At 39.5% G+C, this 144,179-nt stretch overlaps 2 protein-coding genes across 8 annotated transcripts; both read left to right on the forward strand.

Annotated features, from left to right (window-relative positions):
- Positions 1-16,552: 16,552 nt before the first annotated feature.
- Positions 16,553-77,796, forward strand: ANO5 (anoctamin 5). Of its 7 annotated transcripts, none has more exons than XM_054826678.1 (23): positions 16,553-16,703; positions 29,076-29,120; positions 31,856-31,926; positions 38,478-38,525; positions 44,031-44,072; positions 45,267-45,380; positions 51,500-51,568; positions 52,771-53,055; positions 53,412-53,525; positions 55,549-55,715; positions 56,608-56,742; positions 57,579-57,684; positions 57,774-57,834; positions 59,405-59,556; positions 63,591-63,665; positions 64,380-64,602; positions 67,087-67,256; positions 68,333-68,430; positions 68,695-68,825; positions 70,542-70,747; positions 71,843-72,024; positions 73,146-73,251; positions 74,108-77,796. In XM_054826678.1, exons 1-23 carry the CDS (start codon positions 16,643-16,645, stop codon positions 74,327-74,329), a joined length of 2,883 nt encoding a protein of 960 aa, XP_054682653.1. In that variant the 5' UTR covers positions 16,553-16,642; the 3' UTR covers positions 74,330-77,796. The 7 variants fall into 7 exon arrangements, with proteins under 7 accessions (XP_054682653.1, XP_054682656.1, XP_054682654.1 ...); XM_054826681.1 differs by having other exon boundaries at positions 55,600-55,715; XM_054826679.1 differs by lacking the exon at positions 44,031-44,072.
- Positions 77,797-97,881: 20,085 nt separating this feature from the next.
- Positions 97,882-131,608, forward strand: SLC17A6 (solute carrier family 17 member 6). The gene is made up of 12 exons (XM_054828458.1): positions 97,882-98,844; positions 101,719-101,971; positions 103,158-103,276; positions 119,305-119,419; positions 121,262-121,349; positions 121,451-121,537; positions 122,464-122,606; positions 124,635-124,784; positions 126,602-126,734; positions 127,435-127,545; positions 128,993-129,120; positions 129,482-131,608. The coding sequence occupies exons 1-12, from the start codon at positions 98,759-98,761 to the stop codon at positions 129,812-129,814; spliced, it is 1,746 nt and encodes a 581-aa protein (XP_054684433.1). The 5' UTR covers positions 97,882-98,758; the 3' UTR covers positions 129,815-131,608.
- Positions 131,609-144,179: the final 12,571 nt, after the last annotated feature.

Genomic DNA, 144,179 nt, shown 5'->3' on the forward strand with positions numbered 1-144,179 from the left:
AAAATAGAAATTTAAGTCACTGGAAGGTTTGAGTTCTGGCAGGACTGCTTCCACTTATTATGAAAAGAACAGAACAAATTTCCCAAAATGTTTAATGTCAGTACTTGCAGTTCTCCTTCCACAAAAGCAGGAGAAAAAAAATTGTCTAATGCCCAAAAATGACATCTGTGAAAAAAATCTGTGCTGAAAAAAAATCTGTGATGAAAAGAACATCTAGTACAATTTATTCACAGAAATGCCCTTAATAGACTAAATCTACACCATAAACACCCTTTTCTACCCAGTTTGTATAATAAAGAAAATTATGTTATTGATACCAGCTTTGTGTGGTATAGTAAATCAGACTCATGCTATGCTTAGCAGATGGACACATTTCTGCTACGTGCTAGGGGCTGTATCACTTAGCCATCCAAGAAAGTCTTATCAGCACATTCATCCCTGTCATGTAACTTTCATTTAAGGGCATCACTAAAATCAGTAGCTGAGATTTAAAAGGTTGAGAAAGCAACCAGATCACCAGAACACTCTTTTGTTACACAGCCCATGTCAGGTAGCCCCTGCCACAGATTTGAAACTGGTGCTGTAGGCAGAGAGCAACAGAGTGAATTCAAATAGCAGCCATCTTCCCAGAACAGCATCTGAAATTTCACTTGAGGAGGCACATAGTAGAGTTAACCAAATTAACATTTTCACCATTATTGACACTACAAGATTTATTACTCCCTGTTCAATTTAAAAAAGATTCCCTGGGGAAATTTTTAAGGGGTGCTTGCTTTATTAGTTGTTATTGAGTTGGACCATTTGACAGCTTGTGGGGAATGTCTGAATAACAAAATCCTTGCTAGAAAGAGATCAAGAGACCCCTGGTGACTGATATGGATGACATTGATTTGATTTTAGCATGATGCATTTAGTTTCCATTGTTAAAAGAATATAACAGCTTAATTTATAGAATGAATAGTAACTATATGAACTGTATACACAAAGGAGTCTGACTAGTGCTGTGATAGAACCTGGAGCCCTACACAGTGCACACAGCTCTCGCTCCCCCAGCAAGCAAAAAAATTCAGCTAGATTGCTATAGAGAGCTGGATTACTGTGGGGCTGAACCCTACAACTTCTACACTTGGTATTCACAGTCACTCCATTAATGTATTACAGTGGCTGCGAGGTGGGGAGAGAAGGAAAGACTGGAGAGGAATATTTCTATCATCTTCAAGCTCATGAATATCTTTCTTCCAGCATAAATATAAAGAAACCATGAAACATTCTTGTATAAGCAGGATGTTGAAACAATAGAAGCACTCTGGCAAATATAAACACAGGGTGAATTAGAGTCACGTAGTCATGCAGTTTAAGAGGTATTCTTGGTATTAAAATACAAAACACAAGGCTAGCTAACAAGTAGAAAACCACAAGGTTAAGCACTGATAAGACTGGACCTATTTTTTCTGAGGGATTATGAGAAAAACAGAGAGAATCTAGGAAAGTGGAGACAGGAATGACCATAAGTTTAATGAATTCACACAGACTATAGAGCATTTGTAGAGCTATGCACAAAACCACCAGCTTCCACTAATACGCTGACATGAAGAACTTTTAGAAAAGCAGGAGTGCCTCATGTTTACACGATTACATCACCAGCATCATTTGCTAATTGCAATAACCCATAAGTCCTCATTTGAGATTTAGTCAGTAGTCGAAAATTGTATTGCTGCTGTCAAAAATGGCTTTTGCTTTCCAAAGAAAGGGTTGGTGAATATTCCTGTTACACCAAGAAACAGTAGGTAGTGGAAGGACATGATGTACTCAGAGATGGCTGAAATCAACTTACCTGAAGCTTAAACTAAAAGCTGAAGATTTTTTTAAAAGGACTTAAAATAAATCCTTTAAAAATGCTTCAAAAAGTCTGAGGTGTTTCAATTTCAGATGCAGTCTCTGCTGGATGGGCAGCAGCTACATATATTCTAGACTGAGAACTGCACCAAGATACCTTTCTACCGTGGTTCAAAAAATTCCCTAGCCTCATGCATTTACTTTCCACTCCCTAGTGCCCCAGCAAATGTATAGCTGTGGCAACCTGGTTGATCATCCCTACAATTCCAACCTGCAACTACTGAGAGCCTGAAAAATTACCATGTGAAGGAAGCAAAGGGGTTTTATTTAGTCTGTGAGCACCTGGGGGCACGTCAGATCTGAATTGTCTAATCCTAGAGTTCATCCGTAATACGAATCGATCATTAACCCCACATCTGTGCTACATACTGGGCTCTGGCAAAAAAGTATTCCAGGCAAATATTCAGATGATACAAACCAAAGGAAGCCTGGAATCTGTTTCTCCAAGCACACCAAGGTTACTCAGCAGGAATAGCATTTGTCCCACTGTTTTTCTACCCATCTATACTTTGCAGTGTACAGCTTCTGTAATTATACTTAACCCTCTCTGTGTTACATATGCTAATGTAATTTTCTGTACTGTGTTTGAGTCATTCATAATTCACTCCTGCCTTTCTAACAGAAAGCTTTATGCCTGTGGGGCTGGAACACACAGTTGGTTTTCCAATATGCTAGATGAATGCCCAAACCGGTGGATTACAGTCAGTTTCCTTAACCTTGACTCTGTCATCGGCAAGTCTATAGAACAGAACAATTTTAATAGCAAGAGATTCCATGGGGTAGGAGATACTCACAAGCAATAGCTCTGACTCACCATTTCTGGTGATCTGGCGTTTCTCCATTGCCAGGCTAATAGCCTTGTCATTGACCTACACAATTACCTTGTGCTAATTTTCTCTTGTTTTGGCCAGAACGAGAGAAATCCTTTTTATAGAACAAAAAGAGTCTCAAGAATAGTAAACTTCTTACTTAAAGCATCAACTTCAAATGATTAACATTAGCTCTTGAAAATCAACGCTGGCCTCTCAGTTTGAATATGTCTGTTGTTCCAGGTCTGAGACACTTCTTCAAATTAAACCGAATAAAAATACCATGTTCAAGAACCTAGCCACAGATGACTAAACCTAGCAAATTGGATGATCATATTATGGAGAGCTTCAGCCGCGGGTATCATACAGCAAGAAGAATCCTGCAACCAAGGAGCAGCACGTAAGATGAGCCTCACTGAAAAAATGATTGATTGCAAGCAAAGAAGAAAGAAATTACATAGGATAGCTTTTTCTGGGGACAGTATTCTTCTTTGTGTTCTTTAAACCCAAGACAAAGCCTCTGGGAATGTAAGATGCTAATTTAAAAGAAATGAAAATGATTTCTAACATGTCATATCAAACCCTTATATAAAAGCATTTCCATTCATTGTGTAATGCCTATAATGCCTAAAGATCTTCTCAATTATATTTGTTTTCCGGTTGATTCTCCTCATCTAAGAAAGAGATACATTGCTATCTAAAAATTAATGCTTCTGAGAAGCTTTTTCTCTTTTTCAATGACACTATAACAGTAACAAAAAATCTTGAGCCATTAACTTTAGTGCAAATTGTGTCTGAAAATGGACAAACTAAACACTTCAGGATAAGGTCCATAGAATTACACCATCATTAGATTCAAACAGATAAATATTTATTCACCGTGAATGATAACGTAACACTTCCAAAGAGACCACACTGGGAACAAAGGACGACAGTATCAGCAACTGCCCACAGTAGTCTGATGCTGAAATGTTTTATATATTCAAATGCTAAATGTCAAATACTTGCAGACAAAGAGACAGGGGTACATTCAAAGGTGACATAAAATACTTGCTGCTCCCCAAGGGTAACTGCTGGACACCAGGAGACTACTGTGACAGCACCTATCCCCTGAAGCAGCAATCTCTGTTTCAGACAGCAAGAAATCTAGTAGTGCTAGGAAGGAAAAGGGAGAGTATGTGGCTGTGCCGGAAAAGCAGAAGGCCAGCCATGGAAGCAGCAAGAATCCTGTACTGTTGTCATACCCTCATTTCCCTCCTAAGGGAAAAGCACTGAAACTCCAAGAAAAGGAAGAGATATTCTGAGCTGGCTGGGAAGAGAATGGTAAAGGAACCTGAGGGTAGGAGGGAAGGCTGATAAGGGGAGGAATGGGAGAAAGGGGGATATCGGAATGAAGTAGAAAGGGAAGGGATATGGAGGTGGGTAAGAAGAGCTAGGTAGCATCAGCGGGACGAGAAGAGAGAACAGAGGTGGAGAATGCAAAGTCTCTGGGAAGTTTAGTTATGTGCCAGAGGAATTCTTGGTAAAAAAAAGTTTGGGAATCACTGACATAAAATACTGTACATGATACAGCAGTAAACCTATATGAATTATTATTATTCAGATTACACATAATTTTCACTCTGTGTATAAGTGTGAGACCATAACAAGAGAAGAACAAGATAAGAGCTACAAAGTGTGAAAGGAAGTAGAGAGGGAAGAACTTGTCTTTCTCGGGTTATGTTTTTTACATACAGAGAGGAAAACATTTTCATTCTGAAATATTAAGAAAAATAATTTTTAAAAAAGTCTCCATTAAAAAAAGAGTAACTTCTGGATTAATATCTTGTTCTGGGGTTTGTCTTACCTGTTACTTTTTCTTCTCCCAACTACACTTTCAACAGTTCAATCTATATTTGAGGTGTATATGCCTAATGAGTATACCTGTCACATATAAGAATCACCACCCTGCCAACTCTGGTATCTAAGTCTCAGTCAGGCTCTGTACTGGCAGATATCTATATATGCTTCTTGCCATCAGAAAAAGGCCTTACTTCTAGTCATGTCCACAACACAGCAGGCCAGCTGGAAGGTGATCTGGAAGTGAAGCTACTAAAGGACAAGGCTGACTAAACCACATGAAAGCAGTGCCTTTTGAATTCACAAGAGTGAAAAATTGGGAAAGAATTAGCAGGAGAATAGGTTGGGCCTTCATACTTGTGAGCCGTTAAATTGTGTGTGAGGTAGTTCAGGTAGTTCAGGTTTTAGGATAATCTAGATAGGTACGAGGTGGGAGAGATCAAGGTACAGAGTCAGGGAGGAGAGAAAAACTAAGCTATGGTCAGGTTACTCTGGCAGGAGTTAAATACAACGCTACTGTGCACCGTAACACTGAGGCAATCGTGAATCCCCTACCTCCTTGGGACTCCTGCTGGTTACTTTGCATTTTGAAATAGCAAAATGGGGCTCAAGCCAAGCCATTTGTTTGGATTTGGCTCAGATATGTCTATGCCCCGCTGATCTAACTGATTTCACTGGCAAATTGATAATAGCTTGAAACCTATCACTGGAAATTATTTGTTGCTCAAAGCCAAGCTCACTTGGCCAAGTTCGCAACAGGTGCAATAAAACTAAGGAAAGTCTCTGGCATATGTTTCATACAACTCACCCAGGCCCCTATTCCCTGACATATCCCTAAGCAACTTCTGAGATGTATAGTGTAAAAACATGGAGCAATGTTCCTGTTGTTAATAATTTTACCATTGAAACTTGAGTTGATAGATTAACTCTGGACTGTTTTGATCAACAATAATGATGAGTAGCGACAAGAGGAACTGTTCTGAAAGAGCAGTTGATGACAATGGTTATCCTGTTGCTGTCTGGGCCTGGTTTTATCTGAATTAAAATCAGCAGTGAAAGGGTCAGCGTTAGGAATCCACACAGGGAAAGTTTCAAATCTAGCTTCTCATATAATACACGGTTGGTGATTGCACTCAATGCACCACATAATCACAGTGGGGAACATAGCTGTGTTTCAGTTTCTTATGAGAGAAAAGCAACAGAAAGAATTACATCATTCCATGTCTCAGCTCTAAAAACAACGAATGACACCAAGAAGAAAAAATTAGTCAAAACTTATGGGAGACATGTGAAACGGGTTTCTCAAAACGTAAAAGAAGGGCTCATGAAGCAGCGTGGGATGCTGACTATATTTCAGGAAAGGATTGTATAAAAGTTGCCATTCTTTGGAGGAGGAAGCTCTCTTGTACGGATATAGAATACTAATAATCAATTCTCCACTGTCTGATAACACCGCTAAAAAGGTTAGTGTTAAGAAAGGTTGATTAAAGCAATTGCTGCAACTGCTGTTGACCCTGACAACATATGCAATTGTGCTGAATTAGAGAATATGAGCCCCAATCTAGCAGCAAAAAATGATCTTGAAAATGAATTCAGAACAAAGATTATGAGATGTCTGGTTAAAAGGCATTAGAAAAACAATGATGCACTCTTAGACCATTGGCATTTCTTAAGGGCTGCGGTATGGAGATACTAAACCATAAGCAGACAGTCAGAAATATTATTTAAAGATAGCGTGGATGCTTATAAGTGCAAGGTAAAGAGAAGTGCTCTGCCTGTTTCAGCTTTCATTTGAGCATGACAGGAAATGTGTGGGGAGGACATAAATTTTACAAACAGAAATGGAGGGATGAAGCTTAATAACTTCATTACTTTGTGAAAGTAAAAAGGAAATGAAGAAAAAAAGCTGCTGCAGGCCAAGGCACAGAGAGCGGATACAGATGGTGCCTCATTGGCTAATGATTGATAAGAGCAGCGATTACTGACAGTTTTAAAAAAATGTCATTCTATTTTAATTCTCAATATGTCAGACCCAGGAAAATTAAATCCCATCAGAAGCCACAGACCTATTACTAAAAGGCCAATTTTTATGAAACTTTTCCTCAATAATTTCAACAGAGAGATTAACTAAATCTACTCCATTAACTTAAGTCAGACAAATTTTAGGAGAACATCAGGCAAAAATGGACTAAGAACTGTTGTATTTATAGATACTGCACAAGGTTTTGCTTCTATTTCAAAAGATCACTTGGAAATCAAAGAGTAAATGACCTTCATATTTGTGGTAGTAATATCATTCAAGACTTCTTTCAAAACTTTGTGCTTTGAACTTAAAAATGAAGTAGCATCACTTGTCTTAATGTAGGGATGGATCAGGAAAAGGCAGCATTACTCCTCCTGTGTAAAGTCACATTCACTCCTCTAATGCACCGGTTAGAACTGATGGGGCAGGGCGTGAGGCAATTCAGAGTCAGACCATTACACTTGCATATCCTGATGGTGCGGCTTCTTCAGTAATTCATGGAAGGGCACGAAAAAAATTACTATGATCACTGAGTCCTTGTGCAATTGGCTGGTTTTAAAGGCCAAGCCAAAAAGTGTCATGTGTTTTATACTAGCTCAGTTCTTGAGTCATGCACAATTTAAAATTGTGAAGCATGGATTATGCCTCTCAGAAGCTGAGTATGATTGTGCTAGAAAACTGTGAGAAAATTGAGGACCAAGTTTGATCCAAGAAAAGGAAATGTTATTCTAGACTTACAGGTCTGGCTTGAAAAAAAACCAACAACGGGAGTTCTTAACAGGCAGATCTACTAATATATATTTGCTGCACCAGAGTTTATGTACCTGTGCTGGTTTTGGCTGGGAGAGAGTTAATTTTCTTCATAGTAGCTAGTATGGGGCTATGGTTTGGATTTGTGCTGAAAACAGTGTTGGAAACACAGGAATGTTTCTGTTATTGCTGAGCAGGGCTTGCACAGAGCCAAGGACTTTTCTGCTCCTCAGACCACCCCACCAGCAAGGAGGCTGGGCATGCACAAGAAGCTGGGAGGGGACACAGCCGGGACAGCTGACCCCAACTGACCAAAGGGATATCCCATACCATATGATGTCATGCCCCATATATAACTGAGGAAGCTAGCCGGGAGGTGGGATCGCTGCTCAGAAACAGACTAGGCATCAGGTTTTTTTTTCTTCTGCAGGTGGTGAGCAATTGCATTTGTGCATCACTTGATTTTTTAAACATATATAATTGTTGTTGTTGTTATCTTCCTTTGTTATCCTATTAAACTGCCTTTATCTCAACCCATGAGTTTGGGTTTTTTTTCCCGTTCTCCTCCCCATCCCACTGCGGGGGGCAGCGAGCAAGCAGCTGCATGGTGCTTAGTTACCGGCTGGGGTTAAACCACGACAGGACCAGATCACACAAATATCACTTTCTCTCCTTTACAATACAGAAGGCTATCAAGGAATGTTTGTGTGATCATCTCTTATGTTTGATGATAAGGATAAGCCTAGTAATTTCAAGCATTTGACAGGTACACTAATACCATCTTAGCAGACTGACTGACTTGAAGATTTAACTTAAAGGGAATCATCCAAAACTATATATTGTACGCTCATTAACAGGAGAAGGAATGAATCCAACAATCAGGGAAAATCTTAACAATTAATACAGTAAGACTTGAGGATTTCAGAAATGATCTAGTTAGTAATTACTGGATAAGTAACTACCATCATATCTGCTTGCCTCTTTTCACGTTTGAACTGAAGTGTGAAACAGAAGAACTGTTAAAATGAGGGAAACAAGACATGACAAATGAGACTCTTCCTCATATATTATGCATTTGAATGGATATCCAAGAGGGCATAGTTTGAAGGCACAACTAGTCTGTCTTCTGATAAACAATACAATTTACAATTCCTAAGAAGAACTATATTATAGACAATAGCAATGATCTCAAGAAAAGAGATTTGACTTATATTAGAGATGGCATAGCTCCTCTTACAAATTCAGCGGCTTGACAGGAAAGGAGAATTAACATTCTGAGAGGTGGCCACTGAAAAAGTGTTCACATGGCAGATTTGCTCTACAGAAATTACAGAATTATGTGCTCGCCTATTTGTGTTACACTTTGGCTTTCCTACCTGAAGCCAGAGGTAAACAGCAAAAAAAAAAAGAAATTATATTGTTGGCACTGGTAGGCCTCTTAGAAAACAGATGAAACAAAGTAGCACCTTGCATTTTGAAAGGTTTTACCTGTTCCTCTGAAATTTTAATTATATTTCCCAGGCAATGAACACTTTAATTTGCTATTACATTTTTCTTATTTATTGCTTTTATTCTTTCTCACTGTGTTCCCCACAGGCTCTGCTTTTTCCCATTTAGAATGTGTACATAAATTATTAGATTATATTGATTTCATCCTACTAGTCATACTTCTTATCTTCCTTTTAAAATACTGATTTTTAGATACATCTTTCCAGCTTAAAATTGTCACTTTACTTTTTGCCTGATCCTTCTGATTCTGTTTGATGTGGCTGAGGGTACCCGTGCGTTTCACGGGTCCTGCTGCTCCTGGATGCTTATCATGTTCAGAGACCTCACACAACTAATTTGTATGCCCAGCCTGAGCTGTGGCTGGGATGGACAGGCCAGCTGGGGCAGCCCTGACAACTTTGCACAAGGGTTCCCCTGGGTGGGGAGATAAGCGCTGCATTATTCAGACAGGATGTGGGATAGGGATCAACTAGGGCGAGAGACTGGGGAAAGGCTGGAAACCATACGGTCACTGTATCTCACATAGTTGTATAGAAAAGCTGTGAAAATGAGAAGGAAACAGAAGGGCTGCAACAACCAAGAGCTACCAGCTCACTTACCGCTTTTATCAGAATTAAAAACAAGACTGTATCAAGCAGTACTGGATCAAGGCTAATGTCATCCACTACTTAATTTACCTCTTGTGAGAAAGGGTCCCTCCCAGCATGTATTAGTGTTACTACATCCATCGGAGTACTGGCCAGCACAGACATCCACATCTCCAGACAATAGCACCTTGAAGCACGCAGCTGGGTTGTGAGATGGTATCAGCCAGTGCACAGCCCCAAGAATCTGGGAAAACCTGTGTGTGCTTTGGTTGGTATTGCAGAAACACCTTAGTCACCTTCCTTTCTGCCTATGGCCATCACACAGCCTTCCCTAAAGCAAACAGCCCTACGCACACACCTTCATCTTGCTTGCTCCTATAAATGCTATTTTTTGGCTTTTTCTCCTTCTCTCCAATCTTTTCTCTCTCCATAGAAAACTGCATATTGTTTTCTTTCCTGGCCCACCTATCTTCATTCATTTCTGCTTAGAAGCACTACCTGCAGCCCTATGCGTAGACCACTCTAAGACTAGAGGACTTTGCAGCTTCTTCTCTCTGCTTTTGCTTGGAAGGAGGAGAACGGAACTGCTGGTAAAGGGCAAAATAGGAAGCTGCATGAGCTTGTGAAGGATGGAAACCTTCAGCCAAGGCATCGGTGCTAGCCTGCAGCGATGAGCTGAAAAGAGATGATGGAGCTTGATCATTTGATATCAGAGAAGCCAATACCAAAAGATGCTTCCTCTGTTTATGTTATTTATAGGGGTGCTGTTTGTGTGTACTGCAGTGAATGGAAGCTTTAAAAACTAAGTGTAGGTCTACCAAATATGCAGAATTTAACAATAATTTATAACAGCAAATATGAAACATCTTCTTAAAGCTCACATTATAACTACTGTTATTCTTCATGAAGAATGTTATAAACGGCAGAGAAGAACACGGTCATTCAATACTGCCCATAGGATTAGACGATCACTTGTACTATTGTTTCTATCAGTCACCAGCCTGCCAGCTACATAAGTTGCGCTTGAATATCTTACATAAAATAACTTGTGCTTGAACACCTTGCCTTCTTAATATGCATGCGAAGGGGTTACATTTTTCTGGCATTTTTGACAAAGCTGATAATCTCTTGATATCATTTTTATAAACTATGTAATAAGATATGTAATCAAGGACAGTTAAAATGTGCATATATGATTGATGCACATGTCATTAAAAGCTGTGTACAAAAATTTATTTCTGATGACAGAATATTTTTTGTGTGTATCTCATATGTAACTGCAGGTTTTTGTTCTCTTGTACTTTTATGGTATCTTTATCATTCAGTTCTGCTTTACTGTCTAAGCTGATTAATGCACACTGCACTGAAATGATTTCATTAATATTTTTGCTAGAGCTACTGAGCTCCCCACATCATTTCAGTGCCCTGGTTTTCACACATTAACCTCACTTACTCACTCCAAAATCCTCTGTGTTTTAAAAAATAATATAATTCGACTTTATTTTATCACTCTGGGATAATCAACACATACAGGTAAAAAACAAGTGCAGCATGAGAGGTCAGCGTATCTGGTTTCACAGGAAAAAACACTATTACCACCAGAGGGCACTAAACCCTGAGAAACTAAATCGTCCATACAAGGACAAGAGGGAAAATGGATCATTTCACCAGAACCACACAGGAATTTACTAAGATGATGCAACTCCTTATCTTAACATCGTCGCTCAAGTGCCAGAACTGATGAAGCGGCCTTATCCCATCCCTACCACATTCAATAAGCTTTTATGTGAGCGTACCTATCAGTGCACAACCCATCAGAATTAAATAGTGATCTTCACTCATGCTGTTTAGGAGCAGTTTAGCAAAATCAATGGAACTATATCCGTGGAGACATGATGAGAGTGAAGAATCATGCCTCAGACATTGTTAGTGAATAGATTTCGTACATATTCAAGTATCCTTAAGAATGTCTCTACCAGCAGCAAAGAGAGGAATTTTCTCTACTCCCCAAAACACACCAAAGTAACCTGTTCTTACCGTCTTTTTTTTGTGGTTGCTTTGGATTGTGTTTTTTTTTTTTTAAGAAGGCTTTGATGGCAGCTGTAAACCGGACAATCTAGTTGTGGGAGTGTAACTGCAAGATTACAGAACTAAGATGTCTGTCTGTGCTTGAAATGGGATCCAGGCTTCTGTTAAAATTACCTTGATCCCTAGCAGCTCTCTCTAAACCGCTGTTGCTCACACAGGGCCCGTGCCCCGGTCTCAGGCTTTCCTCCTCCAGCAGCCAGCACCGCTGGGACATGGCCGGGCTTAGCCGGGACCGCACCCATGCAGTTTCCTTGCCCTGGGGAGAGTGCAAACCGGGTAGTTGACTTTAGTTCTACTGTTGCAAACATGTAGTAACTCTTGCCAATAAAAAAGCAGATTATAGTCTGTAAAGTCATCTGTTTATTTAGACATCATAGGTGTTATTCTTACCCGCGTTGCTTTCTGCAAACAGCTGACTAACTGAAAAGTGATGGAGTAGGAAAAAAATGCAGAGAGTAAGATAAACTTTTGCGTACTATGTAAAACTTTTTACTGCCTTTGAGAAGCGTTTGCATTCTGCTGCTTTGCACTGCAACTCTTTACGGCACTCTCCTTTCATTTCCTGACAGCTTTAGGGCTGTGCAAGCAGCACGTGCAAAGAACCAAACGATATACAAATGATATACAAATGATATACAAACTCAAATACTCATCCCATCAGCAAGCACTGCTGCATTTCTTAGTGCCTGACCCTGGACTGGTATTCAAGCAGATGGGTTCAGCCTTAGGAACTGTGTGTATCGGGAGGGAAAGAGTTGGATGTCAAATAGCCTCCGAGTAAAATGCTGGAGTTTAGGGAGCCCATATTGAATCTCCAGACAGACTGACTCTCTGGTCGGTGACTATTACAGTCCTTTCTTTACAGTGGCAACCTTCACAGGACACCACGCAGTACCTCCCCATCATCCCCGTCTCCTGCCTAGTGGCTCAGTCCCTGCAGGCTGGTGGGGCACCCTTACATCAGAAGAGCCTGAACCCCCTCCAGACACAGGAATTGGCCTGTGATCTCCCACGCTCCAGGCATGTGTTGAAACTTTTAACTGATGTTATTGCCTAGGATACAGAAACTGCGCTTCCTTTCTGGTGCATTTAAAAAGAAAAAAGCCTGTGGAAGTTCCAAGGTTACGTGGTAACTGAATGGCAGTCTGGGGTATCATAATGCTGGATTTGGGCACCTAACTTACATCTGAGTCCCACTTTACCTTTCTAAACCTGTTTGGTATCTGGCCCTACTGGCCTCTAAAAGATTAATTTCTTTCCAAATATCACTATTACTTATATTCTAAAGGGCTAACTCATATACAGGGAAAGTAATCGGTTAGCTCTGCAACTAGAAAGCCTCAGTCGATTGACAAAGGCACACTCATGAAGATGTGGGAGGCAGCAACATTTGTTTCTGGGATGCAGCCCGCGTGCACTGAAATCTCACAGCAAAGCGACCGTCCGTGCAGTTGTTCAGCCATCAGGGGAGAAAAAGCAGGTTGAAGAGGCTGGGAAGGAGATATACTGCTTCCCTTTTGTTCCTGTATCAGTTTCAAATTCATGTTTTGATATTGTATCTATTTCTAACTTGTGGTCACAGGCTGTTTTGAAAACTTACTAAAACTCTGCACTATATATATATGTATATATGAAAAAGTTGTTTGTGTTTTTTCAAACAAAAGGAGTGTATGCAATACACATATCTTCAATAGCAGAAAGTTGCTGCACCTTCTGAGATGGTGACATGGCTATCTGACAAGCACGGCATAGGGAATCCTGAAAGCATACATTACCTGAACAACATATAGGTCGGTCTCCAAGTGGTAAATGCAAAAGCTGTATATACTAGATTCCTTCCCAGAGGATAGATAATAGAGAATGAAATTTTTCGAAGCATCTAACTGATAGACACAAAAGCTCAGTTTTCCACACAATTTAAGACTCAGGGTCATATTTTCAAAGATGCTTTGATGCCAACTGGTTTAGACAATCCTCCAACAGGACTTTTGAAAGTTGGGATCTCGGGTTCGAAGTTGTGGGTGGTTTTAAACAGGCCCCAGGGTACCTACCTGAGACAATGATGGGCGCAGAGATAGCTTGGAAATCTGGCCCTCCAATCCCACCAATTTTCTGTGTTTAAATAATAATAATTGTTTTAAAATATGAAATCAATTCCATGCTTTTGAAAAAGCCCATCAATGGAAAGCAGGACTTTGTAAGGGCTACAAACTCTCTGCTCTGTATGCACACACAGTTAAGGATTATGCTTTGGTGCTGAACATCCCAAGTGTCATCACTGCTAGTAATTTCTGGTGATGCTTGTTACCTACACCCACAGCCTCCTAGGTATTTTAATTATTTTTTGTTTTATTAGAAACAGCGTTTAAACTCCAGACCACCAAAAGCAGAAATACTATAGCGTACCTGCTTACTGTATTGACATTGCAGGAATAAAATGGTCTTGTCGTTGTGTGGTTCCACATTTCCTCCTTTGTTTTGGTAGTACCTGTTGTTTGCCGTTAACTGCATAGAACTGAAAACCCATGGAAAAAAAGAAAAAAAAAGATCAATCAGTTTAACAGGTTGGCCCGACTCATTATATTGCCTTACAATTGATCAGCAGTGAAAATGCAAGGCGGGAGGGGAAAAAGGTCTGTGCCTTTTGAGGGAAGCATGGTCCTGGATCACTTAGGCATCCTGTGAAACCACTGGGTCAGACAATGGCTGCTTAAACTCTGAATATACAAGAAACCTCGAGGCTGGGTATTGCACGGACCTCCTGTCCGCCTGCCACAGGCACAAGGCCTTCCATAGATAGCTCCTTCTGGGACAGCAGACTGCTGTCCCGTCCCTAACACAGGCCACTGTGTAATTTACACAGATTCAGTGCCTCAACGAACCAGGAGCCTGTCCAATTACAGAGATCTGCAAAATCATCTTTGGCATCCTAGATGTGGTACTTACAGAGCTTTAGGTATGGTTGGCGTCGCTGCCGCACATGCTGGGTGGAGCTGGGAAGAGCGGGCATGTAATTAGAAGGCAAAATCCAGCAATGGACGATGCAATTCTTGCTGTTCCTGGCTCCTGTTGAACACCGGCTCTAACTGCATCTTTTGTGGGCATAAAAGCATTTATCAGAGATATATAATGCTGTGAGGAAATTAAAGGCTTAGAAAATACAGCTGTTATACTGAACCTTGTGACCTGGTGCGCTGTATGTAGTTACAAGCTGTTTAAAGGTGTCCTTTGGTGTACTGTGCCCCGATCTTTGTTCCCGCCACTCTGCAACGTGAGATTAAAAACCAAACTAAACATTTCAGACTTTGGAAAGCAACCAGACACGTTTTTAGGTCTTGCTCCTGAATAAAAATATACTTCTCAAAGCAGTAATGCCGCACAGTACAAATAAAGGCCTAGTACTCTATGCAGACCTGAACACAAGCCCAGCACCTCAGCCGACTCACTTGATTAACTTTATGATTAAGAAATCCTTTCATGAAATCACTGTTGCATTACAGTTGCCTAAGTAACAAAACTCCCTGTCAGCGTGGTGCATAAAATGATTACTTTGCTTACTTAAGCAGTAAAAGCTGAATATACACAAAGTTAATCTGAAAGAAGGCCTCAAGGTCTGCCTTGAGATGATATCAGCGAAAAAAACCTATGTGAAATACATGTACTGAACAGTCTGTTGGAAACTACCTCAGGTTACTGAGGGAAGCGCTGAGGAGACGGGGCTGTTTGAGACACGGAAATGGCGCCAGCTCCAGAGGAAGGGACAGGGGCTGTGACTGGAGCCTCCCATCCTGCCCGGCACCCTCAGGCTCTGGTCCTGGGAGATGCCTTCTGCTTCAGAGATCCTGAGGGAGCCTAGACTGGATTCAGACAAGACACCAGCTTAAATTTGCCCTGTAGGCGGGAGAACTGGGTGCTGTTCTTAACTTCCCTTCGGGGTCAAAAGTCAGAGCAAATTTATCCTCAATAAAGAGGAATCAGTGACTGTACTGGTTTTGGCTGGAATAGAGTTAAATTTCTTCAGGGTAGCTTGTATGGACTCTGATTTGGGATTTGTGCTGAAAACAGTGTGGGTAACGCAGGGATATTTTTGTTATTGCTGAGCAGGGCTTGCACAGAGCCAAGGCCTTTTCTGCTCCTCACACCACCCCGCCAGTGAGGAGGCTGGGGGTGCCAAAGAAGCCGGGAGGGGACACAGCTGGGACAGCTGACCCCAACTGACCAAAGGGATATCCCATACCATATGATGTCATGCTCAGAAATAAAACTGCTGGGGGTGGAGGCTGGCAATGGCTGCCATTGCTCAGGGACTGGCTGAGCGTCGGTCAGTTGGTGGTGAGCAACTGTTTTCTTTTGCATCACTTGTTTTTCTTGGGGTTTTTCTTCTTTTTCCTTTTTTTTTTTTTAATATTAAACAGTGTTTATATTAACACACTATTTTTCTCAATTTTGTTCTTCAGATTCTCCCCCTCCCATCCCACTGCAGGGGGAGTGAGCTGGGGGCTGTGTGGCACTTGGTTGCCAGCCAGTGATAAACCACCACACCGACCCACACCGGGAATATTACTTTACCTCACTTTCTTTGCTCTCTTCTCTCACGAAAAGATCAACTATTATAGAAGATGCAGACTGGCAAAAAAAAAAAAAAAAAAAAAAAGACAAACACTTTGTTATAGCTAAACGAAAAAATCAAACTGTACAAAGGGCTTGCTTTTCCCAAAAACGTCACTAAGTGCAAACGCTCGAAATTTCAGCCATAAATGATCATTTTGGATGCTTTCCCAGCTCGCATTCGCTAAGTTCTCTCTACGCAGCGGAAAAGCAAAAGGTTTAATGGAGGTCTTAGAGAGGCAAAGACCTTTTACCCCCTCGGGGGAACGAGCCGAGCCCGGCGGGGGCCGTTTGGGCGCGGTTCCCGCCCGGGGGCGGCCGACGGGCGGGAACCGCGCCCCAGCTGGTATGGCCCCCGGTTTCCCCTCCTTCGTCCGGTCCCCCCCCCACCCTTCGTCTCCGTGCTCCGCCTCTGCGGGCAGTGCGCATGTATGAGACGAGAAGCCAGTCCGTGACTCACCCCCTCTTCTCTCATCCGCTCCCGTGTGGCATCCTCCCCTCCGTGGGCGAGGAGAAAAGAAAAGGCGGCCACCATGAATCGTTTGGGGAAGAAAGAGAATGAGACTCTTATCGAGATGGCTCTGTCTGCGGATGGTAGGAGAGGACGGGGAGAGGGGGGGATTGCGGCTTTGTTTCGCGCCCCCCCATACCCCCCCCCCGCCAGCGGGGAGGGTGCTGCGGGCGCGGTCGGGGCTTCCTGCCCGGTGGTGACTCGGAGCCCGTGGAAGCGTGGCGGGTGGGAGGCAGCGGACTGTTCCGGCAGCGGACGCGAACCTGACGGTGGTGGGGTGTTGAGGGGTCCGCTTCCGCCCCGGGGGTCTGCAGGCAGGCGTCTGGGAGGTGGGGGTGATCCCGGATGACTTCTGACGCCTCCTGAGTCTGTCTTCGGTCCTCCGGCTTCCACTGAAAACAGCAAACAACAAACACGTTCGCATGAGCTTGAGCATAGTTTGATTAGGTCTTTATAAACCCTAAATAAACCTTTGAAAAAACCGGCTCCTACATCAGCACACAGGTCAGAACCCATACTAGAGACACCCCTTGATTTTTATTTTTAAACGCACTTCAAAAGCAAAGGTTGCCTTTGCCTAACAGCAAACTTTCTGCCTTTCACAAAGCCCCAGCTGGGCTCAGGCTGAGATGAGCTGCTGTCTACCAGTAGCTGAGACCGGTACAAGAAGGGTCAGAGCAGAGCGGGTCACCTCGCTTCGGAAGGTGGGAGCAGCCCCTCTCTTGCCTCATTCCATACGGGATGCGCTGGTACCCGGTCAGCTTTGAAGAAGGCACCAGTTGTGGGTGGTGGGTTTGTGTTGGGGCCTTGCTTTTTTTGCGATAGCCAGGTTACAGTTTCCAATTTGTGTCAGAATGTAATGTAATTACTTGTAATAAATGTGGTAATATTATGGTTTTGTAAAATAACATGATGCAAATGCGAAGTGTGTATTTATCAGTACCTCACCTGGCGACAGGAATCAACAGTTGGATGTAAGCTAGTACATTGATATTTTCAGAAAGATTCTAATATTTTTTTTAAAAAAAAGAATAGCACTAACCTAGAAAAATTTCTCCATGGGACTTGTGCTTTGCCATCATTCCTAGAAGCAGGAAAGAACCACTAAGAGCATCTGGGTTGGCTGCTTGGGTTGTATGTTTTCCCCCCACAGCTTGACTACGCTGTCTCTTTTAGAAAAACATATAATGCCATTTTAAACACTTGGAGCACTAGTGAAAAATCATGCCTTTCAAAATATTTGATAGTCTTGTTTCAGAGAGATATGACAGTGGGTAACGATTATGAAAGTTATCCTAAAGAAGCTGTTTACAATGACAGCAAGGAGCGGTGTCCGACTGCGGCGAGGCGGGCGTCTGCAGCAAGTGTCAGACAAACATTTGCCCTCTCCATGGAAGCCTGGAGGAGCTGGCAGGCTGGCTCAGGAACCGAAGCAGATGGGTGGTACAGCCTTTTGGCCAGAATGCATTTCCAAAGTCTTGTGGGGAGCCCTGAGTCATTGCCTGTCCCGCTGCCTCTGAGCAGTGAAAAGTGCTTAGGAGGGAGCCGCTCTGACCAGTGGTTGTTCTTCAGAAGTAGCTTGAGACTAACAAATATTTACAAAATATGCAGTAACCGTTTCGGGAATGTTGCTAGAAGTCAGGTTTGTAAACTTAGCAGCATTCAGTTTTCCCATGAGCATCTTGGGGCTTTCTCATAATTATAAACATCAAATACAAGGAGGTGTGAGGGGTTTCAGTGAACAAAGATGATTTGGTAGGATTTACCATACGGTAGCACATAATGGTCCGTACAAAATCTTGCACTGGTTCAATTCATTTTTCTTTTAATCAACCAGTTTTCTAAAACAGAAACAAATTTGAGTATGGGGTAAAGTGAGTAGACTTTTTAAAGTTTATGTTAATTTGTTGTCCAAAAATCTCTCAAAGTTTAAAAAAAAAAAAAAACCTTTCTTAAATTATGGTTTAGAAAAGTTAACAGTGGTATGCATATGTTTCCACTGGGACTTCTCGTAGATCTCAACATCTGCTTTGTGCTTTTAAGGAAGAGGTAGCCTCTTAAGGAGGCTCCAAGCCTTAGATGTCTGACGTGCACAAGCAGGGTCTGCGTGAGTCAGTAGGAACCAGGCAGAATCAAAAACATCTGCTACTTATTTTCCTTAAAGATGTGTTCGTATTTAGATAGTACGTGTGTATTTAATTCTGGTTTACTACTGCATTTCATTAAACTTGAATGCTGAGGAACAGGTTGTGGGTGTGAAAAACTACTTACCAGCAGCAGAAAGTTTAGCTTGCAGAGTCTGTGTTTAGAGACTGTGTGCCAAAACTTCTACCTTGAAGGAAGCTTTCTGGCTTCCTGTTGAATTACACCCGTGTGAGGTAATAACTTCCATTTTCTTGTGCGTGATTTTGCTTTCTGTTGGAAGATGTGTGGCGTTTACCTCAAATATTAAAAAATCAAGGAAAGTGAACTTGCCAAATCGGAATGTAAATATCGGAGCAAGAAGACCACAGTACATTGTTAGGAATATTAATTTAAGTCTGCGCTGTCTTTCAGCATTATTTTTCCAGCATGGAACGTTAATGTTAAAGTAGCTGTGCTGTGGGATACATCCCCAAGACTCTGGATCTTCTGGAAACTTGTGACTGGCTCCATGCCGTGATTTGAAATATACTGCCTTTATACGCATGGTTCCTTTTTCAAAACTTCCAGGAGTCTGATTTGAACTCGAAACACTCTAAAACTGATCCAGCTTCAAAAGCTTACTTAGGTTGGTTGTCATCTTGCTCGTGTTCCCCGTGAGAAAGGCAGCAGAAGAGTTGCGAATGGTGCTTGTGCCAGTGTGTTGGCTTCTTGTAATGCCTCAGCATTCAGGCCAAACACTGCTGTCGTTTAATAGAATGAAACTTCACTGATTTAATCAGAACTATTATGATTCATACTAGTAACAAAATACAGACCTCTGATCAACACTACATCTGTCTCTAATGACTGCAACAATGTATGTAGTAATTTCTGATCTATTTGTGGAAACTCTGAATGGGATATCATGTTTCCACAGGGCTAAAGTGGAGGGTTTCTTCATGTGAAAGCTTTTTTTAAAGGTTATTCCCAGGTAATGAAATAAAAGCTCCAAGAAATTTAGAGATAGTTCAGAATATAAAAGGCAAGGGAGAAAATACTCCCTTAGACCAACCACTGTGTAGTTTCCGAGTGGAATTTCTGTACTGGCTGTGATGCATCACTGCGGGGGCACAGTGTAAATACAGGTTGGTTATTGGAAGGTAAACTTCCTATTAATGGAAAACTCCAGTTTGTAGTAGGAAAGCCTGCTTTTGGGAGCTGATCCCAACAGCTTGCACAATATCACATTATATATATATATTTTTGTATACATGCTGTGGTGCTTTTAATGAGAAAACAAATGTCAGGTTCATTCCATTACAGCTGTTAAATATGGATTTTATGCGGAGATTGTCTCAGTTTAAAAAAAAAAAAAAATTGCCCTTGGACTGGTGACCGAGACTTATATCACTTCTCTTTTAGATGAGGACTGCGTATATGAGATTAAAGTCACTCCCTCTGCAGCCTGGTGCAAAGCAGAGCAGCTCCCAAGGAGGGTTTAAGTCTCTCGCATGCCTTCTTAACTCAGTAGTAATTTTGTGGGATGTTTAGGCCACAGAGATCTGGCCAGTAGAGCTGAATTCCCTCAGGTGAAGAACCTGACTGTCCCACCCACCACAGGTGAATGCTCTTGAGCCTCTGTTTAAGAAGGGATCTGCAGCTTCACCTTTTTGCTCAGAAAATGAAAGAAAATGTTTTGCAGCTTTTTCTCGCTCCCGGTGGTTCCTGGAGGAAGGGCTTGGTTCCAGCTGTGGGCAGAGGTTCCGGGCTGCGAATGCCAAATAAGTGCTAAGGAAGCAACTGAAACCCTACTGCAGCGTAAGGCAGAGGGATACTCTCTCAGCATTTTCCTCTCGGGCAGTTTGCAGCTGAGGTACTGTCTGGTGTGGCCTCCCATTCAGAGGTGTTTATAGGACTAATGGAAAAGCAGGTTTCCAGTGCATAGGGGTTTGATTTTCTTTTTTTTCTTTTTTTTTTTTAAATAAAAATGTGGGTATGGATCTGAGTAAAAGTCTAAATTTTGAAAGCGTATCTATAGCTGGAAAGTTTCCAGTCTTTGCTGCTGGTCAATGAAATTGTGCCATAAATATGGTGTCCGCACCCTGGAAGGTTTTTGTAAGTAATTCTTCTCAGCTTACAAACAAAATTCAAAGTTACTTTGCTTTTTTAAGCTTTTATTTAACAGGTGCATTAGCAGCACATGTTGAGAACTGAAAGCTGTGTTGAAATGTAAGCTTTTGCACTCTAGAAAAGTCCCTACAGAAATGAGATAACTGTATCATAAAATGGAAGGGCACTTTAACATCTATGTACAAATGATTAACAATTACTATGATGCAAGGTTAAGCTAGGATAAAATATAAGGGCACTACTGAAAATGTGCTTTTAAAATTATGCTGAGAATCATTGACAGATATTTCGTTAAAAACAAACACCCCCCCCAACCAGAAAACTAAACATCTTTGTCTTCATATGTAGTATCTATAAACTAATGAGTTGTATATATGCGTGGAGAAGTACAGTCACCTAATATAAGCATGTAATTAAGAAGGTATAGGTAATGTAAAAATGTGGTGAGAATTGCTGTGTCAGGTGTTAAGTGGCAAGGTAATAGTGCAGTGGACTTTTCCACTAGTTTTTTTTATTGCTATCTGGGGGTTGAACTGAAGAGCTGTGTAATTGCCAGCTTGTGTTTCATTATCTAGCAGTAATTTAATTATATTTGATAGTAGCTTTTCACATGTGCATGCGTATAAATGCACCAAGGGGACACAAGATCCTTCTGTGGTACTGCTAGGGATAGTTCTTGCAATTATAACGTAGTTACAGAAGGATTTTGAGGTGTCAGCTATCTGCAGAAAGCTGAAGAATATGTCAGGAATTATTTATAGATTAAACATTGTGTGGAGGAGGAGTTGATTGTAGGTTGGGACTTGGTTACTTGGATTATGCTATAGAGATAGATGTGTGTTTTTCTTTGACGGGCCTCCTGCAAGAACCTACAGCTGTTAAACCGATGGTGTTCGTTGCTTTAGCCTGACGCGTGCCAAGAAAAGGCACGCTAGCAGGCTAGTTGGCTGCTGCTGATAAAAAGGTGCAGAACAAGGCAGGACACCTGCACCAGTGCTGGAAACTTCATGTCTTGTGCAAATGTGCTGACATGCGTTGTAAGCACCAATTACCTCTCTGTGTGTAACATAATACAATCTGTAACTCACCTATCTGGGTAGGCTAACGTGAAAATCTATGTGTAAGTGTAGTTCTCCAGAACAGCTGGGAGAATACTTTAGTTCCATACCTCCAATACTCGCATTGCAGTAATCCAATAAACGCTTCTGAATCTGTTTCTGTGTATTCAGAATATATCCACGTGTAAATTTGGATCACTTTTCACACCACGTGAAGGCAGAACTAGCATGTATTCTCACATATCGTAGGCCTGCGTACGATAAAGAGAGTCTCTCTCTTTAGCCCTTGTTTTCGTTATTGGTTGCTGCTAATAGTTTCTACTTTAGTTGTACCTGGTGCCAAAGAAATGAGGAAAGAAATTGTTTGCATGGTTGTAATCTGGAATTTTCAATAGATCCTATAGATTAAAGGGTTATGTGATTTACTACTTTTTTTCATTTGCACTTGTAGCATAGTAGTCTGTTACAGATCTGACCGTTAAGAATAAATGAAGAATAGACCCACATTTGATGTTACTTTTGTTAAGAGACTTCATTCCAGGCTACTGTTTCAAATCAGACTTTTTTTCCAGTGCATATGGATTGCTCCTTTACACATAACAGTAATATATAAGCACCTTGTTATTTTTCATCTTGTTGGCTTGGCTGGGTTTTTTGGTACAGAGCCGTTCTCCACTGGTCCTCAGCGAGGACCACTAGCAGTAGTGAAGTTCCAAATGCTCTTTTTTAGGATGTAAGAATATCTTTGGGTGAAGTGCAGTCTTATAATTGGAAATCCCAAGCGATCCCTTTGTCTTCCTTAGCAGGCCCCCAAGGGTAAATGTGAAATTTGAGGCCTTTGGCAAGATAGCAGAACCCCAGCAAGCCACGTGGGAAGGGCTTGGGATGCAGATGGCTGGCCTTTAATTTTCTGCACTAGCCCTAAATTAGAAAGGGCCTTGTGGTTTGTTATTCAAAGAGATTTTCTTAACTATCAGGTAGGAAATCAGAGAGCCTATGTTTGCACAATTTATAGTGTGCTAGAAATATACTGTGCTAACGAGTAATGACTAGCAGATGTGGTTTTGAGGCCATTGGCAAGTTGGATGCCTTTTCATACTTCAGTCCTGTTAATCGACTGGTGCTTACATAAAAAACTCCTAAGTGATGGGAGCCATTGTCTGTTGCCTTGCTCATTTTCTTGATCGTTGGGAACTGCTGCTCTCTGGGGTCAGTATGTTACTTACAGAGTTACGGAATCCTAGAAAGGTTTGGGTTGAAAGGGACCTCAGAGATCATCTAGTTCCAACCCCCCTGCCATGGGTAGGGACACCCTCCACTAGCCCAGGTTGCCCAAAGCCCCATCCAACCTGGCCTTGAACACTTCCAGGGGTGGGACATCCCCAACTTCTGTGGGCAACCTGTGCCAGTGCCTCGCCACCCTCACAGTAAAGAATTTCTTCCTAATATCTAATCTAAACCTACCCTCCTTCAGCTTAAAGCCATTACCTCTTGGCCTGTCACTCCATGCTTGTCCGTGTCCCTCTCCAGCTTTCTTGTAGGTCCCTGTAGGTACTGGAAGGCTGCTATAAGGTCTCCCTGGAGCCTTTTCTTCTCCAGGCTGAACAACCCCAACTCTCCCAGCCTGTCTTCATAGGAGAGGTGCTCCAGTTATTCCATTGTCTTTAAAGTAATTTGGACAGAAAACATCAAGTCTTGCAAAGTCATATTTCAGAAAAAAAGATTTTGTGGGATTTGTTTGTAAAAGGTCTTTCTATACTGGTATATATTTTCATATTGTTTAATATGAGAAAATGGAGTACTTGGTGAATACACTAGCAAAACTCCCAATGACACATTTGATAGGAAGCATAACCAAAGTAGTATTGAACTAGGTAGAGCATGAGGACCAGAAGGAATAAGAAATTGCAGATGAAACTGGCCATCTGTAATTAAATGTCTGGGTAGCATGAAACTGAGGAATACTGCCAGAGGACAGTAGATTCGAGGTGTATTTTTTTATATATATTGCTTTTTACTTTCTTAATAAAAGCACAAGTTATATGAGTTCCTACTTTATGCTAACCCTTTGCCCACCGTTTTTTCACTATTTCTCCAATGTTAGTTCCCTGTTCATGTATCACTTTTCTCTGACCAGTATCTATAGATCTCTCATACGAGGATGGGAATGTCATGCATGTCCATAGAATGAATAGTACATTGAGCCCTCTGCTGTGTTTGACAACTTATGTATTGCAAAGGCCAAAAGAAATCGGAGATTGTGTTGCTTCAGGGTTACATCGGTGATTTCAGTGGAAATTGGAGAAATGCACTAATGAATGACACTGTAAGATTTTAAGTGTATCTCTGGGAACACTAGGGAAGCAAGTCTTTACCTAACACTTTTTGAAGCGCTTGTAATTCCCTCGGGCTGTGATGAAAAGCAGTACCACCGCTCCCCTTCATCTTTTCTCAAAGGAGATGTGGGAGCACCTGGCACTTTCGTATATGTGCAAGGCCATTGCCCGAGCGATTCGTCTGCCTCTGCAGTCAGATAGCGCTGATGAAATCTGGCCCTGCATGTATAAATAGTCTAAGGGCAAACAAGCACAGCCATAGCGCCTCATGAGTTGCCAGCATTTCTGCAGTTGGGTATTTTGCCACCCTGCTCTTCTGAGGTTTATTTGCCATCCTATTCCCCCTTACTTACATGCATCTAAATGCTACGCAATTTAAAAATACATGACTTTATCTAGCTGCCACTGGTCTGGGCTTTCATTTTTTAATTGCATTTGAACCTATTAATCAGTTTATGTGCGTCATTCTGCAAAATGATGATACCGGAAAGGTATAAATACTAACTTCAGTGCTCGCAGCAGGCTTTAAGTCTTGTCTATGCTGGTACATATAATACAGTAATGCTTATTGCCTTAACCGCGTTAAAACGCCATTCAAGTGGTGTGTTACAAAACCATGCTTGTGGTTTTTTGCTAAAAACAGATTTACACAAGGTTTGTCTTTTTCTTCTTTTTTTTTTTTTTTTAAGCCAGTGCTTTTTAATCGGAAGGGAGGTTTTACGGTTCTTTAAAAGGAAGACAGCTGTGGATAAACCTCAGTTCTGATTTAAAGTACCCTTTTACTATACTGGAGATTAGAACTGAAGACTTCATGTCTTTTCCGAATGCTAAATGAGATTTTCTTATTGTTGGGAACAGATTTCTCTTCTGTATAGTTGTGCCCATATAAAATATGGTTATTCTTTTTTTTACTTTCTGTGTGTTGATAAATACCTGTTCTCTGGAATCACTTGTTTAATAATATAACGCGTGCTGAAAATGAGTACGTCTGTGAAGCAGACTATACTCGAATGCAATTTCTTTTTTTTTTTTAAGGGGATCATAAAGTTATCTTAAAATGTTGCCAATAAATATTCATGGATTTACTGAGAATTTAATGTTTACATTGTTAAGCAGTAGTTTTAAATTTTTAGGAGCAGCTCTGGGTGTGCATAAACCACCATTTCAAGTGTAATTTTGAGATGGAATCTTTGGTTCAGCAGTGCAGTTATTACTCTTCAGATGATGCCAGAGTAATTTTACTTACTTTACTTGCTCAGGAGCCAACATATTAGGTGGGTCCTCAGTTTCCCTGGCAACTCAGTCATCCAGCTCTGGGAGGATATGGTCAATGTACACATAAATTTAGTTAATAAGTTATTTTAAAGCCATGTTTTTCTTAGATATTGAAGCACTTACAATAGTCATTATGAAACTTGTTTGGAATGAGTGACCTTACTCTGGAGAGGTCTTTGTTCAGTATGCTTTTTTGTTAGTCACTCAGTGCTGAATCAGACTCCTTATCAGCGATGGAGATCTGTCAGGGCAGATCCCATGACAGCAGGAATCCCATGGTGATCTTTTGGGAGCAAAGGACACAGTACCGTTAATAGCGCATTGATTTAGTGATAAATAATCATATTTTAAATTGAATTCTCTTTTCTGTCAAGCAGGCTAGGTTACTGAATAATGGCAGGGCTTTACTAAGATGGCAACGTCAAGACATCTAAGAATAAAATTTTCTTTTGTGGCTTGTTCAGAATGAATATTAGGAAGTTTCTTCATCATTTGAAGTAGCTACGTCATAACAACTGCAATGTATGTTTGGTTTTTTGGTGGTTGTTTTTGGTTTTGGTTCTTGGTTTTGTGGGTTTTTTTTTTTTCATTCTACCTGGACCATCAAAAATTTGCCCTAAGGGTATGTATGTATGTCTGTAACCGATATGCCAAAGATATCAAACATATGCAGGACAGCATGACAGATCTGAAAGTTGTTTTTTTCCTACTTCGTTTTGTTGACTGAAAGGGATACTGTTGCTGTGTCTAAGAAAATCATGGAAATAAATGGAGACAGTATTTTGGAATCAATGCTGAAAGTAGTAGCAGTACCAGTAGTAATACTGTCTTACTGCTGCTGAACAGTTAACAGTGTGTCAGCACCTGCCTGAGAATCCTGGCTCTGACTTTACCTTTGAAATGGCTCTGTCAGAGGTCTTAGGTGTGCAAGTGCAGATGACTTCCTAGTTTTAGTAGCAAAATTAAAATTTTGATCCTTAAAACTGACTATTCAGCTGCCACTTGGCTTTAGAAGCACCTAATATGTTAATGTTTTTACTGGTAGAAAGACATCAACCAAGAGCTCTGCTTGATGCAGATTAATGAGGGTGATAGAAGTTGAAAGAAAGGAAACCTTAAATACCTTCTCTTGCTCTGTTTTCTGATGCAGAGTTGCTCTGAGCTGTGCCAGACTGCGGCATCTACACACCAGTGGCTCTGTGCCCAGCTGTGCCTCAGTGCAGCATCGTCAGCCAAGCTTTTTTTTTTTCCTCCCACCTGCCAGCAGACCCCCAGCTTACCTGAGGATGCTGAATTGACATAGATTATCATCTTCCAGGGAAATTACTGGTTAGGTACTGTTAAAGATGCTAGAGCATCCCGGGCTGTGCCTGTGCTAGTAATTAAAAAAGCCAAGAATTTTTCATTGGCCTAGAGGACAAGTAGCGAAGTCCAGCCACGTCTGTATGGCTAAACTCCCTTCTTTCCCAAGCAGGGCAGACTTCTCCAAAGACCAGAACTTGGCCTGTGGTGTCCTCCAGGGTGTTTCTGCTCTGTCGGAGAGAGTGCTAGAAGCCAAAACTCTTCCACTAATAGTAGTGTGCTAAGTGCAGTGACAATTAAGTGAGCAGTCCTGTGGTTGGGCCCATGTCCTGGACCTTTTATTTGCCTGGTGGAGGCACAGATGTTGTGAGCAGGACGTGGCCTGTGAGGAGTTGCAGTTCTCCCAGAGGAGGTGCAGTGCATTTTTGGTGCAGAGTGATACATCACGAGTCCTGTGGCATTGTTGAGCCGTGCCGCTTACCTCACCCCATCTATCAGAAAATAGGGGGCTGCGGGAGGCCTTGATTTACAACAGCTTCATGACTTTTTTTTTCAACAGCACTGAATACACTTGCTTGTGTTTTATGAGATGTTTTAAATGAAATCAAACAGCACTTGTCAAAATAAACAGAATTTATTTTGAGCTGCTTGTTGTCTTGCAGGTGACTTTAGTTTTAAATCTTATAAAACCTGTATTACCATTGTAGTCATCAGAGAAGTTTCTGCTGTCATACTGTTGTATAAAGGGTGGGTAGGTCATGCGTGTGGTCTCCCGTCCATTGATCTGATTTTAAATATGTGGCGGCCAGTCCTGCTTGAATAGCTTGTGTGTCAATTCTGTAAATTGCAGCTAAGCAGCGTCTTTGAAAAACCATGAGAACACTGGCGTCTAGGCCACTGAGCGCTTTTGTCTTTCATCGTGGAATGCGTAGAAAGGCTTTAAAGGACAATTTCTCGATTCCTGAACTATTAATCATATTAAACCACTTCTTTTAACCAGTGGGTCCAGAATGAAATTCCTCTTACTTTTTCCTAAAATGTCAGTTTTGCCGTGTAGAAAAAGAAAGTGATTTGGGCACTGTGAACAAACTTAAACTACTGTAGAACGACTAATCATTTCATTACACAAGAAGCCAAGTTTTCCTGCTTGTTACAGAAATCATAACATTGCACTAATAGCAGTACCTTTTTTTTTTTGGTGTGGTACTTATGTTTTAAGAGGCGAAATTGGTCTTGCTTATGTTCTCCAGTCTTCAGTTCTGAATGTTGATTTCTGTGTGCTGTTTTGGATTACTGTTGGTCTGATCATCTGGGTCTGTAATTGAAATAGCAACGGTCTGTAATTCTTAGGGGTGGCGTACCGAAAGTTTATAACTAGGTTGCCCTGCGGTAGGGTGTAGTTTGGGACAGAGTTATGTTAATACTACAAAATTATAGGCCATGTGAAGCTCACTTATTTCCAATAATGTGCAAACTCCCAGGACACACGTGTTTAAGGAGTTAGAAATAGCTGTGTGCAGCACTATAAGGCTGTTGGAGACGACGGTTACATTGTGAATGAGGTATGTTCATGTGCCTGGCCATGAAAGTCCAATGATTTGAATCAATATTAAAATTATATGTTTGCAACACTTTTAATGGGTTCTGATAGTCATAGTGTGGTTCTGGGATTAATTTTGAACAAAAAGTTTGCAAGGAGTGACTGCAATTTGTACAAATGAATTTTGTATTGAAGGGCCACTTGTGTTTAGGAGGTGTCCTCATTCGTTCTTCTTGGTGTGGGGGTGTTTTTCGAGCTCTTTACATACAGCAATGTGTGTAGTGTTGAAGAACAAGGCCGTTGCCTTAACTATGATGGTTTATCAGAATATTATTGGTTTATTCCATCTTTAGATATGAAGTTGTAATTTCCTGAAGAATTTTAAAGGCATTTTCTTGTCTAGCGGAAACTATTATTTCAACTATTATTGTCCCCCTTGCTGCTGATAGAGGACAGTGGCATCCTTGTTTGTGTTGCTGAATAAGGTGCCTGGACAAAAAGGTGAATGTTGGTGTTTGAGGAGGAACCTGCTCGTGCTTTCTGTCTAGGCCAGAGTCTCTTGTTTCCAGGGCTTGTTTTTTTGTTTGGATATAGTGGCCAAATTGTAGATGACAGAGAATTATTAAATGGGTTCATGTTAAAAGTGGATTTGACATCTGGTTCTTACTGAAGTGTTTTTTCCTTTTAAAGATAACATTGCGATTCTCACCAAGTTCAAGCCATCGCAGTCAGAAGGTATTGTACTAACCGGCGTTACGCCTTCCTCCCTTTTGTGTGTGTCCTCCGTCCTTTTTTTTTTTTTTTCCTGCCGAGAGCCTCTTGGAAATCAGACTTGAGTTTATGAGTCATTGATGTCACCTATGAGCCAAGCTTTTTGCAATGTGATTTATGAGTCAATTTATAGCTATCTGTGGGCAGCTCTCTTGGGTAAGAAGTAACTGGGCATCTCCATTCCTGGTGCTTGTTGCAGTTCTGTGTTGCGGCTCCTTTATACCTTCCTACATGACTTGGAGATGCATTTCTTATACTGCTTAGGAACCTGTTTATGTGCTTTTTTCAAGGTGTGAATGTCTTAAGTATGTTGTACTTCTCGAGTAATATATGGTTTGCATTGTCTTTTTGCCCTTCTTGTGTGCTGCGGTAGGGTTATTTGGTTTTATTCCCCTGGATCAGAGATACCAAGAGGATTTCCTTTCCCAAGTTGCATAAGTAATCAGCTATGCTACTGGGAGAGCATTTAAAATGTAGAACTCTGCTTGTTCCTGAGGTTAAACCTTCACAGCTACAGAGAGGATAATCCAGAAAAAACACCGAGGCCGTTGTAGGCTGTGGAATCGGTTCAAGTCCTCTCAGCAGCATAGGCAAATTGAATGTTCCTGCTCCAGGGACAAGGTGCCAGGCTGCCTCTGCCACGGAGGGTTGTGTGACCACGTTTGGGCTTTCTGCTCCTGGGCTCGCTACCTTTGGCCAAAGCTGCGGCAGCTGCCTGCTTCCCAGGGCTGCAGGCAGAGCAGGCAGCAGAGCATGCTCGTGATGATCCCTGTCTTCATCAGGCAATGGTCTGCTGTCCTGGGCAGCTGCCACGCTTCATGTTATTAGAGCCAGCTCTGTATGAAGGTAGACCCCCTGCTTAGGAATATTCTTGCAGAAGCAGTTTCTCAAGTAAGTTAATCTGAATATTTTGATAGCTGTTTTTTGAGTCAAGGCTTCTCTGTTCTTATTGTAACATTCTCCCATTATTTGTCATTTGTTTCTCGTACATGTTGAACGCTTGTGCTGTGTTGGGAGGTGAAGTGAATTCAGTTCTGTGCTGAAGCTGTTCCTGTAAAACTTTTCTGTGTTTGGTAGTCTGTCTTACAGCGTAGTCCCTGTAGCATTTATGATATTTTTGGGTAGGCAGAATGAGCCCAAATTATTTACTTCCGCGTTAACTTTTTTAGAGATGGCTTAATACTGGCCTCCCAACTTGTATCAGCACATGCAAACATCTTTCTACAGGTGCATGAATAAAACTTAAGTGTTCGAATTATATCAGCTAACACAGATTTTGCAGGCATAGTTTGCTTTAGCAAAATAGCATGTGACAACTTTGAATGTCTTAGCATTCAGAAACTTCATTATATGTTATATACTCCTATATACTATTGCCCAGTTTCTCATCACATCATATGTACAGTTATAAATTACAGAGACTGTTTTCTGTAGGTGAACTTAGACAAAAGAAAAAAAATAAGAGGAAACAAAATGTTCTCAAGTTATGTCTAAGTAGCTTATTATAGACTTTAGAAAAAACAGTTTATATCCTGCCTGGGTGCAATTTTGACATCAAATATTTGCAAGTTAAAAAAGAGTAGGTTGGTTTTATTGGTAGGAGTAATCTAGTTATAGTTGTCTGACCGTGGTCCAGTCTAAGCTGAGGTAGTCAGTCTGTCCAGTCTAAGCTATACCCATCAGTACTTCCTTGCTGTTTGATGAATAAAGGAGTATGACGAATTTTTTTTTTTTTTTTTTTTTTAAGAAAGAGGCAACTTTATCAGATGCCTGCTCTAGATTGTGGCGAGCTGTTTCAAAATTGCTTATCCTTTTCCATTAGTGGTGGAGTTATTTAGATGCCTGATTTAGGAGACTGGTCTGTCTGTCTAGCCAGCGGAGACATGGTTCTTTCCAAAAACTTCTTGGAGCAGGAACCTAGCTTATGGGCTCTGAATTTCTGTCCAGAGTAGGTTCAGAGCAGCAAGCCCAGTAAAGGTATCACGATGGTTTAGGAGTGTGAAGATATTCAATGTAATTTCCCCCCTCCCCATAACGTAAACATTTAAGTAACACTTTCCTTGGTGGACTGGTTATATTTGCAGGAAAGTCCTGTCAGAGTTCAGTACTGTTGTTAAAATGAAGCTGGGCTTTTTTTGTTTGTTTGTTTGTTTGTTTGTTTTAAAAAACAAAACAAAACGCTTAGTCATTTAAGTTGGCATTAGTATTCTTGATCCTGTCATCACATCTCCATTATGTGGGCATCTGTTATCTTGAGGTTATGCACCATTAATCCCTTAGCGACAAAAAAATAATTCCATTTCTAGCAAACAACCCCAGAGATAATTGAACTTTGATAACTGAGGCAGCGAAGCTCCAGGTGTGAGACTCTCACTGACAGTCACCTGTCAGACACTGGAGACAAGAAAGAATTTTATCTCATCAAATATGTGATGCTGACAGATTTTTTTGTCACATTTAAAAACATGTTTCTGTGACTGCAAGGTTACAACCAGGTAGTACAGACTGAGTATATTGTGTCTCGCAGCGTTTTTTCCCTTCAAAGAACCATTCTTTAAGATTTTATGTAGTTGAGTATTATTTTCCAGCTTTTGCTTGTTCATAGTTCCATGCCTTCAAGGTTCACTTCATTTCCAGATACAATCATATTTTAAAATAAGGAACGTATTTATGTGAATCTTTCTTTCAATGTTCCTTAGGGGAAGAATGCAACGGACCTTTATGTGAAACTATTTCAACTACAGGATCAGAAGTCCCAAGCAGCTCTGAGGTAAGGTACAGTACTGATGGTGTTAACATGCTACTGGTAGGAAGAAAGAGGAACGGTTGCTGTGAAAGAAGGAATTAGTTTTAAAAGTAATATTTTTTTTGATTGTCTTACACCTCCATTTTTTTATCCATGTAAATATTTTCTTCCTCTAGTGTTCTGAAGGAGCAAAACCATGAAAGTAACACTGATACACACTGAGTCTCATGAGAGATTTAGAAGTGTTAGTGCTACAACACAGTAGAAAACAGTATGGGCTTAACGGTGTTTCCAGTATCAGTCTTGAAATGAGAATCACACGGTCGTTTAATGTTTTGGCAATTGGAAAAACATAATGCTTCTGCATAAACCCAACACTTTGTTTTATGCTGCGTATCATATCGCTGGCTTGACAGGGAGATCGAGGCACTCCTCTGCTCCTCTGCTCTAGGAACTTTTTGACAGTGCAGCAAGATTTATGAGAAAGCAAATGAAGATTTGAATTATAAGAATACCTCTTCCTTGCAACATGTGCAATCCAAATAGCATCATCAGCCATTCATCTTTCCACAGTACCTCATTGCTTAATGTGTACGGTACACAATAGCTTAAATAGATAGTGGTGTATGATTACTACTCAGTTAAGAAACAGATTAAAAAAGAATATTGAAAATACGCATTCTTTAAATTGGTATTTTATTGTAATTGCTCTTGTCTGATTTCTTTATTATGGTTATTATATGCTTAGAGGAAGATAGGAAGAGTTGTAGACAGGAAAAGAAATAGTTGCTCTGTCAATGTAGAGTCTCATACTGGCCATGAGCACTCAGAAATGATGGCTATTGAATTGAGTGTTGAAAAACCATAGCTGTTCTGCTGAACTTCTTAAAGCATGTCCTCACCTACCTCTAAGAGGCAAATTTGGAGATGGTCATGTGCAGACAGAACCCAGAAGTGCTTCCTAGATTACACAGTTCTTTATCTTGATAGCACATGCAACCATATCGTCTAAATGTTTTCATAAATCTACCAGTTGCATCTTAAAAATGGAGGGTGTGTTCACCCTGCTACTTTCTTAAGCTGTTGTAGGAGTTGTGGTAATCTTTTTCTGCAGGAAAATTTTCAGTGTACAGCCCTGTCAAATACTTCACTGAACTCTGGGCAGATATGATCTCAAATTATAGCATACAAATCGTCATATCATGATGAGCATCACGGTCTGAAGCTGATTCTGAGTTCTTTTTTGAGTGTCTGAGTAGGTGGAGATGACCTATTTCACCAAAGCCTGAAAGAATTCATTTTGTGACTTAGGACGTAGGAAAAGGCAGGAAATGTGGGAGGAAGGGTGCAACATATATGTCTTATAAATGTAGAGACATGGGATTTGAATCTTGCTTGAAAGTTGAAAGATTCATGATGGGGTAGAAGAGGAGACTTTGATCTTCAGCACTTTCTTTTCTGGGAGGTAGTCTCCTTATGAAAAATTTCTCTGGTTACTGTCTCAAAAATCTCTCCTTGGTAACTTCATGCTGCCTTTTCTCTTGTTTTCTACTTATGCATGTTCCTTACATAATTATTTTTCTTCATAATTTGTTCTTAAATATCACAAAGTATTGTGATAGTAGCGACATTAGTCTGTAGTTGACTTGATGACTCTGGGTTTTTATTTTGTTATTTTCCTTTCTCTCTCTAAGAAGAGACAGCTTATTTGGCTTTGGATACTTAATTTCTGCAAATCAACTGGTTATCTGATGCTTGCTTACATTTAAGTTAGTATTTTTCTGTGCTTTGTGTTATCCTACCCCATGTCCCCTAATACAGCTTCATTTATCTGATTTTTGCTTTCTGTGCGTTAGCAAGACATAAAGTTGCAAAGTTGCTCTTAATCTTCTTGCCCAGTTTCATGCTCTTATCAGCCATGACAGATTTAGTTCTTGATGATCAATGTCCTAGATATTCAGGTTAAGTCTATCCTCAAAGTTTTTCCACGAATTCATTCCAACAGTAAGATAGCTGTGATTATTTTTTTTTTTCCATATCATGCTAATCCTTTATCTTCCTGTGTTGTCACAACTCCAATTTTCTTCTCTATAAACTGGAAGAATTTTTTTCCCCACAGTTCTTTGCTAGGCTGCCTTTTGTCATCCTTGATGCATTCCCACAGGAATTGAGCAGGGTCCTCTATCCTGGCATGGAAGACAAGCCATGGTTTTCCCTCTTTTCATCAAGACCCTTTTGAGCTCAGGTCAACAGGCTTTGTTCTTGTTTTGACACAGCACATTTTTTTATTCAATAATTTTACTCTTGGGGTAGGTTGGTAATTTTCTTGTTATTTAACCCTGTACTTAACTTTGTTTCTGCAGTTGGAAAATATGAACACTTGGAAGTCTTAAAACAATTTAAGTCAGGTAATTTTATAACAGAATGCATTCATAAAAAGATAATTGGGAAAGAGTTAAATGAATTTACATTCAGGTCACAACTTCATTATGCTTGGGCTGTCTTTTCTTTTGGAAGAGAAGAAACGTAACATGCAACAACAATATGCTTCTGCTCAGCAGTAGGGAGAAAAAGCTGCAGCCTTATTGTTGATTTAGCAACAGAGAAGGGGGAAAAAAAATCTTAGATCCTACTATGGAGAACAGACAACATTACCTATCCATAATTCAGTGGCATTTTTTTTCTTTTGTAATCTGTAAAGGGTTATGTGATTTGTGCATAAGGAATAATGCAAGTAAAACAGAAATGAAGGTGGAAAAGAAAGTCTGTAGTGAAGCCTGCCAGCATATATACAAAAGTCAGAGGAAGTCCAGGGCTCAAAAAGCAATCGAGTATCCAATCAATGGTGCTTTTGGTCCTTCCTCATGATTTTGCATTTGTGCTCTAACCCACTGCTTCTTCCCTATTTTACCCTGTTTTTTTCTTTTTTTTTTTTTTTTTACCTGCTTCTTGTTGAGTCTCCTTATTTTTCTTCTTCCCTTAATCTCGCGCAAGGACGAAAGAAACAGGATCGCTTGGAGTTCAACAGCTTTTCATGTTACAAGCCTTATAGCATGTATCGTTTCTAGACACTTTCTCATGCAGGGAGGTAAGGAGATATTTTCAGCAAACAGCAGACTGGAAAGGAAAAAAAAAAGGATACGTTAGGGGTATTTTCAAATGAGTCTGTTTCAGATTACGTCATTGTTAAATCACTAACTCATAGACAGCCACTTCTGTTAGGGATCAGCAACTGTCCTAATTGACTCTCTGTGTAGAATCTACCTGAGTCAGCCTCTATGGAGTTCCCGTTCCAAGAAATACATCAATGCCTCTGAAAGTCCTTTCAAGCAAATTGGAAAAGTGAATGAAATCACTGTTTTTCCTCTGTGCTTTATGTTTATGCAGAAAAAGCACTAGAAAAATATGTATAATGACATAATTCTGTTCTGATAGCATGGTGCATCTCTGTTTAGTGCTTATAATTAGTTGTTCAAGTTACAAAGTAAATGAGGGTGAGGCCCACTGACAAAATACAATTCCTATTCTTAAGAGGGAAGAAGATCGGTTAATTCAAGATTGGAAGAAAGGTTAAAAAATGGAATTTGTATTAAATTTCCTGATAGTAAAATTTTAGGCCATTCAAGTGGGATAAATGTAAATTTAGTACAGGTTTTGTGGAAGATTGCATCATTAACTAGTTTGTAGTTTATCAACATCTGTAAGAGGTGTATACGGAGGGCTATTTGCTATTCCAATTAAATAGTACAAAGTAACAATGTTTGCTTTGTGTGTGTGTGGACCCTGAGTTTCTCACCCTCATAAAAGGCAGATGCCTGCACTGCTCTCTGAGTGAAGCTGTAGGATTGTGCCCTATTCTTGCTGTGAGAAGGTAGGAATTAATTTTGCACTTATCCATGAGATGTTCACCTTTCCTGTTAATTTCACACCAATGAAATACTAAAAATTTCTGTTAATCAGGATTTTCCATATTGTAACTTGATCGTGAGAAAACCTGGGAACAAGCTGTCTTTACTTAAGCCAGGTTAGCAGGAATAAATTGGCAGAGCTCCATCAAATGTATTGAAGCAACGGGTTTTACCAAAATTAGGGATGTGACACAGATTACTTTTTTTTGAGAGCAGCAGGTGCTGCAGGTGTTGCAAATGAATTGATTTTTTTTCTGAAGAAACTTGCTCATTTTTCAATTCAGTGGGTTTTCATCTAGAGAGAAACATAAAATACTATTACAGCTATGAGAGTGGATTCCAAAGGACCAGCCCAACGCTGCTGCCATCACTGCCAACCTTCTTTAGCCTTGCTTTCCATCTCGGCAAAGTTGGACTACTTGAGTGTTTCTGAAGGCACTGGTTGGTTCTTGTTTTGGGGGTCATCCGTTGTCAAGATTGAAGCCCCATTGTGCTGTACATGGACTTTGGCATATAATGAAAAAGTGGCGTGTCTCTACAAGAGTACTTGCACTTTAAACGTGCAGGACAAGGTTTGTTGGCTATCACCAATTTTACAATACTTAACCTCCATGAATGGAGCTAATTAATTTCAGGCAGTTGTACTGAGAGCCGGGTAAGTTCCCTAGATTAACAGGACAGCGTTTCACGAAACGCATGGGAATGTACCAAGGACTCTGCCAGCTGTGTGTCTTCATCCCCAACTTCAGCGTTCCACTACACGTATTACAATTTTATCTTGGAGTGGAGCAGGGTGGGCAGCATCTGCGGACCAGCAGGTGGCTAAAATATGAATTTACATCTCATCATGGAGGAGGTGGGAAGCTGTGGGTGGGAGGAGTACAGGATGGGAGAGGTGGAAGAGAAGCAGATGGAAGGGCACCAACTTGGATGGGGGCTGGTGTGCAATGGAGAGGCCAGGAGCCGTAGGGCAGCGATGAAAAGCAAGGCTGTGCTTTCATTGATGTCAGATTTCCACAGTACTTTACATGGCAGATACTGTCAGTGTATAATTGGAGAAAATCTTTTGCTTAAGTGTCTCAGCCCTTCTCTACAAATAGTGCAGGTTTTTCCAGCAGCATCAACGACGTGAGGATTAGATTTCTAAACCCAGGTGAGACGACTATCTTAGGGTAAGAGCACAGTGCAGCTATTTGTATTTGCACTGTTTCTCATGTGGGTTCCTTGCCAAAAACCAGATTGATCTTTCTGTGTTTATTGGACTGAATTCTGAAAAGGACATTTTTATCTTACTTAGATGAGCAAACACTCAGAGATGACATCATTTAGAAAGAACGTAAAGATGTGTGTATGTATTACTTGCAATGTAAACAGGAGCAAAAATAGCGTGTTTGTTTCACGGAATTATAGGAATGGACCTGTGTGGTTTCTCTCAAGTAAAATTGTAATAAAAGTGAAAAATATTCATTTCTAATTTCAAAAATCATAGGCAGTAATTTATGAAAATTGGTTTTTGGGAAATACACTTTTTGAAATATTACAACTCTAAACCAATAAATGATGATACAATAATGAAATGAAGTCAGCATTCTACTTCTGTTGAAAGTTAATCTAATTCCACAGAGAACTGTCATATTTTTATAATGTGCTCACACTATTTGGTTTCACTGTTTAAACCTGTCTGTGATTTGTTTTCAGAAGCAAAACAACAGAACAGCGTGAGAAATTACTGACTAAGAGAATTAGATATTGCAAAACAGCTTAGGTATTGCAAACTAGTATTGATTCAGTAGCGAAGCCTGATGTCCAGATCCTTTGCTCATGCAGTCATACAGCTGTGGGCCAGGAACCCAGATAGCTTACGGACGGGTCTTCGGAGGAGAGCTGTGCTCTGCAGAGTCCTCTGCTCTTGGTCTTCCTCCCACCCCTGCGTGGAGTCTGGCCAGAGCACGTTGCGGCACGCTCCAGACCCGCGTACAGGAAAATAATGAGCGCCCAGATCTTGTACAAGTAAAATCAGGGTAGGGCCTCACCAGGCGTGGATCACAACTGGAAGCTGGGAAGCCCTCACTGGTCTCATTAGGCATAACAATTAAATTACTGATACCAATTTGCCTTGTCTACACTGAGATTAATGATTTGTCTCCACGTTTATTTTCATTCGGTGCTCGTGGTGTAATTTCAGTCTGTATTGAAAAAATAGCTAAGTAAGGGGCGCCACGTTTGTTCTGAATGCAAGCGCAGCCGTCTGCGCTATGTACGTTTTCTGTCTTCAGTGTTAAAATAGCAAAAAGTACTGGTAAAAGGTGTTCTTTATCAGCTCGTAAACAGTAATCTGTGCCAAGTTGTTTAGACTTTATTTTTTATAATGGGAATGCTGAGGAATATTGTATAGCTTTTATTAAAAGTTGTTATTCTTTATATTGAAAAATCAGTATGGGCCACGTAAAAGCCAGTGGCGTAGGCTGGAGACCCAGCTCATCTGAGGAAGTAGAGATTTGTTTAAACTCTGACTCTTTAGCCTGAAAATCCAACTATCGCTCAGAACAGCTTTTCAGCAACTTAAACCAGAAGCTACACTGTTTCTTCTGAAATAGCCTTTTATTTTAAAGCATCCTTTGCATCATTGCTAACAACATTATGTTTTTCCCGTGATGCCACTGGCAGGGCCTAAACAGCACTGAGACTACTTTACTCATCCCTGAACATCAAGTGGTAAGCAGTAAGCAATGTTCATGCTTCCTTGCATGAATTTGTGTGGCGTCCTTCTATTACCGTATGCCAAAACGTCCCTCACCAGAAAATTTTCCAGTTTCAAAGAAGCCATCCTTCCAAAAAGAATTTTCTAGCATATAAAAATGAATGTGGTGTTTTAGTTTATTCCTAGTGATGGCTTAAATGATAAATTCAAGCAAATCGAAAGGATGATAGACAAATTTGAAAAGTATTGGTGGAGTAAACTGGAAAGTTTGCTTTTTTTAATGATTGTTTTGGTTTGATGGGATATAGGATATATTCTGACTATGGTGTTATTAACATATGGGGGATTCCTTTTTATCATAATAACCTGGAGGGCTCTCTGAGTCAGCATGATACTTTAAAACATTTTAAAGAGCAAGAAAGAAACACTGACACCATTTGAAATGTGTTGCCTTTTTTTTCTTATTGTAGTAATAAGGAAAGAGTCAAAATATCCTCTTATTGAAATTCACAGACAAGATAATCATATTAATTGTCAAATATATCAGAAAACTTAAACAACCGTTATTCTTTTATGGAGAAAAAAAAAATACAAAAACTCATTTAAGATAAGCGAAGAAGTACATGCTGAGGTATATTAAAACTGTCTGCTTGCTTACATTGGGCTCTGGTGTCTTACATTAACACATACGCTCTGTTAGCATATTTTTTTTATTTTTCTTTGTTCTATTCTTGTTTAATGTGCTCTTTTATCCAAGAGAGGCTTTTTCTGTGCATTTAAATTTTAGTGCAAATATCTCGGTGTCTTAAACTGCTTTGAAATGCATGTTTTCAAGCTTTCAGATTGGAATGTGGTTCAAAATTGAAACAGGTGTGATGAAGGTGCAAAAAGTAGCTTGCGAGTTTTAGCTACGAGAAAAGACGTGGGCGTTTTGTGTTTCTCTGAATGGGAAAGGTTGTAGTTTTGTATGCAACTTTGTAGCCTGCATGAAGCATCACTGGAAATGGAGCTGTGTGGTGGTAAGAGTGTTGTTAACACACTTCTCTGAAGTGGGTAAGCACTTCAGTTGCGTGGAGTCCTCCAACGAAGAATATTGAAGAGAACTTCACGCAAAGGGCTACGCTGGTATAATGGGAACTGAGTTTACTGTGCATAAATCAGGAATTTGCCTTTTTGATTTTTCAGTAGAGTGCCTATATATTTGCTTATGGTGTGTAAATGCATTTCCAGGAGCTTTTTGAAATAAATGTTATCAAACGGTTATGTTTAGCATAGTGGCACTTAAATCAGCATGTTATCATGTTATTCCTGTAGCTGTAAACATCTTTAATTCAATGAAAAGGGGGGGTATATGAATATTCTGTGTAAACTGGGTATCTAAGTGAGGGTGATAATTTTGTTTTTAGGCCATTGAATGTTTCCTACCCTGTCAATTACGGAAGCTTTTCTTGTATTTTGGTTCAGCTTTCAAACCCTTTTGTCCATTTCTGTATTCTGAAAATTTTTCTGCAGTGGATTGTTAATTTGTAAGTTAACTAATTGCTTTGTAATGCGGTTATTTTGGTTTTTTACACTGTCTGTGATAAAAGCTAATTTGCCTGAGTGATCATCAAAGGTATGCAGTAAATAAACTAAATATTTAGTCTGTAGACTATATCTCGTAAGCAAGCAAAATGTTGCAAATCAGTTTTATTTTGTAATTTCAGGCAGTTTTCGTGTGATGTAGGACTGCGATAGTATAACTCCTAGATGTGCTGATGGGGATCACGTTATTCACGTAACTTCTCAGCGTACCCGTTACTCATAGCTGGAGATCCTTCACTGTGCTGTCAGTCTAATGAAGCTAATGCATTGGGTTCCTCCATTTCAGATTAGCGTTGGTTATCGCTTTGTTATTGACATTTCTGCTCTAAACCACCTTTCCACGGAGATACAAGAAGCAAAGGGTGGAAGATGCTGAGGTCTGAACCTGCAGTCCCAGCTCTGCGAGGTTGGATACCTGTGAAACCTTGAACTCTGGGGAACTGAATTTGGGAAGGGCGTTTCTGAGTGTAGGCCCTTAAGAAACCTGCAGTTTTCTGACCGAATATTAATTCGAAAAGTATTGCTTGAAGCCAAGTTCCTTGGTCTTTGAAGTACGGATGTGGAGAGGGCTAGGATGTGTAGTAGCAAGGTGTATTTGGAGGAAGCTCTGTTGCCTACAAGGAGAGCTGTGCTAAGTGGCCTGTAAGGACATAAATTTCCTATTAGGTGAATGACCAGAAATAGAAAACCCTCTGAGTCCTGTGAAAATACACAGGATTAAATCATGCAGGCATAATCTGCAAAATGTGCTTGCTTTCTGTGATATCGTTAGACCCCCAAGGGGTAGCAGGCTGTACTGACCAAGGTCAGTTGTCTGGGCGCTTTGGTGGCCGAGCGGGGCCACGGAAACGTTTGCCACAGTCTCTTCAGCTTCAATGCAACGTCGTTTCTCTGAAGCGCTTTCTGTTACGAGGTTTAAGTGGTTCATGCCACATCCAGCAGCTCGCTTCCCCTTTCCTGTTCGCGGTGACTGGCTTGTTTGCTTTGGCCCTGGAGAAGCAAATCTGAGCTACCTGTGGGAGCAGGGTGGCCAAGGATCGTCAAGTATTTAGCAGCATGGGAGAGTTTTGATGGATTTGAACGTAGTGTGCGACTGCCAGCCGGTGTTTGCACGCTTTACCCAAACCCGTTTGGGCAGAACTGAACGTGGGCTGTTACAGCCTTGCTTCGTCTTGAGCTGTGCTTTTATTTCCATGCTGACATCTTGGCCTTTGCTGTGACCTGTCCCGTTTGAGTCAGGATTTCCTACTGCAGGGCTTTAGTTTGTGTCTAACGTGGGGATTGCAAGTCTGGGTACTTGGAGGGCTGTTAGGTTGAACATGGTCCAATACCCTGACCCCTGCTGGATGTCTAGACAGAAGTTAACACTTATGGGATAACTGGGAATATTAATATAATTCCATATGAATTCATTAAGTTTGCACTTATGTAGCTACATGAAACATTTAGCTCTTTATGATAGACTGCTCGAGCGTTCAATTAGCAGATCTGACCGCAGGCCATGAAGTCACTTATTTCTTACAGAGATAATTAAACTATTAAAATTGGAAAGTTATTACAGAAAAGGAAGGTAGTATTTGTTTTTGAACAAGTAGTTTTTGTAAACTTGCTTTGTAACTGATGGATTTATCCAACTTTTGGTAGCACTGATGAACACTAAACACTTGCAGTAACAGCATTTCATAGAATCGTGCAGTGACTTGGATTGGAAGGGACCTCCGAAGGTCTCCTTGGCCAAGCTCCTACTCAAGGCAAGGCCGACTTCATACTTGAGCCAAGTTGCTCAGTCAGGACCTTGCTTGGTCAAGCTGTGTAATCTCTGAGGATGGAGATGACGCAGTCTGTCTGGGCAACCTGTTGTACCTGCTCCTGCTCAACCACACCCTCACATCCAGTAGGAATTTCCCTTGCTCCAACTTGTTTTCTTGAGTTTTCACCATGCACCTCGAGGCTCCATCTCTTCTGTAGTTCCTCATTGGGTATTATTCAATTATGCAAAAGCTTCTGCTTGCTATCTGTGCTGCGTTGGGAAATTTTAATTGGATTACTTGTGTTCCAGAAGGTACACGTCACAGAATATCTGCTCTGATGAGGTGTAACTTCATTTAATAAATGCGGGTTGTCTAAGATCAATTATTTGAATACAGTTCTGGAAAGAGCTGTTAAGAAATAAGATGTACTAATCTGTAATGTTTTGTGATTCACTGATGCAACCAATGCAAATTAATGACATTTTATATATTTAAACCTGTAAGTGCAGATGTATGCACAGAATTGCATGAATCTGCAAGACTGATCTTGTTCTTCTTGTGAAATACAAATGCAGCAAAATGGAAAAGAAAAATTTAGGGGATGATTAAGTAGGCCTGTCACTATCCATGATGAATAATCCTATGTACAGAAGGAGAGGGAAGTGGTAAGTATTCCTCTTCTCAAAGCAGATCCAACAATGACTGCTATATCTTCTAAAATTGATAGTCAGACCTTTAATGACTGAGTGGGATTCTGATACATCTTAGAAAATGAGCAAACTTTGATGGCACTAAAGTATTACTTCAATTGTATAATATAATTATAACTGTGCTACCCAAAGAATTTGGGACGCTCCTTTGGCAGGAGCTTTACTGAAGTAAATATTTATTGGTTTGTCAGGGTTTTTTTCCTTTGTGTGTCTGGATTTTGTTAGTTCACAAGGATATCATCTGTGCTCGCACAATTTCTGTCTTTTTAAATTGGTGGTTGGAGTGGTCTAGTTTTGGGCCAATTCCCAACGTTGTAAGTTGTTAGAATGCACTTTGGGGTTCACTTACTGTAATGCTGAATAATTACAGTACTGTTGAGGCTATGTAGTTGTGGTGTGGTTCTATGTGCTAATCAAATTAACATCTAAACAGTTGCAATTTGCTTCTAGTCACAATTATACTTACAAAACCCAACCCTGTAAGCACAAAATAGAATAGGAAAATGCTGTTTCTTTTCTTCTATTGGATTACATGATTTTTGTGTGCCTCTTAGTCTTGCATGATTATCTACTGCATTCGTAAGCAAAAGCATTTTCTGAGGTAGCTGTCCTGATTTCAATTCTTACAAAGTAGTCTGCTTTAATTGATATGCTGTGAATGTTTCTCAAGAAGAGCAAAAAGCCAACAGGATTGCTGAAGAGGGAAGGCCAAGAGAGGATTGCAGCATTTTCAGGGAATAATTTCTTTCAGCTTTTTTGTGATACTTTGATTTGCAACATAGTGTTTTGTAGCTCCCCAAAGGCAAGGATAGCTTCGGAAATACAAGAATTCTCCAGAAGGCACGGATCGTCCCAGTAGGCTACTCTCTGGTTTCAGCAGTTACCACTGTATCTAGTGAAGATGCATACAGTTGTGCAACACTATGGAACAAAGGGGGTGTTTAATTTTTTTTTTTTATAATTATTATTAAATTTGAGCCTATTTGAAGATAACTGTATGTCCTGGAGTATGTGGATATTATTGCTTGTAATTTTGTCAGCTCTGGAATCACGTGGTTGCCATTTGTCTTTTTATGTCCCAGTGAGCATAAGAGAAAAGTGGGCTCTATTTGTTAGCCAGCGCTCGTTTTGTGACCTTGGCATTGCATTCAAAGAAACTGTATTGTTCTTTTTTTAAAATCTGTTTAAGTAGCCAAATGATGGCAGTTAGCAATTTAGGAGTTACTATTTGAAATTACCTGAGTTTATTATCAAAATGATGCCAGCACCGCTTTGCCTTTAAAAAACCCATTATAGTCATCCTGTTTGGGGGTGCTTGTGTTTTTTCTAATAGTCGGAAGCTTTTCCTGGGTTTCTTAAGGACACAAACTTCTCACTAACTTTAGTTGGGGGCAGGGTATGTGCTCGAAGCAGTTGGTTTGGATCTCGGAGAGGAGCAGGGGGCTTGCTAACTACTTGTTGGTTATTCCAGCAGAGCGGAAGGAGATATAAGCTGTTCCTGAAGCGACGTCTCAGGGTAAAACAGTGATGAATGATATTGCAAGTGGCTTGGATGGCTGCAGTAATAACATGCTTCACTGTGTGATGCCTTTTGTTAACTGGGAGCAAGGTGCACAGTTACAAATATTCTGTGCTTTCTCAGAGAACTCTTTCACATGCATCCTTGCATGGTTTAAGAACGAGAAGACAGAGTCATAACCCTCTGAATTATTCTTTTTTGTTCCTACTCTAATAAAATGAAACCCCAATTCGGTTCTACATGAATACGCTTTGGCTGATGGGTGTAGTTAAAAAACCCAATGCCAACCTTCCTTAGCATGGAGTTAAATTTAGACCAGAATATTAGCTTCTATGGAAAGCACTTTGCTGTGTGAATTTCTAGTCTCGTAAACAATTTGGTAGAGCTGAATCCTGATACAATAATAAATAATATTACCGAATAGTGTGTTAACTTCCCTAGGAGAGTGAGGTAATAGTCTTTATTTGCTTAACATTAATTGCTGTGGCCTAATCAGTGAAAAAGATGAATGTTGTTATTACGATGTTCTGGCATGCTGATAAATTAAAATATCGTCTTGAATAAATCAATTGGAATACTAATTGCCCTGTTGCATTGATACTTTCTTGGGAAGAAAAATAAATCTAATAAAATGTAAGTACTCAATTTTGAAATGTAACCCCCATATTGTTTGTGTGCTGTTGTTGTACATGGTTGTTACTGGGACATATTTCTCTGTGATGGTTGGTTTAGTGAATCTTGTCATGTAGAAGAAAATGCATGGAATTTACTTTTTGCTACCTGCTTCAAGCTGAAGAACTGTGCCCTAGCCGGCTTTTGTGTAGAGTGGCATTCTGATCTAACGGCAGAAAAAAATCGTGCTGTAAAATAACACTTGTCTTGATCATTTATGACACACTGTAAAGACTGTGCAGGAGTAAATGATAGCATTGTTCACAAGTACTGCTACACTAACATATCTATAGTCTTCATATACCGGTTATTTACATGTACTGTTTGTGGATGTAAGCAGTTAATTTGGAAATAATTTTAACTGGATATAACCCTTGTTAAAACTTGCCCAAGTTTATCTTCAGTGATGAAGAAACTGAAGAATTGAGGCAATTTGGGCAAACTTTGTTGTCGTCTGTTACATTTTAGAGCAAGAGCAATACTTGGTTTTTTTTAATCATATGCCTGTATCTTCCACAGATTGATAAAAGACATCAAAGCAAAGATTCTATTTTCTTCAGGGACGGTGTCAGGAGAATTGATTTTGTTCTCTCCTATGTGGATGATCTTAATAAGGAATGGGAAAAAAAGGTGGTAAGTTTGGTTTTTTGAGGTCCTCTTAATTCTTATCTATCATAACCTGAATATCAATTACTAAGCCTTTCAAATCACTACAGTCAGCTGGAATAGGACTTAGCTAAAAATTTTATAGCTTTGTGAAAAGCCATTCCATATACTGAAATTTCTGTGTAATTTATTGCTGCGCATCAGGACCCAATCTTATTAGATTTTTGGGGCTTTATTTATGGAATTGATCACTCTCTGTTACTTAGGCTGGTCAGTATATTATACAATCAATGCAAAGTAATGCAAATGATTTTGCTTTCTTCATTTAACAGTCTTATAGTTAGCTGTGGCTTTGGTGAAATGTTTGTAAATACTGTTCAGTGAAGGAGGTTTCTTCTCCATAAGCAAAGCATTATCCAAATAACATCTAACAATAACTTTTTTTCCCCCTATCCTTTGACTTCAGTTAGACCAGCAATAGATTCTTAGATCCCAGAATCCATGCAATTTTCCTTTTAAGATTTTTTTTATACTCTGAGTAAAACAAACACAGTGTCTCCTCTTTGAGCTCTTCCTAGTGCTTGACTTGCTTTCTACATATGTGAATTCATTCTTCCAGAAGAATATTTAAAATGACTTTAATAAGAGATCTCCTATGTAGCAGAGGATGAAGTACAGGCTGTCTCTGAAAGGCCAGTTAATGATCATCCCCGAACTTCCCAGCGAGACCCAGTTGCCTGAAGGGCAGCAGAGGTCAGACGGAGTCAGTAAATCACGTGTATTTGTTCCTTGCTCACAATGACACTTGAGGTCTAACTTGACTGATACGTAAATTCAAACTAAAAATCCAGTACTATGAGATGCAGCCAAGACAAGCAATAAACTTTTTATAAACATAATATTTAAAAAAACCCAAACCCACCCTGCGGGGATTTTAATTATTTTGTTTTCTTTCTATTTGCTGCCTAATTTCTGAGCCAGCAGAGGTTACATTTATAAACTATCTCTCTAATATATGTCTCCAAAGTTTGCTCTTTAAAAAAAACCAGACCAAAAAAGACTTGTTTAACATGTGATCACATTATTCTGAAAGAGAAGGCTTTCTGAAGAAAACTAATTATACCGAGGCTTATGACAAAATCTTGACCAAAACTAAAGGTCTGTGAAGTAAAGAATGCTTCTCATCTATATCTTGTCATATTAAAGTGTTTCATAATTAAAAATTATAATTTCCTTTGAACAAAAACTACAAAATTGGGATGTTAAAAAAATCCCTTAGTGCTTACATTCTTTTATGAAGGAAATACTGTTTTCATTAAGGACTCCAGCTGCCTATATGCAAATATGATCCATTGTAGAACACAAGTCCCTGCATCGTATTCTTGTTACCTTAAAAAAAGCAAGAATCTCTGTCGTCAGCTAGCCACACTGAGGAGGTTTACTTGGGAAACCAGAGTTACATTATAGCTATGGTACCATAGGTTTATGTGAAGGCATACTTTTTCAAACCCACGCTCATTCTTTGTCAGGCTGTAATCCAAACTAGATTCCTCCTGTTACCGTAAAGCAAAATGCATTTAAAAAAGAAGGAAGAGGAGACCAGTCAGTGTAGAGTGGAGAAAAAAATATCCATGCAAAATATGTGAAAGCAACTCTTAAAATAAACTTTTCCATTAGTCATACTTAAATAACACAAGGGAAGAAATGGAGACTATTTAGGTAATGTTTCAAACGAGAAGGGAATGAGCCAGATGCTCAGTCTGGTCACTCATTCATATTGTGTGCAGCAATTTCCTTCTCACCGCTTTATGGTCATTAGAGGGTAGCAGGAATCTTGGCCAGACCAGAGGCCGTGTACGAGGGTGTCATTATCGACTGAAGGATTCACATGGGGAAGAACCCAACAGTTAGTAGCTAATATTGTAGCTCTTCTTTGAGGTAAAAATGAGCTTAGGAAGAAACTCCTCTGCCTTGCAAAAGGCTAGAACATCCACATCAAGTTTTGTGAGATGTAATCTGTATGTGTGTGTTACTCACAAAAGAGTTTATGGCCCCAGTGATGAAGGCGTTTGGTCTGTGACCCTGTAGGTTAGCTCCGCGATCACAGAACAAACAGGCGTGAAGGTATCGATGTTTACAGCACGTCAGTTTTTGCGCAGTTCTTGTGGAATCTGCTAAGAAAATGAAATTTGCCCTATATTTATGTGCAGCATAGGCCTTCATACAATGAATATGCCCATAAATTAATGCAGACTACTTAGCATAGAAGTGCTGTGCTGTTGTCTTTGTGGTAACAAGATTTAAATATTGATGCACTGCAGCCTTTGGAATTCATCTGACACGCTGGACTTGCTGTTACGCAGTTATCGTGGCAAAGAAATGTGAATTTCTTTTACCGTAGTACAATGATACAGCAATATGGAACAGCTAAGAATAGAAATGTTCATAGGAAGAGAATAACAGTTGTTACAAAGGGTTTTGTTTCCTTGTCTCAAGGAAACAGCTTTATTCTGCCTTTCTAAGAAAGGGATTAATAACTTCTTTGTGTGTTTCAGCATAGCCCTGATACAGATATAAGAGACAGTCTGTTAATCTTCTCCCTTAGTCTCATGCAGAGCAAATGCATTAACTTCTTTGATGTTCCCCAGAAACTTTCTGGCTTAAACTCTGTTTTGAACTTGCCTTCTATAAGATACATGAATAAATTCTAACCACAAAGTCTCTCTAAACAAAAATTAGGATTACATTTTTGTGAGACAATACTTTATATTTTTCCTCAAAGCCTCTAGCAGATAAGTGGCAATATTTTACCCACATGTGAAATGCATGTCAACATGGAAAAATAAATATAACTTTTAAAAAAATCTAACAAATTATTAATGTATGACCAGGACCTGATTTTTATTGTCCGTAAGTGTATTTCTTCACAAGAGACTCCAGAGCTTTAGGACTCTGGGATCTCTGTGCCAAGTTGCTTGTTCCTATGTTTACTGGAAGCAGAGGCCCCCTGTCCCCAGTAGGACATGGGGATATAGAAAGAAATTTTATCTGGTCCTTTCCCACTTTTCATCATCTCAGACAGAAAATTCTACTTTCTTCCAGGCACCAGATAGCCCAAAGTTAGGGAGCCGGCGCAGCAAGAATCCAGACGCTTGTTGCTCCTGCTGCGCCCTGTTAGACTGCCGACTGCAAGAAGCCGTGTCCCTGGCTCTGCAGGAGCAGCTGCAAACAGGGCTCGATCCAAGCTGGGCACCTCTCCGCGCTGCTTTACAGCAGCCTGGCCGGCACTTGTGGAAGGAAGGTGTTTGGCACCTCCTGCACTTCGGAGGGCACACAGAGCACCCTCACAAGCCACGCGGGCAGGCCCCGCGGTGCTGCGATAGGGCCGGTTATCTCATCCATCTCGTCTGCCCTGGGCTCTCGTGGCAGCAGGCAGATGGGAGGACAAGGAGCCTTTGCTAAAGAAGCTCTACCTCACCTGAAACGTTCTCGCCAGGGAACTGTGTGGGCAGGCTGAGCCTGGACTGAGCCCATGTGTGTTAGTCCTGTGAGGTGAATTGTGTTTTCTCAGGGTACAGCCAAGAGCGGAGTTCTTGCGTGCTTTACAGTAGCATGTGATTGTTGCCAAGGTTCATATTTATTTCCCAATATCCTACACGTGACTGCAATTAGAATAAGCCCAACCATCCTTGTATGTAAAAGACTTTGGTAAGCATGGTGTTCCCTGCCTAAAGAAAGGGGAAAAGTGAGGAGAAGGAGTTTGGTTAAGGAATAATATGTTGTAAACTTAAAATTATTTTATTCTCCTGTGTATTGATTGTTGTTACTAGCAGTAACAGCATTGTTATCAAGAAACAGGTTTATAACAGTTGTCTGTCTTCCTTAGGTAACTAATCATGCCGTACTGCATCTGCATTGGGCATATTAGTACCGCTGGACTTTGAATCTTGCTTTATTAATCTTATCGGGCAGGTTCATTGCAGCCAAGCGTACGTTAGATGGTAAAGTTACTCCGTGCAAGTACACGGGACAGCCGCAGCGGTGTTTGGAGAGGCGAATGCTCTACTGGCCTCTCTCCTACGCAGGGCACAGTGGTCTCAGAAAATGTGGTTTCAGTCCTTGACATGCTTTGGAGAGGCTTAAAGTGTGAGGAAGTGCCTTAGCCCACTGTTGCCGGTCTTCACCGATGTGATTACTTATGCAACTTATGCAACTCCAGAGTGGCATCTGTAGCGGAGTGACAAATACATGCACCAGATCAAGCTTTTTAGGTTTGGGACAGTAAGTTTAAAATTCTTACAAGTACATATTAAAACAAAGCAGCGCTAGTCCGAGGATACATATTGTCCATTTTAAGCCTTTGACGGCGACATGAAGAAATGGAGTATTTGGCATTTTTTTTTTTCAGCAGATTGATTGCCCTTTAAAGAAGGTTGTTTCAAGTGACTGGAAAGTACAGTACATTTATGTGGGTTTCAGAGAAGGTGGCTTATGGGAAGAGAGCAAGGTGGTAAAAAGAGCAGAATCTCTAATAGAGCACTGCAATTTATCCCGCTAAGTGTATATAAGGAAAGATCAGTTAGATGGGGCCAGACCCTTTGGCTCAGTTACTAAGCTGCGCAGCTGGAGGAGGAGCTGGCTGGTGTCTCTGGTGGCAGTGAACCCTCTGAGCTGATTCGCTTGGCTCCCCTCCAGCGTTTGCTGGGGAAAGAACGCACGCCAGCCTGCTTCGTTGGGAGAAAATGTAATCCAGAATAGCACGTAGCTTTGGATGCCAGGCTTGAATGTCAGCTTTTATATAGCGCTTTCGAATGTAATCATAAATCACCTTTTAGTTGTATTGTTCTCTATTAGATCAGTAGGTCGGCAAACAAGAGTTCTCTGGTGTGTTTATACAGGAAGGTTTATGGGATAGAATAATTAAAAAATAGTGCATAGAATTGCAGTCCGTCCCACCCCGCATGTGCTAGAACTCAGGAATTACCATATTTGCAAGTTTATCTTAGGCCAGTGTCGAATTTAATATCTAATAATATTTGGAAAAATCAGATGTGAGAGGTAAATATGCAAGGCCACTAACACAGGAAAATATATCAATACACGTAGATTTGAGGGGCATTAAAGCTATTCTTCAGTCTGTATTCATTTATCAGAGTAGTTTATGCAAACTGAAATGCAAATAGGGCACCTTGTTTGTCACAGACACACAGGAAAAGGAAAGTGGCTGAACACTATGGTATTTTGGGTTTAAGTGTGTTTGAAAAATGTCATTTAAGAGTTTCTAAAGAGGCTAGGGCTCTATATTTAGCTTAACTTGTGGTTATTCTGGCAGTTCTTCAGCAAATTTTATATCATTAAGAGGAAATTAATTCAGTCTCCCAATAGGAGCCAAAATTCTACAGAGAAGGAGGGGAAGAAAATGTTGTTACCTAAAGACACCACCTAGGAATTACCTGGCAAAATGCAGAGTTCAAGAAGGGTCGCAAACTCAGAGATCACGCAGCTATCGTGCACTGCCACTGGCAGATCTATTTATCGCTGCGTGAAGTCCACGCTGACTTTATGCAAGCTAAGCATATGTAAGCTCACACGTGTTGATTTATCAGTCTTATCTAGTTTTACAGTTACCTTGTTTGTGATGCATAGTGTTTGAATTGTCTGTAATGAATATCTGTATCGGGCACGATTGTTAAACTGGTAAATAGATGTTACTATAAGCGATGTCTTCCAGATGCTTCCAGAATTTTTCTTTTCCTCTGGTTTTAGCATTCTCTTAGAAATAGAGCTAAACTTGAACGATCACCCTTCCGAAGAGTCAGAAATGCTCAAGACGCATGACTTGATTTACTTCTCTGGTTAACAAGAACGGGCAGTTTCTGTGCCTATTCCTAACTAACAAATAGGATTCCTGTTGCTAGTCAATGCAATTCCCGATGTGTTGCCATCACTAGGCTGGCCACCCCTCAGAAGTGGCCTGGTTTGCATCAGCTGTTTTTTTGTCTGTTGGTCTGCTTGCTTTTACAAAGGTCACACAGCCTTAAGAAGTTGTCGTTAAGGGGCAGCTAGGAGGAGTGAAAGTCATCAGTAAGTGATTAGTTAGTTGCAAATTCATTGGTTAATAAAGTGTGGGGTTTTTTTCTCTTCAGGAAAGAAGAAAAGAATTTGAGAGCAATCTGCAAAAGGCTGGTTTGGAACTAGAAACTGAAGATAAGAAGGTAAAAAAAAAAAAAAGAGAGAAAAAAATTAAGACCAAAGAAATGGACCTGCAAATTACTAATTAATGTATAGCACTTTGTTTCTTTGAGACAAATTATGTATTTTTCTAGCAGATTCCAGTGGAGCATGGCTAATTTAAGTGAAACCAGCTTAATGTGTTTATTCGAGTTATTTTTCCAGATATGTTCGTAAGAATTGTGCAAGTAGTTTTAATTCAGGAGGAAGTGATGGCTTTTGATTTCATACCAAAAAGAAAGCAGTTCCAGAATATCTGTGACTTTTTTGAAACCCATGTAAATGGGAAATATGCCCACAGCTAGATTTTAATCCCACCTAACAACTAGTAACATGTTTGGAAGTTAGTGAATAGGTTAGCGTGTGCCCACTGGATATGGTAATTACGACGAGGAAGGACCCTGGTGTAACAACTTGAGGATGTTTGATTAGCATTACTGGTTTGTTGAATAACTGGAGAACCTGGGATGTTGACGTCTTCAGTCAGCACGCTCTTCTCTTCTGCCAGAGATTGGGTGGGGCAAAATAACTCTTGCTGAAGTTTAGACTCTGTAACATCCCTACATGGCGATTCATTATCAGTATGTTAAAAAATACCTTCTGATTGCCATTTTCTCCTGTGTATGTCGAAGAACGCTAGAAGAACATATACCGTAGGGTGAGGGCTGTGATAAGATTATTCCTTATCACAGCTGTGAGGCCGTAACAGATCTGAGTTCTGGTTGTAACTCCTTTTTGCAAGGAGTCTTGTTTGCTCTACTCTGCTGTATGAAAACTGCCCTCTCCAGGAAGGAGAACCGCTTTACAGTCCAGCACGGTGGTCTGCAGGACGCGTGGGCTGACGAGAGGCCAGCCCTGTGCCGCAAACCCGTGCGTTTCCAGTGGACTCGGAGCGTAATGAAAGTTTTCAGGCCTCATTGTACAAGGTTAATGTAGTTTGAAAAGCCTTTGTGAGCTTGTAGTACTGCAAAGGTTATCTTTATGAACAGTTAACTGCTCAGATAAGCTTTTCTGTTAAAAAAAAAAAAAACCACAAAAAATACAAAAATTCCCCCTATTCCCCCTCTCTTTTTATAAGCTTTCAAAAATATGTAAACGGCAATAAATTTTGTATAACAACTATTCTCATAAATCTTGCAATAAAGCACAGTTTAGTCTGATGTCAGATTTAACTTTCCTGGGGCAGGAATCTGAAGATGGCAAGATTTATTTTGTGAAGATCCATGCCCCGTGGGAGGTTCTGATCACGTATGCAGAAGTGCTGAATATTAAAGTTCCCATCAAGGAAAATGACATTCCCTCAGCGGTGGAGAACCCCCTGGACTGTATGCTTGCACCACTCAGGCTTCCCGAGAAGGTCATGCACCCTGAACCAGATTATTTCACAGCACCGTTCAGCAAGGAGAAGCAGGAGCTGTACCTCATTAATGACGAGAGCACTTTCTTCTCACCATCCATGAGAAACAGAATAGTACGTATGTTAATTTGTCTCCTTTTATTTACGTGTAGATTTACACAGACCTGTAGGGATATTCATGCAAGGAAGGAGTATATAAACTGTGATATCGCTGGGTAAATACAAGGAAACCTAGATGCCTGTGCATCTTTCTTAGAAATCTGGAATGGTATTTGTTGGAATGGATCTTGGGGATGTCTACAAGGCAAGTGTGCCCTCAACAGCCTCATGCAGGGTAGGGCCTTCTGGAGAAATACTTTCCGCTTTTGCGTATTACTGCTGCAGATTATGCACAATGCACAACCATTATAGTTTTTTGTTAAATGTCCTTAAAGCAGGAAATGTCTGAAGTCCTTGTGTTTGAATCCTAGGTTAATTATATTCTTACGCGTTGCCCGTACGGAACAGAAGAAGGAAAGAAAAAATTTGGGATTAAGAGACTGCTAAATAATGGCACCTACTCAGCTGCATATCCTCTTCACGATGTAAGTATTTTAGCTTTCTGCTCCTTTGAGTATTTCCCAGTGTTTTTACTTTTTTACCTACTACGACATTTGCTGTTTCCAGCAGAAATGAAAATGTACTCAAACCCTTCTGCATTTGTCCCAGTAATCGATTCTGGTTTATAACACACAAGACATATCTGCCAGCCCTCCTGTTTGGCTTTCATGTGCTGAAATGTTTCTTCCTGTGGATGAGTTTCTAGGATATATTTATGTGTCAGTCACATAATTTGTAAGAGACTTATTCCATAGTATATTCCTATACTGTCTATGATACAGATTATGCGATAGTACATTAGCAAGATGATAACGAGGAATGAAAATGTACTGTAGATGCATACATCCAGCAATGCGCGTATAGGCTGTGTACATGCATATCCTATAGTTACACAGTAGTACCTACTACCTGTAGTTGTATAAATACTCAGGATCGTACCATGTTGGGACTGAAGTCAGAGGAGTTGCATGAGCCCTACAGTTGGCTGTGGGGTGGTCACCTGTCCATCTCCTAGTGAGCTTTGGTGAGCGACTCCAAATACTGGAAGTGTGGTCAGGATGGTAAATACTGGCATTTAGTTTTGCTGTAGGGTCAATTTTTAATGCAACATACATGGATTTAGCCCTGAAATCCCTTGGAGAAAAGAATGAGTCACTGTATTTCACAGATTGTGGGGTTTTTTAATTTCTTTTTTTTTTTCCTTCTGAATGTCATGTTTTTAATTCATTGCTTAAATCTTAAATTTTCCCCTTGTTTTTAATAGTTATTTAAGATTTGTCACAATGCTTTATGGAACTTAACTTGCTTGTTTACATCTGTGAGTTGTACCACAAGGTATTTTTAAATACCTTATGTAAAACATTTGAAAACATAAATCTATATCTTTTTTTCCTCCCTTAGAAAATGAGAAGAAATGGATGAATGGGCGTTCTTTAGGTTTTCAGGGAGAAGGTTTAGCTGATCAGAGTCTAGGCTGGGAAGTACTTTATACTGTTGGGGCTACCAAAACCACAGATAAAAGCACTTGTACAAGAATCTCTTCTATACAAGTACAACCAACCTTAAATGCTAAGAAATAGTATGAAAAAAATCCAAAAATCATGAGACACTCACAAATCATTGTCTAAAAATAACTATTTAACCTTTTAAAATATTTTAAAAGTGCGAACTTTAGGTTGTTTAAACTTCTCAATTTCTATTTGGAAACCAATTTTCATGTTTTTCTTTGGGATTGAGACATCTTCAGGAAAAAAAGGAAAACCAAGATCACAGACTGAATATTTGACATAGCCAAGTATTTCTAAAGGTAGAGTTCTAACAACACAAAATAAAATAAAGAGAGCTGTCAGAAACTGCGGCTATTTTGTGCTGTTTAATTTCTAGGAAACTGATGAAGTTCCAAAATTTTCTTAGTATTTGACAGGTAGATACATGACAGTGACAAACACCACTGAAAGTTAATTAGTGTCAGACTTTAGGTTTGCGTGTTCTTGCCTTACAACTCAAGAAGCCACAGCACGGAGTTTATTACAGCGCTATGGCTGGAGGCAGGAAACAACTTTTATTTATGTGTCCTAGTTTACATCTCTCAGGGAAATGCTTTTGGCTGTGCAATTTACAATGAGATGGAAGTACAGAGAACGGGATTTAAATTTGCATTATTTTTAATGAAGTTGAGTAAAATAGTGGTTTTCTACTTTAGGGAAGCTTGAACTTCCGCAATTCAATACGTTACGCAGTGTAAAAGATCAAACCATTCCCTGCAGTAATCTGCCAGTGTAGATTACACGGTGTAAAGTAACAGGATGTGGTTACAGTACAGGTTGACTCAATGGCTAAGATTGATAAATGTTTTTCGAAAGTGTGTATTATCTTAAAACATATATGAAGAGGGTTGTACTTAAAGCGGTGAAGTAGAGTGTTAAGTTTGAATTTCAAATTAGTTTTGTTGGCATAATTTTAAGAGGGATGCATCATCAACATTAATATTCATTTCTTTTAATGTAGTATTTGAGTCTGTCGATGAGGTGTTTTGCCTTTACTCTGATTTGCTCGCAGTGCCAGTACTGGAAAAAGGCAAACGATCCAAACTGTGACAATGAGAGATACACGCTGTACATGGAGTGGGCCCGTTTCTTGCGGTTCTACAAAGAACAGCCTTTGGACCTCATCAGGTAAAATGCTGCCTGTGTTTTATTATATTTATGTGGTTTTCACTGTAATGCAAGCGTATATGCATTTGTAGCTTGATCCTGCTGGGAAATTTTTACTACTTTGAAGATTTGATGAGAATCGGATACTTAATGGGGCACTAGGTCCTTGGAGGACACGACGCAGGTTTTTACTAGCAACTGGAAAAATGCTTTATCTCAAGTCAAGCCTCTTTCAGCCTAGCCCAGGGGTCAGGTATATTACAGATAATTTAGCTGAACATATACAAAGAATACCTTGCATTTTACAATCAGTATCTGCTGCAATTTTTAAAGATGGATTTGAAATTTTGAAATTTCAACACAAACTTGAAGAAACACTGATAAAATCAGTTTTGAAGTGTGGCTCTTAATTCAGCGCTAAACCCAAATTTAAACGAACCTTACCCAAGGTCTTTTTGATTCAGCTAATGTGCTATAACAAAAATGTTACTTTATTCACAGGTTACAGTTGCCCCATTTGTAACACAGCCAGTTCTATTTCTGTCAATTACCCGTTTGTTCTAACCATATGATCAGAACTCTTTGCCCAGTTTCATTTGTATAAGTCCTTGGAAAACCAAAGAAGTATATCTTCATTTACGTTAGCCTGTGGGAAGGAGACTGATTTTTTTTTTTTTTTTTTTTTTTTTTTTAAAGCTGGAGCTCCTGCCAGCAGGTGAAAAAGGGTCAAAAGAGCTTGCAAAACTTCTCACAGCTGGCTTCAGATCTTGTTTTTCCAGTGTACATCAATGCATTTACATTTCTGTTCAATGAGAATTTTGCCAAGTGTTTCATTTTGACTCTGACCAGTTTGCTCTATTGCAGTTTTAAACTTTGCTTTGTATTCCCATTAATTGCGTTTTTTTGTATTCAGGAAGTACTACGGTGAGAAGATTGGAATTTATTTTGCCTGGTTAGGATTTTACACCGAGATGTTATTCCTTGCAGCAGTTGTTGGCTTGATCTGTTTTCTTTATGGCTTGTTTACAATGGATGAAAATATGAGCAGGTGAGTGTAATGCTGAACATCTCCTGGGCTTATAAAGGGAAAAGCTAAGCAATGTGAAAATTTTGTTCTTTCAAAAAACCAGGTAACAAGCTTTTAAAGCTTGTCAGAGGGGACAGATTTGCTCTTCAGCTATCTTTATTGACTGAAATGATGGTGGACAGCTAATGCAGAACTTGTGACTATTAATTAGTAAGACTCAATTTGTAGGCAAAAAGCAATATTTTATTGCCATTTATATTGGAGTACCTGCAATACATAAAGTCCTAAGACTACCACTGACATCTCTCAAAATTGTTTGTTTCAAGTGTTTATTGTTGCCTTCAGCTTTTCTATTTTAATTTATCTTGCTAAGTAGTCCGTTAACCTTTTTGTGTAGGTCATCATTTGTGCTACCTACTAAAAGCATGGGTACAGGACAGATCAGCAGTGTTCTCCCATCAAAGAGGGATCCAGTATCTTGGAAGCCAGAGTTTGTTTCTTTTTAAATAAGCATTGTATTTGTTTCTTCAAGGGTCCCAAGATTTATTGTATTCAGGGATTTGGGGGAGAGGGCATGTGTATTACAGCTCCTGATTTATTACTGATAGAATTAGAAAGCTCATACCAAGTGACTTGCTAGTTCTCCTCCTTGTAGCAGCTGCTGCATTTCTTGGCTTGCCCTGACCAACTATAGGTTAATACCAATGACCGTAACAACACTTGGCATCTTCCGTGTGAAGCTACTGATGTTGAGCTTTGAACAAATGAAGCTCTTAATTTATTTAGAAAGAATAAATATCATACAGCAGCTCTTAAGATGCTATGAAAACAGATACTGTACCATATTTTCTCCTCAGCAAAGAAATCTGTGACCCTGCAATTGGAGGAGAGATCATCATGTGCCCTCTCTGTGACCGAGAGTGTGAGTACTGGAGACTAAACACCACCTGTGAGTCCTCAGAGGTCTGTATCTGGTTCTCCAGCCACTTGTCACTTTTTTTCATACTGAAAACTGTTTTGGTACCGACCTGTCCCTGTGTGTTCTGTTGCAGTATTCCCATTTGTTTGACAACGTGGCAACTCTCTTTTTTGCCATTTTCATGGGCATATGGGGTGAGTACATTTGATAAGTCAAGCAATAAGGAGCTCTTGGCCAAACTGCTGAGGGAAGAAGGCAGAGAATTCACAGTTTGCCTCAGAGGCAAAAGTGTATAAAAATAATTTAAAGCTATGGAAGGATTGGGCTTAACCAAAACGAAACAAGATCCAGCAGGTATCTAGGATGTCATAACCATCATGCCCTCTACCTGCAAACATTTGTTTCTTTCCTTAGTAACCTAAGATGGAGTGGTCCAACCTTAAGCAGTCCTTGTGAGAGTATTCTCTAATTAGGGCTGCAAATTATCAGTGTCCCCGTGGGGGAGTAGAGAGCTCTTGTGTCCTTTCACTGGAGGGTGGTCCAGCACTACTGCTTCGTTAGCAGCAATTCTGGGATGAGAATCAATTGGCTTCTACTCCAGTGAAGGCCATACATTATAGTTTGTCTTGAGGATGCAGAAACAGGTGCATTTCCTGACTCTCCAAGGATGGTGTCACACCAAGTGATGTTTGTTCAGATTTTAAGATTGTGTTGTCTTGAATACACATTCTTAAACTTTGTGCAGGTTTATAGATGCAGGGTAGTGTAGTTATTGTTTCTTATTTCCTGAAATATCTTGTCTCCTGTTTCATACTGTTTGTATGAAATATCATAATTAAATCTTCAATTCGAATACATATATTTCATTAATGCGCAAAGATTTCTGTGTGCTAATACAAAATCTGTTTGTGTATTCACTATTGAAGGATCGGGCCACTTTTTCATGGAGAATTCTCAAAAAAAGGTTAAATAAGATGATGATGTATGACTCTTTCCTGGTTTTAATCACTAGCCTTTGAGTGACATGCGTTAATCATTCAGGAAGTACCAGAAAAAGATTTTTAGAACTGCAGAAGATAAGGTTTCCTGTGTTTGTGTAAACTGTAAGGGCTTCCCACTGCAAATAAGAACCATTGGATTACCAAAGGTTTAAATTTTAAAGTAGTTTATAGAGGGCTTTTTAAATGTTATATAATAATATAACTTTTATAGCTGTTTATATATGAAATCAGTTCCTTCTAGTGTCTTAATTTCTCAAGCAAGCCTTACTCTTGATCATATGCAAAGCATCAGACATTCAGTGTCTTTAAAATGACCATGATATTAAATACTTATCAAAAAGGAACAGAAATCTTTGAATGTGTACTACTTGAAAACAGTTCTGCTTATTTGTCATAGTTGTTCATGTGTTACAGGTTTATACACAAGCAATCAGTTGAATTATCACGTTCCTTTGCTAATTTCGTGTTGCCATTTGCATATGAAAAGTAGTTAAACTGTAATTAAACATGGTTGTCATAACCATGGAAATACCTATATCCTGTCTCAGCATCTTCCTGGATCTACTTTTGGAATTCAATTAGCTAACAAATTACTTAATCTGTGTTATGGTCTTAGCCGTGAACTTTCATATAAATAGATGGGTCACATTATGAGGGTGAAAAGTAGACTGCAGAATAGGAGCCAGCACAGAAACAAGTTTCACTTTGTTCATAGACTTGTTCACTTCTCCCTTAACTATATTTTAACACTTCCAAATTGCAGTTACACTTTTCTTGGAGTTTTGGAAGAGGCGGCAAGCTAGACTGAAATATGAGTGGGATTTGGTTGATTTTGAAGAGGAACAGCAACAACTCCAGCTGAGGCCTGAGTACGAGGCAAAATGTACCCAAAAGAAGAAGAATCCTGTAACTCAGGTAATGAGCGTGCTGGGTTGCCGTGCATGCGAATTCAGTTGTGTGCTGGAAGTTTGACAGCGTGTGAGTTCTGTCTCAGGAAGAAGTCTGTATCTCATGGCTAGGTAAAGATTTGTGTGACATAGATAAGCAAAGCCACATTTCCATTGGAGCAGGGCAGGCCCTTAGCCATTACATCTCCACAGAGCAATATTTGCGGTAGCAGTGAGCTTGGCCTAAGTATGTAGAGCATGACGCCAGCCATGCCCTTACTGAACACAATAGATTGTACTGAACATCGAAGCAGAATTTGGTAACACGTTGTTTTCTCGCTGAAGGCATCCAGTTGATGAGTCACGAGGTTTGCACTCGGACTAGTATCAGAGATAAACACCGAAAGCAGCGTAGCTGTGCTAGCATCAGTAAGTTCTGGAGTTCATAGCCCTGCCTTTCAAGGGTCTGTTCAGCCTGGCGCAGGGCCACTGCGGTGCGGCTGTCCTGCTTTCCAGTCTGAAGGTAACAGTACCGAGGGCGCTCAGCACTTCAGCCTCCTCTTGCTCGTGACAGGCATGCCCCATCTCTTGGACCATGGCTCTCTTCCTGCAGATGTGTTTTGTTAGCTAGGCTTTTGAGACAGAATAAATGAGAATGTGTGTGGGGGTTGTCTCTGGAGCCTATGCATAGCTTTCCTTAATTATCCTCTATTGATTTTAATTTGTACAGGAAACTGATATATTAAATCAGGAATACAAATGCAAAGTTTATAGCTTTCACTTCGCTAACATCATCTTTACAGTGTCCTTCACATTTCAAGATAGCAGTCCCCAAGACCTTCACGCCTTTAAAAGCACTCTTTCTCATCCCTGCACAACACAGGAAGGAGCAGTCGTCTTGATCTAAAGATACAAAAGTGGAACTAGCTGTGGCTTTCTTTCTGATATGCGACCACTTTAGGGAACACTACAGAGATGAAGGTTGCTGAAGCCCTTTGTCTGAAATCCAATTGAGATACAATTAGCCACACTATTTAACTCTGTTAAATGCTCTATGTAAATAGCTACTAGATGTTAATTGTTTTCATTTAAATTTAATTTAGGTAGGAGTTATTTGACAAATTTAGAGATCAGATGGTTGCATTCCAATACAACGTCAACCACCTCAATTTGATGTGTTTTTAAATCATCCTTCCTCTTCCTAGAATTGTATATAGATCACTTATTTTCACTAGTCATAAGCAGACTTAGATAATACAGTCTTCAGAAAAGAAATAGAAGCTTAGCCAGAACATCAGAAGCACCATTGTTATAAAGTAGCCCTGTCTTTCAGCGTTTCTCTCGTTAATTATTAGGAGATATGTACACTAATCTTATTTCTCATGAGAGACAGTTTCTCTGTCTCTCCTTCCCCTTCTGCACATGGCAGCATTGATGCTGTTGTTCCTTATACCTGCAACTTGTACGCTGTAGTCACGCAGAGATCTTTGCTAACCATGCACTGTAATTTTGAGTGTAGCTCTGCCAAGGTATTGACTTCTGCATGCTCAGGAAAACAGTTTCGGATAAATCAATTTTTGATTAGCTAATTCAGCTAATTGAAAACAGATGCCCACCTGTTGCGTGTTATTTGCTAGTTTGCATCCCTGTGTGTGCTCAGCCTCAAAACCTCTGCTTTCTTACGTGTACAGCGACCAAAACCAGCTGAACCACTGTGGTTCTGTTGCAGTTGAAGTGAGGAGCAGGGGGAAGTCACACAGGCGGTTCACGGCCCTTGTGTACTCTGAAGTGAGGGGCTGCGGCAGCAGAGGGTGATAACGTGAGGACAGGGAAGTAACGGGCTGACTCGTAGGCAGTGATTTCGTACAGCGCGGACCAAAACCCCCGGTCTGGCGAGGTGAATCAGCTGCAGCAGACTACAGCCAAGGATGGCATGGGTGAGGTGCGTTGGTATACCTGTCCTGAGGGAGAAGATTATTCTCTCTCTAAATTCGTGCAGATCTCTTAAGCAGGATGGTTTCTTTGGACTTTATTTTGGAAACAGAAATTGGACCATGATATATATTTCTTGCCTCAGAGTGAGATACTGCGCTGTTCTATGCTTTCTAAGTATGCATGAACAATTACCATAAGAATTCAGTGACTCTGCAATCCTTTATTTTGACACATCAATTTATACCTTGATGGATTTTAAGAAGCTTTTGAGCTGCAGGGTTTAGCAGTGATCCTTAGCAATACCCAGTTATGGCAAACTATGCAGGTTAGCCATGCTGTAGTATAATTTCCTTTCATGAGATAATGTGCAATACTGAACATGTGAAAGGACAGTGATTTCAAATAAGTTAATTCTGCAGACCGATAATATGGATGCAGGTCACTGAGTTTCTTGAGTCCCAAGGCTGGCTTGGCTTTGCTCAGAAAATTGTTTCCGCATTATTCCTGGCCATGATTCAAAGTTCTAGGTGCACTGAAACGGAAATTGCCAATCTCGAGGCTTTAATTAACACCTCCTTTGGTTGCGATGCTAAACTATTTAGCTAGATCATAGCTAAAATCTGGTTTTGCTGATTGCAGTAGAATCTTAATTTACATAAATAATGAAGCATTCCATTCAAACTTAGGCTCTGTCATTGCACGTTATTGCCTACATTTTGTTCTACAGTAGAAGACTTGTTGAATAGCCTAGAATGAGCGAAACGTTTGTTCTCAGTAGAGAATATACATACTATTTATTAACACATAATAAGTATAAAATGTTATGAGCCTATGTAAAGCCACCTGATATCTGTGCTTGTATCTTATCTTCAGCTGGTTTTTATAGTTCTGTTAATAGAGCTTTTAACTGTTGTCATCATCATCATCAAACAACTCGTTGTGACTACAGTATTGATAATGGTGTTTAGTAAGTATACTTAGGCCGATACAGGCAGTATATCTCTCCTGAGAGGACAGCACATTACACTTCAAACAGAGTCATGTTGGTATGAGCGTGCCGATTGACTGAAGAATATTGCCGTCAAGAAGCAACGCTTGTAAAACACCTGTTACGGCTCAGTCGTGTCAGGGAGAAACGTGCGGCTCAGTTGCTGCTGTCGTATTTGATGTAATTACACTGCGTTACGCCAACGTGTTCGGCACGTTCTGGGCTTTTGCGCAACAAAAAATAAACCCCCTTCAACAACATTCTACAGGTTCAATATCTTCTGTTGTCAAAACAAGCATTTCCTGGTTCAATATACTTAATATTGCACTCTTCTGTAGTAATTGGTGCCCCTTTGCCCAAGAGGAGTGTAGGCATACTATGACGCCTTGTCCCAGAGATTTATCAAATTCAGATTATTTTTTTACTAAGTCTTCTTCCACTGACATCAGTTCTTAAATGATCCTTTCTTAATACATGTAATCTGATATTTTAGGAATTAGAATTGGTTGCGAAAAAGAGAACTTTACACGAACATGGAAAATTGTTTGTATGCTATGTGGGGATACTTGCTTGGGTAAGACCTAGCTGCCTGATGCTGCAGCAGAGATTGGCAACTAATAAATGTAGCCATTTCTTCAATTAAAAAAAAAATAAGAAGAATAATTGAAGGAGTGGAGGAAAACACTCTCTGGCTGTGTGGGAAAACATGGTACATCCAAGTCAATGACCATTTTAAGAGACCTTGACATGAAGAATTTCTTAAAATTCAGTCCAGTTTTGGACTCGGGGCTGTATGACAGCTGACCTAGCATTACTGTAATAGTTCTGTCCTGTTCATCTAATGAAGGAGGTGATCTTTTTCCTTCAGCTACTGATTGATTTTTGCAAAGGTTTAACCATTGTTTCCAAGTGCTGTCTTTACTTTTAGCATTGTTATGGCCGCTTCTGGCCTGATCTTCCCCCCTGCCCCGCAGCACATTCAAAATCGTGTCCTATCTGCCCTTTTAGGGAGGGGGGTTCTGAATGGTTTTCCTCGGATGTGGGCACTTTCACACAGCTGATGAGAGCTCTGTATGCTGCTTGACGTTAGAATAAGATTACGGATTTGTGACTGTGCTGTGCTTGCTTGACTGTTTCAGGAGATGGAGCCTTATTTGCCTATAACTAGCCAGGCTGTGCGGTTCTGCATCTCAGGAACTACAGTGTTGTTCTGGGTGAGCATCTTTTTGAATCATAATTTTAACATATAGCAGAGTTGCTGATCGTCACTAATCATGACATTAACACAAACTGGTTTTCATTGTGATATTAACACATGCTTTTATTATTGTCCTGCAGATTTCCTGCTGTCATGCAAAATGCACTTCAATTCAGATTTAAATTAAAAAAAAAAAAAAAAAACCCACCACAAAAAAACTTGGAAATCTGTCACTAATTAGTAATTTGATTGGACACTTGAGTATAGGGATAATTTTTTCGCTGGCTCATGTGCTGTTACAGACCATACTGAAAAAATTTATAGTAAAGGCAAAAAAAAAAAAAAGATACTGTTCACTACAATGAAATATCTACATATTTCTCTGTAGAAATTCATCTGCAGGTGGAATTTCAGGGTGGACAATATAATCTAACTTCTCCCATCTCCATTTCTATGAGTCTGTGTCCTTCTGCATTGTTTATTTTTTGAATATTGGCATTAGGTTGTCTGCTTTTCTTGTGTGAACAAAACAATTTTGTTAGATGTAATGTGTATCATATAACAAAGCATTTTACCTGTGTACTTTGCATTTCAGTGCTGCTGAACTCATGGCCAAAAGAATAAAATTTTAAAAGTATAATGCATGATGTTTTACATCTTATTTCAAAAGTTGCATGCATGTAGCTATAGTGAGCTAAAAGTATATTTCACATCTCTGTCCTTTCCTTAGGTGTCTCTGATCATAGCTAGCATGATAGCTGTGATCGTGTATCGTCTTGCGGTGTACGCTGCCTTTGCCAGCCTGATGGAGAACACTCAAACTTTACAGCCCATCAGTGGATTACTGACCCCTCAGCTGGCAACTTCAGTCACAGCCTCGTGCCTCAATTTTGTCATCATCATGATACTGAATTTCTTATATGAGAGAATAGCCATTTGGATTACTGATATGGGTGAGCAGTGTACTTGAAGACAAATCTTTCAGGGAATCGCTAAAGGTGGAACCCATGTAGGACGTTAGTCTGTAGTTTGCAGCAATGGCTCACTTGTACCCATGGCCGTGCTGAACATTTTCCCTGCATTTGAATAATTATCATAAGCTGGTTTCTCTTAGTACAACGTTTGCTCATATTAAAACTAGTCTGCAGAGACCATCACAGTTCTGAACATAATTAAAAATTATCATGTGTTATATTAGAGTCACCAAAGCAAGATCAAGCGGTCTTCATTTAGCAGTATTTCAATTAGAAATCATGAAGATATATTTTGAAAAATAGATCACAGCTTTCACAGCCATTTTGACAAGAAAAAAGACTAAATAATTGTGTGTCTCTCTTTGGGGGGGAAAAGGTAGGAGGCTGGGGGATAGGATAAAACAGTATATTTTCCAGAGGGTGGGTTGGTTGGTTTGTTTGTTCTTGGCTATATTTTCCTTAGCTATGGATTTACAGATTTGGAATTAATACAGGTTGAAGGCAATGATTGAGCAAGTTGTGAAGTTGGGCCCAAGATGCGTCGTTGTGGCTGTGGCCATTGGTAGCATTACCTGCAGTAGGTGCGCTCCAGAGCTGGAGGAGCTGGCAGGCAGGCCCCAAAAGATCTGTAGGTTTTGTAGCAGGTTTCGTGTTTGACTGTTGCTTGCTTGCTGGAAATACCCTTCCCTAGAGCCCTTTTTAGGTATTTTTCATTGTTTGCCTTTAATTATTTAGACGTACAAGTCCCTGCAGGTGCTTTATAGAAAGAAATTATTGCAGAATATTCAGCTAGGGGAGGGAGAGCTGAAAGTATGAGGTATTTGTACTTTGTACAGCTGTCAGAGAGAGCATAGTTGGGTGATCTTTTTTTATGAGGTCTTGTAAGTGGAATCGAGAATCGAGAGGTGTTTGTTGTAGAAGCTTAATGGGATTTTGCATTGGATTTATTTTGAATTATCACGGACCATCTATTGTCTCAGAGATCTGTATTGTAGCTCTCACTTGGCCAAATTAGACCGAAGAATGACAGAACAAGTAATAAGTAAAATTGCCACTAGCAAAAAACAAAACAATCAACCCCAAAACAAAACAGAAAAAAACCCCAGAAAATCATCATTTTTTAATCTTTCTTGAAGGACATGAATTATAAGCATGAAGGCTCTGCAATGTTATTTTTCTGCTTGCAAGTGTGGAGGATTAATTTCTTAAGTGTCAGCTCTACCTGCGGTTATCAGTTACAGGACAATAAATGTTCACTTCTGTGGGACTGCTGCCCTCCTCTGGCAGCGGCGCTTAGGCCAGGCTTAGAGACAGGGTCGGGTCCAGGGTATGAAATGTTGGCTGCAGCCATCAGGAGTGTCTGTGCTAATGCTTGTCACTCTTGACAACCTTAAAAAGCTTAGGCAAGATTTTGTGTTCAGACGTGCAGGTATAACCTACCTCTGGTGCTTGAACATTGCCTGACATAAACATTTGAAGAGCTCACTGCCAATAAAAATACTTTAATGAGTTGCAACTTAAGCAGACTACCTCGCTGGAGTACTGCCTCCTCTGTAGTACATACAGGCTCCCAGTAAATACCTTCTGGCATGCAAACTTATGCGAAGCTTGGAAAAGTTAGTTTACTCAGATATATAAAGTAACTTTGCTGTAGGGCCGCTAAGTTCAACACACCTGCCAGGTCCCGACCAATTCAGAGGGACTTGGATGCTTGTTGTGTGTTTTCTTTCCCTTTCTCCCAGCTTGAATTGGTTATACATTATCATTTAACAGGACAGTTTATGAATAATGTGCATAGGGCTTCCTGCTACCTATAAAAATGTGAACGTAATGCAGAACGTGATTATGAAGGCAACAAAATGTTAAGCAAAGGCTTGGTGCTGTTCAGTACCACTGAGATGCCTGTATCCTTCCCTGCTCTCCCCCTCCACACCATGAGCCTCATCTTTCAGACGCACAGGACCCATCCAGTTTCTGCTGGTTTCAATATAAGTTACACACATACAGCATACTGAAAAAAACAATCCTGTAACATGCTTCTCTACCACAAAGAAAAAAAATTCTTTATCACGTGCATGGCCAACAGTGAAATTTTCATGGTCCAGAAGACCCTGCTAATTAATGGTTGAGATTGATCTTGGATCTCTGAAAAATAGTGTAAGATTTTGGGATGGACAAGTGCTAGTGAACACTACAAAGAAGGGGAAGTAGAAGCTTATAAATGTGTGAAGAATTAATTTCGCTCACGTGTCTACTCAGAGCATTGCATTGTAAATTAAGGGCAGGGTGTCTGAGAGCAGGAATTCCATCTGCTGTACTGTTCGTAGGTGGGGGTTTTTTTTCTTTTTTTTTTTTTTTTTTCCTATGGGATGTAAGGGACACTGTGGGTGATGAGTATTTATGAATCTGTATCCCTTTTAAAGGGAATAAAGGAAAATAAAATACTGTTTTCTGGTTTCACAGAGATTCCCAGAACTCATATGGAGTATGAGAACAGGCTCACTATGAAAATGTTTCTGTTCCAGTTTGTCAACTACTATTCATCCTGCTTCTACGTGGCCTTCTTCAAAGGGAAGTTTGTTGGTTACCCAGGTGCCTACACATACATGTTTAATCGCTGGCGAAATGAAGAGGTAGGACTTTCTTGGTTAAGGTGGATTGAATAATCTGGTTAAACTCTCTATCCCTTCCAGCCTGCACAGTCATAAATTGCCAGCTGCATGTTTGGTCTGGAATGAGGTGGACCTCGGCTGGCCATCCCAAGGCTGATGGAGGGACTTCCAAGGACTCTTCCTGCTTTGCTAGTCAGGGAAACACGAGCAGTGAAAATCTGTGGCTCTCAGTTACAAGGGTGAAAAATGCAAAAGCTTTGCTTGGCCCCAGTCCTCCTGAAATATCAGTGGATCTCGCTGTGGGTGTTAAAAGTGATCCTCTAGGTTGAAGAAAGCTAGTACAAATGTCAGTGGTCTCTGGCTGTCTTCATTAGCTTTTAGAGGCACTAGGTTTTCAGATAAACCATTTGGTAAGAGGCACATCTGTAAGTTTTTGCTTTTTTCCTCATATCATTGCTAATTATGCTGTTTGTACGGAGGTGAAACGCAGCATTTAATGTAAAGCATTGCCTGGGAGTCAAAGAGTAGAGGAAAAACTTCATGCAAAAGACAATGAAGTAATACAATGCTAAATTCTTAAGAAGGCCTCATTAAAGAGTTGAAACTTTAAAACTAGTGTTCTCAGCAAACAGCAGAGACCAGATACTGGCAGGTATTTAAATACATCTGGTGTAGGGCTATGAATAGAAAATGCGGGTGCTTGGTAGGTCTGGGTTGGTCTGGTGTCGTCAGCTAACCGAGCACCATAGGTTCGCCTTGCTGGGGCGGCGGGGTGGCTGCTGCACGTGGGTCCTGCTGCCCCATCTTCATGTATCGGCACCGTGGTCAGCCTGAAGCGTCTCTGAATTACTCTGTCTTTAAATGTCGTTGTGTTTTGGTGTGTGTTTTATCAAGCACGTTGAGCATTGAAAGCCCATCTGTAACAGCCTTCCTGAGAAGGGTATCTTAGCTGGCAGCCCAAGTGAAAGTATTGTCCCAACAAGTTTTAAGAACCTTCTTCTCTTTTTTTTTTTTTCCACTCATACAGTAATAGAATATAGTTTATATAGGTAATGTCCATTATTAAGGTCCACTAACCCCCAATTTATCTCTCCCAGTGTGATCCTGCGGGTTGTTTGATAGAATTGACGACACAGCTCACTATAGTCATGGCTGGCAAACAGATCTGGGGAAATATCCAAGAGGCCATTGTACCGTAAGTTCTCTCTTACACTGAGATGCCTGTGTTATAGACAGAGGAAGTTCTTGGAAGGAATGATAACAAGTATTGCCATATGAAGAAGCTAAGAAAAATTCTGTAAATTAAGCACAAATTCTGACAAGTAGGCTCATTTTATCGAGGCTTTTGGCCTCTCTTTGTGAAAGCCGTGCTTGTAAAAGCATATTGAACAAGGAGCTTGCTTAGAGAAAGGCATACTTGTTCTGCTTCTCTCATTGTTAACTGTTTTTGTATATACAGCTGGATTTGTAACTGGTGGGGACGCCGGAAAGCCAGAAATAATCCAGAAAATTTATACAGTCGCTGGGAGCAAGACCATGATCTGCAGACATTTGGAGCCTTAGGCCTGTTCTATGAATATCTAGAAATGGGTAAGTTTAAAAATACACATTTGGAATTGAGGACAAGACACCTTGTACTGACACTTCCAAAAAAATAGCTTCTCAATTAATTGTTATGGGTTGATGCCACCACTTTCATCTGGTAAACAGTAGATGATTAACTGCTGGAAACGATTAAATAGGTCAGCCCAATTAAAAAAAAAAAAAAAAAAGCTGCCTTTGCCTCTTAGACTGCAGGGAATTTCACAGGAACATTACAAAGACTGTTTGTCTCCCTCATTTGAATGGTGAACATTATTCTTGGTGCAGCCAGCTGTCTCGGTGTCTGTTCTGTGCTTGTTCCCAAGCATATTCTCAGCTGATGTCAGTGGAAATTGTAAGTATGGGATGAGTGCCAAATATCCTGTAAGGATGTGTACTGCAGATATGAGAGCGACGAACTGGATCAGGGAGAATCCGTTTAGTTTTAGGTTTGCACTGATTAGTGCTTTGGTGGAGTCCAGTAGACCAGCAGAGGGAGCATGGGTAGCAGAATAGGATTTTTCAAAGGTAATGTAAGCAGGTCAGCATATGAAATGGCTTTACAAAACCTAAGAAACTAAAACTAGCAATTGAAGCCAAATGAAATCTAAATATACTAAAAAAATATTAGTATTTGTCTATTGGAAGGACAATATTTGTTGAAAAGTGGTCCCTTGTATTGTTTTATTTGTACAGAAATAATTATTGCCTAGAGCTTTGCAACTGCGTTATTGTCATTTCATACACTTCATGGTATTGCGTACAGGGCTGTGATCTTGTGAAATTCATACGCTAAGACCCATCAGTGTTGCCACCCATGCCTGTGAATAGATGTGCATGCTCCTCCTGAATCAGACCTGCACCAGTACACTCCAGCGTTGTCCTGGGGCTGCTAAACTAGTAGGAATTTTGTTGCTTGTCTAAGATGAAGAACTGATCGCTCCAGTCGTGGAAGAGCTGATGACTGGTGTATGGGAATTTATTTTTATCCGCTGCCTAAACCAGACAAGATGTTCTATTTCCTGTCTTTAAAACATAGTGGCACTATTGGCTGTGCACCGAGGACTGTCACATTCTGTACCAAGAGACATTTCATTTTGGTACTGACTAAAGGGGTCACGTATGCATTTTATTTGCAATTCTTTAACTAATGGTAAGACTCCCTAGTGGACCTATTACATACAGAATTAGTATTACTATTTTGGCTAAACCAGCAACAATAGGTTGGAGGTAAGATAGTGATAAAAGTGAAAGTATTTCCTCTTTTTCATTTAGGAGCGTAGCTGGTAAGTAAAAGGAGAACAGGCTTGCTCTGTACAAACCGCAGGAGAGGAAAACTAGTCTGGTTTTGGTTTCGTTCCTATCTCGTGATTCAGAAATGTGATGTATGAGTACATTGGCATTCCCCTACAGTTAGATTCCATTCGTGAGAGCTGCAGCACCACGAAAGAATTATTAGTATCCAGCACTGCTGGCAGCATCACTTGACAGGACTCGAATGCCCTGTTCCCCTTGGTGCTGCTGAATGGCACCCCTAAGAGACTAGAGAGGTCTTGGGGCTGACGCAGGTTGTGGCTTGGCTCTGGCCAGGGCTGGAGATGATTTCTTGTGGAGCCTGACAGAAGTTTGCCATTTGTCCGCGAGTGGCAACTTGTGTGTTTCATTGTCACCCTGAGGGTGCTTTTGTAGGGGCAAATTTTGGCACTTTCGTTTTCTCCCTTGCAGTCATTCAGTTTGGATTCATTACTCTCTTTGTGGCGTCCTTTCCTCTGGCTCCTCTTCTTGCTCTGATGAATAATATCCTGGAGATTCGAGTAGATTCCTGGAAATTAACCACTCAGTACAGGAGACCTGTGGCTGCAAAAGCCCATAGCATAGGAGTTTGGCAAGAAATCCTGAACGGGATGGCCATCTTATCTGTTGTCACTAATGTAAGTACATTAACTGTGCTACATCAAATTTGATTCTTCCGTGTATTCAGAAGTTGCAGATTTAAAAATCGCTTGATGCTTTTTCTCTTTCATCGACAGTATTCACTTTATCACATTCTACCCTACGGAGATATGGTCAAGCCATTTGGGCGGTTCAGCTTGTCCAGATGTTGATCACATGCAGCACCAAATCCACATGTCACTGGACTAAAAACTTCCGTTCACTTGTCAGTTTTTTCCAGTGTTTTGAATGGAATAAGCCAGGCTGAAGTTCAGTCTGAGGCATGCTGATTGCCTGGAGGGGATCGTAGGGGCCGGGAGAGGTGCATTCATTCTGTCGGCCAGATGACATTTCTGTCTTGTCGTTATGAGGCCTGTTCTGTGGGAATTCTGCTCGTTGAACTGCTTCTGGATGCTCCTGTGGGGGCAGTGGCTCAGAATACTTTATATGAACTGGAAACTAAACGCTATGCTAGTATTTAATCTTAAGTATAATGTAAAGCAGACTGCTGAACAAAAAAGTTGTCTCTTTTTAATACAGAATAGTAAACAGTATCAGACCTACAAATGTCTTGGGCAACAAAACCACTTGCAGCTATTGCCTAATTAGCAAGGTACCTGGGCATTTTAAGTGTCTCAGATGTCAAGGCAAAACATGCTGGTAGCCATTGTTTCCTTTTTAAATACAACTGGAGAAAATGGCTCCTCTTCTATAAAGTAATGTAGTGATCACACACTGGATTTGAGTTCATCCTTTCTCCCAAGAATTCAGACCCACACCTCCCCTTTCACTGAGGAGTGACTGTTATCACTGACGGACAGAAGATGGTTTGGTGCGGGGGGGATATTTGGGATTTGGTGCCTCTTGTAAGAACTATCCACGTATTTTGTTCACTGAGTGTTTAAAATTAGCTGGTCCTTGCAGCAGAGGCTGCAGTCAGCATCTTTGCTGACGTAAAGATCCCTAGTCATGCTCATCCTTGCTTAAAAGATTCCGAGCATGCCACAGAGTCACAGTTACAACACCCCTTTATGAATCTTCTCACAAGTTTTGTGTGCCGCTTCCTTAATTTCTTTTTCCAATTTCTTTTTCAGGCTTTTATTGTTGCATTCACATCAGATATGATTCCTCGTTTAGTTTACTACTATGCTTATTTTGAAAATGAAGACTCGCCTATGTCTGGATACATAAACAATAGTTTGTCGGTGTTTCAAATCTCAGATTTTCCTGACAGAAACAAGCCTAAACTGAATCCAGAAAACTTTGTCATATGCAGGTTGGTGTAATAATAAATATTTTAGCACTTTGTTTAGAATACAGCATAAAAAGTCAATGCAGCTCTAAGTAGTCCACTAGAAATTAAATTATATTGTTCTCATCATTCTCAAAGTGTGAGGTGATAGTTAAGCTATTAACAGGGCAGTGTTTGAGATGGTAAGAGATCATGCCAATAACGAAAAAAACCACCTTTTTTTTTAAGAGAGTCTCATTGCTATTGGTTTTTTTGGTTGGTTTTGGGTTTTTACTTAATTAAACTATTGATTTTGGAGTGATGAAGGAGATTTACGTCCCTAAGATTACAAATTTCAGCCTATATTTTCCAAGGGTTTTAGGCTGCAGTGCTTAAGTGGACGAGGAAGTATCGTTAAGGCGATGTTTAGATTGCAAAGCTGAAAATGAGATACGGTATTTAAAGTTAATTGTTATTGTGCTAGATACCACCAAGGATCTGGGCCGTCCTGCTTTCATTAAAAAAATAGTCCTTTCTTGCTAGAAGAAGCATTGGAGGCTCTAGAAGAATAGAGAAAGAACTTTGGAGAAGTCCATGGTAAAAGAAAAGTACTTGATTTGATGCAAAATAAACCCCAGAACAAACCGACCAAACAAAAAACTCCCAACGTTTTAAGAGGCAGCTACATTTGTATCATGTTTTAGCTGTAAAGCCCCAGGAGTCTCTTTCCTACTTGTACACATGAGAGTGGAACACATACTCAAGACTGTCCTTCCATTAAACCTTGCATCTGTCCAGTACAAAATCCGTCAACATCTGTCACATTTATTCAACACTTGTCCCTTACCGTGTGATACATTCCATCACTCTGTCCTGTATTATTTGATCATTGCCTGAAAATAGAAGTAACCCATGTACAAAATTTCACTTCTCACACCTCCTCATCTCTGCTCTGTTGCCCTGAATGTGAGGGTGTTTAAGCAAACGTAAGACAGGAACAAATTGAGAGGCAACCTTTTTTTCTGCAAAAGGAAACAGACCATTTAAAACAAGATGTAAAAGGTTCCTTAAGTGACAGCTGTATTTGCCTGTAAGTGTCACCGAGCTTGTAGTCTGTCTCAGACTGAATATGACATTTCACCTTCGCATGTCTTTCTGTCCAACAGGTACAGAGACTATCGATATCCTCCAGATCATGAGAGGAAATATTTACACACTATGCAATTCTGGCACATTCTTGCTGCAAAGCTGGCCTTTATAATTATTATGGAGGTATGTTCCTTACAAAATTTCCTTCCAAAATTGGTACCTTATAGATTCTGTAGGTAGTTACTAATGTTACAGAAAATAGAATTGCTGAGAGTATAAAATAGTTTCTTCCCGAAGTAATACCAAATACTCATGTCCTAAATGATTACCATAACTAGGTCTTTTAACTTCAGGGAGTTAACCTCAGAGTACGAACAGTGAAAATAGCTGAGGAGACTGCTAAATTTGATCAAAATAATACAGCAGAATAAAAAAGGTCTTTGTGCAGATGGAAGAGACGTGACCCACCAGGACGAGCAATTTCACTCCTACTGGTTTCATTAGAGCTGTATGGGAGATGACTGTATTCAAAAATCCAGAAAGCCTTTTGCAATGATGTATATTGGCTAAATATAGCTACATCAATAACTTGAATAACTGGCACTTCACTATTGAGCCACCGTCTTGCAAGTTCTGAAGGGAAAAGGAAGTTGTTAAAGTGCCCTTCTCATCACTTTTCCTATTGTATCTTATCAGTTCTCAATAGCTGAGCATTATCAGCATGGCCACGTGAATTTTCTAAGAAACCACACAGAGGTATTAGGAAGTGATGCTAGGGATTCAGAATGGGACACTTTGCTCCTGAGTTTGCAAATTCACAAATGGCTTGGAATTAGAGTTTCTGCAGAAAATAAAGTGTTTTAATCTTTGTGCACATCTCAGATACGCATTAGTTTATGTATTGTTTCAGGGTAGCCAAATGAAATGTATTCTGTTCGTGAGCAAAAAGGGAAGTGATCTATTTGGCGTTAGCTAAAACAATAGTTGTTTGCTGCGGTAATGAGTTGTTACATTTCCCCTGGCTTCCTTTATTTTGCAGCATGTTGTATTCATCGTCAAATTCTTTGTAGCATGGATGATTCCTGATGTCCCTGCAGATGTGAAAGCCAAAATAAAACGTGAAAAGTATCTAACACAGAAAATCCTGCATGAGTATGAACTTGAAAAACTGAAGGAGAGACTGTGTCAAGGTGACAAACAAGCCACAGAAAAGGAGTTCATCGCCACGGAAGGGAGAATGGAATTATCCAGAGCAATGTAGTTGAAAAAACAGCTGTTTGGGATTTAACTCATTTTAGCCTTTTTATCTGTGATTTGCTCAGTATGCATTGTGTTGAAAGCTATAGGACAGTTTCAACCCTTTGCTTTCAGTCCAAAGATTTTAGACTTTTCTTTAAAAGTCTTACTGAGCATTCTAGGTTTAGTAAATCTACTCAACTGTATGACTTCAGCACTGTTTTCTATTTACCCATCACTTTGAATAATAAGCGTAATCTTGTAACCCTAGAATTTGGATTCCCGATATAGGGACTGTTACCCTCAAAGGGCTCACAGGATATAAGGTCATTACCACCAAGCCCTCCCCCTGCTGCTAAATGCAAAGTTCCAGGCTGTATCCCAGCTGAATGAAAACGATATCATAGAGGACTCCTGCTGCGGAAAATACTGAGAATTACTATTTTTATGACATGATCATTTAAATAGGAGAACACTCCTGATAAAAGGGTTAGGGTTTGGGGCTTTTTGTATCCACTATGTCTTATGAAACATTTGTTTGCAGCTTTGAACTTCTATACATTTTTTAGAAGGAATTGATTTTTAAAGATATATTGGCTTAATTCCACTTGAAATTATTTATAGGCACAGAATTCAGTTAATACATACTAATGAAGGAAAAAAAACTCCATAACTTATTTTCGTAAAGATATCATCTGCCAAAGAGTTTGCTCTTTAAATGCCAATATTGTGGAATCATCTAATGACAGTGGTTTTTTGAAGACATACACATTTTGGAGAAATACAGTTAATTTATTTCTCAATCTCACAAACTGCCATTGGAAGATCATGCTTGATGCTGGTTTTGGCCAAAGCTGCTCCTTTGTTTGGATTCTCCGTGAATGCCAACAGAGGGCTCAAGCTGTGTGTCTGTATTCAAGTCATACTATGGAGTATGGCTGCAGAGTACAGTGGATTGGGAGCTGGGCCACCGTGCTAGCTGATCTAGCTGGATGGCTTGTACATGGATTTGTGTTCAAGAGGTTTTAAGCATGCCAAATAATCTATGTTTATGTTGTTACTGTCCTTACACATAGGAGTGTGTGGGGGGGGTGGTTTAGTTTGGTTTTGTTTTTTCTGTTTTGTCATGGGGCTTTTCTACAAAATTACCGAGTTTATAAATATATAATAACTACTTGTGCAACGTAGCTACCAGCTGTTTATGAATGTGCCCTCATTTTATAATTTGAAGCAGTTAGGCTTTTTTGTGATTTTGCTGTATATTTAAAACATATCAACACTTCCATGCTTAGTGCCTTGTTTATTTGCATTTCGCAAAAGATGTGAAAATGATCGCTATGGGGAAATGCGTTTTTCCAAAGTGTGCTTGCAGGCATCGTGATACTGTGAACCTGCACACGTAGCTGTACAGTGTTAGTCGAACCACGCCTGCCTTGGCACGCCTGTGTGTGTTAGTGCTGCTGCTGTTCACGGAGCAGTTCATACCTAGACTGCTTAGATAAAGTAGCACCAGACTGTTTGAGTTTGCTCTTGCTGAAGTACACTAGCTAGAGACATGAGAAATTTTACGATATTTGCACTTTGAAAGTTATACTTCCTTGCGAGTATACACAAAAAAATTTACATTTGTATTCCATATCAGCCAAATGATGTACTGTTTACTAGATCTACAACGTAAGGTTTGTGTATTTTGTTTTAGCAGACCTAGCCTACGTCTTGGAATACTTGGCTAGTAACCTTAATGTTTTAACAGAGTTTTAAATCAATGTCTTGGGTGGAACCGTCATTGTTAGCAAAAGTTTTAACATTGAAGTGCCTACCTCGAACAAACATCACATGGTTTGGCTGCCAGTCAGAGCTGAAGCAGATGTACATTTCTCGTTACTGTAAGTTATTCAGCTTGGTTCTGTAAGTTTGCTTGATAAATCAAGCCTATTGGCAATTCATGTTCGTGGCGAACTGGCCATGTTCTTGAATATTCAGCTATATTTGAAGAGCTTACATCTGAATAAATTAGCTCTGCTGCTTAATGTATAAGCCAAAGAAAGAGTATCAGTCACCACGATTATATATGCGACACCAGAATTTACACAATGCAAGCACTTTGCTGCTGCTTACACGTATACTGTTAACTAAACTGCTTAATTTGGATTTCATGGTTTTGTTACGGTTAGCAATGCAAACAATTGCTTCAAATGGTAAGGTGATGAGATGCAAAACGATATTTCTATGCAAAATGTGCAATCTGATTGAAGCTGAAAACAGATTTGAAAACTCAGCATTAGATGCACTATTCCTGCTCATGGAACATTAGTTTCCTCAGGTCCTGTAATAAAGTGTCCTAATATACTACACTTGAAAAAATGTCAGCAAAATAGATGTATTGCGAATGAATAATGCTATTTAAAAGCGAGATGGAGGAAAACAAGGAAATACCATAGTTTGGGATACAGCACTGATATGCAGAAGCCCTGCATGCAGACCCTGAATTTGAATTGATGTTTTGACCCCTACTTCTTGCTTGTTTCAAACATATTTTTTGAGATCACTTCCTATTTAATGCTATACAAACAGATGTTTTGCGTATGTTGTATCATACAATAAAAAGTGGGAAAAAAATCTGGGATCAGCTTATTTAAAAAGAAATATATATATAAAAATATATCATTACACTTCATAGCATTACTTCTTCGTATATAGAAACTGTTGAAAAGAGAATGTGTTGTCATGTTAAGAGCTAATGTCACATAACAAAGTAAGTCTAACGCCTCTTTCGATAACAGTTTGCCTTTACTTGTCATTAAGCTGTGTTTTGACAAACAAAAGATTATTAATAAGATTAGGATTATAATGGTCCACATACATACACGTTTCCTGAAGTGTTCTTGAAAAGTGATGAAAATAAGAAAGTTTGGAGATGTGCTTATTCTTACTGTTGGAATATTTGATTTTGATGTGTTTAATATAAGTATCTAAAAGTGTCCTTTAACCAAAGTGAAGATAGTTCTGTGTTGGAACTACTGTAATTTAAGCAACAATAGATTGCTTCATTAGTTACAAAAAGAAAATTGGCCTTTCAAGTGTAATACAATCAGGGATTTTTAATTTTTTTTCCAATTAAAATTTAGTATTTTTACCTCGGAAAGATTTAGTGTGGTATGTTCTAAGCAAATGACTGCAAAATAAGAGTGCTACTATAGGACACTATACTGTATTTTGTAGAAGATTTTGTTACTATGCTTTTACTTTTTGATGTAATACTATCAGTTTGAGACAACAGAACGGAGTGAAATAGATGGACTTTCCTACTGTTCTATGTATACCGCTTGTTTTGACTTGTACTGTCATGTAATCTGAGTGGCATTTTTGTCTAAGTATGTTGCTGATATATATGATACACTAATGTTGGAATAAATTTTTTAAACATTGCATTCAGCTAACTTATATATGTACATTGAAGAAGATCTAAATCTGGCAAATAAAGCAGTGTTTATTTTTAAGGTGCTGTCAACTTGCTTTTGAAAATTCCAAGAATTCAGAGAGGAGCTGCAGTATTAGAAGTTAAATGCTCAGAGAGCCTCATGGAGAAAAGCATTCATACAGATTTCTGAAGGATATTTGGATACTGTATATAGATTTCCTGCAATCGTAACTTCACAAGTTTCTCAGATTATTGGAGAAAGCCTCCATCTGACTGCCATCTTCCACTTGACGATCACATTGTGTAATTGTCTTTTCTGTCTTCAGGCATTTTCTGAAGAATGAATTACCAAGGAAAACCTGCACTAAGTTCTGCATATATGGTAGGCAGTGCACCTGGGCAGAGATGGCATGAGCGTGTGATCGCCCATGAGGGAGTTCAGTTTTGTAAATTCCTTACATTGGAAGACCACAGTTCAGTGAAAAAGACTTGGCACTTCACCCTTCCTTTAGGTGCGGTACAGACAGTATGTGAACACACATTCCTTTTCAGCCAGGCTGCTTTTTCCCCATCCTTTGGGTACAGTTTTTATTCTTGTGATGCCAGGACCTGAGGTGACTTCTCAAGTTCTCAGGCAGTCACACACGCAGTTCACACATGCGGCATCAGTAGTTCACGTACGTGCACTTGAATAGCTTTGAGCCCATACTCCGGAAAATATGACAGAGCTAAAGCTTTTCCCAGGGACTGGTAAAGTCTTGCTGTTCATGGATACATCTACATATTTTAATCTTTCTTAAAACTCTCTTCTGGCACCGGTGTAGGGCTTTGGATTAAATCACAGAGAATCTGGATTCAAGTTAATGACTTGCTCTCAATAGACAGCAACAGCACATTTTACATCACTCCTGTTATACCACATTATCAGAAATTCTTTGGGAACGGCATCACCCGCCAGACGTGGTAGGTCATTTCCTTTGTAGCTTTGAAATGATAAATTAAGACAGATGCAATAGCAGTAATGAAATGATAGAAATACATGAGATAAAGAGGACAATCTTGTCTACAATTAAAAGAAGAAAAAAAGACCAAAACAAGCAAGGTGTGATTATATATTATGCTACTACTGCTGTGCTGGTTACTAAAGTGGGATAGGTTACTTAATTAGGTATTGAAAGGGACAATAAAGTGTTAAGAAAGATGGACAAGAAAGTGGTAGCCAAAGGGAAGTGAGAAGGGAGGGAAAACAAGGACAGCAAAGACGTGCTGTTACTGTGCAGAGTATAGGGCCTACTACGGTGTTACGAAAGTGCTGAAAGCTTTCAGGCAAATTCCAGCTCTGCTCTTGGAAGTTAAAGCTTGCAGGTAATGAAGTTTAACTGGAGGTACGATGTCGTCCCAAACCAATTACAGTTTATAAGAAAGAGTAGCATGGTAATTTGTCAGACATTTGCAAATCCTGGGCCGTGCCTACTTGTCCCCATGATCAGAAATTGTACATACCCTTTGAAAGTCTTAATTCCTTCATTTATCCTGTGCCATAAATGAAAAGCTGCACCAAACGTTTGGTGGTTGTACTTTTTGCAATGTAAAAATAGCTAAGGCATCTAATTTGCTCAGTGTCTTTGTCGACCCAGGTCTTTCTAAAAATAAGTTTATGCAAAAGACGGTACGGAGCACTGAAATAGAAGAAATGTTTTGAAGATGTGCATCTCAATCAAACTGATGCAAAATACATTGTCTTACAGGACTAGAAAAATGTAACCTATTCGCCAGCAGATCAGTGGAAAACAATGGCAAGATTTGGAAGAAACCCCAAAATCTGAAGTCTGCACATTTTGTACCTATCTCAGATGTGGGGGCTCTGCAACAACTAAGATCTTGTCTAACATTCCTCAAAATGTTCAAAACTAAAAGAAAACTCGTGTTTCCAAAAATAACATCTTAAATATGGCACTGAAAATACATTGAGGTCAGCACTACTGTACCAGTGGCAGCTCCAGCAATCTGAGAACCCAGCTTATAACTGTAAGGAGGTTTAGAACGACGCATGGCTGAGAGACGCAGGGGATGGGGTCGGGGTTCCTGACGTCTAGTGTGGCAAAGAGACTGTATCAAGAGAGGGCGAAGGCAGCCCTCAGAAAGAACTAATTTAGACATGAAAATCCTTCCTTCCTTGAACAGATGGAAAGAGGTAAAGGGAAGAAAATTGTCATCGTTACCGTGTGAATGATGACAATAATTTCCAGAATATTTGAATTATTTTCTAACCTCATTAAAACACAGTTACTATTTCTTTTCTGTCTGCCTGTGTGCTCAGGGTCATCACAACAGCTCTGCAGCATTGTCTTGGCATCCTTAAAAAGGGATAGTTAAATTAAATCTTGTTCTGGTTTTAAATAATCAGTTGTCTCTACCCAACACTTACATCATTCAGATGCAGCTCGGGAAGTTTTTTTTATGTAAGCATGTGTACCAAGAAATCTGCTGGGAGATGAGTAGGATGTGAAATTCAGCAGCCATATCAATTTTTGGAAGGCACATATGCACATTCTCCTGCAATAATTAGTGACTATGCTTTCTCAGTCAGAAATGAGTCAGTCTGAAACATTTATGAAGGGTATGATTCTTTTTAGTTCTTTTTTCAGCTCCTCAACAAACTAGTGCTGCTAGCTAGTCAGAAACACGTTTGTATTTAAATTACTGACTGACCTAGCTTTGTCCTTGGGTGTTCCGATCATCCAATGCTATTCACCATTTCCGTTTTGGTACTGAAAGATGTAGGGGACATCGTAACTACTTCTGTAGTCAGAGACATTAAATAAATGAGCCTTTTAAAAATTGTTCTCTTGTCCCTTCCATACCACAGTGAGTTTTAAATGCTTGATGCTGCTAGTATATCTGGACCATACCATCCTCAGCAGTGAAAAGCCATGTTGGAAAAGTTTTGTATCAGATGGCCCCTCGTTCCATGCATCTCCCATATTGATGGCTTTTGCTAATTGTCTCAACTAGTGCTTGGTGCAATGTAATAGGAAGCCAATGTTCAAGAAGCGTGCGCCACATGCTCGCTGGCTCTTTTAATATGTTTTCGAAAAGGAATAAAAATACTCCAGACAGAAGGTTTTAGCAGGGAAAAACTGATAGGAAGGCTGGATTCTCTGCCATGTAACGACTTCATCACAACAGACAGTTTTGCTATCAGACTCTCTTGAATAAAGGTTTCTGTTGACATTAGCCCATCAGTAGAGTGTCAGCAAACAGTAATGCTGTATTTAAGCCAGTTTTCTGGTTGTGGCATCTATATTATTCTTCAGATAAAATCCTGGCTCCATCTATACTGATGGAAATTGTACTACTGTTTTCAGATGTGGCCAAGATTTCACTATTTCTCTAACAAAGATCCAGGTTAAAAACAAAACAAAACAAAACAAAACACCACCGAAACCAAAACACACCAAAAAAACCCCAACAGTTGAAACTGTTTAACATTTTTGTCAGCGACATGAACACTGGGATCGAGTGCACCCTCAGCAGGTTTGCTGATGACTCCAAGCTGTGTGGTGCGGTCACCACGCTGGAGGGAAGGGATGCCATCCAGAGGGACCTTGACAGGCTTGAGAGGTGGGCCCGTGCAAACCTCACGAATTCCAGCAAGGCCAAGTGCAAGGTCCTGCATGTGGGTCAGGGCAATCCCAAGCACAACTGCAGGCTGGGCGGAGAATGGATCAAGAGCAGCCCTGAGGGGAAGGATTTGGGGCTGTTGGTGGATGAGAAGCTCAACATGAGCTGGCAATGTGCGCTTGCAGCCCAGAAAGCCAACCGTGTCCTGGGCTGCATCAAAAGAGGTGTGACCAGCAGGTCAAGGGAGGGGTTTCCTCCCCTCTATTCCACCCTCATGAGACCCCACCTGGAGTACTACATCCAGCTCTGGGGCCCCCAACACAACAAAGACATGGACCTGTTGGAGCAAGTCCAGAGGAGGCCACAAAGATGAACAGATGGCTGGAGCGCCTCTTTTATGAAGACAGGCTGGGAGAGTTGGGGTTGTTCAGCCTGGAGAAGAGAAGGCTTCAGGGAGACCTTATAGCAACCTTCCGGTACCTGAAGGAGCCTACAGAAAAGCTGGAGAGGGACTGTTTACAAGGGCACGGAGTGATAGAACAAGGGGTAATGGACAAGAGACACTGGAACAGGTTGCCCAGAGAGGTTGTGGATGCCCCTGGATCCCTGGAAGTGTTCAAGGCCAGGCTGGATGGGGCTTTGGGCAACCTGGGCTAGTGGAGGGTGTCCCTGCCCATGGCAGGGGAGTTGGAACTGGATGATCACAGGCCATTCTATGATTCTATGATTCCATGAAATACATGGGCCAAGAGATTTCCATACAGCTCACTATATAATGGCATTCTATTAATTTTAAGGTGTCTAGACTTCATGCTGCTCTCAGCAAGCTGCTAGTGCATTGCAATCAGGAAGGAATCCCTGCTTTCTCCTTTCACATAGGATTGCCTCTGTGTCATGACAGCTTTTTTTGGCTCCCTCAGAAGCAGTGAAGGAGACAATGTGGCAGCAGTACCAAGCACTGAATCCTAGGTGCCAGGTCACACTTCCACTCATCTGCTAGCAGAGGCTCCCTTGCATGGGTTTCAGTTTCTCAGCTAGAAGTGAGATTCACATGCCTCCAGAGCATCCTCCCAAGACGCTGCAGAGTGTGAGGGGTCACATGGCAGGGAGGTATAGAATTGTGCTGAGGAGAAGGATATTCACGTTGGTGCCACATTGCATGAACATTTTGAGAACTATTCCTTACATCTCAGCCAAGAACTCAAGACACGCTGTGTTAGTGGTGTTTCCTGCCACTGCAGCTCCACTGAAGCTGGTGTGTTTAGGTTCAGGACAGAGAAACAATGGGAGATGATCCTGTGGGGTGCACCAGGGGTGTTTTCTTGGGAAAAGACAAACATTCCAGTCCCCTACCTTTTTTTTTTTTTTTTTTTTTAAATGGGACAGTCTGCTATATCACCATAACAGGATTTTTCACAAAGATTTCTAAGTAGAAAAGTCTCATGTTTTGAGTGCAGGAACAAGATCCTGTGTGTTTTATGGTAAGCATTAAGTGGCTTGATGCTTTTTCATTATATTTTTTTGTTGTGCACTCATGTGAAAATAACAAATTACTATGTGACTACAACCAGCCTGTCACAATGACTCGTGTTTTAATTAGAAGATGCCACAATATGCTGAGCCACCACGTACCAATGAACAACATTCAACTTTTTTACCAAATGAAAGTATTCTCTCTGGGGGTGGTAAAAAGATGATGATCTAGTTAATGGGGTCACTGCTGTGATTAGAGCTGAAGGAGGTGACATGGGTAGAGGAAATCAATGCAGAAAGAAACGTGCTTTGTACTTTTACTGTAAGTTCAAAGTGCTAGGGTTACCTCCTGAACATGTGGAGGGAACTGAATTTGGCAAGGAACTATGAAGTCCTTGATATAATGACTTTATCTTCAAAAGGGGGAGGGTGAATAAATGGAAGCGTAAAGGCTCATGAACTGGAAAAGATCGAAAAACTGAGGCACCAGACAGGCTTGAAGCCAGACCATGTAGAGAAACTGCTATGGAGACTTGTTAATACTCACATATGTAGAAGAAGCCTTTAAATGTAAATGCTAGTCTGTCAGCAAGTCTCCCCTGCCTAGGAGAGAGGAGCCAATTTTATTAGCAGTTAATGCAGGAACTGAAATGAGGCATCCAAGAGGTTGATTCTGCAGGGAAGGGAAAAGCAGGCTTTCCTCTGCTTTTGCACCTGGAAGAAATTAAATGCAAAGAAAGCATTTGGAGCATTTGCTTCACTTTCAGTGCTAGGATAAACTCTGCTTCAAATGCCTATCCAGTGTAACCAGACACCTCCCTGGGCACGGAGCAGCCTCCTCATCTCCTGCGCACACACAACTCATCAGTGATTTATTCATGCGTCTGTCATTGCAGGGACCTGACTCATTCCTGGGCACAAAGACAGTCACAGGAGCAAGCGCTTTTCCAAAAAGCTCAGGGTGTCTGATGAGCATGGGGCAAATGCTGAGCAAGGTCACTTCAGTTTGTTTTGTGGAGAGAACAATTACAATTTCCTACAAGGCTACCTTGGCGAGTTTCTTCATTCTGCAATAAATGCCAATTATTTGGCATATATTTGGCACACAATGCACAAAATTTTCAGTCATTCTGAAACTTTATAATTAAACCTCTATCCTGCAAAAGGGTTGATACTATTTAGCATAAGAAAAGCAAGTGATATGGGATTGTAGTCTTTGAAGAACATGCTCCTTGTCACATTTTAAAGCATTCTGGAACAGCAGCTGGGCCTGGAGGTGTTCTGATAGGGCCAATCCAAAGCGGTAGGTAGGAATTTCTCTGTCGATTTTAATGCCTTTGATCAGACCATAGTGATTTGTCAGTAAGAAGTCAAACACGTAAAAAATATGAAGACAGTCCCACCATAAATCTTGTCTCAGAACTGGCAATAATGATACATGCAATCACAAGATGTTCATGTTTCCTGTAATGCAGAGAGGAGACGTCTGTCACGTAAAGTGGAAACATCATGCTTTATGTCTCTGCATTTGGACAGAAAAGAGAGACAGATTTTTGTGGAAATGCAGATACCATCTTGGACACTGTTCACAGGACTCTCCTTCCAGGGTCTCTTTCTTCATCCCATCTGTGGGGCTGACTGAACATCTCTGTTTTCTGGATTTTCATCTTCCAGGGGAAATGCTGGACTCAGAGAACACGATTTTCCCCTGCAGCCTTGTTTCAGCTGAAACCATGTGGCTCCTAACCCTTCCCTTTCTGATTGTCTGCCACGTAAGCCAGCTCCACTGTATCTTTTTTTTTTCTTTTTGGGAAGATAACCAGGACATTTTACCGTGTGTGCTACTACAGTACCATCTATTTTGTCACATGTTGGAGCACGGATCACTATTTGGCCCTGATGCATCCACTGAAACCCTTGAGAGTGTCAAACAGTGGTGGGTTCTGATTTGCCTCCCTGTATGGACAATGACTACCCCGACCAGTGTGCCAGTCCCCTCTGTTGTCAGTGCTCAGTTGTGGCCAAACACCACCACTATTTATTGTATCTATGTGGTTTCCGGCTTCACCTCTCCAACACTCCCCCTTTCCTTGAGCTACACAGTTTCTGGCTGTTTACTGCCTGTCCTTGGTACTTGCTACTGTTAACTGCAGCAGCATCAGGACACTGACAAATGGAGCCCTCCTTTCATTTTCTTAACAAATAAACTCACCAAACTTAGGTATTCCGATCTGATCATTTTTGCTTTCCTTTGTTTCCCTTAACACTCGTGAAGAAAAACTTGCAGCTCTTCAAGACCATGGTGGCCCGTTGCCAGAAAACCCATTGGGTGGGAGAATACTTTCTGAAGATGGCAGCATGCAGCCTAAATACTTGCATCAATCCTTTCTTCTGCTTCTGAGCTGGTGGGGATTTTTGAGAACACGTTGCTATCAGAGTAGCCTCCTCTTTTTGTAACAGCGCAGTTCGGAAAAGTCAGCAGCAAAGAGCACCTGTATAACCAGTATAATTCCAGCCTCCCACAATATTAGCTGAAGAGATGAATACATTTCTGCCATTGAAACCAATAGCAAAGCCCTATCGACTTCCCAAGATGGGATTACACCATATATGTAGGACATACGCTGACACTCGTGCTTATATTCTAAAGACTACTAATTTGGACAACAAATCATAGAATCATAGAGTCACAGAATCACAGAATCACAGAATCATAGAATCATAGAATGGTCTGGGTTGGAAGGGACCTTGAAGATCATCCCATGGGGTTCCCTCAGGACCCACAGGATGTATCTCATCAGGTCCCATGGACCTGTGCACCTTCAGGTTCCTTAGATGGTCTCAAACCTGATCTTCTCCTACAGCGGGTGGTTCTTCATTCTCCCAGTCCCTGCCTTTGCCTTTGGCTTCAGGCACTGCAATTGTCCATCTCCAACTCTCAATATTCTGCGATTTTGAATGGAGCAAAATAGGCAATGAGTAGAACTGACAAAAAAACTAAAATCCTGAAAAAATTATGCTTTTGAAATTTTCTTTTGAAGACTCACAACTGATCTCTTCATCAAAATTTGTTCATTTATTTTTTTATTGCTTTCATACATCCTATGTAGTATTAAAAATGCCAGTGAAATGAGTTAGCACATTTTGACCCACCATTTTTGGCACATTTTGACCCACCGTTTTCGGCAAATCAAATTCTTCCCTTAGTTTTATTTCCTGGTTGTTAATCCAATTTTTCTAAAATAGGGTTTTTCATGAAAAACAAACCTCTATGTGAACAGTTTTTAAACTGAAAAAACTTTAACTCATACTAAATTTTCTAAGTGGTTGTTAAGTATGCTTTTGGGAATATTTTAAAATATTAAGAACAGAAGTTTTCATTATTTTTTGTTATCATCAAAGGCAAAAAGTTTTCCACTTCTTGTGATTCTCAATCTTCCATCTTGTTCTGCAAGACTGAGTTACCAATTCCCACATTCAAATTGCATTTCAGCTACTTGTATTTGCGGGCTGCCATGTGGCCATAGTATCAGACAGATTATATATGATTAGTAGTTTATTCATATTAACTGGAGAACTATTTTCAGGCCAATTCAGTCCTAAAGAATAAATAAAAAATGCTGAGAACTATCAAGTATTTGAATGTAATCAAGAAGAAAAAATTTCTTGCACCTGCTCAGTTTACTCAGTCTTCCTTCCTGAAGCACAGAGAACTAAGAACTTCTGAGCCTGGTTTCTTTTCAAGTAGCTACTAGTAGAAAAACTGATGAAATTAGACTTTGGTCAAGTATCTGTTAAGGGTGTCAGAATTGGGCATAAATGTTTAGCAGCATGATCAACTGTTTAGAATTATTTTAATTTTGAAAGTGATCTTTTTCTATTTATGTCCCTCTGACCTTTTGTGAAATAACAAGTATTAAATTAAGAAAAAGCTTGGAGAAGAAGGTGGTTCAGCTGTCCTGTACATTTGCCATCCCACTTCTGCTGATACAGAGACATTCATTCATGCACTGGGAACCACTGGGTCTGTAAACTGATCATTACCTTACTACAGGGCAATGAGTTAGATGAGGCATGGGATAATGAGGCATAGAGTATTTTGGAAAAAAATGAATATATTTGTGAAACAGAAACTCCCTTCACCTCCCACAAAAGGCCTAGTTATGCTCTACTTTTAGACTGATAACCTGCCTGTAGCAATTCCAGAACGTGAATTGTTGTGAGATATCCTGCAAAAATGCTAGCACTCGTGAGAAAGTCCAATTGTATTTAAGGTCATATTCCCTGAGATTGAGTTTGCGTAGGGAAACTTGGGCTGTCTTTTACACTATCTGACCTCCCCCGGGCTCCGCATGGACTTAAGAGAGAATCCTGCTCTCTCTTTCCCTCACTGGTCATATTTTCCCAACTCCTTCAGGCTGTACAATTGGTCACCCATCCTTTTAGTGAAGAAGGATTAATGAGGATCATTTTGAAGTCTATTAGAAGTGCTGGAGAGCATAGGGCAGCTTTTGAAAGACAAGCAATTGATTTATGAAGCCTTTTGGAGAACACTAGTCAAGGCACAAGAAAAGAGCAAAGGAAAGATGCCCATGTAGACCAGGAAAGTGTGCACTGCGCAAAGCCCTTAGGTGTAATGTTAACCAGATGCAAAAGTACCTCTCAATGATTTATGATGTGCACTGATGATGGAGCACACACCATTCAGAGAGTGTTTAATATTCTTGTCATAAATGGAAAGAAATGGGCAGCCTGCCAAGTAAATTTGTCTGTGAAAGCAGAAGACCAACTCAATTCACCAAGAATGACTCAGTAATATGAGACTAATTGAACTCATGGATTCCATGGAGATTTTTAGTAAAGATAAGGTACCTCCAGGGAAAGGTGTTTCCATGAGCCGTGGGGGCCTTATACTAAAGGAGACTTTGAAAGTGAGTAAAACGTGACTGACAGAATGGATTTTTAGGAACTACTTACTTTCCAGCCATTCAGTTAGGGGATACGTAGTTATCGCAGAGCTTTGGTTATTATATGATTATTCCTACAGAAATTAAAAAACAAAAACACATGAACCCTGTTGTTTCAAAGGCCACAGGGACTAGCCTTTGTAATGCTTCTCAGGTGTTCAGCCCTTCAGAAAGCAGAAGACATCCAGAAAAAAGGAATACATAACATGTTAGCTGTGAATGAATTGGCAGTCTCAGGCCAATTACTGGACACATGCATCACTCCAAAATGAAACAAAATAAAACAAAACTTAAGCTGAAGGAGGGTCGATTTAGATGAGATATTAGGAAGAAAGTCTTCACGATGAGGGTGGCGAGGCACTGGCACAGGTTGCCCACAGAAGTTGTGGACGCCCCATCCTTGGAAATGTTCCAGGCCAGGTTGGATGGGGCTTTGGGCAACCTGGGCTAGTGGAGGGTGTCCCTGCCCATGGCAGGGGGGTTGGAACTAGATGATCTTTGGGGTGTCTTCCAACCCAAGCCATTCTATGATTCTTTGAAAACAAAAATAGGTACAACTGGTACCTTCCTTACTGAGTTTAAAGTCAGTCTATCGTGATAAGGGGAAAAAATGATCTGCAGAGAAAACATATGGCATGATTCAGATCACTGTAAGAAAATTTAGATCCTTTGTTCTGGAAATAGCCCCAGTGTTATTGGAGTTATATACAAAGTAAAACCTACAGTCTGAAACTGTAGGAAAATATTAAGTGAGAGAGAACAAGAAAACAAACAGCTAAATTTAACAAGTTATGTGTTGCAGAAATTAATTACCAAGCTGCAGCCCCCAGGGTGTGATCTCAGGACATCTGGTGAACAGCAATAGAACTGTGCTTGTAGCCTACCTTTTCTTACGTATTTATATACATCTCTGTTTTGATCTTTGCTTGGCTATAGCGTAATGCATATTATTCATTAATAAAGCAGGCTTAATGTCTAAGAAATACCTAATCCTCAACAGGGCTTTAGAACAACCGAATGGTAAGACAATTTTTGAGGAACTGGCATCACTTCTTGAAAGGAGAGCACAGGGGATGTGAAACTGTGTATGGAAGGGTTCTCAGCTAAAGATAGACCACTGGTAAAATGCAATGTGTACATTAAAGTTAGTTCCATACAGAAGGCCAAATCCTGAATTCCTTTCTTGATATTCAGCAGACATGCCTCCTGCTGAGTTAGGTAGGAATACAGCCCAAGCAGAGACGTTGACATTTGTCTTTTTCCCCCTTTAAACCGTTATTTTCTAACAGATTGAGAAGTTTCTGTAGCACTAAAACAGAGAATAAGTAGCATCACCTTATAAGAGCTTTCTATCTACACTTTAGTATTTGCTTTGGCAAATAGAGTGGGATTCATAGATCATACACCACAGCATGCAGAGAGAGCACTAATGGTAATTCTCATCACTTATCCAGCTCTGAGAAAAAAAGCCAGCTAAGAATTGCCCATAAAACAGTGCCCTTTGGGTAGAAAAAGGAAGAAGCCCGAAAATCTTGGTCATAAGAGGAGCCAAAAAGTGCCTCAGGTACAGAAGGAGTTGTAATAATCAGACATAAAAAGCAGTAAAAGTCTGTGGTGAAGGCCCAGTAGATGTCAGCTGTTTAGCTGAGGGGGCTGTTGGGCTGAAAACCAAGAGACAGAAAAACTTGTCCTGGCTTTCTTGATGAGAATGCCAACTTGAGAGACAGACAAGCAAATCCAAAGCCTGGTAAGGGCTGAGGTTGAGCATAAGTCTTCTGAAGAGTTTGAACTTCCAAGTCTTGTAATAGACCACTAAATATGTAATTAAAATTTTCTTCCCCTGTAGAAGAAGCCCTGAAACAGCTCAGGACATCAGAACTGGTCACACAGAGACTGAGTCACACAAGAATCGATGGGCTCGGTTTGACTCAGATGGAATTGAACAAGCCAGAGGCATTCCTTGAAGTGTCTGAATTTCTGGCTGACTACATCCAGAGGAACTTGGGAAGCAAGAGAAAAGACAGGCTTGGAAGTGAATCAGGACCATGCTCTTAAATGTGTGGATGTGCCTGTCCTTAATCTGTTATATCTATATATAAAATTAAGGTGCTAAATGAGGGTCCAGAAGCATTCCACCCATTTCAGTTTGTGCCTGTAAAGCCTAATCATGCCAGAGCAGTGTCATTGTAGTGTAGCTGTCAGAGCTAGTATCACTCCATGGCACTACACGATGCCTTTGGAGCCACAGCTTCCTTTAGTGGAACTGAGTAGTTAATCCACCAGTTCTGTGATAATTTATTCGTAACAAACAATAAGAAAAAAGATATATAAAATAGTTACTCTTAAACACCAGATTATAAAATGAAATGCACACGAAACCTAAGTTTGAGACTGAGATTGAGAAACTGTGACATTTAGAAAAGGGATCTGAACTTAGAACTTGATATTTTTATTTACATTTAGAGATCACAGATATTTTGAAATGGATGGGTAGAGTGTTTTGGCCTAAAGCTAGCTATGTGATACCCCAATCTTCCTCCCTGCCCTGTGGAACATAACGTAATCACTCATTAGCAGTGCCCTAAAATAAAGTAGAGGTTTTCCTGTCATCTTGAATTATGTGCTGCTCTAATGCTTCCAGGGGATGAGGAACATCTTATGTATTCAACAAACCAACAGTAATAGTGGTTCTGTGCTCAGATTCCCTCAAAACCTTTTACAGTCTTTGGTTTTCCTTTATATCTTGTGGTAAGAAAAAGAACATTTGGATTTTTATGCCTTCAAACCCATGGATATATTGTCCATAAAAGATATCTAGCAAAGGTGAGACCTTTGTGGTTTATACAAAGCACAGGAATTGTTTCTCAAAAGATAGAGTAATATCAACGATAACTTCCGCTATTAATGGAACATGAGATCAACAAAAACAACATCTAATGCTGACTGTTTCAGCCGAGTTTTCTAATGAGATGGGACTTACACACTTTTTTTTTATGTCCATTCCGCTTCATAACCACTTTTGAATTTAGTTTGATCAAATTTGCTAGAAACATAACAGTCCTAGAGTTAAGAGTTCCCTACAATTTTCAGAAAAATAGTTTACCAAAAATGGTTTTGTGAAGAAAAATAAAAGAGACAAGGTGAGGGAGGGGGGAAAGGCATGCTGATGACGTGACAGGAACTGATCATACTGACGGGAAAGCGTTAGGGACCATGCAGAGGAGGACTGGAGTTCTCATAGATCCTGACCAAGGCCTGGTGTGAGGAGGAGGTAGTAGAAAGCTAGGGTTACTGAGGACAGGAAGCCTCAGGGATCCAGATGCATTCATTCTCATGCTCATGCAACAAGCAGTATTTGATTTTATGTTATAAATAAAATGTAGGGAGTCTTTGTATTACAATGCTAGTCATTTAGGGATATGCTAGCGTTGCTAGCTTGGGTTAGTGGTATCTGATGCAGATGCAAACATATGACATAAGAAACCCCCAGATTCCTTATCTTCCTATTTTGGATCCAGATTGGAGACAATTCTATGAGACTTATTCCAAGGAAATTTAAGCGATGAAAGGTGATCACATTCAGTCTTGAATTCATGTGATGGTTGTCAGCTTGTCAAGAAATAAAACTAAAGAAGGAAATATGGGATGAATGGAAGGCTACCTCAGTGAAAAACAGGTTCTTTCTTGGGAAGGCATGAGAATCACTGATACCTTTCTACACTCTCCACGAACCCCAAACATCAACTAAAGACATATGCTTTCTCCTTATTTATTTTTCACTATGGTTGTACACCCAGTCTCAGTATCCTTCTACGTAGCAAAGCTATGATATAGCAGTTGAAAACACACAAGTGTCCTTACATCACTGGAACCTGTTTTGGTGGTCTAGTGGTGAAGGCTAAATGTCTTGGCTGTCTGTATCACTAGAAAATTATCCTTTGTGTATCCAGATTACTAATTACTAATATTTTGTATGTGATTCTGCTTAGAGAAACTGCTTTACATATAATAGAATCTCCATACATTCTTCCTACACAGCATTGTATGTATTTTATGTATTTAGTCTACTGACAAATAAATATTTCTCATCAAGAAGGATTATTCTCCCTTTTTCATATCCAAAAAAAACCTGAGGTGTGGAAAAAATGAGTGACAAATTCAGGCTGTAATATCAATGCCAGACCCCACGCTGTAGTCCAAGAGTCTGCCCACAAACTCAGATGTCAGTTCCCTGTTGTACTAAGCACAACAATTTTCCAAATACCTATTATGAGTTATGTTGTGTTGTTTTTCCCTGCCAGGAATAGTTTCCTGATCAAATGATGTATCTGAAGTTACCTTTGGTATCTCTTTAGCAGTTCTCCTAGCAAATAAATGTCTATAGTAGATTTAAGCTCTGTTCAAATCAGTGTGATATGTGATCTGAATCAACAGCAATTCCTCTCCAAACTTCTCTTAATACATTTTAAAATAATGTTAAGAGACAAGTCAACAGAAAAGAAAGGACAGCTGCAGCCCTTAGAAAAGCTGGTTCTGATTTTCTAATTCTAGCAATAAAAAGGCACCATAATACAGTCTTCAGTTTGTACATTTCCCTTAAGGTTTTTCATGCAGTGAAAAGAGACCTGACTGTCACTAAGAACAAACTGACTCTTGCTTAAAAGCCTTGCCTAAGCTGTTAAACAGCCCAATGGTGGACATCATGGAGCAATAAAAGAATGATAGATTAATGATATGAAAGATCATTAACTATCATATTAATAAAAGATAGGATGATATGCTGCCATCCTTGGCTAAATTTCATTGTGGGTAATTGCATCCCACTCACCAAGTGTTGCATAGCTTGCTTGTGTACTAAGAGAATTGCTGCTCTGGCTCACCCCCAGAGGTAGGTGCATTTCTGTCTCTGTAACATGACAGATGGCTTGAAGTCCTTCGGGATCCTTTACATTTAACTCATGGAGCAGTACAGGAATTCAAAGGAACAGATGTTCCTGTAATATCTGGGAAGAAGATAAGAACCCCCATTTACTTTTAAGATGAATATATTTGACACTGTCAAATTTCTCCACAGATATATATATATATAAAATAATACTATGAATATCATTGCTTTCATGATTTAAAAGGCATTTACCATCAAGTGGATTTTATTAGATTTTTTTTAATCTAGTTGCTAATATTAAAAACAATCTAGATTTTAGACAGAAAAGAGACAACAGAGGAAATAAACAAACCTTTATGTAATGTAACGGGAAAATTTCCGGCCATGCAGTAGCCATATATGCTAACTGCAAATCACCTCGTGTTGCGGGTTTTTTTCACCGTGCAATCCGCTATACCCGCAGAACCTGAGAATTGACTGCACGTCTAGTGCCTTAATGGCCTTTACCACTAGAGGGCTGAAGCAACAGCTTCAACACGATAATGAACCTGCCCTGCCACACATGAGACAAACACACCTTGGATTGTCTGAAAATTAGACATTGCCGTTAGACTTAACACCATGAATTTATATGCTTAAAACCAAGATATTCCTTATTACAAAAAAGTGCAGTTTTCAGATACCTTTATGCTTTTTTCTTTTTCTATTTTTTTTTTCAAATGACCTTTGTTACCTTCTCTGAAAGCAATTAACAACTTTCCAAATACTGAGTTTTTCAGCAGATCATTAGAGTATTTAATCATCTATGTTAGTGCAGAGATTTCTAGGCAAAGTATCTCCAGTTTGGCTTAACACAAGAAATCACCCTGAAAAATTAGTGTGCAAATTCTGTCCTCTGTTATGTATCATTTCTTGTGCTTATTAGGCTATTGGCAAAGCAACGTAATAATGTTCTAGCAACTGAATGGGGGCATCTGAAAGAGAGTAGCCCAATTTACAAGCTCTAAGCTGTCATATATCACACTTAGGTGAAGTAGTGGGCAAGCTATACAACTTTGCTTGACAAAATCCAGAGTCATAGTTTATTTTGCCTCTGCGGCCAGCTTCCTGCTAGATTCTTCTATTTGTCCTTGTGATCTTGGCCCAAAGTTCCAGATTTCTATTTCCAGGAAGCACAGGCTGGTTGAGAGTGATCTTCCATGTGAATGTGTGTGTTCTGCCCAGATGTATGCATTCTTTAGCATGTTTCGGCTCAAGCCCATTCTCTTTGAGACACAAACCGAGAAAGAAAAACAGTCTTCGTGCTGTTGCAGTGATGCAGAGCCAAGATCTGATCCAACAGTCCAACTTCTGCCATGTTTGTTTTATAGCACAGAAATTACCAAACGGGCCCACCATTCAGGAAATTAAAATATCATTCAAGATGTAAGCGATACAGATCAGGACGAAACAGAAGGAAATTCTGTGAACTTCTAGCATTACGGTGCATTACAGCTACTCCTTTCAACACCATTGTGTAACACACTTCTCAACAGGACATAATAATTACATTGTGCACACAACCTAGGTCTGGAGTTACGTGCACGAAAAAGAATAAGGCCGTTTCATAAAATAGATATTTAGCCACTGCTGGATATATCTCCAAGGCAAAATGATCTCTAAAGTATTGTCAGTCCAACTTCATGTAGTTTTAGCTGGGATGCGGGAATATTTACAGGTTGGAGTGCAAGATTCAGCATAGATACATATTTAATGTGTCAACACATGGACACTATATCTAAATTCTCGAATTGCCCAACTGTATGATTTTTCAAGAGACTTGCCCAGTTGTTGCTGTGAATCACCTATTATGACACTGGGGGATAAACCAAAAGCCCACCTAAGGTGTCCTCAAGAGTGACCCTCACAAACTTTCAGGGAGAATAAGGAAGATCCTGGTTTAAAACAATATCTTTGTCCCCCTTTTCTCCCTCTTCAGTGAAGGGCTTGGCACAAGATTTTATTTCAATAGTAATTGAAATAGTGATTTTTTTCAAGAAATAGTTTACTGAAAAAGAGTTTATAGAGCTGTTTCTTCTTCCAGACAACCTTCTTCCTGGTGATCTGAGAAGCAAGATCATTATTTTGGCAGTGCTTTGGGATTTTGCACTTCCACAGTCCCAAAGAAGGTAATACATTGTTTTGTTCTTAAAGTGACATCAAATTCCATTGAATTCAATGGACAGATACCATAAAGAGGAGTGAGAATTAGATCATAATTTTTGAGGCATGTTTATGCTATCCTCAGTCCCAAATGATGCTGTATTACACACGTGCATTTAATGGCATAACTAAGATATTTAGCACATATTTTTTTCTGAAGATGATACTGTATCCTTAAGAACAGTATTTTGTCACCTTTTAGTAGATGTGGAAAACAAAATCTCTTAGATTGAATCTGTATGATCATATGAATTTAAAGTAACATGTATGTGATTATTTTTCAAAATGGATCCTAACATACATATTCATTTATAAGCTCTCCATGCATGACACTTGGGAAAGACCAAATCTATATCTCAGTGTATCAGCAGTAAAGATAAGGTCAAAAAAGGAATTTAAATAAATTGCATTTTTAAATCACTGGTATGTATCACTGATGAAAAATTCAGCTTAGGGTGCAGTTTGCTTCAGCAAGACTAAAACTTGGTGAAAACAATTGAATATTGCTGTGTTGACTCTGTAGTCCTCTAAAAGGATTATAAAGTATTTAGACACTATTCTGAGGGTTAGTGTGGAAAATTTTGAGATTAGATCTATATTAATAGGAAAACTGAGCTAAGAACCACACCTGTAGTTCTTCATCTCTTTCAATTAACTTGTCAAAATAGCTCAATCAGAAACTTGTAAAAGGGAACTATTTATAGAAACAAAAGGGCAGGTACGGACTCAATCCTTTAGCCTTCATACAAGGAAAAGAAAAAGAAAATCTTATCAGGCAAAGAGAATTGTATTTAATTACAAGATTTCAGGATTAAACAACAAGCTTTCTGCTCTACATGAAAAACTGCAGGCATCTGCAGCATCCTGCATCATACCATATCATCCCACAGATATTCTTAGAGCTTTCTCAGAACTGCATTTTTTACTGGGTGACTTTTGACTGAATCTCTTTCCTTCTGGTCAATACATGAACATTTAGCAGTGATATCTGGACTAGAATTTTCTGCATAGCGTCCTATTTCACCTGCCACTGCCACCAGTGGAAAGAACTCACTGGAGTTTGAATTAGGCCTTTTGTGAGATGAGTCTGGCTGTGACAAGTATTCATTATAGAAATAATTATTGATAACAATTTTGATAACATATTTTAATGCCATGTGTTGTTTCTTCTAGAAATGGCTTATTCTACCAAGGTTAAATAACTAATATATAAGGTTAAAAAAGCTGAAAAGTCTGTACATATTTTATAACACTAATGACATTAGCTTTCTACTGCTCTTATTAGCACCTCATGTGAAACCAATACAGCTGAGATTGATAAGGATGTGACTCAGTAATATCCAGATATAATGTGTGATAGACATAAAATTTCATTTTTTGGATGACTACAGCAGCAGCCTAGTCACCGTAATATTTGACTATACTAGGGTTGTTTGCTATTTTGCATATTTTATCCAATTAAGGACTAATTCTGCTCTAGTAAGAGTCTGTACCCAGGAATATCTCATCTGGCCTTGAAATTCATTTTCATGTGATATGATAAATTATTTATCTTTCTCAAATCAGTCATAATTTACTTATTAAATACTATTATTTTACTAATAATTATTGCTGCTACTTAGTAGCTGTAGCATCAAAAACATGCCAGTGCTAAGCTTCCTATAAAAAGGGCCAGGGCTCCTTGTACGTAGTGTGCAAATAAACAAAGCACCCTTACCTGCAGACTTTACAGTCTCAAATTCCAGCTCAGAAAAGTGCTCAGTACTTTTCTGAAAGGCTCGTGATACGGAATCCAATCCCATTTCATCCCTGATAAACAAGTTCCTGTTCTTACTGCCCCTCAGAAAAATCTATTAATACAGCTTTCCTTCGAGCATCTGCAATGGCACACTGGAGCCATGAAACACTGGGAAGACTTGCTTATATAACTGTACAGCTTTGCATGTACTGGGAAAAATCCTTTCGGCAGTGTAGTGGTAACAAAGATGCTGTACTGAAACCTATGCTGAAACCCACATTCAGTACTTACCATGATTTAGAAATCAGCACTGTGTTATGATGCTAATTAGCAACATTTCAATTACATATAGGTTTAATTTATTTTCTTCTCTAGTACTTAGCTCTTTTACAACTTTCAAAGGAAACATTGAAATTCTACATGGATCAGTCATTATGGGAATTTCTATGTTAAAATAATTGGCCTTTCTTTTATAAATGTGCCTTGCTGCTGGAAAACTTCATTAACCCTCCACCAGAGGGCAACATCAGAAAAAAATACTTCTATAAATCCGAAGAGCAGTTGCTTTTAGGATACTGCAGCTACAATACACGCTTTCATCAGGGAATCTTACTTTTAAAATACACGGGTTACATTTTGTCACTAACTAAGCAAGTGAAGGACCATAATCATTTTAGAAGGATTTCTTTAGAACACAAGTTATACATTATTTTTTTTCATTAACAAATCTGCAGAAACTTTAAGATTAACATGAAGCCTAAGAGAAATATAATGGTTATGACTTAGAAAGAAATACTACGTTTTGCATCTTCAATCTACTTCAAAGTTATTAAAGTCGTAAAATTACTGCTAGATTATGGAAAGAAAACCAGTTCTGTTCAGAATGTGTCCAGCTCAATCTAGTGCTGTAAATACCACAAATCAAGTGTAAATGTTACGTTGGCCTACTGAAAAGTATGGAAGCAGAGGACACAAAAGATATGAAAATATTAAATGCTTAAGAGAAAACAGGCACTAATGGATGCCTAATATGATATAAAATAAGCTGTGCAAGTAAACATGGATATAGCGATAAATATACCTTTAGAATAGATGTTATCTATTTATAGCAAGAGCAGGATTATTTGCAGTAAATGCCCTGTTTCCCCAGAAGTGCGACTGACTGCACGAAGGCCGTGTCCTTTCTCCACACGAACAGTACAAATGGATCAGCGACACTCGGCCTGACGTGCGGCAAACCCCGCGGCGCAGCCCCGAAGACGTGGGGGCGACGATGAGCCCCCACGAGGCCCCGCTTGCGCGGCGCCGTTCCCCGCGGACGCGGGTGGGAGGCGAAGGCGCGTCTCCCCGTGGGCTGCGGGGCGCGGAGTGGGCGCGGTGCTGTCCGCGGTGCTGAAGGGGCGCGGCGCTCTCCGCGGTGCTGAAGGGGCGAGGCTCTGTCCGCGGTGTTGAAGGGGGCGAGGCGCCCTGAGGGTGCCGCTCGCTTCCGCCGCCGCCTCGGGGCGCGACCTGCGCGGCCGCGTTGGGAGCAGCGCTGCGCGGGTGGGCGGGCGGGGGCAGCGCGGACACGCCAGGGCTCCTCGCCGTCCGAGGGATTTAGCCAGCGGCTCCGGGGCGCGGGGTGCTTCGCAGCTGTCTGCCTACGGCGGCGAATCGCACCCCTCCCCCTCCAGCTCTTCAGCCGGGGACACCGCCAGCGCCAAACCGAGATTGCTTTGAAACGCTCCCGCAAAGGGATCTCCGTCCCCTCCCAGCCGGGCATGGCACTGCCTCCACCCGCCACCACTGAAGCCTGCAAGGCCGAGAAGACTTTCTGACCGTGCCTGGCAACTCCGCGCTGCCGGGAAACCCGGGGGCTGCCTGCAGCGCTCTCAGACTCCCCGCTCGCTGCCGCACACAGGCGCGCTCCCTCGCCCTCGCCCTCGCCCCCCCCCCCCCCCCCCCGGCTCCGCACGCCGTCTCTCCCTCTCTCACACACACACGCGCGCACGCTTTCTCTCACTCTCCCTTTACCCGGACGTGCACTGATGATAGCCGTTTAATGAGGGGGGGGAAGTTAAGAGATTAAACCAATATGAACCATCGTTGCTCGTAGCGGTGCCCTATCCAGAGCAGAGCAGAATCCAGCGAGCACCCCTGCAGGAATGGAGTCGGTAAAACAAAGGATTTTGACCCCTGGCAAGGAGGGATTGAAGAATTTTGCTGGAAAATCTCTTGGTCAACTCTACAGGTAAGACTGAGATCTCTTATAGGGCTCTACTACCTAGAAATATTTGGAAGCTTTTCTTAACCGCCAGCTGCTGAAGGAGGTCGAATGCTTTGGGGAGGCTAGTGATGGAGGGGCTGGAAGATGTTGAGATAGTGCTGATATAATCTGGATACTGGAAACTAGTGCTGAAGCTTCTCAATATGGCACCCTCGTAACTTCTCTATCTGATTCGTAGATGGTGTCAGTAAATATGTAGCGAAAGATCACCCTGTCTTTCTCCCACAAAAAACAGGATCCCATCTTGAAATGATAATCAGGGGAGAGCAGCTCCCTGTATTTTTGTTCTGTGTTAATTTTGCAATGCAGTCACAGGATCTTTCCCTCTGCCTTTACCAATCATTAAAAAATAATAATAATAATCTTTCCTGGTTTCGATTAGTCTTGTCCCTTGTGTAATTCGTCGTCAGAGGAAGATAAACATGGAGATGTATAAATAATTGATATCCGAACGATTTTTTTTTTCTCCTGAAGCTGAAACATATAGAGGGATGTGTTTAATTATTTATCCGTCTGCCTTGAGAAGCATCTACTTGTCTTATAAGTAATACACAACTGCAATTGCTAAACTCAAAAGCATCACTCAACAGTATGTTTCTGTGTGTACATAACATTTCTATCGTCTTCAAGCCCTGTACACACAGATAAACAAGGCAAAATTCTCGCATACCTAAAAAGTGTATGCACTAAAGTTGACAGACACATCGTGCTCCATCCAGTCTGGCGACTTTAGCGACCTCCAGGACGTTTGAGAATAGTCTGTGAAATTCCAATGTATTTTCGATATTTTATCCTCTGCCAGAAATTACCCCGAAGGGGTTTTTTTCCGAATTACAGATGAAAGGTAACTGCGGATTTATCTGCCCAGGGCAGGTCACGTAAAAGTCTTTTTTTCCATACCTATGCGGCAGTGTTGGGCACAGGCACAAGGCTGTTCCACAGCATGAGTCACAACTTCTGCTGCCATTTTCAGGAAAGGGGCCGTATCAGTGAAGTGATAAAGACAAAATTAAGATTTCCGTTTTAGTAGGAAGGGTACAATTTCGAAAAGCCATAAGCAAAACCAAAGCCATCAACAACGCGGTGAATACCGTACAGGTTTTGGTCATATTTAAGTTATTTTCAATGGTCAGAAAAAGAAATAGAAATATTGATACTCCAGAATAACTGCTTAAAATATAATTAAGGAAATAAACCTCTTTTTCGCCCTAAAAGATTCTACAACATATGAATAAAACGATCATGTCTACTGCTTTTTATATAGTCACACAATAAATAATGGAGAAACGGTGTTTGCATTTTCCAGTGAAACTCCGTTTGAACTCCCCCCTTGGTTAACAAATGCGCGATTTACTCATCTTTTTTAACGCACGGGACTGAGCTATTTTGTTTCCGATTCTTAGAATTAAAATAGTTTTCCTGTCCCTTGCACACTGATTTCTAGTGTCTTCCCGAAGACGAGAAGCCCATTCAGAAGACACTTCTACATAATCCTTTATCCGCATGAACGAATTTTGAACACAAACCCACGGGGTTTTATTTTATTCAAAACTTTAAGACATTTCTTAATGCTGCGGTCTTTAAGCGTGGAAATAATTCTCCCAGCAAAGAAAAATCGGGAGGATTTCACCTGAGTAACCATTAGAGAAAATCCCTGTATTTTCTCCAAAACACGGAGAACCTTTTGAGCCCGATTCTGCTAATTGTTACTGCCTCATTAGCCGGATGAGTTAACTTCAAAGAGATGCTCCTCTGAGGAGAATTTCTGACGTGAGAAAACACTCCTAGAGCAGGGGTGAGGGCAGCGGTAGGAGAGTCCAGGGTGTCGGGAAATGGTCATCGTCCAGACGATGGAAGCGGTTAGTTTTTCTGTCTTTTAAATATCTCAGTGACTACAAAAGAAGATTAAGAGATTCAGCATGGGACACTTATTCGATAAACCTGATCTTTCTTACTACCGAATGATATTTTTAAAGCTTTTCCAGCAAAGAAGAAATAAAACGAAATGTTCTGAATCACTTTTCGTGGATAGCGGGGGATTTTTTTCCCCGGTATTTTTCTGTTGATTCGAAATAACAAATAACAATTCCCCTTCAGATTCCTGCACATTGTTTCCTAGCAGATAGGATTCTCATGTAAAACAAGGGACTGGGGGCAATGAGATCGAGCTTAAAGCCGATCTGGAGAGGCTAAACCTGAGAAGCGATCTCACGCTCGCACCGCGTAGCTGAGCTGATGCGATCTTTTGGAAAGACTTCTCCGGAGCTGCCAGTTCTCGAAAGACAGTCATGTTTTCTTCCACTGCATGTGACAGCCATTTTGCAAATCTAAAGTAGCAATATCGCCTCCCCCCCCCCCACTTTCTGTTACCATCTCTTTTGTTCCCAGACCTGAGGCGAGATGCACATCAAGATGACCCCCCTTGGTGTTTCTAATACAGCAAGGAGGCAATAAAACCTTCTCCAAAAGACTGTTTCGGTTTCCATACTATGCCTCTTGGGCTACCCAACATGGCGCCTCTGCAGTGGTTACAGATGATGTCTTCTTAATGCGTCCTACATATTTAAGCAGAAGTCTTTAATGATAGATGAGCAATTCTCAGCTAGAGCTCCTCCCTGGGCTTCTGCGGCGGGGTGGCGGGGGGAGTTGGGGATGACTAATAGTGACTCCCACAGGTCACTGCTAAAGAACAGCTGAAGGTGAATGCAAAACAAGGAATAAATCCTCAAATCAATCCAAACTGAGCCAAAGGGGCGGGGGGAGTGGTGAACTTAAGCCTTCCGCTACCCGAAGTAGCTGTGCGTTCAGGGCTTGACTTTCCCTCCTTGTGTCGGACAGAGTCCTAGAGAAGAGGCAGAAGCCCGGGGACACCATCGAGCTGACGGAAGATGGAAAGCCCATGGAAATGCCCGAGAAGAAAGCTCCTCTGTGCGACTGTACCTGCTTCGGGCTGCCCCGGAGGTACATCATTGCCATCATGAGTGGACTGGGATTCTGCATTTCCTTCGGAATCCGATGTAACTTGGGAGTGGCCATCGTGGATATGGTCAATAACAGCACCATACACCGAGGAGGAAAAATTATTAAAGAGGTGGGAACTCTTCCCTCGTAAATCCCATGTCCTCCCAGTGCAAGTCCCAGGTCAAGCACCTTAGCGCAGGCGAGACGGGCTCTGCTGGTTTCGCGGCATTTCCCCCCCGCTTCAGCCCGCGATGCTCCACGGTCCCGGTGCCGGGGCGGGCGGCCCCACTCGCACTGCCCGGCCCCGCCGCCGCCCTTTGTAAGGCGGAAATCCCAGTCCTGAAGGAGGATCAATTTCTACCCATTATTCCCAGTTTTCTTTTCGGTTCCCAGCCCCATTTTAAAGTACTAATTTGCGGGCGCATTTTTTGGTTGGGTTTTGGGTTTGTTTTTTCCTTTTGCACACAACCTGGAGAAACGCAGATATCTCGTAAAATAAATGTAGGGGATGGAGGATGTAGGGCGGCGGATAAACGACTGGCAGCGGATGCGCCGCGCTGTAAAGGAGACAGGGAGGTTGTGCAGGAATGTTTGAAAAAAACAGGGTGAAAGAATTTGCGTTGATAAAAGGCGTTAAATGATGAGACCCGTTTAAAAGCGGGTTATAGTCTAGCAAGAAAGAGGTGAATGCTAAATACAAATGAGGGTTAAATATAAAAATCTGGAGAGAAACAAACCGCTATAGCTTACTCCTTGCACAGGCAAGAGGTAGGTGCTTACAGCCACAGCCGTGCGGGCAGGAGGGCAGGCGACGCCTCCGCCTCCCCGACCGTACAGGGCTGTATTTGTAAGCCTGGATACGCGGCCCCGAGGCGGTGCGGCAGCGGCCGGGTGGTCCCGCGGGTCCCAGCGGCTCTGCGCTGCCCCGGCCCGGCGCCGTGGACCCTTCCCCGGCCGAGCGGCTGAGGGCACACGGGGCTCTGGTCACTCATGAGCCACTCTGCCTCTCTCGTGTCCCACGGAGGCACGGACGGTGCTGGGTTGATTGCAATTACTGAATTTGTTTTGCTGCTTATTTATCTGGCGGGCAGCTGGAGAATTTGCTGCGGTGGGCTAACGCGGAGCGAGCATCTTTGGCGCCCGGCGCCCGGCGTCCTTGTCCCTGTGCCCCGGCCGCCAAGTGCCACCGCAGGCGTTAGAACCTCCTCCCCCGACTGCCCGATATGAAGTTACTGCGGATGAATACTTTAATCTGGCACGATTACAGCCTTCCTCTTCTCTTTCTCTCCTTCTCTCCCTGTCCCTTGCATTGGAAGAAAGCGAAGTTTAATTGGGATCCTGAAACAGTTGGCATGATCCACGGCTCTTTTTTCTGGGGATACATAATCACCCAGATCCCCGGCGGGTATATCTCGTCCCGGCTGGCAGCTAACAGGTAACGACGGCCTGAATAGCCCCAAGGTCCTGTACGAGTCCGAGCGGGAGGCGGCCGGGGAGCGGGGAGCCGCGGCGGCGTGGGGGGGAGCATCTCCCGGCCGTAGCCAGTGTTCCCCCGCGGGAGCCGGGGCACGGCAGGGCGGCCGGGGCTCCCCCGCACTCCTGCACCAACCCGCCCCTGGTTCCAAGGCGGTCGCGTTAAATAAGGAAGCAAGGCTTGCATGAAATCTGGGAACGCGGTTGTGATGATGCATTCATCACCTGTCTTCAAACTACCCTCTGGTTTTGCGGGGGATATCTCGCGTTGGTTTCTTTTTCCTTTAACAAGTCATTTAAGGAGGTTGTGTCAATGATATTCAAACAACCCGTATTCAGAGGCAAATGCAAAGATTCATTATTTCATCAAAGCTTGAGGGAGATTTTTTTTTTCCATGATTGAACGAAAGAATTTTATGATTTTTGCTTTCACGAAAAGGAAAACCATCAGCAGGAATTTTCCATTAACGCACAAATGAATTTAGAATGGTCGAAAAACATGTTTCAATGAGACTTCCACAATGAAAAGAAAGTGCAGATGGTGCGGGGACTTAAGGACTCGTTTCTATGGTGCCTGGCAATTTTTCAAGCACCCAGGGTGAGATTCTACCTGTTAATTAGATCCACTGAGTATTCAAGACACATGAGGCTTTCACATCCGTGCTTAATGCCATAGGCTCAGCCTTCGCAGAAGTAGCGAAGGTCCTAGTGCCACTCTTCAAAACGATAACAAACTAAGCACAAATGGATACTGAAATAAATCAGCAATATATACCTTTAACTCTTCTCAGGAGTGTGCAACATCAAAGGTAGGCCTGGATAGGCAGAGATGCTTTGCCTGGTGAGCAAGCTTACTTGTGTTTGTTTGAGAAAGAGGGGAGGAGAGAGGGGAGCTACGGCAAAAATGCTCTCTCCAAGGTAAATACCTGTTAGACAGAGAGCTACATTAAAAATAATGAGTATTTACTAATGCAGACATGCTCTGTAACTGAGATAACCCTAACATCACTCCTCTTAAAGCAAATAAAACAAAATACGACATTTATTAAATTGGGGTATCCATTGCCTGTCTGTTTACACGTGCCATCTTTCTGATAATGGTTCAGAAACGTAAAAGGCTATTTTAAACAACAATTATCAGGCAGTTAAAAGGTTCTTTTCCTTTTCTTCCTCCTTAGAGCATTTTTGCATCTTTACACAGTCTGCAATGCCTCAGGATTAATTGCAGGTTTGCTTGAGTAAAGACTGCAGAATTTGACTCAGAGAATCAAAAATCTGTCTTCATTCACCTGAGCAACATCAGTAAAGTCATTTAAATCAATCCAGATTTAAAGTGATGCAACTACAAAGATTTACAAGACAATGGCAGAGACATTCCCAGGAAAACTCAGCAGTAGAAACACATAAAACCTGGCATATGTGAATCAAATTTTCCTCTTCTTCACAAACATTTACATTTACAACAGTAAATGAAGACTAGTTCCAGTTATTAACCTGGGTGAATTTTATCACAGCAATTTTCACAGATTAGTGGTTAGTTATTACTATTGTGGAAGCCTCTGAGACAACTCCAACACAAGGCAGACAACTATGTAAATCACAGATTTAATTAAGGATCTAGCTATGACATACATGTCAGTAATTGTAAATAGTAAAATATGAAGAGTGGCTGTGATTTATATTTAGTTTGCAGATAAAAATGGCAGAGAACAGAGTGCTGAGTGGTTAGATGTAGTGGTTGGATTAACAGGGTATTGAGGAGGTGAAAATACAAGTTAGTTGCTGAATGCTACAAAGAGATTTTGACATCTACATGTTCAACTTGAAATGTAGGGTAAAGTGGCATCCAAACTAGGGTGCAAGCCTTGATGTCCATACCTTTTCCAAAAAACTGCATGAAAAAAAATCAAATGAGTACACAGGCCTAGAGGCCTACAGCACCAATGGCGTATGAGCTACTATAAAAGTCTCTGCTGATTTACATGTCTTGTGCTACAGCCACAACTGGTCCCTTCACACTGTGGTGGATGGCAGCCAAGTAACTTTTTTTTTTTTTTTTTTACAAACCTCACTGAATATCTTTGTGGTATCAATGGTTTCCTTTGCATTCAGAGCAAGTCTGAATTTATACAGAAAAACAAAGTTCAGATGTGCTCTACATAAAAAATAATGTACTCTAGAATAACATCATCAGATTCAAGATGATCTGTGAGAAACTCAGTCTTGAGCTCAAGAAAATGGGAAATTTTCAAGAGATTCATTCCCTAGAAGGGAAGGAGATAATGATTATGTGGAAAAGACAGTGTGAATGAAAATGTGACTCCCAACTGCTAAGAGTGTCAAGGAAGGAAACTGAGAGGAAGGTTAAGGTGTGCTTTGCGAATTTAATTTGTTATTGACAGGGAGCTGCTGAGTGTCCAGCACTGACTTTGCTTGACATTAAAATTCAGTCTAGCAACCAATTATAGAGATTGGGTTGACATAATCTGAAAGTTTCTCTAAGGGATAACACATGGAAGAAATGACCCTCCTGTGGCATCAAGAACACCTTTCTATACACAATGCATTTATTTCAAGCAGGGCTGAAACCCTTTATTTTAATTCTGACCCTGTTTTAAAATGCTTACTGCCAATCAAGAATTAGCAGCCCTGAGCTCTGAACTCTCTAATATAATTTCTTCAACTGAGTCTGTCAATGGGTAGCATTTTACTGAGATCCTTTGCTAATTGTAGAACTCAAGGCTGCTGCTGTATGGCTATTCTGTTCTGTCTTGACCCACTGCTCTTATCATACACAGCTCCCCATTACTTCTGACAGCGCAGATTTAGTGATTTACAGATTTACAGGTAGTAAATGGAGTATCTCAGGAATTTGCACTTGGTAGCACGGATTTCCATTTATCTCATATTGCATCACTGAGAATTTTCTGTTATAGAATATTTTCAGCCCACCACTAAGAAAAATGCTTTATTTAAAAAAGGTGTATTTGCACTGCTGTAGTACCAACAAGGTCAAACGAAATTGTATTCAAAAATTCCAGAGAAGAGTCAGAAACAACACATCTCCTGAGCACTTACTCCTCAGGTGGTCAATAGAAGTTGGGCTAGTATGTTACAAAGGTCAGTGCTCCTGAACACTACCAACTTCTATTGACTTCCGCAGGAATAGAGAACCTTCACTATGTTGCAAGACAACATAATTTTTCAAAAGACTCAGATCTGGCCTCAGGTGCCCCCTCATTTGCAATCAATGAAGCTTTAAACTTTCATCCATTGAGTAGTCTGTAAAAACAGAAGAGGATTCCCTTTTGCCACAAGAGGCTAGAGACCTCTCATCCCAGAGGAGGATCGGCCTCTGGAAGATGCTGGTATGAAAGTACTATGCAACCGCCCACAGCAGACTGGGGGAACAAAGGAAGTGCAATGCGGAGTCCCATGGGAAGGGTTTATTACAGCTCTACCTTTTCTCAGGGTTAAGTTCTCAATGAACAATGAACAATTAACCTTGCCATCGATTAAGCATGACGCGATGATAGCAGAGAGTATTGAGCAGGCTCTAGTAGTTTAGAGAAGGCATCTCGGCCCATGGACATCCAGGTTTGCAGCTAATCTAGGTTACTTCTCCTGTTTGAACACACGTACAGCCTTACACTAAAAAAAATGCCCTTCTCCCCAGGCTGCAGTACACTGGGAGTAGAATTTGTGGTCCCTGCAGAGACATTTATGTAACTGTCTTTATCAAGAGAACATCGGCTATGATTCAGATTGAGACTGTAAGGGCAAGAAGACAAAAGCAGGTTCCAGAGACAAATCCAAAATAATGGAAATTTTCATTGGTTACAAGCCTTTCTGATCAGTAATAGCAAAGCTTTCTCCCCAAATAGTGAATAAAGAGTGAGACTTTTTTTTTTTTAATTGTTGGTGATTCAATGCTGTTTTTCACTAAATGACAGTGGATTCTGACTAGTGTGTGAGCAAGGTTTTCAGGAGAAAGGTGCTGAGTTGCTTTTGCATTGTTTAAAACTATTTTTCCTTGAAAAACACAAGAAAACATGAAAATTAAAGTGTGAAGCCCTAATACCATGTATCCACACTATTTAATCAGCTGAACTATTACTCATAACGGCAGTTAATGCCATTTAAAAGCACATAAATCTCATTTCAATGCTTTTAAACTACAGATTTTAACATCAGTGTTACAGAGGCTCCCACCAGAGGGGTTGTCATTATATGATTACAATGGGATGTGAACAGAAAGTATGAAATGCTGACAGTCCTCCAACCCCACTTAGTCTTATTTTCTACTTAGTCCATGAAAAGAACTTTTGCTAAGGCTAATCAGAATTCACCTAATCTTTACAAATTTTAAAAACCAATCATCATTCTCAATGACTGAAATCTTATTAAAAGAAAGAAAAAGAAATCCGTGGTTTGGTGGCTCTTCAACTGTGTCATTCAAAATTTGATTTAAATTGAATGCATTTAAACATCAATGGCCAAGATGTTTAAATGTTCTGAAACAATGCAATGAATGCAATATTCTGGTATGAAATTCAGAAATGCCATTTTATAATTACATTCTTTTGTAGTATCTTAACAATTATATTATAAACAGATTTTGCTGCTCTGATGCTTTGCAAATAGCAAACTGGAAACTGGTTTTTCTTGACTATGAGCTCTTCCAGGAAGATTTATACTGTTTAACTGAGCAAGTGAGTTAACAGGTACTTTAAACCTCAGGTGTATTGTGTCACTCCCAGAATACACGTGTATGTGCCAGCGTACTGTATAGGCACCCCAGGTCACTTGGGGTATTTTCCTGGGTCGTCACGTGGTGTGATGAAACCTTCTTTTGGTGTTTAGCACAACCAAGCGAGTGCCTGTAACCGGACTAGTGATAGCTGTCACCCTGGGAGACTGACGATTAACTGGCTAGTGTTTACAAACCTTTCAAAGATTTAGATACCATTACGATACTGCTGAATAGTCCTTAAACAAGATCAACTGTGATCTTCACATTTCATCAGCCATTTCAGGAGCATGTATAAATGCTGATAAACTTGTGGGTGCAAAAAGGACCAGATAATCAGATGATATATTAAACACCATTTGATAAACTGAATTCTGGTCAATATATATGACACTCAAGTGCAAAGTAACATCAGGGAGTGGGGAACCACCCTGGAAAGCAGTCATACTGAGTGGGATCTTAAGCCCTGCTGAATTAGAAACCCATCATAAACTTCCCACATGATGCTCTAATAAGGAAGTCGATGTAATCCTGAGATATTTATTTTTCTGGTTTTAGTGCAGTGAGTGTATTTAGGTCAATGACACTGACCTTGGATTGTTGAGGGTAACTTGGGTACCTGCATATCGAGTGTTGAAAAAGTAGAGATTTTTTAGAGATCTATAATTACTTAAAAGATGATAGTATATAATGTCACATTGTGAAAGAAATAGCAAGAACTATATATTCAGTGTATTAGCACATAAAAAAAAATTACTAGGATGTAATTTGATTACAAAGTATGCATGTAACTCCACCGAAAAAAAATGCTGAGTATAAATGTGTGGTTTAGTCCCACAGAAAGATACAACAAGAATCAGTAAATGAAAGCCAGATAAATTAAAAAAGCATAAATACTAACAATAGTGACTAGTCACCACTAGTCCAACCAGAGAAATTATATGCTAGATTCTTTTTTGTGTGTTCAATTCCTATATCGGACATCATATGTTAGCTATTATAAACAAATGTTTTCAGTACAGGGATAATTAAGCAAAATATAAGGGATAATCAAGTGAAACATAAGTGTTAATGCCATAGTGAATATCAGGCTAGATGGCCTTAAAACTTGCTTTGTCTTTAACCTAGAAATATAATAATTTTATTTAAATTAATATTTCCTATTCCACATTCATGCTACTGCAAAGCTGCAGCTGCCTGTGAATAAACTACCTGCTGTGCTGTCACACGTATATGGAAAGGTGTGAAACTCTACTGGTTTTTACCACCTCATCTCAGGATAATTTCAATATTGTTGTATTTTAACTTCTGATACTGTCTTTAAAAATTCTTTAAAAAACATGCTGGAAATGTATAATAAACCCCTTGCCCTATCAAAAACATTACCAAAATTCTGTGGCAGTATTTCCTCACTGATTTCCTAAGTGAACGGTTTAAGCACTTACTGTAAATTGGGAAGGATTCTCTGAAATTAATGGGTCATTCTTAGATTACACAGGATAGAGGATTAATTCCCAAGTTTGCAGTTATATATTTAAAATAGAAAAGCAGGTTTTGACTGTATGTGCCACGCACTATTTCAAAAATAGATCTGCAATAATCACAGACTTTTCTGGTAAAACAAAGCTAGGTGACCATTTTAGCTCATTTGTGCATACTCAAACATTAGAACTCTCTTATGCAAAGAAATACAAACAGCAGAATAGAATAAGAATTTTAAAAAAAATTAAAGTCACCTTATAATTCTATGATAATGACATATATTTCTCATTACCTGTTAAACAGCAAATCCTGGCACTATTCATATTAAGAATTATCACTACATAACAACTAAATTTCTCTACAATGCAATTATCTCTCATCTATGTTGAACACTTCATCATTGTTGCATTCGAACCTGAACGAAAATATATAAATCAACCTTTTACTTCAAATTCATCTTTGTTTTTAAAGTGCCATTCATCTTGTTATTAAGGGCTAAATCCTCGTCCCAGCAAGTAATCCAATAGGATTATTTGCATGAATAAACCGAATATTTCAGACAACTGCATGTCAGTGCATCTCATCTCAGGGTCTCAAAGATTTTCATTGAAACTGTGTCAGTGAAATCAGAATATTTCTTCCTAACTTGGCCTTAATGACAACAAGCATAAAAAATGTCAGGCAAAGCATTGGTTTAGAAATGCAAGTCCAAAGATGTCCTAGAACTTTACGTCTTTACATTTTCCTGGTTTAGAGAGAGAAATTATTCACTCTCCTTTAGCTGGTAGACATATTGTGTGTTTTTCTGATTTGCAAACAATGTATAATTCACAGCATGACCAGGGGATTTGTGGATGGTTTGACAAGAACCAGCGTCTCAACTTCTGAAGACATAAACTGACCTTGCACTGTAAGAGCAAACCCCCAAAGCTGTACTTGCCATCCCCACCTTTCACGTTTAGTTTGAAACCCTGCAGATTAAACTGGGCTCAGATCCCAGGCACTGGTGTTGGGTTCGTCTGCTCCCAGGCAAAGAAGCCAATCTTGCACAAAAACCCCAAGATGATTTTGTGACCCTACTGTGTTGTGGGATCTTTTCAGCACCAGTCACTGCAAGATGGGGACTGGGGAAACATCAACGGGCGGCTGGTACCGCTGCTCACTCTGCCATATGGCTCAGGGTCCTTCCACTTTTCTGTCACGAATGATGAAGCTGTTTTCACAATTTAATGATGCAACAAGGGATTTGGATGGAGGTTTTGGTTGATAAAAGGGGGCCTCAGATGTGTGACAAAAATTAATAATGTATCCAAGCCCTTATTATACTAGATTAGATGGCGGGAGGTCGGCTTTTACATATTAATGCTTCATGAAGGGCTTATAATAGGATTTAGTATGAAGGGCACACAGACACATCCCCCTCCTCCCTTCTACACATATGAATGAAAATAACCTGTTTTATCACATTTTAAAAAAGCCAAATAAAGCTGCTATACTACAGCTTCTGGCCACAGACTATTAGTAAAGAGGATCTGTTTTAAGCGATTCTCTCACAAAGCACGTGCAACCTAAGACTGGCACTTGGGAACAAGTGTTCCTCTCTAATGTCAAAGGTAGCTTATTCTATCTGTTGTGCTGGGCAGCTGAGTTCATCAACCACTCTAATATTCATGGCATAATCCCAGCTTTGTTAGCCCTATGCCATTTTATGCAAATTAAAGGCCTGATTCAGAAAAACCCACTATATTCTGTCTATCATTTATGCAGCTGTATACTGTCAGGATGGACATTTCACAGGAATATGTCTACAGTGGAGGGGTCAACAGAGTCATCAGGAAATTAGCCTATACTAGAGAAAAGTCAGAATGATGATACATGTCCCAGAACAGCTAAACGGTATCTCCCCACACTGGATTCATTTTCACTTAGTCCATTTCAAATACATAAACAGAAATATAAATTGTCCCAAGAAGGTTAATCAGCATGATTACGAACTGAAAAGATAACTAAAGTAAGAGAAATATTATCAGGATTATTTAGGTTACAAAGCTGATGAACAGGTGACATAATGTAACTATTCCAAATGAGTGGTTACTCACAGTTGACAGTCAAGGAGGCAAACATTGATACACAGGGCAACAGCTGAAAAAAAAAATGCAAACAGTTGTCACTATATATTACCAAGGAAAAATAATTTTTCAGAAGTCAGTAAGATCACGGTTTACATTTACATAAATTGAAAGCAAGTAAACCATTATTAATGGTGTTAAATTTATAGCTTCCAAGCAAATCTCCAACAAGTACATTATAGGCTAAAATCTTATTTTCTGTGTTCCTGAGAAGGACCTGCGTTACTCTCAGTTGACTAGTACAAGTCCACAAATGTGGACTTTTGGAACTACCTGGATATAGAATGGCAGTGACCCTCAGGATACTAAATGCAGAGAACAACATTTACTCTTCACGAGTTTTTTCAGGACTAAATAGAAAAAATTCAGAATTGACCCTGCTTGATCAGATGTAACTAACAAGAGTAGGATTATGTCTGAAATTTGGATTTATTTTTGCATTCCATCCTCCATTGATCCAAATCCTTTGAAACCGGTATCTGTAGAAAAATTGCCACATAGTTTACATAAAATTACACCAGACAGTTTCAGACCAAGCTTATAAGGAAACATATTATTTATTGGGATTATATCATCCAGATATGTCAATACTGTCAAATAACTTTGCTCCCAGTTCTTTCCCAGGTCCTGAGACTCCATGAATCCCTATTGCATGTATGATACCTCATAACCAGGGTCCCTTTCAGATGGGAAAAAAATAATCCTCTGAAACAAAACCCACGTATGCTTCTGACATAGTTAATTCCAGTTAATTCCAACAGGTATCCTTAATTACGTGCTTTGATAGTTCACCCCAATACAATATGTACACTGGATTTCATACAGCAAAATGCTGTTTAGGTTAGTTGCATAAAAACACTAATGTCACCATCACTTTCCTCTGAAGGAATCTACATTTACCCTGAGCAGTCCAGATACAATCAGCTGTAACACGTGGCCTGCGTGTCAGAAAACACTCCACAGAGCAGTACAGATGAAGCTTTTGAGTCCAACAGACAGCAGTTATCCTCCCAATCAGCTCCACAAAATATTTCAAAGTTAAAACCACAGATGATTTCTTTGATGACTGTATTATGTATCTCTAAATCAACAGAGACAGTTGAATCACAGTCTAAATGCTGGAACTCGGTAAGGTAATTTGAATGAGATGGTCTTGGTTTGAAACATGATCTAGCAGATTACATATTTAAAGAGCAAGCCATCCCAAAGCTAATGAGCTAGGAGGAGTGAGTCAGAGTTTTATCTAGACATATAGGGATATAATAAGTTTTCAGATGAAACCACAGGTTTGAGAGATTCCCCAGCTGAATGCAGACAGGAGTGAGAGAGGGTTGGTAGGGTGACCAAATGAATGAAGAATAAAGAAGATGAGGTGAGGACGGCCTGGCTTGCTTAACGATGCGAAAGAAAGAAGATAGGATTGCTATTGGGGTAAACTGCAGAGATTAAAACCACTAAACTAAAACAGCATGGGTACAAGTTATCTACTGGATGTAGGAAGTAACAAGCTGGAAAGGCCTCCAAAATAAGCAGGGCAAACGCTAATTACTTCTGAGATGGAACCTGATATGCTTATGAAAGGATGATGTAATGCACTTGCTAGTAAGAACAACGATCAGAATTTAATGACCCAGGAGTCTTTTACATTCAGCATCAATTGCCATGGTGCTGTCATCTGACAGTGCCCAAGGTCTTCATAAAATACAAACTGCCATATCAGAAATAGGTCTGTGAGCAGGAATTGGAAGGAGCAACCTGAAAACTCTTCAGGGTCTTGGTTTGACCTGTATGCGTCAGCGGCATTAGTGGGGCTTGGAGAAGGCAGAAGGCTAAAGGGACTTTGCGTTACTGATACACATTGACTTAGTCTCTGCATGGCATTTCACCCCGGTACTTGATCCAGTCCTGGTATGGTCCGTTTTGCTAAAAGACTTGTGAATATTCTGGGATTTATTTATCTTCAAAGCTGGCAGATCAAACCACAGCAAATTCAGGTTGTCAAAACATTCATGTTCTGTATCAAAGTCTTAGAAGGCCCTCATCATACCTGATATAGGTAGAGATACACTTTCTAAGAACGGAAGTGTTAACTGGCAGCTAAACCCCTGAAATTTCTGTATGTTCAGTCACTGCACAATTCAAAGAAAAAAATACATTAAAAAGGATGATCATCAATTGTCATTGCCAGCAACATTTGCAGAAGGAAGGATTCTGAAGAACTGCTGCATGCCTACAGACATTCCAGCCAGCTCCTGTCCTGTTAATCCCTAGACATTATGTTTCATTCAAAAAATTAAGCATTTAATCCAGTGTTCAGCCTTGCAGTTCCTCTCAGACATGAAATCTTTGGGGTTGTATAAAAATATAACATAATAAGTTTTATGTTGTATTGTTGGCCTTTTGCAGGAGGAGGTGTGTCAGAGATGAATGATAGTAGGTAGAGTCAGAGTAAAAGATAAATTTTAGAAATCTTGAGCTGACAGAAGAGTCCAAACAGTCATTCTGCTTGATACATGTTCAGCTGCTTAGAGCTGCTGCTGCTGCTCTGGGACTCTCCCAAACAAGCACTGTTCAAAGAAGAACACCAAAGGATAGTCAAGACCCAGTTTATTTTTTACATATGTTTATTAAAATAGGTCTTTGTTCAACATATTTTATGTGTTTTCTGTAAGGAAAAGGAATGGCAATAACCAGCTCACCAACTTCTGCAATCTTGTTTTGTAGTTGTCAGTGACCAACACTTACTATTCTTTAATTATTTTGAATTTTAATGAAATAGCATTCATAATTCGTTGATACAGCATATACTTAAGCATCTTAATCCTACAGTATTTTCTCTTTCAACTAAATATAAAAAAATGCTGGTTTGAATATACAGAATTACTCTTTGATTTTTATTTTTTTTTTAAAGGATAAACTTTAGTTAAGGTACTTCATATGCTTTAGAACAGACATATTATTTAGTTTTCAAAACAATTTAGTTTTCACAAATTTGGACCAGTTATTCAGAGAACAGAGACATAGATAATTGTGGAATTTGTTAATTATATTTAAAAATGACATAAATAGAAATAGGTGGGATTCAGACAGCTGAGGAGTGGACTCCTCCCCATACACATATGAAAGGGGTTTTAGTTTTATGGAGTTAATGCAGCAATTTTCACTCCCAGTGACTGGGGTAATAGGATGCTTCCAACCAGGACTCCTTACTTTCAGATATCATATGTGTAACCTAATATGTCACCCATCTGGCATTCAGCACTTGGCACGCGTCTGTGCTCCCACTGTTCTCAGCTCACTTTTTGAGCTGGCACTTCTTCCAGCCGAGTAACAATATCTATAACGCACGTCCATGCAGAATGCTCATGCAATACGAATTGCCTGGAAAATGAGAATAGTGGGCCTGCACAGATGCAGAGATTAGAAATCCAGAGATGAAAATAAATACATTTCTTTCTCTTTAGTTTGTCCCCAAAGGGAAAAATGAGCCAATTGGCTTGAAATCCAAAAAGATTAATTCCCCCTGCAACCTCATTCCATTCTAAGCATTTTTCCCGAATTGTCAGAGTCATTTCCTTCCTCTGCTCCCATCCCAAATGTCTCTTAGTCAAATATGATTTTGCTATTATTACTACTTGTATTACAGGAGGACTAAGTCACAGCTCATGACCTTCATATAATGCCAATGTCAGTAAAACACTGAGGATCAATGTTAGATTCTGTCTTTTGGGACTGAGTCTACCAAGTATAGAAATAGATAAGCAAAGCATAATTCTTTGCTTCAGAGCTTCTTCTGGTCACTTATGAGGACCAGGATTTACCTTTTTTACCTCTCCTTGACATACTACTATTGCATTTATTCATTTGTCTTCTTCTGTATATGAATATTTTCTTCTCTATATCGTTACACTGTTGCTGATTTTGGGTCAGAAAGGAATTTTCCCTGAAGCCGAGGGGCTGCTGAAGGCATGTCAGGGCATTTTAATTCCCTCCTAATGCCAGAGCTGAGAATGATGGCAATGGCATTGGCCTCTCCTGCTCTGTCTCTGTGGCATACTGTAGTTTTCCCAGAGTTTACCTTCAATCTGCTAAAGCTCTTCATTTGTGCCACGGCATTAAAATACGTTTTGTGGGGTTTGGAGCATGCCCAGTATGAAATGAATATGCAGGGATACCTCTGAATGAAAATTCAATAGCACAGCCACATGGAATTCCTAGGCTGGGCTCAACCCAAGGGGCACCATGCAGCAAGACTTGGCTGACGTGAACTCTAGTGCTGTTTGTGCTTGAGGTCTAAAGCCTTCTCCACAAGTCCATGCTACTATAGAGGGCACGACCAAGGGAATGCACAACAGGGCATGGCAACTTTAAGACTCTGCATCCCATAAGGGCCAAACCTGTCCGTTCAGGATGATATCGGAATATCAAGAGGACAAACAGATACATGTATAAAAAATGCAGTGGGGTGTGGGATAGGAATCAACACTCCTAAACAGGCTGAAAGTCTTATTTTAAACAGGGAATCACATCTGTTTGAGAATGAACATAATCCATCTTTGATTGCAATAGATACAACCATGGAACCCCATGTATTGTCAATTTGCTGTGGAAACATAAGGATCTTAAAGAAAAACATGGTTTCTAATCCATGTTTGGTATTGATGTTGCAGCAAAATTGAGCAAATGAGAATTTTTTGTGAAGCAGAAATGAAACTAAAGAGCATAACATCATAAAATCATTAGCTTAATAAACATAACAAAAAGGTAAGCACAAAAAAAAGAACAACACAACTTTGAAGTTTGATGTGTGGGTCAGTAAAATGCCTTAGAAATGCCTTAGGAACAATCAGAATGCTTAATTTATCAATTAAATATATTAGAATGTGAGCAGCATTCAAATATATGTAGATTTATTGTAGCTGAAAATCATTCTTATTTGATCCAAATCATAATAAATGTAGTTAGCTAAGATATTTAAAACAATAAGCCAGTAAGTTTGTAAAAAACCCAGAACTATATCACAATACTCTGTTAGGAAGAAGAATCTAGTACTTATGGAGGTGAAATAAATGTAACAGACAAAAGAGCACAAAGGAGAAATACCGATTATATTTATGGATGTGTGTTGAGAGGTGCAAAGCAAATGTAGGAAGATGTATTTGTTCTATACTAAGAGTTATAGAGTAAATCGACCCACTAAAATAGGCACGCACTAAATTCATAGTATCACTTTTAATATGCATTGAAGGAAAAGGATAAAAAAGCCATTTCTGACAAGAATCATAATTTAACTCTAATTTATTCTACTCTTAAATCCATAGATTTTTTTTTTTTTAAATTGATCTGTTTTTGAGAAGGCTGTTCCAATAAAGCATAGTTCTGAGAGAGAGACATTGCGGAATTATTTCATTATCTTCTCACTGGTTCTTGTGTGTCTAAATACAGGCAAGATTTTCATTTGGAAGATGCATGTCTGATCATTTCTCAAATTACATTTTCCTTTCTCTTCTAGAAGGAACAGACTCAAAGAAAGAGCTTCTCTTTAGTGAACATGAGAACAAAGGCAATTCTGGGAAACACAGCTTTCAGTTATGGCAAACAGAAGCTGATTTCAGATACAGAATTGAGGAACTAGAGCAATTTTCCTCGAAGAAACAGTTACATACCATAACAATTTTGCAAATGTCATCCTTAGAAAGAGATGGCATTTTTAAATAGTCTATCTGAGCATGATTAAACAGAAACAGTGATTTAGAAAGAGTTGCACTGATTCACACTAGCTAAGAATCTGCTCCAGCAAGTCTATGCACAATCACCAATTTAAAACCATATTGCCGCATGAGACATTTCCCAAATATCTATTCAGAAAATAAACAGGAAAGGCTACAAACCGAACAATCCTTTCTTCCTGCTTACAACCAAATAAAGATTTTCTTGATGAACTTTTAGAACAGTCTATTGCTCTTTAAAGAACATCTAACTTTTTTAAAGAATTTGTAAAAATCACAAATAAAGCTCCTATGAGTCCCAAACTCTTCTCATTAATAAAGAAAGAAAAAAAGCAAATGAAAACCAAGACATCATTGTGGTTTATGTTAACATATGGGGGGTATTAAAATGTAAGGAAGTGAACTGCACATACTTTTGGAGTAGATACTTACACATAAAGAAATTAAGAGTAAAGACAGAATTCAGGCCAAAATAGTTCACACAGCGCAACACAAACACATGCACCAGTCAGTCCCAGTAAATGTATTGAACATGCTGCCAAACAAAGCCAGAAATGTGCTGCACAGCCAGCCAGACCTTGTTTAACACGAGATGGGGATCACAGGGAACACAATCAGGAGACCAGATTTAGAGCTATTTAACAAAGCTTCCTTACTATGCCAAGAAGCTTTTTTTCTGCTGCCCTTTAATATTTGTCAAATAAGAGTGGAGTATACTCAGTTTGCTATTTAAAGATTCATCTCAGGCTGTAATTCTAAATAGAGAATGTGAAACATAGATGTCTCTGGGAAGAAATTTTGTCTTGAAACTTATTGCTGCTTCCTGCTTCTTTAGCCCAAGGTCTGTTTCTCACTAACTTATGGCACTGTATCAATTTCTGAAGAACACATGCTAAGGTTAAAGGTTTCTGTCAAATCAGTTCCACATCAGATACCGTGATGTCATATGTTAAAGACATCTCCAGGATTTATCTTAGCATTGCATAGTTTTGTATAAAGAAAGCGGCCAGTCATTGCTACTGGCTTCATCCCTTTGCATAGTTCCACTGAAAGGGAAATGGGGGGGAAAAAGGATTATTTCCACAATAAAAGAATGAGTGAATATGAAAAAAAATGATATAATAATTCTGGAGAAAAGGCTTCCTCCTACAAGGGTCAGATATTAATTGAATCAAATTAAAATTCAGTCAAAGCAGTGGAATTTTGAAAATGAATCATCAATTCACACGTATTTAGACCTTGTAATGCACTTTATTTGAAGCAATTCCTAGGATGCCGTTGGAATCAAAATCAGCAATATTCAATGAGTAGCCTCTGAAAAACCAACAGAAAGAATGATCTGTTTTCTATGGAAATGTGTTTCCAGATTGATTAACTCTTGTGTCTAAGAAAATCCCAGCTCTGTTTGAAATTCTTCCTGCTGCTTTGGCATTTATAAAAGTGGATTCTCTTCTGCTTTAGAAGTAGTGAATGCATGGTGCCACTTTCTTACAATTAAGGCGCTAACAAGAATCTCTCTTTTACTTGGCCACTTGTTTTAGCAAACCATTTGGAGACCTAATTTCTAATTTCTCTAGAGGGTGGTGAATTCAGTCAGATTTGGTTGAAATAGATGTGAAAATTAAATGAAAGAGTGGGGCTTTATAGGGAGAGTGACTGCATAAGATGTATTTCCTTAGGAAATTATGCTGAATAGATATATACATCTATGTTTGGTCTGGGTCTTATCAGACAGGTTATTACATTAGATGGAAGGAATCCACTCCAGCAGTTAGTATATTCCCTACATAAAGAACATATGTTTAAACACATCTATATTGACATGTGAGAGTGTGTGGAATAAGTCAATTGGAACAACACTGAAGTTACTTCCTTTCCTTTTTTTCCCCCACCTTTGCAGAGTATTTGGTGCCGCTATCCTGCTGACATCCTCCCTCAACATGTTAATACCGTCTGCAGCCAGGGTGCACTACGGGTGTGTCATCTTTGTTAGGATCTTGCAGGGCCTTGTAGAGGTATGGAAAAATTCTAAAATAAGCAGTAAATGTGATAGCTGCTTGTTAGCTTTTAATTAGCAATTGTAACTTTTCAGGGGAAAATAAAAACTGCTCTCAGTTTATGACTGATTTTCAGTGTAATGGATTTCAACGTATGAATTACAGCTATGTGATTTTCCTTCATCTATAAAATTACACAGCAAAGTTTTCCCTTGCTGAGAAGCCAGTGAGATACGTATTTAACATGGAAGTTTCACTGAAATCTTGTACTATACAGGACTTCTACTGGTGCTATTCTCAACAGTTATGTGCTGTCCAGCCTCACAGATTGCATCTATAATAAAGAATTAAGCTTCTATCATAGACCCTAAACATGCTCTTATTGGTATGAATGAGAGATTTACAGTGATTTAAGAGAGGAAAAAAAAAAGAGCCTGCATTCTAAATTTATTTATTTGTTTCTTTACTGAAAGACAGATTTTTAAGCCTGTGATTGCTGGTTCTTTGTTTCTCAGGGCTACACACTTCTGTTGTGTGAGCTGATTTTAATTCATGTGCTTTGTTGTATAAAAAGACTCTGAAAGAAGGTGCAGAATGTGCTTGAAAGTTAGTCAATCAAGTTCTTAAAGTATACATGTATAAATATAGATCCATTCCTGAAAAGTGATCTGCATGTACGGAGGTGCGCTTGACTGCAAAGAGGAGAGGAACAGAAGCAAGTGGGTAATTACAAAATAAAATAGCTATTTTAGACCCACTCATTTCTGTGATACTGGTCAAAGCAATTGTGAATGCAAAACTTCTCAAAGAGGACCGTCTGAAGGTTTACAATAAATCATGACAATCTTAAGATTACATCTTGATTTTTTAAAAAAAAATTAACAAAAGACTGAAATGAACATTAAATTAGTTATAGGATCTTCTTTCAAAATAGAAGAATGTATTTTACAACCTTTTTTGTACAGTGAGACTGATAATCTCAACATTTATGATAATCTCAACATTTGCCAAAAGTTACTAATTTTTTCTACTTCTTGCATAGGAAACAAAACATTAAGTTAAAAGAGACTCTGTATAACTATGCATACCTCATAATAAATTTAAAGCATGAATTTTGTGAAAAAATGAATCTATATTTCATATTAAATTTTCTAAAATGTCAGCACTGCAAGATGCCATGATTTCTGTGTAGTCTTCCTATGATTAAGTTAAAGGCTGGTTTTGAAGAAAGACCTAAAAATAACTGCTTTGAAATCAAACCAACTGATATCAGCCAATTATTTGCTTTAAGTGCTCAAGAAGGTTCATTAAAGACAAAGGTACCGAAAAACTTCTCTCTTAACATTATATTTTTAAGCTCTCATTGATCTTATTTTCTAGTTTTAGAGCAGTGGAAGAGTAATCTGTATTTCCTAAATTATACTTTAAATGTTAGATCAAAAAATGTTAGAAGGCCACCAAAACTGAGGGTTGGAGAAATGAGCCCAGCATTAGAAAGACTCCACAGGGTCTGTGTTTTCATCCTTCCATTGACTCTGGTACTTGTACATTGACATTCTTTCTTTTTAATTCTTCACAATTTTTTCCTGGAAGGGAGAGGGGGACCAAAAGGAAACAATTACGGTTTATATCTGTTTCATAAGGCCTCTTTAATGATTTGGAGTAATATACAAAACCCATTTCAACTTTAATAGAAATTGAAGTTTTTCTATGGCTGTGCTCAGACTTCACTGTAAAATGCAAAGCATTCTCAACTTCTTGTTTGTAGCACTTAAAAAAAAAAAAAAAAAAAGAGATGCAAAGACAATGAACTGAGTGATTGATATTGAGCAGCTAACTTGTGGCACACCCATTCTCCAGGGGGTCACCTACCCTGCCTGCCACGGTATTTGGAGCAAGTGGGCCCCCCCATTAGAAAGAAGTAGGTTAGCAACCACTTCCTTTTGTGGTAAGTAACTTTCTATTTTTGTCTTTCTTCCATCTGTAACGTATAAGTATTTTGAGACTGAATTTTTCTCCCTTTTCATCCACACATGTCTTGTTTTGTAGGTTCCTATGCAGGAGCTGTTATTGCAATGCCTTTAGCTGGAATTCTAGTGCAATATACTGGGTGGTCTTCGGTATTCTATGTGTATGGTATGCATTTTTGCTCATCTCACTCCAATATTGTCTGGCCTTATTCTACTCTTTCTATAAATGTAAAAGCTACTGTTCAGAGGCCAAAAAAAAAAAAAAAAAAAAAAAAGTGGGTCTGTAAAGCTAAAAATACAGTGTAGAGAAAAGGACAATGAAAGAATAGAATTTAAAGGAGAGAGTAGGAAAGCAACATTATTAAATAAGAAGAGAAGCTAGTTCATTGTGAAACCTTCATCGCTTCTAGTACAAGTAGTGCAAACTGCTATGCAGATCTATAGAATCTCAGATCATGTAACGTCGCTCTTCCATTTATACAACTGTAAGTTTAGAGTACATGCCCTAAGATGTCCTGATTTTTATCTGAAGGCTTACATAACTTCATTCACTCTAGTTGTGCTACCTTAACTTACACTGATGGAAAAAAATGTCCCAAAGGAGTTCATTCTGCAGTGTAAACTTGATGTGACTTAGAGGGAAATCTTATAGAAATTTAGTAAACTACTCAGGAAGCGCATTGTTATGTTGAAAACAATGCCACAATCTGGTATTTTGCAAGTAAAAAATTTAGTGCAGTAATCAAACAACAGTGGCTTAAAGCAGAATGGAACTTCATTTATAGTCTGGTGAAATGAAATGGAAGCCATTTCATGGCATTTTGTTGTACAAATTGATGTTAAAATATGAGTGAATATTCACTTACAGTTAAATAATTCTGTAAATGAAACGAAGACTTCACTGAGTTCCAGTTCGGCATGTATTTTGCAAAAAATGTTATTTACAGGATCCAACTCTCTGTTAGAATGACTCAATAGGGAAGCAGTAGCAACAATTGACATTTAAATTTGTAATGATTATTCACAGATTTTTTTCCTTGTTTGCTGCTTTACTGTGCACTTCTTTTTAAAGTCTTTCTTTCCATTCCAAAGGGAGCTTTGGTATAGTCTGGTATATGTTTTGGCTTTTGGTTTCATACGAGAGCCCTGCAAAGCATCCTACGATCACAGATGAAGAAAGGAGATACATAGAAGAAAGCATTGGAGAGAGTGCCAACCTTCTAGGTGCAATGGAAGTAAGAATACTACTCACAAACTTGTTTCCTATGAGATAGTAATAAACTCCCCCAAAAATGAATAGAAACAACAAAATACCCATCAAATACCCTTCTTCTTTAAGATAGAAAAGCATACTTCAAACATTTGAATTTCTTTGGGGGGTGGGGATATCTGAAATCTACTGATGAATTTCTGGGTGGATATTGCTTCTGCAAGAAGAGAATAGAGGTTCCAGTTCTTCTAGCAGATCACTCATGGAATTTATGCCTTTTTTCCTACTCCAAAGTATATAAAAAACCCCTACCGATTCATTTGAAATTGCAGTTTTATTGAGACTTTCATAGTACCTTGAGTTCAAGTGGTTCATTTCCTTCCTATATAACCCCTTCTGGAAGGTTTTCCTCTTCCTAAAAGTACACTGGAGGAACAGCTCTACTCAGTGTCTCTTGAGGTCCTCAGAACATCAGAAAAAAAGCAAATCCTGACTATTCTAGGTTTCATTTGCAAGACAGACTGCAAGTTGCAATAGAGCATGCTAGGAGAGCCATAGGAATGTTCCCCATTATTGTGGTAACTTTGCTGGAAACGTGCTATCAAGGCTCTCCTGACTTAGTTCTGTATTGGATTAGTTCTCAAGAACTCCTAAAAACCAGCAGAGAATTTTCTAGCTATTTAATAATCCTATCATGCTAAATAATATTTTTTTTTATTCCTCTAACTATTGAAAAGCTTTAAAGAAACTATCACTATGCTTACTAACTCAAGAAAGTAAAAAAATTTTGGTTCTTAAGCCTCACTTCTGCTCACATTTGTACACCATCCATTCCCAGTAGACTCTCGCTACCACTCTTCATGATGTTTTCTAATTGGTCAGAACATTGGTTCTTGATTGAAGTCAGGAATAAACCATTTCTCTCTTAGTGAAGAAACTTTGATCCAGATTAAACAGAGAATTGAAAATATTGTAGAGTCATTTCTTTGATAGCTGACATTTTTAGGTGTTCTTGGCGAGTGTCTCGGTTGATACTTAACAGTATTCAGCAGTGTTCATGGTTTCTTATACCTGTAACTGCTGTTGAAAACCTTAGGTGAAATGAGATATTTCAAAGGATGGCCATAGAATTCTAACTTGGGCTGGATATTTTGTGTCTATTTTTTATTGTTGCTTTTCAATTAAACATTTTTTGGAAGTGATTAGTTTCTTCGCATAGTATCAAGGTATCTTTTCTATCTGGCTTCTCATTAATTAAGTCACACAATCCTTAGCTCTCACTTAAGTGTAATTTAATGTGTATACAAGGTATTGCATATATCTATCTCTGGGCTGGCTTTCTTTGAAGAAGAGCCAGTATTCAAATCAGCGGTAGACCAAATTCAGCCTGAAACCTTGCTGAAGCGATTTTCAAACACTCTTCTCGGTCTGGATCCTGTATTTGGATCAACACAGATGGGCAGAACCCTGGGCTCACAGAGAGGTGCTGGGACTCAGCAGGATTGTAGTTCTATCCATCTGTCTTTTTTTTTTTTTCCCCCTCCATTATGCAATTCATTTTAAAAATACAATAAAACAAACAACATATATATTGACTAAGCAGTTTCAGCTGAGGCTTGATTATTCAGAATGCTGGGATTAGGACTTAAATGCTAAAATACATGCTTAAAATAAATCTGGATGAAATAGTGCACTTACAGTGTAAAATCTGACTGCTGCCTTTGATGCAGCAACATTGTCTTTTAAAAACACATTATTATTTTGGATTTAGTATATTCATGTTTACATGATTGAGATAATGGCACTTGTACATGAGTGTTGTGACACAGCTAAGTATCACTGAGTTTGTCCACTTGTGCATTTTGTAGTAATTTTTACTTGCTTACGTTTTTAAATTAAATTTTGATCATCCAAATGTGGATGCATGTACTTTATGATAACTGAAGTCATTGGAATTCAGATATGTAAAACTGTACATATATGAGCTTGCTGGAGTATAGGTAAAAATGATAATGGTCAAAATGGTGACTGGATCCCCCTTTCTATGTTTCAGAAATATAAAACTCCATGGAGAAAATTTTTTACATCTATGCCAGTCTATGCAATAATTGTTGCAAACTTCTGTAGAAGCTGGACTTTTTACTTGCTGCTTATTAGTCAGCCTGCTTACTTTGAGGAAGTCTTTGGATTTGAAATAAGCAAGGTATGTAAAAAAATGTAAAGCTTTTATCTTAGCTAAGTAAATATCAGAGCTACATTTGTGGTATTCATTAGGAGGAGAAAAGTGTTCTGCATCTTTATCATGGGTTTACAAGTCTTAAATCTTGTCCCTCCCAGTTACTGTTCCCTTGACCAGCACACGTAAGTGAAGTAACAAGAATGATGAAGGGTTGGATAGGGGAAGGTGAAGGCAGGATGAGATTTAGTGATGATCTTCTTGGGGCCATGCTGCAAAAAGACCTTCAGTTAAGTGCTTGAAACCAGATCATGCATAGTATTAGAAAGGTATTGAGAGACCCATTACACTTCTGTCCCTGGGGGCTTGTGCTTTTGAGAGACCTGTATTCTTTTGATAATTGTTCCACGAGGTATTGTCACCCGAAATTGTGGTTTAAGTGACAATTAGATGAGTAGCTTCCAAAGTGTTGCCATATTATGGAGTATTGTCAAAATTATGTAATGCCATCCTGGATTTAAAGATGGGCTTCCATCTTTAGCTGGAGTTATTTTAAGAAGCTTTGCTATGCTTGAAACATCATCTGTTACTCATGCAGTAAGAATGGTTGCATCCTGTAGAATTAATCTGATCATTTTGTTCTAGGAGATTTTTCTGAGAGTGTATTCAAAGAAACACGGAGCTTTGTAAACAGTGACAGCAAAGTCACTTGTCACCTGCTGTGGATATGGATGCTCATAAATCAATAGTCATTATTTAGTCAGGAACACCTCAAAGCAGTAACTGTGGTACCATAGTTACCTCATAGCTAATATCTGGCTTATTGGGAGAAACATCTATTAACATGACGCTAGCTGTCACAACATAGTTGTCACATATATAAACTGCAGTGAAATACACAATTTCACTTGAATTGAAGAGAAACCTTGTTTTCTTTTTGTTCTCATGGAGTCTGTCTACTCTGCACGCTGAGGGAAGTCATGTTGGACACCAGGCCAGCTGACACACTGCTCAGACAGGAATTCTGCAAAAACCCTTGTGCTTAAGCACCTTTTCAGATATACACAATAATCAGAATTCCCTATTAGAACAAAATGCCATGTGTACTAAACCAAACTATCTGCGAGGCAGTTATGCTGACAGGAGATAGCAGGTGGCAGTTCGTGCCACGCTCACAGATACCCTATCCTGCTTTGAAGGAATGGTCTTCAAATATATTATTATATCTTGGAACAGCCATCACAAAATTATTATGGCTTACTTTGCCAGTATGTATAGCATTTTGAATATTGTCAATGGATATTTAGCATGTTATCTTGCACTACGTACAGTTTCTCAGACATATCTTTTGCCCACGTGAAATTTGAAGCTTGAGGGATGGTCAGAAATCAAAGGCAAATGGCCATTGGGCATGTGAGGATGATCCATAGGGAATCTCTCTAGACATGTTAGTTTGCTGGTCAATGCTACACCTAACACATCACCAATAGAAATGTAGCTATTCAGTTCAACACATTTGATCATGAATTTTCTGAAAAGAAAGGGCAGAAGGGTTGTAAGTCAGGGGGAAAAAGCCATTAGCTTAAACATAAACTGTGAAAACAATCTGTAAACAAAAAGCGTCACCACATCGGAGGTTCTTAAAAACTCTACCTGTCCTTCATATAATATAACAACAACTTAAGATCACCAGTTTTGTTCTTTTAATAAACCAGGTTAAGATTTTTAGTTTTAGCACATAGCCTGAAATTGAAGAGAAACAAATGGTTGCTGAATGCTTCAGAAAATGAAGAATTAATATTTTCTTATGGTTTATACTCTGCTAATTCTAATGATTATTTTAGGTGGGTATCTTATCTGCTGTGCCGCATTTAGTGATGACAATTATTGTCCCTATTGGGGGACAAATTGCCGACTTTTTAAGAAGCAGGCAGATTCTTTCAACCACTACTGTGAGAAAGATAATGAACTGTGGAGGTAAGTCTTCCTAACGTATTAAAAGCTTCTTGTACAGGTTCAATGTCCCTATAGTATGCTGTATACAGTAAACAAACTGCATGGGTTTATGTACTTACGAAGCAATACTTTGCGCATTTTTTGTGTATTACAAATGTGGTTACTAAATAAAAGTAAACACAGTTGTACTTATTCCGAGTTTCAATATAGATTTAAAAGAGCATTCAGACTGTTAAAAACCAGATGAGCTTCTGGGGGGTGATTTGCCTGCCCTAAACTACTTACTGAATCTTAGCTCCTCATCTAAACACCCTCTGCACTGAGAGAGCCCTGACAACTACCTGAGATTACGTTCTGACCTCTGAGAGGTTAAAGTCACACAAGCTGGATCCCGGCTGTGATAAGGGCTGCAAAATTCATAAGCAGGTTGAGTGTATATTCCCATTAGGATTGGCTGAAACAACCTAACCAAATCACAAGTATTTCTTTTCATCATAAAATTGACAGGAAGTAACAATAAATTAGCATACAAAGAATAAAATAAATATTATTTGAGATAGCAAGAACATATGTTGTTTAGGGATGAAAGAAATACCTGATTATATTCCACTCTGAGGTAGTGTTTTGCCTCTGTCTTCCTATGAAATATTACCATATCCTAAGGTCGGCACTATTTGAGAGAATGAAATCTGATGCCTGATTTTCTTTATGATTTCCCCAGGTTTTGGTATGGAAGCGACTCTTCTTCTCGTGGTGGGATATTCTCACAGTAAAGGAGTGGCTATTTCATTCTTAGTGCTTGCAGTAGGCTTTAGTGGATTCGCCATATCTGGTAAGATTATATTACAGGTTTTAGTAAATTATTTTATCTGAAGAGGTAGAATATCTCATTTGTTTTTTATTCACTGACAATAATTTAAACAAACTCAGAATTCCAAATGACATTATTTATGATCTTTACACAGGAATGTAATGATCATAAATATACAGTACAATCAGCACGACATCTTTTATGTTAGATTATTTTTGTTCAAATACTTCAATCTTTTCCATATTCATTGCAGCAAATTGGATTTTCTTTTCAGTGAGATACCAATGTACATCATAGATTTTTCTTGAAATAAAACGTATAACACAAGTGGACTTATATTATACAATGATACCTAAATTTACACATCTTTGTTTAAATACAGGTCTTTTACTATTTTTTTCCACTGTATATTAGTTAAAGCTTTGTTAGTGTTGCATTTTTTGTTACTATGGGGCCTAATCACTAGCAATTTTTTTCTGATTTAAAATTCAGCTCTTCCCCTTTCCTGCTGATATATCACCCCTTTGCCTTTCCCAAACACAAGTCACCTGGCCTTCCCTTGTTTTCCCACTGTGATCTTAGTATCCTCTCCCATGCTGGTTCCTTATGTCTAAAACAGGCTCTCTTTTCTTTTGTGCCAGACATCTAAACTCTCCTTAATCAAACCTGTCCTTAATCCCACGTATTCTGCAAGGTATCACGCTTGCTTCGTACAACGTGAAAAGTGTACTGTACTTTCGCTAACAGTTATCTGTATCATATTGCTCACGTTTTCCCTTCTATTATCTTGCCATATCCAAAGGTTTGGTTTCTGCTTTCACTTACTTAAGTGCTTATTTTGGGGACAATGAGTTCTGTCACTTCAGGGAAGGATGTGCTTTTTCTAAGGTTATTTAGTTACCGCACAAATTCGAACAGAATGAAGCTGTTGGAAATGCAACAGAATAAACAAATATTTATAAAAATAATTAATACATCACTTATAGATAGTCTCTTTTTACTCCATATTATCACTCATAACAGCAGGGAACTCCCTTCTGCCGGTCTGTGTGACAAAAAGAATAATATGGAATATAGGGAAGGAAAGTGGTACAAGCTGGAAAAAGAAATGACATGTTATTTACAGCATGAAAAGGTCGTGAATGATACTGCAAAACTATGACTTTCTCCTTGCCTAAATATCTTCTGAGTTCTCTACTCCACACAGTCACTACTGGGATATTTTTTAAAACTGCAATTTTGGGAAGAAAATATATTTGGTATGCTTTTATAATATATTTTTAAAAGAAAATGAAAACCCAGAGTCTCTCTAAGAATATTTCACCATTGTAAGCCGTTTCGAGAAAAACAAATGCAATTAAACTGCCCAAATATGTCATAGTAAAATTGTCAAGTGATAGCACTACTTTTCAGAACTGAAATAATGTTCTGCTTTTGCTACGAAAGTTTGCTGACATTTGTATTGCAGGATTCAATGTCAACCACTTAGACATTGCCCCGAGGTATGCCAGCATCTTAATGGGGATTTCTAATGGAGTCGGGACCTTGTCTGGAATGGTTTGCCCTATAATTGTTGGAGCGATGACAAAGAACAAGGTAAACGGCAATACAGTTTTCAAATCTTCCAGTTTAATGCTATGAGTTTCAAGAAAAAGACCTTTCCATAGTACAACTTGCCAGGATATCTGTATTAGAGTCTGGGACCTCAAGGGGATAGCATCCAGGAACTTGCAAATTTGAAGCGTGCTTCACAATATGCTCACTAGGTCAATGCTTTTGTAGGCTAATGAATAGTGATTTTTCAAAGGAAGATGGATACAAATAATTGGAAACTCAACGCTTAAATGTTTTAGTTGTGCTGACTATCACAGCCTCGATCCCTAATTTAAATCTTTCAGCTCAGGAGAGTTAGCTAAGTCTATGCACTGGTCTGATTTAGCAAATGTCTTCTTTACAGACACGTGAAGAGTGGCAGTATGTCTTCCTCATTGCTGCTTTAGTTCATTACGGAGGTGTTATCTTCTATGGCATATTTGCTTCAGGAGAGAAACAACCTTGGGCAGACCCTGAACAGACAAGTGAAGAGAAGTGTGGCTTTATTCACGAAGATGAACTTGCTGAAGAGACAGGGGACATTACTCAGAATTATGTAAATTATGGTACCACCAAGTCTTATGGTGCTACAACCCAGGTCAACGGTGGCTGGCCTAATGGTTGGGAGAAAAAAGAGGAATTTGTACAAGAGGAAGTACAAGACTCATACAACTACAAGGAAGGAGATTATTCATAACAAACCTAAATATTGGGTATATTTTGTAGTGTTTGTGATTAAATTCATTGTGATTGTTTGCACACAGGAATAAAATGTGGTATAAACATGTAAACACATATCAAACAGGAAGGTCTTACTGTAAAAAAAAATCATTAAAGTGCAATCTGTATGAGTTGTGACATTTCATCACTTTCATTAGGTTATATTTGTTCTATTAACATTAGAGTTTTAAGGGTTTACTGGTCAAAACTATAGAGGCAATTAGATACTTACAGTATACAAGAGCTAAAACTCATAACTAAGGTTTAAAGCACAACTAAGCAACCAAGTTGGCACATCTAATGCTCTTTTTAGAAAGCCAAAATTACTTGATAATTAAAATGCACTTATATATTTGTTACACTGTATTGAAAGAGATTGTGTTAAATACACACGTTTACTCAGTGCAATGTAGGAATTGTGTGTTTAGTCTAAGACAAGAGCTTTCTTAAACAAGAAAGGTTGCGTCCTAGGCATTTACAGAGGATTGATCCGGTTCCCTTAATGGTAATTGTATCAAGCCTAAAGAAAAAATAGGGCATATTGTATGTTTATCGTGATTACATGCTGCAGGCTACTCTGTGATGAATAAAGGACTTATTTAGGAGTTTTATACTGAATGTTTGGGCACAAATTCTTATTTCTATTCTTTACAGAACCTTATGAAATTATAGGCATTGTCTTGTTCTTCCCTGCATTTATCAACTAATATAAAAACAATATAAAATGTTAAGCCTGACTTTTCATGCAGACTGTCAAATCCCTTTATCAAAAAACAAGCTTTATTATTCTTTTCTTTGCAGTATATTCCAACTTTGTACTGGTGTCTTTAGAGAGAGAGAAAAAAACCAAAATAACCTAGAAAAAGATATAGTCTTTTACAAAATTCCAAAGAGAAATTTACTATGAGTAAGTAGCCCTATAAAAAAGGATGTATTTGTTTTGCAGAATATTTTGAAGCCAAAAGAAGAAACAGAGAATAATTTAACCCTTATTCTTCCCTTAATAGCTTTCATATTTTTACACATCGTGCCACAGTTGTATACATAGATATAAGTTTATTGAAGATACTGTAATTATAGAAAATGTTGCTATTTTAGAAATCCCTGAAATAAAAAATGTATTTGTCTTTCGATTAAAACTAATAATAATGGACACTGAATATGAGTAACATATAAACTCACAATAAACCAAAGTGGCAAATAACTAGTGTTGGGTTGAAAGAAGCCAACAAGCATCACGCTTGTCTTTTTAGCATAACTCAACAGTGACTGCAACATTAGTGTACCAAGCAATAAGTGCAATGCATTATGAAGTGCATAATCTTCTAGACTATATATTAACCTTCATTTAGATTGTTGTATGTATTTGGGGTTGTTGGGATTAAACCAAACTGAACCAAACTGAAGTTAGCAACGCCAGACCACTTCTTAATACTCTAAAATGACAACAATGATCCATTTCTTAATTCAATCAAATGATTATTATTGTATGTAATAATCCATTCTGGATTCTTGGTCTGTTCATTGTATTGTGCTAGTGATTGGAAACCCTGCTACCGCAATATACAACTTGAGGATTGTTTCTTCTCCTTTTTTTTAATGCAAATCATACCTTGACCTTAAGAGAAAAATATTTTGCTTTGTGCCTCAAAGTGATGTAAAATGTGACCATAGCTTTTGCTGTGTTTAATGAAAAAGATGTGGACTGTGTCACTTTTGTTGCTGCAAAAAGTGTTAATAAAATGCTCTATTTATCCTTTTATATAAAAAAGGACCATTGTAGTTTCTTGTCATTCTTTTAGATGCACTTTAATATAGATGACTAAAATTATAGTCACTGCAGAACAAATTCTGCTGTTGACATGGATATATTATCTGAAGTCCCAGCTGGGAGCTATGCTGAATACCTAATGTTCTACATTGTCTACTCTCTCCTGCGACCATGCACAGATGTGTGGTGGGAGAGGCACCTAGCTCTAGCTTGCAGTTCCTCCTCTCATAAGGATGGCTGGAGTAGGCGTGGAAGAGAAAGGAACAGAAGGATCAATGTGCCAGCCAATGCAGTGAAACTGGGAAAGACAGACTAATCTGTGCTAGCTAAAGAGCTGGTGTGGATCACCATTCTCTAAAGCAAATGAAAAGCATCACAGGCTGCTGTTGGAATTTGTTTCCTTCCTTGTTTCTGGAACAAGACTTCTTTAACCAAAACATAATGTTCCTTTCCATCCCTGACAGAAATCAGTAAATTCAACAAATCCTATATTAAAAGTAGGTCTAACAAAATTTTTACTTTTCAATAATTTTCTTGCACCAGGTAGAAGAAGGTATAAACACCAAACTGAACAAAAGGGTGCAAAACACTAGACAGAGCAGTAACAGGCCCGGTGTTCCTCACCAACAGGCTAGTTGTCATCAGATGCTGAGTTAGCTAACACACAAAGTTACTGGTAATTGTTTTGATGAACTGGTGTGGTGTTGCCATGGAAACATCTTGAAAGATTCAAAAGTGGGATAAATAGGGGCTGTAAAAGTCTGTTGTATTTATTGTGGTAAGTGGACAGCTCAGAAAATGAAAACTAATTAACAAAATCAAAATCAATTCTTCTTAATTTTCAGTCTAATCTTACAGGTTCTCTGTCTTTTGGAATTTTTCCAATCATTTCATTGCATTAACTATAGGTAATTTATTTTTTTTTCTTATTAGCTTGACACCTTTTAATTACTTTGAACAAAGGAGAGACTTTAATCCAGGCATTGGACACCGCACTGTTCAGCCATGCACAACTCAGTGAGAACTCAACAATTGCCTTTAAATGCTACACTGCTCTAAGATCGTCCACATTCATTTTCTAGCTCTCTGCTTCTCTACTTCCTCTTTAAATGGCACTGTGGATGAATCTGTTCTTCTGGGAAGGAAGAGGAACATGACAGGTTTTAAGATTTTTACTTCTTCACAGACTCCTGTTCATGGAAAAATACAGGAACCAATCATCAGGAACATGACCGAGAAAGAAGAACGGGAAATGGAGAAAAAAAATGGGTTCTCGCAAAGGATGATTAAGTGAAGACAAGCAGCAACAGCTGGATCTCTTTTAGGGAAAAGGAGAGTTGAGGTGACATGACCCTTCATCTGAAATCCTGTATTTCTTCTCGGTAAATACCTTGCTACTTCCTTTTTATTAAGTAGCATCGCTAAAATATACCTCTTAAGCCTCTTTTGAACTGTGCGCGCTCTGCCCAGTGGGTTCTCTTCTGCACTCAGATTCAAAGACTAGCTCCACAGATGTGTTGCACTTCTATGGTGCAGTGTTCCTCTTTTGGAACTCTTAGCAGCTCAAATCATCCCAGTTTATCAATCAGACTGTGTTCACAGCTACTTGATGGTTTTGTTCTGTCACCTATTTCTGTTTGGTTCCCCTAGCTGGTACTCTCTGCTCACTTGCTACGTTGAAAAAAAGGAAAGGAATTGTTACATTTTTATTTATCAATTAGTTATCTTTTAAGTGAAGAACAATAAGTAAAAGGAAGAGGCAGAATCCAAACTAGAAAATCATTAGAAAAGCTTTGAGTTTAGATGGGCTAAAATATCACCTCAAATGTTCACCTTTATGTCCTCAAATGATTTCATATAGATGATATCATTCAATCAGTGACATTTTTTTAAATATTTGAATCTGCATTGGTCAGATCCCTTCTGCTAACATGCTCTTTGTTGCAGAGATAAAGCTATCATAAAGTGCCCTTTGCTTTCAGAAGTCATCATGAAATTCAATGGACCAAATTTCATAAAAACACTTTTCTAAGGGGGAAAAGAAAGCTTCAAGGTAAAGGTTGAATAACAGTGACAAAAGAATGTCTGCAAATATGAATGAAGTCCTCTTTCAGCACGAAGCTAGGAATAGGAATGTGTGTGGAAGTAAGAATAAATGTCACAGTTCAAAGCCGTACTGCTAGAAAGATAACATCACAGTCTTAGTTGCTGCCTCTGAAAGATGAAATGTTTTGTTCCCTTTAGGATAAGCTGTGAAGGAGTTTGAAGGCTAGTCTAATTCTAGATTAACTACTTAATAGCAGCTGCTTTTGTACTTATTTTGAATTTGTTTGTGTTTTTTTTTTTCTTGAATAATTTTTATTGCACTGAGAGATTTAAGACTAAATAATCAAAGGACTCAGAACTACAGTTGGATATTTTAATTAAATACCTATATATATCCTCTCTGATCCAGCTAATGTGTCTGATGTTGCTATTCTAGCTTTGCTCAACACTTTTTCACTCTGTTGTAATCCAAAGCCCAGCAAAGAATGAAATGTGTTATACGTTCACATATGTACAACTACTGAAGCTTATGTACTTAGTTGCACTGAGGTCAAGTGCTTAGACATTATCTTCCACATTTGAGAATTAATGTTACAAAATGATTGTTGGCAAATGCCTGCTTGGTAAGGCTTTTAACATTAAAAATATACAATCCTTGCAATTTTTGCTCTAGGTGAGGCCACGTTCTCTCAAATGCCATGGGTGGGGCATTAGAAAACAATACAAAATAAGATTTTGAGTGACATTCCAACCTCTGGCAGGGTCTTATCTGTAAGAAAGTAAGTAGAGAATAAGTATGAAAGAGAAACATTACGTTCCCCTTTCTCAATTAGAGAAACAGTATGAAAGGCAGATGTGATGTCAAACATTAAATATAAGAATAAATTAGAAATTACAGGAAATAAAGTGCTGTAGCACATTTAAGGGAAAGCTTATAGAAGAGCTGCCCAATTTCCTTGGTTTTGCTTACGGCACTAGTGAGAAGAAAAAACTGAGTATGAATAAATGTCTGGTCAACACTATCCTGAGTCTAAGGTATGATCAAAAGTTGGCTCAGAACCTGATTACCATCTTCTGGCTGCACCCTACCTTGTCTGAACATTGTTTCTAACACATTTTTCTGTTAGGGCCTTGAGGGCACTTACAGGCTTTAATTTCCCTGAGCATTCTGCCCTGGGGCCCCCACCTGCGCCTCCATCCAGGACCCCATTTCAGCTCAGGCCTGGGCTTCCATGTCTCTAGTCTGTCTCCTGAATAGGGATTGGATCTATGTTGTGTCCTTGTCTCCAGTCCCGCCTTTGTCCCACCTCCTATTGCTCCTGAGAAGGCTCTCTAGATGGACCCTGGACCTGACTCATTCCTTGTTGTCACAGAATCATAGAATGGTTTGGGTTGGAAGGGACCTTACACATCATCTAGTTCCAAACCCCCCTCCTGCGGGCAGGGACACCCTCCACTAGACCACGTTGCCCAAAGCCCCATCTAACCTGGCCTTGAACACTTCCAGGGAGGGGGCATCCACAACTTCTCTGGGCAACCTGTGCCAGTGCCTCACCACCCTCACAGTAAAGAATTTCTTCCTAATATCTAATCTAAATCTATCCTCCTTCAGTTGTGTCTGTGACCATCGGCAGAGCGAGCACCCTGCTCTGGCCACACTACTCAGACCCTATGGGACTGCACCCTGGTCAGTAACGGCACAGCCAGCAGCTGGGTCACCCTGGGCTCATGGCTCACTGCTCAACCCTTCCCACATCGAGCCAGTGATAGTCCAAGGAGACTTGTTAAATTTCACCCTATGAAAGTCCATATTGTCAATTCACAATCCTGAAATTAAGCACGTTTGTCAGTCCCTGAAGAAGCAGAACTCTGCCTAATGATGCCATCATTATTTTCTTAAAACACAATGAAACATACCGACAGGTCGGGCAGGAGATTTAACCTGTTAGAGCATACTGCTTCATTAGTAGTAGGTTTTGGATTCCTACTTAAAGTCTGTCTCTCTCACAGATGTATTCGGCCATCATGGATATACTCATGGTGCCAGTTTTCCTTTTCGAGGAGGAGCTATGTTGGAACTATATCAAGTTTTCACCCTTGCACTCAACCACAGGCTTTCTTAACTGTGTAGAGGAAGCTGCTATTAGTATCCTCAGTCCTTCTGCTGGAGATGATCAGCACTTGCTTGCGCTTTAACTAGCTTTTCAAAACTGATATATCTTAAGACTGATTCTGGCTGGGCACTGTTGCACAATGGCATACTGTCTGGCCACAAAAGTATGCAAGCAAATGATGTTCTTGATCTTTGCACTAACCAGGGTCAGCAGTTAAAACTGATCATTTGCAAAACTGGCGATCAAGGCATTATAAAGAGTAACACAACCTTGTACGACTGACAAGGAGTTGATGATGAGGTGTTGCTTGTACCCTGAGGTGTTGCTTGTACCCTGAGGATTCACAAAGAACAGTGAATGAGATGAGCGCTTGACATGGACAAACAGTAAAGTTATATTTGGTTTAGCAAGATCCCAATTCATACTAAGTAAGATGAATTCATTCACATCTACTCTAACTGTGACACCTTGAACACTCAATATATAATTCATACATGTGCAAATTTACTTCCTCTACTGCTTTTCTTTCAGAAAATACTGAGATTACACATCATTAGCAACCTAACAAAATACACTGGTTAATTTATTCAGCAACAGCAAGAATTTTATTTCAAATTGTAAACATATATTATATGAAAAAGATAGCAGCCGTCCACAAAAAAAGATGGTTATTACAATTAATCCAATTGTAAAACTTCACTTTAAATTTAACATGAACCACATTAGAGTATTCTTCTAGGTTTGTATATACATACACATACATGTACATAGAATATGCACATATATGAATGTACATAATATATAGATAATTGGAGCAGTAGTAGAAGAGAAATCTTAGTGTACACAGATTTTAGTTCTCTTTTCACCCGATCAAAACCTTAATGTATCCTCAGCAAGTTCAAATAGCACTTACGTAAGTCTCCTCTGAAAATCACCATAATCTACGATAAACATGGACATCAGCAACAAGTAACAAAAATTTCAAATCATACATAAGAAGTCTGGTCAGCTTTGTTCTCTCTGAGAAGACCTTGAAGTTTGATAGCTTGAGGGAACTTCAGAACAGCAACCTAAAAAAGGTCTGTAAAAGTGGATGGGGGTATTGGCAGGAAACGCTCGGTGTTGTATTGCTTATCTTGACGCTTCCACCATTACATTCTCCAGGTCACAAACATAGAATAATCTATTATTTATTTACCCCATAGCACGAATTTAGTATTTAGTACTTAAATTGATATAATTAAGGTTCATAATATTCCTAGACATACAAATTAAGCCTAATAGTATTTCCCAATTAAAGGGATCTTCTTGAATTCAGAATGTACTTTTTCAGATCATCTCTGTTCTCTGTTGAAACAGAAATATGAAAACGAGCTTTCCTTGAAGAATGGAATTTCTTTCACTAATTAATTCAAACAGTTGCAGTCCTCCTGCCAGGGTTTTCAACCTTCCTGTGCATCACACTTACTGAAAAATCTGAACTGATTAAGCAGGACATGCACAGTGAAGATGTTATTTATCTGGAAATGTTGGACTTACTATTTCCATGCCATGCAGATGAATAGCACATGCACTGTAAAAATGTGTCAAGGTCCATAGAAACATTGTCTGGTTTAAATCAGTGTTCAGAGAAATGTGACTGGATGGCTGGATGTTGAAGGACCCAGAGAGAGGTAAAAATTCCTCACATTTTGAAAAATATTTCTATGTGATACAAGGAACCATATCCAGAAGAATCCAGATACACGTATGACAACCCTACTCACTTATTTACTTCTCTCCATCGCTCTGTAGTATCTGGGAAGGTCAGCAAATCAAAGAGAAAGGCTGCTTTTATGTCAAAAACCGATTTAAAAAAAAAAGCAAAAATTATGCTTGGAAGGAGAAAATGAACTTGATAAGAAGCATTTCAAAAATAAAGAATAGCATTGTTAAAATTGGAAGATTGCCATTTAATTAGAGTTTGCCTTGTATAATCAATTAAATGTGTCAACACTGGATAATTGCCATGGATGGCCATGAACTACACAAGTTTGTGAGGAGGTTATGATAATGTCCTTCAAGGTAAACATCAGAACAAGCAACAGAACTGCTTTCAGTTTTAATCTGGAAAGTTACAATGTTATTTTCTTTTTTGTAAATATTGCATTGTGGAATTAAAATTGAATCAAATAAAGACAAGGTCAACCAAAGCTCAACTTTTTTCTCAGCTGTTTTTTACTGTGCAGTTATGTCTGATCACAGGATCAATAAAGCACAAACTGTTCACCCTGGATAGATGAAGCACCAAATTAAATCTGATGTATGAAAAGATGCTTGTCAGCATGTACAAGGCTTATACAGAAAATCACAAGGCAGCACTAAATTAAATATGTTAAAGATTGAATTAAATACATAAAATATTTTTTTAAAAGGATGTGTTCCAGGAAGCATAATTTTGTTTTGGTTTGGGTTGTTTTGGGTTCCGCCGCGCCCCCCCCCCCCCCCCCCGCCACCATTTCTCTTATATCTTCATCATACCTACCCAATTAAAACCAGACCCCTCTTTCTTTCTCAGATATGGTCTGGATCATGTTGAGGAGTTTAAAATTTGACTTTTTCATAAATCAATACATCAACACATTCAGCAATGGATGATTCAGTAATGAAAAGCTAAGAAACCAGAATTCCCTCTTTAGGCCAATTATTTCAAAGAACAATTTTTGTGTGCGTGTGTCTGTCTCATATGAGTAAAAAGAAAGTCTATATATTTAAAAAGCATTTTATAGTTAATTTATTTTCTTGTCTTAGAATATCTTTATTAGCCCAGAAACTCGTTCATGCAATGCAAGCCTAAGTGCAACCGTCATTTATTGTTTATATTGCTAAATGTAAATACTCCATGTTTTATTTAGAATAAAATCCTTAGGGCCAAGAGTGGTTTATTTGTTCTTGTGCATTAATTTGATGTGAGCGGATGCAAAAAGTGCTTAGCGGAAAACATACAAGCTGTAATAATTGCTATAGAGTTGGAATACCAGTACTATTTAACATTTAACTATTGGCACTCATGTAAGATCTATTCCCTGACTGATACTTCAATGCACAGACTGAAACTTTGCAGAATTGGGCCCTATCCTCTATCAAAATATGGAGCCAATGTGGTTTGAAGACATTGACTTCGATACAAGGAAGATAAACCAAATTTCTCAAAATTGCCACTGTCATGCCCATGAACACTGTGCTGTGTGACAACCACGCTGCAAGCACTGAAATTCTCTTCTGGAAAAGCCATCACCAGGTAGGAGATTATCTGCAGTGCTGCCTCTCACTAGATTTCAGTCTGTATTCCCGTTTAACAGAATGGAAGAACTGAAACAGAGAGAAAGCCCTAACTGTATTTTCCTCAAATTCAAAACTTCTGGCGTTTGATAGCTCTCCATCAGAAGGAAAGCTTTATCTTCACGGGACTTCACAAGAAAAGCGAATCCGTTCCAGAGCAGTCCTTGGCTATGGCTACTGCTGCAGTGAATCAGAGCCTCAAATGTAAACTGCTCATATTCCAGGCAAATGCTCAAATCCTTCTGTCACTGAATTGATCTTCTGTAATCTCCTATCTCTTCTGCTTACTTAGCATGAGTTGGTAAGAGTAGTTGAAGCAAAGAGAAATGATGTCTTCATGGCACAGAGTAGAACTGGAGAAGGTACATCACTAAGTGACCAGAAGCCATATCTGTGTCTGCCTGGCACAGTGCCCAGATGGCAGATGTTCCAGATGTTCTGATTCCAGTATCAGGCAATGCATCTTAACGCACACCTAAATTTCTGTCAGCAGTGACAATGGTCATGCAAGAAAGACAATCCCATAAAATAACAAATGGAACAACCTAGAGGCATTGTGTCATCAGAAAAAACCTTCTATTTGACTAAAAAGTGAACCTGGAAGCACTGCTTGGAAATGCTTATTTTCTTTTTTGTTATTGATTCATTTAATCTTGTGAATCTATCATGTTCAATTATGTTATAAAAATGAAATAGTGGATCATATGTAAGTTGATTAACAGCAACATGTTGGTAGCATGACTTAATAATTCCCTGTGGGATTACTATTTCCTTTCTTTTTTCTTTCATTTCAAGCAACTTTGCTTTCTTTTTCTGCAAGAAAATCACAAAACATGTGATTCCTCCTGGAATAATCTAAAAAAATAATTAAAAAGGCATACAGAAAATGGAAAGTGTGAGAACAAATGAGGCAGAAAAGAATCCTCCAGCTGACTAAGGGAGGAGATATAAAGGTCACCATCAAAACAGGCTGCAAACCCAAACATCAGAAAAGACAATAAAAACAGTTAACAAAATTGTACTGTTGATGTTTGAAAGTTAACTGTCTTAATAACGGGGTATAGACACATTACACATTTGAACAATTTTGGGAAACCTTAATCCCTTCCAAAATAAAAGGTCTATGTAATTTTTATTAGGAGCTAAAATTTCTTTAAAAAACTTTTTTGATGTGCATATGTTAGAGTTTATCTGGACAAAAAGTGTTTATAGGGTAGCTTGAAGCCTACCATCCTGTTAAGTGTGATTTTGCTTCTGTTGCCTGAATAAACAGTGCAGGACCCCGTGAGACTCTGTGTCATCTGTAGTGAAATGGTGTTGATCTCCACGGGAAAAATGCTGGACTCCATCATTTCATTTGTTGTGTGTGGCCATTAATTTAATTTGGGATTACTAGCAAAATACAGGAAGATATATACAGATGAATTATTGATCTGCTTTGGGGCACTAATTAGAACAGGTTTACAGTTGATCTCTAAAGCACTGCTTATCTTGTACGCAATAAAAAGACAAATTTAATTTGTCCTCTGTTGTTCTTATGATTAATTGAATGTATAAAAACAAATCAGCATTCTATTTCTAATAAGGCATTTGCAAATGAACATTTTGGTTTGCAGACATCATTCTCCTTATTCTATATCTGTAGAAAGAACAGAGATTGTCAGTAACAACTTTGACAGAAGGCAGGGCTTGGGGTAAATTTAGTTATATGTTAATATTTGATTTGCAGCAGGTAAAATGCTTTACTAAGAAAATACAGTAAAAATGAAAAAAATTGACATTTTGTAGTAGTAAAACAGTAATTTAGCATATAATTATATACTGACAATGTCTTTCTCCTTTTCCTTTCTCCTCCCTCACCTCTCTGAGCCTGGGGTATGACATTTACTATCCTATGGCAGCAAAGCTGGAGCTCCATAGAAGGCTGCTTCTGAGGCCGTGCCGTTGCTAGCTGTGTGGGCAGCGTTGCTGCACTAGTGCTCCTTTCTTCCCTTTGGCATGAGAAACAACAGTTTCAAAGAACAGCTTTGGCCATAGACAGTTTAAAATAAGGAGCCTGATTGCCTGTGCCGCCAGCACAAATTTCATGTCACGCTTTACCATTAGGATTTGATCTCAGGTTTTGAATAACTCATAACGGTGCCACACTTCCAGGAACGCAAAACAGACCGTACAAAGCATTGTCCTTCAGCAGGATCTTCTCTTACTAATTCATTTTTATGTTGTTTTAGATGATCCTCCACTCCGATATGACACAAAAAAAGTGACATAATTATATACTAAAAGGGAGAAATTAAGATGTCTACCTGAAATAACAGTTCTAATTTGTTTATCTTTGTTACTTTTAAAACTCTATTAATGCTAATTATATTCACATTATGGTTTTTGCATCTACATTCACAATGACCTCACTACTTAGTATTGTTAGATTTATTATACCTTAAAGAACAGAAAACCATCTCCTTTTTCTCTTGAGGCTTAAAAGCAGGTTTAAGTCCACAGGCAGAAGAATAAACCCTCCTTGTAATTCCTCTTGCCTTCTACCGCCTCCAGATGATGCTCAGACATCAAACTGAGCATGTGCAACATGCACTTGCTAAAAATTCTGGTCGCTACGCTGTATGTTTATACGTACATACATATGTGTGTATGTATAAAGATTAAAGAATGCAAAGACAAGTATTAACAGTTAGGAGACATCAGAATTAAAATTTGCATATCCAATCCTAATCGGCCCCTTTTCCACATATATTCTGAAACAATGCACGATGAGCTAATGTATTTTTCCACGAGACCTCCGTGTCACTCAGTACACAAATGAATAATGTAAACTAATGAGCAGCTATTGAATATGTTGTTTTCTCCTCCCTGTTCAATGTTATCACCCCAATTAAATCCTGATCTGGAGTCAGAATGATTAATTTCCTTATTTAGTCTTCAACAATACTCATCACTACAGAGCCCTGGTGCTTCAGACATTGATCTACAATTCCTCAGCACCTATGTAATATACAAGGGCCTTGATTACCTGCTTAGGTAGAGAACTAGATCAAAAAAAGAAAATTATAACTAATTTATAGGGCATTAATTTGAGAGGCTTTAATCTTATTTTTTCAGAAAAATTGGTGATAAATAAAACTACCTAAGCTTATAATATAGCCTCCCATATCAGCTGCACTTACAAATGTTCTAATGACGTGACTCAGATGTATTATCTGACCATAATCAGACTGTATCATCTCACACTATCCTCCCAGAAATAAGAAATACAGTTATTTAATATCTATCAGACGTTTTGTTTGTTTTGTTTAATAACTTGTTTAATTTCAGTCTAGAAGTTTTAGAATAAGAAGAAAGGAAATCAGTTCATTGGGACGGGATTCAGCAGTCTCAAATAAAACATCATCTCCTTTTGCTAGTAATTTGCTAGCAATCCTCTGCCTCAGTCACCACACATTTTTCAACTAATGCGACCAGTCACTTTTATTCATGTATAGAAACTGTTTTCTGTGTAATTAATTAGTCAAGGATCTTATGAGAACAGCAGTGCCCAATCCCCAGCCTGTGTTCCTTGCCTCACTCTCCATCAGCCCAAATCTGCAAACTGCAACTACCAGTGCCAATCTATAATTGCAATTTCATTTGATTCCTTAGTCCAGAGGACCACTTGGATAGCAAAATTGCTGTACCTAATCTACCCATTTGCCAGCCCTTTCATGTGGTTGATAAAAGCAGCTATAACAGTCTACATCACCCACAGAATCTTTTTCACAGGGGTTCTGCACGAGCCAAAGCCTCATACGGAATTTGCTTCAGTGCACACAAAGAAATATTTGTGCATTTGAGTACGATGAAGTGGTGCATTTTTTGCTAAATTTCAGTGAACAAATACGATGATTGTACATGCTGCTCTAGACTCCAAATATTTGAAAGCATGCTTTCAGAAATTTCAAATCTTAGCCTATTGCATATTGATTTAATTGTCTAAGTAAGTAATTAGCAATTTCTGGAAGGTTGGTTTATTACTGTGTGAAAGAATGTTTTCATTTTGTCACGTATATTGCAGAAATGGACAGAAGTGGATGGGATATGTTGATAGTAACAAAGCAACAGGGTTGCAAAGAGACAGTCCTTCAACTTTGGTAGAGTAGCTCTACTGTCTTCAGATGATTCAGGCCAGTGTGATAAGAGTAAGAGCATCCCTCCATACATCTGCCATTTAAATTTTGGATGACTTAATCATGTGCATTTCTTATGAGTTAACACACATGGAAAAAAAAGTCAGGCAAAATTCCAAGAAACAAATCAGTTTGAAAGTGAATATAATGAAGCTGCTGAACTACTTTATGAAGGAATTTAGTCTTCAAATATCTGGTTATTTTTCATAGCTATTTACTCAAGAATCAAAACCTGTATGTACATTAAAACAAATGTAGGAAAAAAACCCTTCAACGGTGAATCATGTGCAGGAGTTCAGTCTAAAAAAGGCAACTCCACAAGGAGCCACTAGAGTATAAGAAATTTCACTTATTTGTAAATTCATGAGAAATACAGTTAGTCAAATCCAGACAATGAATTATGAATGGTTCTGAGCGAAGGGGGAAAATTGTACATCCTGTACAACTGACAAAGAACATCCAAAATGTTCTTTGGCTTCCAAATACTGAGAAAAATACTGAATATAAAATAAATAGCAACTGACAATATGAAAACATTTTCCTATCTCAAAGCTGCCAATCTAGTGGTGAAGTATATAGTTTGAAGATGTTGTCCTTTATTTACACAAAGAATGAAATGCTAGAGGCATGAATTATGTCATCTGTCTGTCTTGTATTTCTGAGTTACCTCCCCATCTTTTAGTTAGTAATATCTGTTTCTCTAAGCAGCTATTTTTAAAGAGAAAAATTTGCAATTAGCTACGCTTTTTTGAGTATACAAAACCCAGCAGTGTGGCTACTATATTAGATAACAGCAAAAAAGCTGGCAACATGATGTGCCAAAGGTCAAACTCTCAAAGTGTAGTTGCGTACTTCTAGCTACTCTTACTTTTGCATAGTTCTGACATGTGTCTGACATCCCTCATTTCTGAT

Source organism: Grus americana, chromosome 5 (genome assembly GCF_028858705.1).
Source record: "Grus americana isolate bGruAme1 chromosome 5, bGruAme1.mat, whole genome shotgun sequence".
In the NCBI taxonomy this organism is placed as follows: Eukaryota; Metazoa; Chordata; class Aves; order Gruiformes; family Gruidae; genus Grus; species Grus americana.

Bases quoted from the DNA above. Each gene is read 5' to 3' on its own strand.
- ANO5 (XM_054826678.1), top strand. From the start codon at position 16,643: ATGAATCGTTTGGGGAAGAAAGAGAATGAGACTCTTATCGAGATGGCT. The intron at 59,557-63,590 runs GTAATGAGCGTG...TGACTGTTTCAG, and splicing joins AGAAGAATCCTGTAACTCAG to GAGATGGAGCCTTATTTGCC. The intron at 70,748-71,842 runs GTAAGTACATTA...TTTCTTTTTCAG, and splicing joins TCTTATCTGTTGTCACTAAT to GCTTTTATTGTTGCATTCAC.
- SLC17A6 (XM_054828458.1), top strand. From the start codon at position 98,759: ATGGAGTCGGTAAAACAAAGGATTTTGACCCCTGGCAAGGAGGGATTG. The intron at 103,277-119,304 runs GTAACGACGGCC...CCACCTTTGCAG, and splicing joins TCCCGGCTGGCAGCTAACAG to AGTATTTGGTGCCGCTATCC. The intron at 127,546-128,992 runs GTAAGATTATAT...TTTGTATTGCAG, and splicing joins TAGTGGATTCGCCATATCTG to GATTCAATGTCAACCACTTA.